Source organism: Astatotilapia calliptera, chromosome 7, assembly GCF_900246225.1.
Source record: "Astatotilapia calliptera chromosome 7, fAstCal1.2, whole genome shotgun sequence".
Taxonomy (NCBI): Eukaryota; Metazoa; Chordata; class Actinopteri; order Cichliformes; family Cichlidae; genus Astatotilapia; species Astatotilapia calliptera.
Genome location: NC_039308.1, coordinates 14220822 through 14364701, shown reverse-complemented (window position 1 = coordinate 14364701; position 143880 = coordinate 14220822). Strand labels below are relative to the sequence as shown.

The following is a 143880-nucleotide window of genomic DNA, read 5'->3' as shown; positions in this document are numbered from 1 at the left end:
TTGAAAATAAAGGAAAAAGAAAAGAAGTTTCTCTGGCTTCTGCAATGGACCTTTCCTTCTCACACAAATCCCTGGGAGTTCATTTTGTGATACAACCACATTTTAACACACAGGACTTGTCTGCCTCCATTTATCTATGATAGCCACTATAAAATATCCCACATCTGGCATCACAATTACTAATGCAATCGTGTCATTTTAAAACCTCTGACTTGTGGAAGCAATATAAAATATAAAAATCTTATAAGGACTGCTAAAGCCAAAATTTGATCAAATGCAAAATTAAACAGTGTCCATAAGTGTAATCTCGGGACTCTTTTCCTTCACCACATGATGTGATGTCCTCCTGCTCTCGAAGACGGCACATGTGATTGCACTCAGAACAGAGTCACATCCAGTGCGGTTGGCCTCATAACATATACGGCAATTTTCAATAAGGCAGCAAATGACCTCGCCGTGCTCTCCCCCAATGAGCTGAACACCTGCTCTCTGAGGTAAGTCAAAGAGGGAGATGGGATTCATGAGAGAGCAAAAGAGAGAACAGGGGTAGAAGGTTAAACACACAGGGGGGAGGATGGCAGTATGTGGCTTACAGTCAATAAAAAATAGCTTGAATATCAAAGTGGATCTAAAGAAGTATGTGTGTATGTGTGTTCTCGGTGCGGTGTTAGCAATTTAGCTGGTTTTTTTCATACCTCCAGTATAACTGGAGATACCTGTACAGCTCGTTTGTGTGTTCATATGGTGCAGCTTAAAAGTGGACTGTGTGTTTCTGAGCCCAGCTCCACACAAGGATGAGTAAGTAAAAATGGGTTATTATGCTGAGGAGATCTGCAGATGATTTCCTGTGGGCAGACTGTTTATCGGATCTCCTTGAGGCTCATCCCCATGTAAACTTGTGTGTGCATATGTGTGCGTGTGTGTGTGTGTGTGTGTGTGTGTGTGTGTGTGTGTGTGTGTGTGTGTGTGTGTGTGTGTGTGTGTGTGTGTGTGTGTGTGTGTGTGAATGAATACGAGTAAGAGATACAATTAGCTGTAGCTTTGCATTTTTCATCTCCATCACCACGAAAATGTAGCTGAAACTGATGAAACAGTCAGACCTGTGCAGTCCTTCTGTCTCTGTGGGTGCATGTGAGTTCACTGCATGTGTGTCTGTAAACTTCATGCACAGACACAGATCTGCTCGCCGGGTGGTGACACTGCTGGCGAGCGAACTAAAAACTGCAAACGACAAGAGCTGGAACAACAGGAAGATAATTCAGATTTGATTGGTTTCACGTGTTCTTCATAAACAACAAAAGTTTTTTCCTGCGCCTCCAGCGTGTTTTTTTCCTGCAAACATGGAATCCATTTGTCCCTCCGTCTCCATGCCCTGTAGTTGCCCAGGCTCTTACGCACACACGCGCACAAACATACACACAGACACACACACACACATGAAACATGCTCAGAGTGAAATGAAAGCAGGCACAGAGTCAGCCCACCACTGTGGCACTGGAATCTTTTGATATACTGTCAGGAACTTATTTTGAAAACAGCCACTTTCAACTGCTAAAAATAATCACGGGGGACTCTGAGATGAAAATGTGAATGAGGTTTGCCAGCTCTTGCTCTCCAGTCAAAATAATAAGAAATGATCTGTCGGACGCTTGTGTACTTTAGTGCCATGTTAGTGAAAAAGCTTGCTTGAATGCATCCAGTTTCTGCACTTCTTTGTGAGTGACATTTTAAAGGGAACGTCCACTAAAATACAAGGAAACATACTTTTAATTTACTTCAGGAGTAAAACCGTTACAGAGGGGTTTGGATTTCTTTAAAATTGAATCAAATTGCGAGATTTGCTTTTGGAGCTCTCATACACATAAAAAATATGCTGAAAAGTGTCAGTAGCCATGTTCAGCTATAATATGAAAAATAGGGGAAATACATCTGTAATACAGGGGTGTAAAACTCATTTTACATTGTAGTGATCACTTTGATCTTAAATAGGCCAAACTAGCAAAACTCCTCTTTGTTTCAGTGTAAGTAATAAGTAAACATTTAATCCATGAGATATGCTGATATTTTTTTTAAAAAAAGTGTGTAAAAAGTGCGATTTCAAAAGTACGTCTCAGCTTTTCTACATGATAAAGAAATGCTGCTGTAGTAAAGAAAGGACAACTCTTTGGACTGAAATAGAAATAAATGTGTAAAATTACAGGAAGAGTTCTGCCAGCTCATTGCCCAGACGGTCCTGTAATTATAAAACAGGAAGTTTTTGTTAAATCACAGAAAACCTCCTGTTTTTTTTTCTACTGTAGTCCCATTGTAAAAAACTGAAAAATCTATACTACATAGTGAAAAACAGGAACTTTTATGTCACTGAATTGTTAATCAGTTACTTAATGGCCTCTGTGTAGTATGAATTGCTACGTCTTTATTAGTGGGAAAAGTCAAACTTGCTGTAAAACTTGTGAAAATACAGTTAAATCTCCAACATTTCTTCCTTCATTCATAAGTTCTAAAGCCATTGCAATGGGCTGAATCAAAGTCTTTGCCGGGCCGATGCTTATGTTTCACACGCCTGCTGTAATAGAAACTAAGACTTGTATAAGATTGCAAAGATGTCAACACATAAATAAAAACCACCAAAACAATCTGAATATAGTTAATGAGTGAATTAGGATATAGAAGTTAAAAACTTGTTACTGCTGGAGCATGTAATTCAAACATTACTTTCATTTGTAACGATTATAGTGCATCAGGATGTTGTTTGGGAGTATGTACGTAAAATCTTGCACATGATATCAAGATATTTTTTGCTGACCGTGCAGGTAAAAAAAAGGCATGAATGTTGGGGATTTTTTAAACTGTTTGAAAATATGATCTCTAACAAAGCTATATCACTGCCCTACTGTTAGCCACAAGATGGAACAAAAAAGGGAAAGTGTTAAAATGACTGGGGGTAAGACACACAGCTCCTGCTGGGGTAAAAAGCCTCCACTCTACAAACGAGTTCCTTGTGTGTCCTGCACTGAGACAATTTCCATTTCAGCTGTTTTTCTGCACAGAGCTGAGAAAAACCATTTTGGTGGTGGGCGGGAAATTATAAAGAAAAAAAAGTATTTTTGATAGATGTTGATGTTTTATTTTTACCCAAAACGTTGTTGTATTCTGTTGAGAAGAGAATTGGAGGTAAAAAAAAATAATAATAAATAAATAAATAAATTAAGGAAAGAACTGAACAAAAAACAAAAACAAAAAAAGTAGAAGAATCTCCCACGTGCTATTAAAAGCCCCCACAGCTCAGCACCAATGTAATTTAATGATTTAATCATTTACTTACTTAATGCCATTATCCTGGGTTTTTACCTGGATCCATGAATTTGAAATTATCCATCCATGTTTTTAAAACACAGTCAAAATCATTTTTGTATGTGTTGCAAGTAAAATAATTGAAATGTCAAAAAAATTACAAATCAAGGTATCAGGGGTTTTTTTTGTTTGTTTTTTACAAAAACATAGAAAATAAGTTTGTATAGATAGAAAGTGGGGGGTCTTCCTCCCTTCTCAAGATTTGACATAATTTATTATGTCAAATCTTATTTATTTATTTACTTTTTTTATTATATACATAATAATAATCATATATACATATATATATATATATATATATATATATATATATATATATATATATATATATATATATATATATATATATATATATATATATATATATATAAAAGGCCACATTCAGGCTATAAAAACAGACTATAAATATGTTATGTATATTTTTCTACAGTCTGTCATGTGCGCTATAGTTTTTAATAATTCAGTGACATAAGAGAGTTTGTATAAGGAACTGATCTCCAGTTACAGCTTGAGCACCAGCTTCAGCTGTGTGTGAGCAGCACAGAGCAAGCCTTCTTTACTCTTATTAGCGCGCCCCATATGGGAGCATGGTGTTGTAACAATGCAAAGACAATATCTCCGTCCACTCACTGCCAGCGTCCAAAGCCAGGTCAGTGCTAATTACACTAGTCTAATGATGATTTCCAGGGATTATCTGAGCCTTTGGTATTTTTTTTATTTCAAAAGGTTAAAAAAAAATCTATCTCAGATAGCTGTAGTTTCCAAATCTGTCCACAAATGTTTAGCTGGGAGCGCATGTGGTTTAAGAGAGAAGGCCTCCAGCTCAGGCCTCCTCAAGCATTATCAGACCACTTTAGGGGGCCGAAAACATCACGTGACACACACACACACACACACACACACACACACACACACACACACACACACACACACACACACACACACACACAAATTCAAATGTAAAAACAATCCGACTGAGTAGGAGTTTGTCCAGTCCAGAGGAGATAGTTTTTTTAAAAAAGAAAGAAAGAAAAGAAACAGAAAGGAAAAGCACCTGTTGCCTTCAGAGAGAGCTCTGCATATTCCAGACTGAGACAATCAGCTGTTTCATTTGGAGAAAAGTTACAGAAATCATCACGTATTATGAGATTTTGCAGGCTGCCAAACAATTTCATTTTTTCAAACTCGTGATTGTAAATAATTGATTGTTGCTGCTTTCCTTTTTAAAGACCTCCAGCTGGAATTAATAAAGCGGTCCTCCTTATTATTAACCACAAAATCACTGCTAATAACCCATTCATAACCTTCAAGACTCATATCAGAAGTCATCCTGGGGGATTTTGTTGGCAAATATAGCCCCTTTTTTTCGCCTCTTCTTTTTTTTGGTTTTAATTTTTTTTTATTGCGGACTTGTTATCGTTCAGCATGTTCCGTAATACTTTCATAAATCGTCTCCAATTCTCCAGAATGGTGAAATAATGGCTCTTGTCGGCCACCCGCATTTTACTGTGCTGTAAAAATAATGAAAGTCATATTGCGCTGCGGTTACAGATCTGCACAGGCAAACGGCACAAGTTTGAAGGAGGTCCCGAGATTTTTTCCTTTTCTTTTTTTTCTAAATTGCTATGAATTTTCATTTTTGAGACAGTTTTTGGAGAGCTGCTTTGCTGTGTGCGCGCTTTTTTGGAGCAAAGCCGAGTGTAAACGTAAGGAGATGTTTAGCAAGAGTTGGAATAATTATATTTGTACTTATCAACTCCATATTTCCCGAGCTGAGCCTCCAATGGGGAGGAAAAAACAGAAGAAGTAGGTAATTCAGTTCAGTTATCACCGCTGCCGAGATTCAGTTTGTGATTCCTGAAGCCGAAATAACTAAAAGCCGTGAGAGACAAATACAGTGTTCATAGGGATACACTAATAAATGATCTCAACTTTTTATTTGTTTTTAAAGTTTTTAAAAACTCCTTCTAAATAAGTCTTCTAAATTAAGTAAACAATTAAATGAAGGCTTGTACAAATAAAGATCTTTAATGCAATCATTCGCTGAACTCCCTGTGTGGGAGACGGTACTGCCTCATCTTTAGAGAATCTGCCTCATCTTTACAGAAACTTTACTGAGCGGTGTTTCCTCTTTTATGCACGTATTTATTTATTTATTATATCATTAACTTGTCCGAATAAGATGAACACCCGGAGATCGTTACGCTTTCTTCGTGGGGGACCTTATATACTTTCATGATAAGAGAACCGAAAGTGTTGCATATAGTTTACTGCAATATGGCACAAGAAATTAGATATTTAAATAATATTTAACATATTAAAAAACATAGAAGTGGGAAAAATGATTTAAAAATAAAGGTAAGTGCTGCATATCACACTAAATAAATTTAAGTGGCAACATATATAAATAAATATAAATATTAATGTAATACAGCCTAAAATAATAGCAGTAGTAGACACAATAGGCTATCTGCGGTTAAAATAAATAAATTGAGTGACCTGACCCGGTGAAGGTGTATTTGATTTCCTCACCCTTTCTGCCCCCGTGTGGTGCAGTGACTCTTGTGTTTATGCTGCAAACAACAGACATAAACTCTTGGACAACTTCAGTGCACACAGGAAAACACGAAAGACGTCAAAGTCGAATATTTTATGATTCTTTTATTTAGCAGTAGAAGAGGAGGGGACACAATTTGTTTGGATCAATTTATTTTGCGCCAGTCACATTTTGCCACAGATGTGTCAAATCTACAGTCTGGGTTCTGAGGTAACTGTTTCTGAGGTAATTGCTGCTGAGGTAACTGTGTTGGTGAACGCCACACAGATATGGGATTTGTGCAGAATTCGGAACATACTTGTAAAGTCCTGTTCTTCTTCTTCTTCTTCTTCTTCTTTTGATGTTAATTTACCCCAGCAAAGAGCCTGAAGAAACAGAACTCTTCTAAAGTATACTCTGATAAACTATCCCCGTGTTTGTTTCAGGCAATAGTTTGCATTTCCTCTGCTAACATTTACAGGGCATGTACAGTGAGAACCAAGCACACGATGAGTGGTATGTGTGTGTTCTGTGCCGAATATAAATGTGTGTTTCCAAAACCTTCGAGCCCTCAGACGGAGGGCTGTCCATAAATCTCAATCTGAATGAGGTTTTCTTCCAGGGAGCCTCGTCTTAGTGGAGCTTGTGATTTCAAACATAATCATTATGTGAATGCTCCACGATAACACATGTGCCATAAGCCCAGCTGTACTTATTTTGCTGAGGAATGAAGCGCCACAGATACTGGGGGTGGCAGGGGTGTGGGGGTTATTTCACAGGACATGATCAAATCAATCGCTTTAACGAATCATCTAATGGATCAGTGAGGAAAAGAAAAATCAAAGACAGATGAGTTTCTGGAGAGGTTTATACTCGGCTGCATTTGCCAGAGGAAGGGTTGACGTCTTGGTACGCAGGTGGATATGAACAGGTGGAGCAGGTCTCATCACTGCTCCCCTTTTCGTCTCTTGTCTTCTGTGGGCTATGAGAGAGGGGGAAAGTGTGTGTGTGGGGTAAAATATCACACAGAACATTATAGGCAGATTGAAAGGAAGTGAAGCAGTAGTTTACAAATGTTTACAGGCCCAAATGATGACGCTCAAAGAAAAACCTCAGCGCTTTCTTTAGCTTGTCCCTTGATCGTTCCTCTGTTTGACATTAAAGTTGGGGGTTCATATGAGCAAGGCAACACTTTATGGTTTTCCTAGGTTAAATGTATTTTGCCTGCTGTCTTTTTTTTATTTGACTAAATTGCTTTTCTGGAAGCCTGCTGGGAGTAATTGTTCTAAAACAATGAAAGAAAGTGAAAACTTGTAACTTCCCCGCAAGCCTTAACCTTCAGGCGACCTTTCGGGAATGGAAGGTCACCTGGTGGTTACTGCATGCTGCTGGGATCCTGCAGTTAGTTTTCTTTTTCTTAAAAAAAAAATGTATGACATATGTATTTTTAAACTGGGCAAATATGCTGACCTAAAAATTTTCACATGACAAAATTACCCATGCATGCTGTAAAAGTGTCTTTTAATCGGATGGGGCAGCAGGACGGTTATATTAAAGGATGAGTAGTTATTTGGGGGTTTAGTTGTATTTGAAGAGTTTCAGTCAGGTTTCAGAGCTCATCACAGCACAGAAACAGCTTTAGTGAAGGTTACAAATGATCTTCTTCTGGCCTCTGACAGTGGACTCATCTCTGTGCTTGTCCTGCTAGACCTTAGTGCAGCGTTAGATACTGTTGACCATAATATCCTATTAGAGCGATTAGAACATGCTGTAGGTATTACAGGTACTGCGCTGCAGTGGTTTGTATCATATCTATCTAATAGACTCCAATTTGTGCATGTAAATGGAGAGTCCTCTTCACACACTGAGGTTAATTATGGAGTTCCACAGGGTTCAGTGCTAGGACCAATTCTGTTTACATTATACATGCTTCCCTTAGGCAGCATCATTAGAAGACATAGCATACATTTTCACTGCTATGCAGATGACACCCAGCTCTATCTGTCCATGAAGCCAGATAACACACACCAATTAGTTAAACTGCAGGAATGTCTTAAAGACATAAAGACCTGGATGGCCGCTAACTTTCTGCTTCTTAATTCAGATAAAACTGAGGTTATTGTACTCGGCCCTGAAAATCTTAGAAATATGGTATCTAACCAGATTGTTACTCTGGATGGCATTACCTTGGCCTCCAGTAACGCTGTGAGGAACGCTGGTCGAGGATATGTTGCTGTGAGGACATATCCTCGACCAGGACATGTCCTTCAACGCACATATTAAACAAATATGTAAGACTGCGTTCTTCCATTTGCACAACATCTCTAAAATTAGAAATATCCTGTCTCAGAGTGACGCTGAAAAACTAGTTCATGTATTTATTACTTCCAGGCTGGACTACTGTAACTCATTATTATCAGGATGTCCAAAAAACTCGCTAAAAAGCCTTCAGTTAATCCAAAATGCTGCAGCAAGAGTGCTGACAGGGACTAGAAAGAGAGAGCATATTTCTCCTGTTTTGGCTTCCCTTCATTGGCTTCCTGTTAAATCCAGAATTGAATTCAAAATCCTGCTCCTCACATACAAGGTCTTAAATAATCAGGCCCCATCTTATCGTAATGATCTTGTAGTACCATATCACCCTATTAGAGCACTTTGCTCTGCAGAACTACTTGTTGTTCCTAGAGTATTTAAAAGTAGAATGGGAGGGAGAGCCTTCAGTTTTCAGGCCCCTCTTCTGTGGAACCAGCTTCTAGTTTGGATTCGGGAGACAGAAACTATCTCTACTTTTAAGATTAGGCTTAAAACTTTCCTTTTTGCTAAAGCATATAGTTAGGGCTGGACCAGGTGACCCTAAATCCTCCCTTAGTTATGCTGCAATAGATGTAGGCTGCCACGGATTCCCATGATACATTGAGTTTTTCCTTTCCAGTCACCTTCCTCACTCACTATGTATTAACAGACCTCTCTGCATCGAATCATGTCTGTTATTAACTTCTGTCTCTCTTCCACAGCATGTCTTTTATCCTGTCTTCCTTCTCTCATCCCAACCGGTCGCAGCAGATGGCCCCGCCCCTCCCTGAGCCTGGTTCTGCTGGAGGTTTCTTCCTGTTAAAAGGGAGTTTTTCCTTCCCACTGTCACCAAAGTGCTTGCTCATAGGGGGTCATATGATTGTTGGGTTTTTCTCTGTATCTATGAAGCACCTTGAGGCGACTTTTGTTGTGATTTGGCGCTATATAAATAAAATTGAATTGAATTGAATTGAATTGAATTAATCATTCCAATTTCACTAAGACAGTACTAAGTTTACTTTGTGGAAACAAGCTGAAAAAAATCCATCATTTAGTCACTTTTTCAGAGTTACAAAAACCAGCACTCATGTGCCACATTGCTTAGTAATTTCAGCGGTAATCAACACTGAGGTGTCGACTATCAGAGAGACCTTAATTACGCCATAATTGACTTGGGAGTGCAGTGACGGCCAAGAACCACTTTGGGCTGAGAGAAAAGTGATCTTGTGGCTAGTATGAAATGAACCCTGGCACACAGTGTCTGCTTTAATGAGCTCAGCGAGGAGCTGCAAGTTGTAACGCACTGAAATTCTGACATAAGATTCGCTCTGCCTTTTGTTGGTTTTATCCACTCTAGCCTCGACACGTTGCATATGTACCCATCTTCCAAAGCCAGACCTCTAAAATAACAGCATGTTTAAATAATGGTGAACCCCAGCGGGACTACAGCTGTTCTTCTTCGGGTTATATTCCTCACAATAAGCATGGTTTCCTACCTGTTTGCACGATACACCGCATCATATGGAGGCAGTGCTCCATCAATGTCGTTCACGGAGTTGTCAGTCTGGGACCCATTGGCCTGGCGTGCTTCTTGAGTTTTACCAGTTGACTTAACTAGTACTGGCGTCGGTGATGTAATTGGCAAAAATGGTAAAACTCGGAAGGTGTGCACCATAGGTGTTCCATCGTCGTGAGCCTTCACATGCAAGAAGAAACCTAGGAATAGGAAACCAAGTGCGACTATGGCCAGGAAAGGGCCAATCAGTTGTTTCAGCTCTTCTTGGGGATCTTTGAAGTGAATCCACCAATCAATGCAAGTGTACAGGATAGCCACTATTAGCATTATGCTTCCAGTGTTCATCAGGCATTCTCCAGCCTTGTTGCACCGCAACTGGCTTGCAGTCATCTGAGTTGGGTCATTAGATTTCCCACTGGGATCCTGTGTAGGATTTCCACCCTTTTTTGGTTTTCATTGCAGCCCACTTCCCCACCACCCTTCTCTAAACGGGACCATGCTGTGAATGCAGAGGTATACTGGCTGGAAACTGGATAACAGTGAAGACTCTTATAGGGGACAGGTTACAAATTAACTACTGACCCTGACACCAGCCTCTAGAGACCATGACTTATTAACACAAAGAGAGATTCCTGCATAGAAAATCATCCAACCCCGCCACATATCATTTCACACAGACTCATGTGAAACTGGCTCTGCTGTAATGCATTGCTGATAATCAACAATGGCTTGTGCTGAAGTCTTGCATCTTAAGTGGAAAGGCTTACAACAACATCACCCTGTAGTACAAAGATGAGCTAGTTGTCTAACTACTGAGAGTAACTGCTCCAGCTGCTCCTCCATACTCTACTTTAGGTGTCCATAAGCTTTAGCAGGTCTGTGTCTGTGTGTACTACAGTAATAAAATAAAAAAATAAAAAACACACCTTTGTTCATAAAATTTTCATTCGGAATGCAAACACAGTCACATGCAAACATGTTTTTAGAATTTCAAGCAGTCCTTTCCCCCAGAGGGCAGCTTGAATTTGCCTACTCTGAGCGCATCTACGCTGTGTTGCGTGTAACCAGCCTGTCAGTCACAATGCGAGGATAATGCGCCACTGATGGCAAAGCAAAACAAAGGGTCTTCAGTTGGATAACAACGGACTATCAAACACACAATACCAATAGCTGATTAAATCTAACCTGTGTGTGTATCTGTGTCCTCGAATGTGCGTCTGTCTGTTTACCATAGCCTCAGCTCATTTCACAGATACAAAGGATCCATATGAGCGCAGTGTTTAAAGAACCTCCCAGAATTTAAGCTGCGCAGATTCTTTCAATTAGCAAACTCCAAATATTTATGGAGTGAACATTTCCTCTCTGGAAGGAAGGAAAGTTTTGTGTGTGTGTCTGTCTCCTGTTGACTCACTCTGGGGTGTATTGATCCCCAGGGCTTATGCTTCATTTCACTTCAGCTCTGCCATCATCCTTCAAAAGCATATCTTTGCAGCATTTAGACTGTCACTTTCTATCAGAAATAGTCACAAAGCGGCAATATTCCAAAAGGCTATCCAGAGAAAAGAGGTAAGAAATGATGCCACGCCCATGCAATGGATTATATGCCCACAGATATAAATAGCCCTAATTCATCCATCCTTCCATCATTTCCTGTCTGAAGTCTAAAACACTTTATAGGGTAGAAAACTGATTCATTTCACCTCTTGGGTCTTTCATTTTGTACTAATTGTGTCTTCCAAATGGCGCTAACATGGCAAACATGGTCAAGAGGTCCAGTTTGGTGACTTGGATACGATGAGTTGACACCTACCACTCCTAATAATACATGATCCTAAAGTTACAATGTGTAAAATTTTAATAAGTCAGTGACAGTCACCTATGTCCAATGACAGCGATACTGAGGTGAGATTTTGAGGATATCCTGAACTTTTCTGTTGGAAAGCGCTGCTGTTTTTTGATGTTGTCAGCTGCTGTTAGCCAATGTTAGCAAAACCTTCTTTGAAATAGATCTAACACTGTTGGACTATGACACGATCTGAGAACGCAGAGAATATAGAGAGGTTTATGAGAGGAAACGTATGACACTCAAGCCTAATGTTAGCTGGCATAATGTGCTTATAACTAGCTGCTGTTGTTTAGCTAGCTCGCTGTAAACTGTTTGAAGACGTGAGGTTCATATGCCTAATCTACTGACAATAAGTCATTTTGACAATACCTTGAATAATACGTAAGTTTATTTACACTAATTAAAGTACATTTATGAGTACAGTATTGTTTTCTTCTTTTAATAATAAATGAAAAAAACAGCTGACTGTACCTTTAATTCTTCAAGTTTGTTGAGTTATTTATCAGGACCTGTATTTTTCATACATATTTGCAATGTGTTGGTTGTCTCTTATATCCTCATCCCAGTTACAGGGCTTTTTGGGAGAGTTTTTCTAATCCAAATTAAGGGTGTACCAAAAGGGACATTTTGTAGAGCTCATTCATTCATCCACCAATTTTCTAACCACTAGCCATTGAGTGAAATTTATAATTTGTGATATTTCTCTATGTAAACTAAATGAGTTTATTTAATCTAAAGGGACAAAGTGCTCCAATATCATTTTTAAAATCTTATAAAAAAAAAAAAGCAACGAAACTGTGATTGTCCTAGGCCGCTAAAGAAGCACGAGAAGAACTGCAATAGGAATAGAGATGTGACTATTTTTCAGTTTTCCCCTCCCCCACATACACACACTAAGACACACATGCGTAAAATGACAAATAGCCTGTGACGTGCCTCTGTGAACATGGCACGAAAGGGCCCACTCCCTTTCCCCAGGGCTAATAAGGCACTGCAGTCTGCTCCTGGGCAGATCTCCCTGCTGAATCCAAATTTTACTACCAATAAAGGAAAAGTCTCATGCGAAACGACGCCTTTATTTCTGTTAGTGTTTGCAGTCGCCAGGTAGCAGAAACACAATAAGTGCACTTCATTATGTTTTCCTGATCCCCCAGGCCCACCGGTTTGCATGACTCAACATCTAAATGTGCAAAGAAGCAGAAAGGAAAAGGACTCACAATTGGTTGATTGGAATTCTGAAATCGGCCAATTACAAAGCTCAATTATATTACTTCCATCTCACATTCAGGTTTTGTTTGTGAAAGAATGCATCCGTGCGAGATACATAATTGAGATACTAGATTCCTATTGTAGCTCTACAGGCTCAGACTAAAAAAAAGGTAATTGTCTGTTACTGTTAGCTAGACAAAAATTGAAAATTCTTTGTTTTTAGTTTCCTGTCAGATCTGTTATCAAGTTACATTCAATATTTTCTTTGAGAGGGGGAAGCAGTCGACAGAGTTCTGCTTGCTCAGTGGAAAATGTGACAGGTGGCCTCGAATGTGAGTACGACACATTCAGGGTTTGAGTTATTCTTAAAGGTCTCCTGGATTTTGGTACGAGCACGAGAAGAAGAGGGAAGGAATGCATATTGATGCCGTAAACTTACACCATCCTTGTTTATTCAGATGGCTTTTCTCATGGTGAAGAGGGAGATCAAATAGGCACATCAATTATAAATTGTGCATAAATGTTACTGATGTGGCTCTTGCTTTTCGGGATACTAGAATAACTCAGCTCTATGGCTCCAGTGGGCCTTTGGACAAACAGAAGTGTGATGGTGGACAGCAAAAACTAAATGCTCCCTCTGGTCTGATGGTTGCACGGGGCTGTTGTGACGTTAAGTTTCTCACAACCGATACCAGACGCAGACAGCTCGACTGTCTAGAGCAAAAAATGTTCTCCATTCCTTTGACCAAGAGGCAGCCCAGAATATAAATCCTTGTATACGCTTGTCTTCTTTCTTTTCCTTCCTTCTTATTTTTGCTATCGAGATATAATATGGTGCCGACAGTGTTTGAGTAGCACTGGTCAAATGCAATTGAGAACACTATCAATCTTCCCATCCAGCTCTTGGTGAGAGAGCATATTTCCACTCTGCTGTTACCCATTTATTTTTGGACCATTGTTTCAAAGGCTTCAGTTTGGCATTTCCACTGCTGCTACTTTGGTTAGCATTTTAAGCCAGATGTGACCATATCTGGAAAAGTGAGTAGTTTCTCACGTGATTTCACGCGCACTTGATCGAGTTACTCACCATGTTGGACATAATATAGCGTACGGTCACTAGGGAAATATGTCTACTCCCTGACTCGTTGGCGAATTTCGCTACATCAGGCTGAAGATACTGTTCATGAACATGGGCAGGGTAAATACACTACCAAAAAAACTGGTCAAACACTCATTTTATACAATGTAGCAACATTTATTTCCATCCAGAGTTGCATTCATTTTTCCACATTAGCGATGGGAGAGTCGGACTATTGCGTACTCTTCCCCAGCAACTCCCAACAGTTCTCAGCGGGGTTAAGATCTCAACTCTGTGGTGCTCAATCTGTGTATAGAAGTGTATGCAACAGCTCCTGCTCCCTGAACCACTTTTTCACTGTTTGAACCCGCTGAATCCCAGCATTGACATCTGGGAATATTCCCATGTCATCAGGGAAGAAAAAATCCACTGATGGAAAAACTTGGTCAGTCAATATACTCAGGCAGTCAGTTGACCCAATCTTCTATTCACAGCTTCAGTTATGTTTGCCAGCCTAAATATATTAATCAGTAATGAACTATTTGCCTAGTTAAATCCAGGTGGTGATTTTTTGGGGGTCAGGAAGTTTATATAAATCACAACCTGGAAAGTCCTCTAGGCACCACCAGACACAAAGTAATGTGTAATAAGCTAACCACTTTATAAGTGAGCGATGTGTTAATGTGTCCATGTTTGAACTGATCAGATAGTCTGATGACTTGGCTTCTGCGAATGGCTGTTTTCTGGGATTTCAGTGAAGCCAGGACATCTCAAGGCTAAGATTTACATTTTTATCCTGCAAGCATGTTTGTGAATAAAGATCTTTTTAAAAGCATAAAAATGTCATCAGAGAATTTGCATTACAACAAATGTTTTCCATGTATTACAGTCCACATGGACTATGTTCTTGCATGCAACCAAAGCCTGCTCCAACGGTCAATAGCATTTGGACTACAAGCGCACTGCAAAGGCAAACCAGAAAGCTTCAGGTAAAGTTTCATGTAACACAATGTCAACATAGCTTATTCATATCTATTTCCGGAGATTTGCCATAAACAATTGCTGAACAGGATAGTGCCCACTTTTCAGTCAAAGCTGCAGTGCCTTTTATTTTGCATATTTTAAACTTCAATAGAAATTAAATAAATCATTAAAAAAAAAGACCGAAAAAAAAAAAGCGATTGAGTCACCCAAACATTGATGGGGACCTACAGTTTCTGGGACAGACTGGCTTCCTTTTTCATTTGGTTGCCACAAATAGACATTTTCTTTCTCCCTGAAGACATCAAGCTGTTCCAAAGTGCTCTCCCTCTCACATTATTAGTCTTCCTACCTGTTACAGCCCGCACACACACACACACACACACACACACACACACACACACACACACACCCACAGAGAGATCCGCTGATCCACTCTTGCTGTATACATCGTCTGGCCACACACAAGAGTCTACATATGGACCAACACACTTTTTGGATATAATTTCAGATCACATATCTTACTTTGGCCCTTCAGAAAATAACATCATACACAAGAGACCCTAAGATCTTTTCCTCTGTGTCTGAGTGAGGCGGACAGGGGGAGGCAGAGTCAACACTGATGGCTCGCACATGTGGCTGTGAAACAGGCAGCTCAGAGGCTGTATTTCAAACAGCAAGGAGGAGGTCTTCAGGCAGAGAGACACAAGGGATGACTGAGTGTGTAAATACGCACAAGGTGTTGATGTAGTGTCGAGTGTGTGCGTACAGTCATGCCTGCATCCTTCTAAGCACTGCATAAGGAAGTAATAACGCATGTAACCAGGTCCTTTATCTCATGCTCATCTTGCATCCTGATAGTTTTAATATAAACTTTTTGACATGGATTTTGGTTTTTCTCTTGCAATGCTAGATAGATGGGGTAAGGGTTGCAGGCTTTACAGAGCCATTTCAGTCAAAGACTACCTCCTCCCCCCGGGCACTGTATTTATCAGTTCAAGTCAATGCAGTGTCATTTTCACATCTTTCAGCCTTCATACTGAGCTCAAATTTCCACTAAAGCACACCCATCTGTCTCAGCACCAAAGAATAAAATGTTCACAGGAGGTTTGCTTATTACTGTGAGAACAGATCATACTCGTCTCAAAAGAGGTGTTTCTATTTGGCATTAAAATGGGATTTTTCGATAGTTTAATGGTTTGACATTGTATGGTAGTGAAGTTGCAGTAATTATCTAAAGTAAGTACATTTGCCAAATAGAGGCATGCAAATTTAAACATAAGATTATTAAGATTTTCTGTTTTAATTCCAGGAGTTTATCAAAAGTACTGAATTACATTTATATCTATATATCTATATCTATCTATCTATCTATCTATATATATACATATATATATATATATTTTTTTATAATGAACAAACAAAAATAATTTTCATATAACAGTACATTTCTAATACTTGACTGCATTCATTGCAGTCAATGACTACACAAGCCTAGAGAGAAGACCCAACCGGTCGCAGCAGATGGCCCCGCCCCTCCCTGAGCCTGGTTCTGCCGGAGGTTTCTTCCTGTTAAAACAGAGTTTTTCCTTCCCACTGTCACCAAAGTGCTTGCTCATAGGGGGTTATATGATTGTTGGGTTTTTCTCTGTATGTATTATTGTAGGTTCTACCTTACAATTTAAAGTGCCTTGAGGAGACTGTTGTTGTGATTTGGCGCTATATAAATAAAATTGAATTGAATAGAATCTATTAACATCACCAAATGCTGCATTTCCTCCCTGACGACGTTCAGTCAAGACTTTGGTCAGATTGAACAGCACAATCTGTCTCATGAGGCATCGATGGACTGAACTCCTTTATATCTTATCCCTCACAAATACCAACGCATGACAATAATTTTAAAAAAGGAGAGTAAAAATAACTAAAACTAACTATGCTAACTAAATGCACTGCAAAACCCTACATTCACACGTGTCAGTTTGAGTAAATACAATAATCAAGAAGTCGCACGGGACACATTTAAAGTAGTCATTTTCATATATTTGTATATGTTCATATATTATACATTTAATACAGGCACAATAAGAAATCATAAAATAGAGACAAAAAGTGGCAGAAATATTGGTAAAAACATATGAGAATCATTTACACAATCTTGCTCTTTTTAAACTCTGTCTGATACAACAAATAAAGAAAAAGAGTGGAAAGTGACCATAAAAGGAGCTTTGGGGGTACAATTTGAGTGTTTTAGGGACAGCAAGAACCAGCTTGCTGACACTGAATGCAGAATCTCCCTACTCTTTTTTTTTTTTTTTTAAACCAATGATACAACTAATTCAGAGGGAACACAGTGTGACACGCGATAGTACAATTCCAGGACTTTGTGTAAACTCATTTCAAATGCCTTCAAAATATTTGGCTTATTAAAGAGTCAGGTACAAAATTTATTTCTACAAACACTTAAATGAGTTTTCCTAATCTATTTAGGAAGTTAATCTTAAAGGCATTAAGAGTCAAAACTAAAAAAAAAGATGATTACATGAATCACCCTGGCCAGATATGATGACTGAAATAAAATAATCCTTCTATTTCTACAAGTTGCGAGACACTTAAATCAAGTATCATCATGAGCCTAAAACACCTGTAAACCAGTCAAAATCTACAATGAACCCGGTTCATTAGCACTGAGGACACAGTCGTATCTGAGAGGTCAGTTGGCCACGTGTTGCACAGTGTATCAATCTCCTCTCATTAAAGGTTTCAATAATTTTCAATCACAGCTTTCAGGCAATTTATCATTCATTCCTCCAAACATATCACATTCCAACACATTAACCAATTTCAGGACCATGCCAAGGATGAAGTCGACAGGGGAGGGGGGAAAAACAAGAAGAACAAAGGGCAAAATATTCAGTTAAGAAGTAAAACAGCCTCTACAGCACTATTCCTCCATTAGTAAAAGACAAGAAAGAAGCACCAAGAGTCAGTTGTGGCCATTTCCCCACACATCCACGTGTTGTTCACAGCTACAAGACGCTGTACTTTCCCCCCAGCTCACTCTGGGTAAGAAGCAGGACAGGCCAGTGATGTGCGACAGAGGCAACGGCAGTGCTGTGTGACAGTATCACTAGATTACTTGGTATTAAGTAATCATGATAAGGCATTTCAATCATTAATTTGGCCTCAAGGTGCTACTTTTCACCAACATCGTCTGCTGTGTGGTGAGAGTAAGAGATCGGATGAGCTTCAAAGGCTAAAAATTGATAAAAGAGTACAATGATTAAACTCAGTCCAAATGATCATTCGTTTCTGGAAGACACGTTACAAAGCGGAGACGTTTTCCCTTCGATATCCAAATAAAAGAGTAAAAAAAACAAACAAAGACATAAATGGCACGTTGTTGGTGCTATTCTCAATGACAGGAAATGAAAGGAACAGATAAAAGTTAGATTCAGGCACATTTCAATACTAACACAGAAGTATGTTAAAAAATAAATCACTGGCAGCTCTTACAAAAGCTGCCAACTTCAATTTAGAGAAATGTCCCTTGATTCTTTTTTATATCTATCTATATATAGATAGATAAAACATATGACTTTTGACACAATGTTTTACAGTCAATTAAAAGGCTTAAAAACACAAGGCATGACTAAAAGGGGGGTTTACAAAGGAAAATGTTAAAAATTTTTAAATAAGCACACTGACAGCGGTAAGGGTGATTGTTCAAAAGGACTCTGATATTCAACCACAGAGAAATGCAGCTTCAAACCCCAAACACTAACAGAATTTTTTTGCCTGTTGTTCCACAGTATAAGAGGAGGCACTGAGGTCAGATCATTATTGGTTTTGCTTCTTTCTTTTTTTTTTTGCATTTTCCGAAAGCAAAATATTTTATAAAGATTAAGCCTGTGCTGCAAGTCTGCGAGTTCAGATTTTACCTTCATTGCACCAGTTTAAAAAAAAAAAGTGAAAGTGAAGAAGCTGATTTGTGAGCCGAGTCAAAGGTGGTCGAGCAGAATATTCAGCATTATTATTTACAGTTTGGACAGAGAAAGAGAGAAATTGTTTTCTTTTATATTCCTTACAGGTTCTTGGAAATTATATATAAGAGCAAAAAGAGCATCTGAAAGGTTGTTAGTGCACTTTTTTTCTGTTTTTTATGATTTCAAATACAACATAGAGCCATAAACTGTTTCTGACTATACAAAAAAGGATTTGATCGGAAAGAATTATTAGACTTATCTACACATTTCCTGAAATCTCATCTTAGTTTTCTTTTCTTTTTAACAGTGTTCAATACTCAGTGCTGTTTAGTTTTGTAGTGAGAGTCTCGCTTCCTGGGTGTGACAGGAGGTGATCCAGAGGTTCAGGGGGCCTTTGCGAGTGAGTCGGCAGGTTTTGCTCTTGGGTTTCTTGGCGACCGCGATGATGGGTCACCTCAGCAATCTGCCATATAACGCCCTGTGGACAAAAGATGTGAAATTTGAGTCATTAAATAGTGCCACCTAGTACATGTAGACCATCAAGCTTTTTACACACCTGTGGCAAATCTCTTCTTGCTGAGGGAAAGTCTGTATCCGGCCCCCTGCAGCTCCATGTCCACTCCTGACAGGGTGCTCCCCTCATTCATAAACTGCACTGCCAGAGTGGAGGGGTGCGATGGGCCATTTGACAGTTCAAACTTGGCCCTCAGGGACCCGGCACCTAGAATCAAACACAAACGAGTAGGCTCACTTACAAGGGACTGATCCAGTTCTAGTGCTTGCTGCAGGATTTTGCACAAACTTTGATGCAAAACATTCATAAACTCAAAAAAAGATTTCTTACCATCGTTTTCAGACTTTTCTGAGATGTCAGTCAGCCTCCACAGACACTTACTCTGCTCTGAATTCCTAAAAATGGAATAAGGAAATAACACCCTATAACATCACGCTTTAATGATTGTAGCGTATGTATGTATATTTGTGTGCGTCTTTCTCCTCCTAGATAAGCAGACCAATCTTGATGAAACTTTGCATAAACACTGCCCGGAGCATTGAAAGTGGCATCATCTATATGGTATATACAAATATTTTATACAAATCAAACTATTGTGTATATTTGTACATTGTTTGTTTGTCGACTTTTAGTGTGTGCGTGCTACCTTGATTTAGTTTGTGGATGGTCTATGTTTCTTCCACATCGTATTTTCACAGACAATGCAAATTTTTAATCTTCTAATCATCTATATTGATGATTTATCGTTAATTTTACAATAATATTTACATTATTTTGATTCATTTTTCATATTACATATTTATATTCTGACAAAATATCCCATCTGACAATCCATGTAAGACTTCTGTGCCATTGCATGACTAAAGTGCCACAACGGCGGCAGTATCATAGCAACAACAGGAGGGGGGTGCAAGTCAATCAATACTGCTGGCCCATAACAATTACATGTTGCTCTCCTGCTAACGGTGCCAAGAGGCACTACGTCTCACCATATGGAGTTAGGCAGAGACTGCATGTTGGTGACTCCTCCATCAACAGGCACTAAGATCTGTACGTTGGTGAGTGGACTGGGTGAGTCCATGGACTCGGGGTTGTAGCGGTAGTCTATCCGCAGGTCCGTTGTACTTGCTGTACATTTCCAGTATACGGCCAGGTTTAGCGGGGTGGAATGGATCCCATCAGACATCACCTGGACACATCAATAAAGAATATGTAGCAATTTTTCCACAATATTACATCTCTGTGTGTTATCCATTTGTTGGACTGCTATGATGCTAGTTTTTAAGGAAGTGTTTTTAAAAATGCTCTAAGTATTGGTATGCAATGTTCTATGACCACAGTAACCCAGACCAGGGTGACCACCACCGACAGGTTCAGTGGATTAACACTGATCGTGTCGTGATGATGCAATGCTTTGCTGAGAAATGTTGGATTCTGAAGTCTTTTTCTTCTCTTTCAGAAAGAAAAGTCTTAGCCTGAAATACAATTATCATATCTGGTTTATTTTTTTCATGCAGTTCTTGCTGACTGACCTGGTATTTCAGGATGTCTACATTATAGTAGGAAGCTGAAGGACTCTGTTCTGAGGCTTTTCTGAGGTAGGACGTCAGTGCTTGCATGTTGAACCAGAAATCCTTGGAATCTGAGTCACTTTGAGAGGGATCACTAGAAAAAAGCAAAACAGTCAGAAAGATGAATACACACACATACACACAAGTAATAATAATCACAGGCTCAATTATTCATTGCGCTTCTTGGCTTTGTGTGTAGAGCTCCAACAGCTTGGAAAAAATGACCCTGTTATATCCAACCAGCTACTAAATCATGAATTCCATTTGATTCAATTAGTCCTGCCATGTGGTCTGAGGATAACCGAGAGGAACCAGAGCGGGAAATGTTCAAATAAACAGAAAAAAGATGTGGTTCTTCATTAATTTTCGGGAACAATACACTTTTAAAATAGAAGCAACTAATTTGGTACCTTATTGAAGCTTTAATTAAAAAGCTTTGCCTGAGACTGAAGAAGTAAGATGTGGAATAAGATGTTGAACAAATAAAGTGTTGAATGAGCACTGTCTGTGACCTTTTTTTTGTCCTTTGCCATTTAAGGCATCTTTTTGAAGAGACACAGGCTGCTGAGAACCTGGCTGTCTGGTGGAAAATACTTCCCTGACAGCTTAATACTAGGTTCATGTCAGATTACTAATTGAATTTCCTCTCACTGACGCAGACTGCATTTCCGTCATTCTCGCTCATATCACCGAGTCCAAGGTCCTCTTTCACTCTATCACTGTCAAGTTATCGATTCAACAGCTCAGCTAAGATGGTTAATTATAAAGCAAAACAAAACCGGGTTGTACTTTAGCTTTTTCTCGATACCTCACCTGTATAACAGCTGTTGGTTGGGTAGGATCTGCTCCAGCCTGCTGGTGTTCTTCAGCTTGAAGGTGAGGACGGCTGGGGAGGGGTTGGTAGTGAACACCTTGATGATGCCCATTGGAAACGACAGTGTCATGTCTCCAGTGATCTTCACAATGCACCTGTAGAAAACCACCAATGGTTTAGCATGTTAAGCTGAAGTGAACTTTTTAATAGAGACTTTTTCCCAAAGTGCACAACAGTCGCATGTAAAACCAGTAGGACCAACATGGCTCCTAACTTTTTTCATCAAATACTACTATTGTCTTTAATATTTAATTATTTTAAGCTAACAACTTGTTTTGTAATGGTAGTTTTACTTTTAATTAAAAAGTAATTTTATTCATAATTTCAGCTAGCTAATTTACATTGTTTATCCATTAGGTTTAGCAAACTGTTTAATTTGTACACTTAGCTAACAATTTAAATGCTAACCACATTTAATTTTTGGGGGGAATTTTTGTTTAAAAACTCCAAAAAACAAATGTACTCAATTTCATATATTAAAATTTAAGCTAGCTATTAAATGACTTAAGTCTACCAAATAAAACGTGGAGCGACCCACTGTGGTGACCCTTTGCAACAGTGGAGCAGCTGAAAAATTAGCTTTTTATCCATCAAGTTTAACTAACTAGGGCAGGGATAGCTCAGTAGGTAGAGTGGTGGCCCCATGATCGGAAGGTCGGGGTTTCGACTCCACTGAACGGCTACCCTGAGGTACCCTTGAGCAAGGTACCGTCCCTACACACCGCTCCCCGGGCGCTGCACTGGTGGCTGCCCACTGCTTCACTGGGTGAATGGGTTAAATGCAGAGGAACTATTTCCCTATGGGGACTAACACGCACACTTTTTTTTTAAACAATATATTCTTTTTACTCATAATTTTGGCTAACTGTTGATGCCTAACACTAGAGTAGCAAGTCCCGCAACTTGCGACTATAAAAATAATATATATATTGGTAGATGAACTGAATTTTTTGCTGTCAGAGACTGACTGCAAAAATCTGTCACCAAACAAATGTGGCCGACTGCAATCACTCTCAGAAAAACTGGCAAAGGTTTGCTAATAATTGCAGTCTATCAATTTAATAAATGCTTACAGACTGCTGACATGTTACATTGGAGCCAGTATGCAGTAATGACTGCAACTCAATAAAGGGACTCAACTCAATTAGTTGCCAAATAGTTAAATTCTGGCTCTATTCCTACAGAAAAGCTGCCAAAAAGCCATGTCATTTTGCAGTGAAATTGCACGTCAAAATGTCAGTATTTATATCTGTGAAAGCACACTATTGGCTAACAATTAAAAGGTTGGCTAAATTCTTTGTGAACTATTTAAATCATTCATTCAGATTTTTTCCACTACATCATCACATCCTCCTAAATAATTCTTCTTGGCCACTACTATTTATTGCTCATCCATTACTGTTAGTTACTATTACTGTTTTTGCTTAGTTCTTCAAATAAATCCACAAAAATGGACCGCACATCACTGCAAACAGATTATGATTTATACAACCATCACCAACACGCCATCATAACAATTATCATTTTAACTTTCTGGTACATAACATTACAGACAGCCCAAAATGAGTTACAAGCTGTGTAGAAGTCCTTGAGGAACATCTTTAACACAGAGTTCATCTGTTAGTTTTTTGATTATTCTACGAGTCACCAAAAAGCTAGAAAACTTCAAAACGAGCAGCCCCCTGGTTTTGTACACCAGCCAAAGATTTTCTATTTATTTTAATCTAATAATATAAAATTTAAAGATACACCTTTGAGAACCTGGAATTAGCAAATGTATTCAATTATCTAATCATTTCTTTAATATAAAAAAAATCTACAAATGACAAATTTAGTCCAGTTGCAGGTCTTTCTTTAGCACTAGTAATTCATGTTTTAAATAACCACAACAACGAAAGCTCTATCAAAGACAGGAATAGCTTGCAAACATTTTTTTGTGTAAAACCATGTCACGGCTTGTTAAAAGAATATTTTTCTCTTTAATGTATATTCCTGTTGGAGATTTGTGTTTCAGAAATTCTATATACTTTGAGGCTCTAATGTAGAGCCAGTGTAGGGGTGAGAGGTGTATACTTTTAGCAGAAGTCTGGCCTAAGTTGTGGTGGTAATGGCCCACAGTAGGTCTCAACCTTGTACTCCATCTCTGCTCCATTGCTTATGAAATGTTCCATTTGCTAATCCCTGCAAAAATAAGCCTTCTGCACAGCAGCAATTTAACAGCAGTTAACCAATAAAAGGCTGTATGTTTTCTCTGCCCCAGACTATAATCTGCTCCACGGAGGTTATCCACTCTGAAAGAATGGTGTCAGACTAACGCAAAACATTCCACACATGCAGAGCCAACGGGAGATAACACTCAGCAAAACGCAAGTCCAAAGGCTCATGGAGTGTGTACTGCACATTTGGCTAGGTACAACCATGTATACCACTGTGTACTGTATAACTCACAGCACCAACTTGAACATGTTATTGTTCAACTTCAAATAAAAACAATGTCTGTATGACCGCAGGTCCAAGTCCGGGTCTTGGAGCAGCAGGAGGTCATGTGAGACTCACTTAGTGGGATCAGCTCCTTTGAAGTAAGCATTAACCGATTCTGTGAAGGCCACAGCAATGGGCAAAGCATCTTGGGATGCCAGGGTCACAGGGCTGGGACCGCGAGACGTCCCTGAGAACGAGAAAGGCACAGAGTTAGAGGTCTGTTGACTCAGCTGCAGATCAGACTTACACAAGAGTCCCAAAGCTCACATCAGAATTAGGAATTTTTGATCATGCAAAGGTGCACTATATAATTATTGCATTTCATAAGGTCAGCCATCATACACTGCAAATCAGTATATTTAGTTATTTTTCAGTAAGAGGATGGGAGATTGTTTAGATGCTTGTGGTGCTTACGTTAAAATACTATAAGTAATAAGTACTATTAGGCAGTCAGGACAATCTTAGACAGCAGTCAAGTTATTCCTCGCTATATCACTTTAACAAACAAATATTTATCAGGTTAGGAGCTGATCCTGACAAATGTGAGAATCAGGTTTAAAATGTCAAAAACAAAACTCACAAACAAGACAGAAAACTGCAACCACGGCAAAGCAAGAGATTGGACTGTCCATCCATCCGGCCCATTCAGCAGACTGGTGTTAGTTTTAGCTAAGAGCCCGCTAATATGAACTTCAACCATACCTGCTGGAGTTTCACACCGCTTCTCAAAGGTAGGCAGCTTCGCTATGAACATATCATCCTCTTTATGCCGAATTAAAGGCATAAAAGAGGGAAAAGAGGAGATACACAAAACCCAGAGAGAAGAAATGTGAGGAAGTGATGCAAAGCACAGTTCCTATATATGTGATGATGGCAGGTGAGCCCTGAGCTGATCAGTCTGATATAACTGCATATAAAGATGATAAAAGTCAGTGTAATGCATGTAGAGTAAACCCACAGTGGTAGGAGGCAGGAAAAAAAAAGGAAGACTCACTTTGGTTTAGTGGAAAGAAAGGAGAGAGGGAGAGCAACTCTGGCTCTGGGGAGGAGAGGGGGAGAGCAAAGGTGTGCTCAGCTCCTGTAAGGAGAGGAGTGAATGAAGGAAAGCGAGGGCGGGGGGATGACAGTGTACACTGTACTGCAAAGACAAAAGGATGTGACAGACTGGTGAGGAGCTGAAGAAAAGGAAAATAAAAGAAAAATTATTACAAGAAAGAGCCTTTAAATACGTGTATACTGAGGGAGCGTTCCTACCGACAGTGGGGGTGTTGCCAGCACTGAGTGAGGCGTTGGAGGACAAAGAGGAAGAGCTCTCTGCCCGGGCGAGGGGTGCAGTCGGAGTAGGGCTAGATGCTTTAGGTGGACTGAATGGCCTTACCTGCGTTAAAGGGATTCAGATAGATGCCTTTTAGAATATATGGATATAATTTGAACAGCAATAAATGTATGCAACACATATGTTTCCATTACAATTTCATTGATTCCTGTGAGTTTTCCAGCCGGGAGTTTGGGCCTGGAGGAGGGTCGTGGAGGAGGCACCAAGGCTCCAGGTGCCAGAGGGGTTGTAGGTCGGTTTGGTACTGGCACTAAACACAGAAACACATATTTGTTCTGGTCAGTGCTACTTAAACTGCATGAAAACTGGGTATGAAAAAACATCTTTATACTGCATGAAATTCATACAGTTAGATACAGCAAACTCATGCAGCATGACCTCTTTTTTTTTTTTTAACACACAAGTGCAAAAAAATTAAAATTAAATAGCAAAAACAACAGAAAACAAGTAAAAGACATTCCAAAATAAATGGCACAAAATAAACCCAAAGACAAACAAGCAAACGGAGTCATGAGTTACACAAAATAACACAAAAAAACAGAAAACATTTGCAAATAACATGTAACCTCCACACTTAATCATAAAATAAATAAGAACTTACATTTAAATAAAAAGAAAATATCAAAATAATCTAGCAAACCTCAGGCAAAAGGCAGCAGTTTCTAGCAGCAGTTACCATTGAATATTTTGCTTGTTGGAGCTGCAGCCCTATCTGTAATCCCAGAGAAGACATCAGTGAAAGAGAGGCTGCTGTCATCTCGGCTGCTCGCTGCTTTGTAGAAGGCATCAGCAGACTCATCGGACAGGAAGTGACCTGACCTACTGGAACCTGACTGTTTTTTTTGAAGCTCCTTCACAGATGACCCAGAGCTCTGACAGCGAGGTGGAGGTGGAGCAAAATTATCACTGAAGGCAATCCACTGGCTCTGGGCCCAGGAAACAGAGGAGAAGGTGTCTGCGCTCTTTGGAGGGCTGGGTGTGTCTGAGTTTTTGATGGGGTCGACTGGCTCAGTTGGCCGGGTGATGGGGGCACTCTGGGCCCTCGCCGGTACGGGCTTAAGTGCTTGAAAAGGGTTTTCTGGTGAATCCCAGGGAGAGGACGTAGATGACGAGAAAGAGTAAACATCTTTGGACTGCTGGCTCTCTGCCAAGGGAGGGTAGCGCTCCCGTTGTGGCACTGTCTCAGCTGAAGGGGGCAACGTGATTGACAGTGGGAGGGTAAACATGACAAATGCAAAGTGGTTGGGTTTAGACGGACAGACAGCAGATATACTCTAATGCACAGTTAACAGTAATAAACTGCATATTTTATTACTTACTATTTATATTTTATAAATATTTTAACAAAAATCAAATATAAAATGTTACTGTTAACAGGTATTTGTATTATTATTCTTATAGTTAGAAAAAATGTGAGAATAGGACACACACACACACACACACACACACACAAAACATACCAGCATGATTTAGTATGTGTTCAAAGTAGCATCAAGTCAATCAGCTGAGAATGGGGACATTATCTATGCATTGCAATCTGAACAAGAACTTGAAATTGAGCAAATTTTAAACGTTTTTTAACTGTTTTTTCTGTCGACTGACTAATCAGACACACTGAGCATATCATTAGTTCACGTTGGACATTAAGTCAGGCTTAGCTGACCACAATCCCGGCCCACATCAGCTGATGGCTCAGCTGATACCAATCAGCATCCAACTGGCAAATCTCATTTACGACACTCTGTATAAGCTGCTTTACCATGATGCACACTCCGAGCTGCTTTGCAACCCACCCTGACCCCAGCTCCTCCTTTCATGCTGTGTCTGACTTCATCAGTGTCAAGCTCTGATGTCATTGTCTCCTTTTCTGTGCTGTACTGTAGCCTTGCTGCTCTCTTCACCTCCAACTTCAGATGTAAGTGCCTGGATGTGTGGGGAGGTCTCAGGACAGAGTCAAACACCAAATAAATTACTGCTGGTGGAAATAAGTAGGTTGTTTTGACTATAGAGGCCCTGACTGAACATTTGGCTGTTTTGTGATGCAATCTTGTTCCTGAAATAAATCTTAACTTTGCATCATGTTAATGAGACCACTTTGGCACTGTCATTGTACCTGTATATGATTGTTTAACCATACAGCAAAGAATACGGAGAGACTTATTTTGTGTAACGGCTCAGACACCCAGGAGTAAGAAGAAAAACAACTTTCTTGCAACAAGCAAAAATCGGGGGTTGCACAGCAATTTCATTGAGGTTTTTGTTGCTGTTGCCTGTCTCATTGGAATGGGGGACTCAGCTTAACCGGCTGATAGTTAGTTGTATTCTGGTTACATTCTTATATAAAAGTAAGGTTGCAAAGCTCCTGTGTCATCTTGCCATAAATTTTGGTCATGCCACAGCCTCCTATCACTGTTTTCCATAGTGTGACTGTAGCACAACGACGCTTTTATGCCTGCTGTGTGGTCCCTGGCGAGTTGCACCATACAACAGTTAAGTTAACATTAAATAATGTTACTCCGGCTTTCACAAGCTACCATTTCAGCTGGTTGCACAACTCTCGATTTTTCTAGCCTGGCATGATGTGCTGCTGCCGACAAAGTGGTGGGTATACCAAGACTTTAATGATCCAAAATGAAAAACTAATTTTAAAGTGTAACCAATTTAAATTTATGCTGTCTCTAAATTCAATGATCTTTTGACACATAACGTATTAACTTGTGAAAGTTAATGCATATCTTTTCTTCTCCACAAAAGAAGTGATTCATCTGCTTTCACAAGTTAATACATGACTTTTTGTTGACATGAAAAGCATCTACAATTGATATTAAGAATTACAGTGGAAGAACAAGCAGGCAGTAAAATGTCTATTTTTTGAGGACTGTAAATTGTAAATGTGAGAATATATGAAAGCTGTTTTTTATGACTCCAATGTCTTTTTTTTTTGCATCCAGCTTTTAATTAAAGTAAAGAAAGTCTGGAGAAAAAAAAAGAATTACAGTGGCTTGCAAAAGTATTCGGCCCCCTTGAACTTTCCCACATTTTGTCACATTACAGCCACAAACATGAATCAATTTTATTGGAATTCCACGTGAAAGACCAACACAAAGTGGTGTACACGTGAGAAGTGGAACGAAAATCAGACATGATTCCAAACATTTTCTACAAATAAATAACTGAAAAGTGGGGTGTGCGTAATTATTCAGCCCCCTGAATCAATACTTTGTAGAACCACCTTTTGCTGCAGTTACAGATGCCAGTCTTGTAGGGTTTGTCTCTACCAGCTTTGCACATCTAGAGACTGAAATCTTTGCCCATTCTTCTTTGCAAAACAGCTCCAGCTCAGTCAGATTAGATGGACAGCATTTGTGAACAGCAGTTTTTAGATCTTGCCACAGATTCTTGATTGGATTTAGATCTGGACTTTGACTAACACATGGATATGTTTTGTTTTAAATCATTCCATTGTTGCCCTGGCTTTATGTTTAGGGTCATTGTCCTGCTGGAAGTTGCAACCTCCGCCCCAGTCTCAAGTCTTTTGCAGACTCCAAGAGGTTTTCTTCCAAGATCGCCCTGTATTTGGCTCCATCCATCTTCCCATCAACTCTGACCAGCTTCCCTGTCCCTGCTGAAGAGAAGCACCCCCAGAGCACGATGCTGCCACCACCATATTTGACAGTGGGGATGGTGTGTTCAGAGTGATGTGCAGTGTTAGTTTTCCACCACACATAGCGTTTTGCATTTTGGACAAAAAGTTCCATTCTGGTCTCATCTGACCAGAGCACCTTCTTCCACATGTTTGCTGTGTCCCCACATGGCTTGTGGCAAACTGCAAACGGGACTTCTAAAGGTTTTCTGTTAACAATGGCTTTCTTCTTGCCACTCTTCCATAAAGGCCAACTTTGTGCAGTGCACGACTAATAGTTGTCCTATGGACAGATTCCCCCACCTGAGCTGTAGATCTCTGCAGCTCGTCCAGAGTCACCATGGGCCTCTTGGCTGCATTTCTGATCAGCGCTCTCCTTGTTCGGCCTGTGAGTTTAGCTGGACGGCCTTGTCTTGGTAGGTTTACAGTTGTGCCATACTCCTTCCATTTCTGAATGATCGCTTGAACAGTGCTCCGTGGGATGTTCAAGGCTTGGGAAATCTTTTTGTAGCCTAAGCCGGCTTTAAATTTCTCAATAACTTTATCCCTGACCTGTCTGCTGTGTTCTTTGGACTTCATGGTGCTGTTGCTCTTAGACAACCTCTGAGGCCGTCACAGAGCAGCTGTATTTGTACTGACATTAGATTACACACAGGTGCACTCTATTTAGTCATTAGCACTCATCAGGCAATGTCAACTGGGCAACTGACTGCACTCAGACAAAAGGGGGCTGAATAATTACACACACCCCACTTTTCAGTTATTTATTTGTAGAAAATGTTTGGAATCATGTCTGATTTTCGTTCCACTTCTCACGTGTACACCACTTTGTGTTGGTCTTTCACGTGGAATTCCAATAAAATTGATTCATGTTTGTGGCTGTAATGTGACAAAATGTGGAAAAGTTCAAGAGGGCCGAATACTTTTGCAAGCCACTGTACATCTATTTACAGTTGCTTAAAATCTGAGTAAATTTCAATTACGAGAAGACAATCTACTGGCTATTGTTACATTCACTTCAGTGTAGCACTAACAGGACTGTGAATATTCACTATAGCTATCAAAGAGCTTTAGTTACACAGAAACTCTGTGTATCCACAGTCTGTAGCCTAGCCTGTTGTCGCATTCTTACAGAAATACCACACATATTTGAAACTAAAACATATCCTCTTATTAGCAATAAATGTGCCAGGTGGTGACCCTGATTTTAGATAAGCTTATGGAAACACATCCTGATTATCATAGGCAGCATGAGTCACATGTGAAGTAGAATGCACTCCAAGGTTTAGTTAAGATGAAATGAAAAAAAAAACCCCTTATATAAAGATATATGCCATGCAAAAAGAAAAAAGAAAAAGAAAAGCGGTTGATGTCTGGTGCTGTTTGAAAAAAAAATTAATTTCAGCTTCTCTCTGATGAACAGGGCAAACAAACTTTACCTGATGTCTCTGGCAGAAAGACATCTGAGTCTGAGTCATTCACCAGAAAAGGTGGAGATGGAGGGTTTGAAAAGAAGATAGAGGCAAGGTCTGACAAGAACAGGTGAAAATAATCAAGCCAACAATAAAGCAAGTCATTTAAAAGAAAAAATGTAAAGAATAACATTATAATGAAACAATAAAAGGAGAAAGTAAATGGACAAAAACTAAAAACACAATAAAATCCATGACCACAAAATAAACAGACACGTGCCATATATATTTACATAAAATAAATAAATAAAATAAAACCCTTTAAATACTTCTCAGATTACACTTGTTTGATGTGTGATGTGTGCATATGGGGTTGGTAATACCACTGCAGTGTATAAACTGAGATTTAACATGCTGAAAGCTGGGATTTAATTCCCGTCAGTGTATCTTAATCAGGGCACTTTTTGATGCTATTTTGACTTTAAAGCCAAGACCTTTGACAGTAACAAGATTCTGTTTGACAACATACGTGCCAGCGAGCTTTATAGCTGACCCTTTGACCCCAACTAGGTGCCAATTAACTGTGGATTATGCTTAACCTAGGCAATGGGTCAATGACAATGTCACTCTCTTTAAACATTGGTGTTGCACATGTAAATCCATGAGAAACAAGCTAAATGCTGGTGAATGTGGTGATGTTAAATGCACTCAAATTTCTTGCGGGAGGGTGGAGTGACTGTTTGATTTGTAGAAAATGGTGAAAAATTACACCGGGAAAATGCAAAGTGGGGAAAAAGCCTACAAACTCTAATAATTTGGTAATTTTAGGCTTCTGTTTCCGGACTAAACTAAAGGAGAGGCTTCAAATTAAGTAGCTCGGAAGAAAAAACTGAGTGACAAGTTAATGAGTAAAAACCTGAACTGTTGTAGCATAGCTGCTTGTTGAAGTTAGACTACTCAGATTTTCATGTAACCAGAGGTAATATTTGAAAAGCATTCTCAGTCTGCAGCAGGCCCTGGGTTAATTGCATGCAGTTTTACTAAGAGGATTGGCATTTCTCTAATTGAAATAACAGTCAACTGCAACTTTTTTACCTTTGTTATAAATAAATGGATAATATGTTTTATTTTTTATTATGGAAATAAGGCAGTGATAGTCATATGAAGCCAGATCCCACCCCACACGGTGCCCGCTGGACAGTCAACCACTGGAACAACTGTTCCATCACTACTCGTTTGCCACTCACTATTACCCAGTTTCTGTAATTTAATATTTGCAGGAAGTGATCAACTTTAATTATATGCTTCTGCTGTAACAAATCATTTCAAACACAAACTGTCTGTGGGTTACCTGCCGATGATGACACAGCGGAGGAAGATCTGATGGCCTGAGCTGGACTTAAAGGATCCAGAGACAGAAGGTCGTTGTTAGTCAGCCTGCCGTAGTTACGAGAGAAAGAGAAAGTCAAATAAACGGACGTCACCTTTCTAATATAAAGCAGCACATTTGGATTCAGTATAAAACAAGAAGCACTCAGAGAGCGCGAAACCTCCACCAATGCAGCTCTCTCTCTGGGCAGTGTTTACTTTTAAGGGAATAGTATTTTATTTTGGATATGTTCATTTTGTTTTCTTTGTTCTTTTGTAGTGCGGTAAAAATCAGATAAGGGCAGCATGACAGATTTTAAATAGGTCTATATAGCATTATTTATCACTTTGATCTTCAGATCACAATCTACTGACCTTGAAGGAGAGGTTAGAGGTCAACTGTGACATGATATTTTAAATCTTTGCATGGTACTTTCTATTTGCACACTACACTTGTAAGAAGCATAGTTTCTTTTTGTCAAGTTGACCTTTTGGTGTATGTAAGCCAACTTTCAGTGGATGGTTAACATCACTCCACTCTACACTGTTAAAAAGTTTTACAATAGTTCCTTTAACACTTTTCGACCTATTGTGTTTACAGACAGAATGACACAGACATAAATGCTACCAAAAACATAACCTCCTTGGCAGAGGTAATAATAATAATCATAATAATAATAACTGAAATGTTCACAGACGGCGCAAACATAAAGAAAAATATGATCATTGGCACTGAGCAGGCAAAGGTTTGATGTTTTACTCCAGTACTCACTCGAATGATGTTGGCACTCTGGGTTTTCCTAGCTCATCACCTGAAGCAAGAGAAAAACAAACAGAAAAGTCAGGCCCGCAGTTCTTAACAGAGTGGTGACAGCAAATACACAGCAAGTTACTCAAAATCAAATTTAAAAAAAGATATTTGATAATTAAACCGTAAACCAGATTTTTTCCCCATTAAAAAAAAAAATTAAACCACCACCTACAGTACCACTGAAAATATATATATTTGCAGTAAGGTTAGATACAGGTGTTTAATTTTCTTATTTCTGCTTTGTAAAATGTTTTTTTGAACTTTCATCCAAATACTGCAAAAGAGTTAACACAGGAGGTTATGCTGTATGTTCAATATGGTGGTACCACTTTAAAACAAGGGATGAAGCAACTAATCAGGAAATGCCCTGTTCTTTTGTTCCCCTGCTTTAAAGCGCTGCCTTACATTGAAAAGATCCATATAAGCGACCTGAAGCAGCACTTCAAGCACTAGAAGTAAAAAGGTACTGCTGAGAGGACCCAGATTTAAAACCACACGTGTATTTAAGTCCTTCAAATTCAGAAACTGAAAGTTTTCAGTGAGTCAGTGATGTTAGCTGGGGGGTCAGCTGGCTTCAGAAGCTGTATGAAAGGCTCCCAGGAAGGGACAGCGATGAGGGCTGTGGAAGACATTTTAAAAGTGGAGGGGAAGGAAGGGTTGCAGGCCAACTACTGTAGTGAAAAAATACTCACCGAAGCCCTTAGTCTTAGACCTTACTGTAGACACTCCTGTGATCCCTGAGCGCATGTAAAGTATACATCTATCAATGCTACTAATTTTTGCAAATTGATGTAAATGCTATCAGTGTGTGGGTTGCAGAAAGCGAATGGGATTATCATTAAGTCTCATACAAACACTGACTATAAAAACAAAGTAATAAAAAGAAAAACAAGATAAAAAGAAGATTAAAAAAACTTTCTGGGTGAATAATCAGTGCTTTTACGCTTCTTTTATCAAAGACCTCGTGGAGTACAACAAACACGTTTTCATAAGCTCTTGGGGACATACACAAATTCAGCAAAACTCCCACAACTGTGCCAGCTTGCAGAAGGGAAAAGATAATTTCTGACATGTCCAAACATAAACAGTTAATTAAGCAATTAATCTTATTTGTACCATTGGAGGGAAATATCCCCCGAGCTCAGATTTATAGAAGGGAACAGTTATTTACTTTTTCTTGGGATGTGTTGGTTTTGGCTAGATTTCTGGATTTTCCCTCTTAAAGACAACCCCTTTAAAAACAACCCGGGCCAGGAAAAACGTGGTCGAGGAGTTGTGCAGTCGAGCCCCCCTCCACTTCATCCTTCACAGTCATGTAGCAACACAGATAAAGAAAAGGTCTGGAAGAAAAAAAATACTCACTGGACTGGTTCCTCCGCATCTGTCCCTGAAAGCAAAAACAGACAATGATTAATCAAAGATGCATATATCCCAAAGCCAATTACTAACCGATACATGTCAGAACTTTGTTTACTTGTTAACAAAAGGACAAAAAGGACAAGAAAGAGGTGTTCGCGCTCTTCAAACTGGACTTCACGAAGGGAGAATTGATCTACAAAGTGCAATGCGATGCTGAATGGATCCCTAACTTTCTCTGGGGATTAAAAAAAAAAAAGCAAATACCTATTAAAATACGTGTTAACACTGGTCAAAATTGTATTATTAATTATTCCCAATGGCAAAGGGAATTTTTTCCACTTAGAGTTCAAGACAGTAAATCACAGGACTACTCTCGACTCACACATACCAGACATTAAACCTAGGGTGAAAAATTCAGCAGCACAAAACCGTGTACGTAATCCCATATAACGATCAGTCAGAGACAGCACAGAGCGTGCCTCAAACTCTTCACCAGCTTCCTTTACAGATTCTTTTTTTTTCTCCTTTTCCTGCGACATAAATCTTCCCGGGTCCAACTGCGTTAACACAACCTATGTGAGATGCACTCTTCAGGTCCAACACTTTCGGCGAAGAATTTATTTCTTACAAGAATAAAGGTCAGGTTGGAGACGGGGGGAGACAAAAAAAAGAAACAAAATGGGTTTAAGGAACATAGCAAAAGCATTTAACTGCCGTTGAGCTGCGAGGCCAGGGTTTAGTCCCACAGGCGCTAAGCGGCAAATGGGTTCAATTATGGCTATTGCTGGCCACACACACACACACACACACACACACACACACACACGACTTCCATTGCTATTTCAATAAAGGGAACACCGTGGAGGGGAAACGAAACAGGAGGAGAAATGAAAAAAAAAAGACAGAAAAATGAGCACTGATGGGGGAAGAAAATCTATCAATAATTCACACCAGATGATGCAATGTTTGTCATCATCTTGGATGGAGTATATGTTTTCAGCTTTGTGTAAATATAAAATAGGCAGAGGGAGCAGAAAATAAACAAAAGGAGGGCATATACAATCTAAAGACTACGCTGGTATTTCAATTCAAATCAGTAGTGACAGAGATGAGAATGTAAGGGTGGGTTTAACTACAAATCGGTGACAGACAAGGTTTAAGGTTAAAACTCCCAATCGAAATTATTTATTTTTTTGCACTTAATAGAAAAAACATCTCTGTAAGCTTGAAAGTTATCTTTATAATTAATGTCGGTGAGGGGGGGGGAACATTTGTCAAAACTACGTAACGAACCCAATAAAGTATTCATAAATAACCACAACAGAGTCCTGTCTAGAATAAATGGGCTTCAATAAAACCCAAAGACTAAAACCAAAGAAAGAAACGAGAGGGGGGAAAAACAGAGTGAGATACGACGCAAATGGCGAGGAGGAAAAGCAATGAGAGCTGAGGCTGAGAGAGACGGCCAAAGTTGGGAAAGAGGATGCCGTGACAATCGGTTAATGGTGCAGCCAGGGAGCGAGGCGGGTGAAACCCACTAGACCCCCTTAGCAACACTGAGCGTGCCCCTCTCGGCCGCTCCACAACACTATTAACAACAGCAGCTCAGTGCACACAGGCTGTGCGTTTGCACACAAGCCGTAGTGGTTTTAAAGTTTAACGACAGTGGCTATTTTCATGGAGCGCCAGAGAGTGATTCAGAGACTGAGAGATGATGAGGGACAAGGACTTGAATGGAGAGCTCCATGACTGAGGTCACAGATCGTGTGTATGTGTGCAGACTGCAGAGCATTGCTGTAAAACATTCCCTAAAGAGCTGAGAGTGTGTGTGTGTGTGCGCGCGCGAGAGTAAGAAACAGCAACATCAGACACTTAACTCAAAAATTGTTTCTGAGTTCTTAATATTTGAAAAAAGAAGATGAAAGAATAAGTGATCCTAATGTTGCTTGATATTAATCTAAATTCTAAGAAAAAAAGAAAAAGAAAAAATTGCACAAACATGAACCTCAATGAATAAGAAAACAATATAGCATGTAAAATAAACATAAAGCTTTTCAATGTAAAAAATAATAGCTTCAAGAAAGAGTAACCAATGGGAAACACCTTTGATAAATGGCAGTTTAATCTGCCCTACGAGGGGACGTTTTTACATTCTCGTGATGCCCTCTAGTGTTACACAAGCAGAGCAGCCTCCTTCTGCAGCAGGGCAAGGTAGCAACAAGTTTATCTTTGAGGATTTTACTATTTGGTGTGCTATCAGTGTCACGAGCCGTACCGAGGTTGAAGGCGACAGGATGATGTTTCCAATGGAGGCCTTGAGCTCATCGATGTTGGCTTGGTTCTGATGAACGCCGTTGTTTGGCTGAACGGGCTTGATCTGCACGTGGAACTTCCTGGGTTCGTCTTCATCCTCCGAGTCGCTGGACGAGTAGAAGGAATTCTCTTTGGCATGTGAGCAGAGAAGTTAAGGAGGATAATGGCAACAACCTCAGATCAGAAACATGGGCATAAATCTGAGTTTCATTTAGCCTTGTTTAAAAAAAACCTCAACAACTCCAACGTGCCTAACAAGCGAGCCTGGCGCTGAGACAAACAAAAAAGGATATCGTTTTCATTTACTTCTGGTCTGATGCAGAAACCCTCTTCATCAACTTGAGGAACATTCTGCAAAAACACAAGCAGGATACGATTTTCCTTTCTTCCACAATTTATTTTGAGTTAACACAAAGTTAATTTTACAGGATGAAATCCTTTGTTAACGCATCTTTTCTTTATGCTGCTCATTTCAAACTAGATAAAAATAACTTTATTTTGTCAATTTGTTCAGAAAATTGCTAAAACTTCATGTTAAATTGTAAATGATACATTTTAAAAAGAAGGTTGATTAATACCTAACTTCAAAAGGCAAAAAATTCCAATTAAGTCTAAAATGGTGTTTTTGCTTAGATATAAATTTGTTGTAAATGAATGGGTACAATCATTCATGTTGAGGCTTTAAATAATAAAAAATATACTACAATTGAAAATCAGTACACATATTTATAGATACATAAAACAACCTAAAACAAATAAAGACCGGGTTAAAGGGGTGATATTATGGTGATTTTTCACTATCTCATCCTACACAACCAAATTTGAGAGCCCTGTAAATTCAGCGGAATCACACAACACCTTATACCATTAGGGACACGTTTTGTAGGATATTAAGATTTTTAATGAAATGCATTATCTATGTCGGTATGAATATTTGCTGCGCATGTGTTAGAAAGAGACACTATGTGTAAGAGTGACGTTAATAGCTTGCTTACAGCATTCTGGATGTCTGCAAAGTATCCAGGCGGAGCACCATTGGCGGTGTTCTACAAGCACAGAGAGGGATGAATACGTGAATACGTGAACAAGCACATCCACAAAAAACTGAAACGAACGGGAACAGAGAGATGGAGAAAGTGACCGGAAAATCATTAAAACAGAACATGGCGATAAACGAACGAAGATGTTTTCCACCTCCTGCTGTCTGAAATCAAGATAACACAACAGGGTGAAACTCAAAGATTATAGTCGCGGTCTGCGTCGGTGAAAGTTATACTCACAGCAGCCTCGACTTCTGTTGACTCCCTGGAAGACACAAATGGTCACGTGATCATGACTAAGAAGTGAAGATGAGTGAAGATGCATAAATTGTGCTGTGGACTGGAAATACGAGTCTCTACTCACGTAGAGTCTGTGTCCTTGTCTTTCCTCCGACCTGGGATTAATAGTTTTCTTCTTCTGGGTTTGGCTCCTTAATACATATTTAAAAAATGAAGAGCTTTAACCACAGATTTATTTAAAAAGCATCAGTTTTCAGACATATTTAATATTTGTGTCCCTCAAATGTGTTTCTTCTTTTACAAAAAGGCTTACCTTCAGCAGCAATAGCTACATTGCACTCCTCAAACTCAATGGGTCCTAAAAAAAAAAAAATCATTTAGGTTCATTTGACATACAAAGGGTCAATGACCCACTGCTGTGAACGTTGTGAATGTGAATCACGCAATGATCACACAGACACACACACACACACGCAGTCTGCCGTGCAATGCAGCGAGTGTATACAAACAAAGCTAGGCTGCTCCCAGAGGGCAGACAGGGTCAATAGCAGAGTCAACTGTGTGTCTGGTGGCCCTTACAGAGATGGCACAATCCCTCCTGGTTGACACGAAGCCCCACTCTACACCGTCACATAATCTTTCTCACAGAGAGACGCTTCTAAGCACAAAACCTCACCGCAACCATGAACCAATTCCAAATCCTTGCAGGAGCTCGGGTATTTTCAGCAAGCGGCAGGTGTGAAGGCTAAACTGTGGTGAAACTAAACCCGGCCGCGTGACACACGCACAGTTACTAAACCCTACTACGAAAAAGACAAGCGAGTGCAAGATTACATGCGCTGAAGTGTTTAAAGACACTCAGACAAATCTGCTCTTGAGCTTTAAGTAACGCCCTTTTCTCCTTCACTCCCACATGTAGAAAACGGCGAGAGAAAGAACAAACCATAAACAAACAAACATGATCGACTGAAATCGCTGAAACATCCTTGGCTAACAGGCAAATCCTTAAATCGGTTCCAGCAATTGATCGGTGCATCATTTGGAGTGAAACCAGCCATGAATTTATATGGACAAAAACAACAGCAACAAAAAACCAAATAGTTTTTGGCTATTTGGAAACGTCATTTAAATGATGAGAAAACAAAAAACAACAACGTTTACGCCTAATTTACTCCTCGTCAATTATGCATATTTGCCTCTAACGCCCTGCACTTTGATTGTCACGCCGAGTAGGCACTCACACACACACAAATGAGAAGTAAGGCATGCAATGCGTGTACGTGTCAATCAGCCAAATCCACTAGATCAGGCGGTGCGTGCCTCTGTATTCGTGTGTAGTTACAATCCATTTAAAAGACTCACGCCTTCTTAGGTACACAATTAAACAAACAGTGGTTAATTAATGGTTTTAAATGGCAATGTGACTATGACTATTAGCTCTTAAAATGCGTGACATGAAAGAAATGGGTGATATACTGCACATACCTAGAAAGCTTAAGAGTGTACACAAGATTAACAGGAGGCACAGAAAGATATACAGAGAAAGAAAGATGGGGCAGGACCCTCCGGCAAAATCTGCAATACACTAACAGGGCTTGACCTGAAAACAACAAAGCTAATGATATTTTAACTCAAAATATACACAGCAGCAGTCCAATGCAGTCCCCTGCCCCCCACCACCACCAAGAAGAGGCCAGTCACGAGCAGAATCGACGCATTGTTCTGAGTGTGCGATGCCGACTGAAGCGCAGGGAAGCGGCGAGTCACGAGAGGCATGCGAGCAAGTGGAGTGGATAAAGCTCACCGATGACCGATCTACTCTACTATGCAATATCGGGCTTCAGCACTGCTGGCAAACACACAGCGGCGGCACGGAGGGCTGTTGTGGGTTTTGAGTGAATGAGAGCTTCGTGCCAATCAAAGCAGCCCTGGCGTGCTCATTCAAGAAGACTCACAGAAGGAGGCGAGAGATAATTTCATCATCCCTGTTCAATCAGCTTTAAGAACATGTGAATATATGTCGAGTGTTGCTTTTTTGGGTGTTTTTTATAAGGAGAAGAAGAAGAAACACATCATTAACTTATGACATCAGTGTTTATTTACCCATCAGTGGTAAAAAATAGTCAAACAAAAGTAGTGGACGGGGTTGAAAGATTACCCTGTGCCATCGGGATGTTTAAAAAAAAAAAGGCTGTAGGAATCTGCATGAGACCCAAGCAGAGCAGGAATTCTTTGCCACCGGCATCCTGCGATCCCATCTGACAATATTTATCCACACAAACAGCCGAAAATGTCTAAACACCAGATGCATGAATATTACCTAAATCTGGACAGACATTAGGAACTGTTTAAGCATCTCCTAAACAGACAGACGACTTTGTTTATACAGGGGAAGATGTTTCTTTTCTTTCTACTCTCTGTGAGGGAAGCATGCAGTCACGCATGAGAGGAAGATGGATTTTTTTTTTTTTCAAATTGCATATGCTTCACATGGCAACTGGGAGCCAGAGAGAGGGGTGGAGTGGTTTGCGTGTCTGGCCCGCCGCCAGTTGACAGCTCAGCTGGATATCGTTGAACACGCCGACCCCCCCTGCCTCGCAGCGTGTCACTTTGGGATTGTTTCCGCAATAGAAAGTTTATTCAACCTCTCTCTCTCTCTCTCTCTAAAGGCTCCAGACCGGCCATCCGTTCAGCTATTTCATCACGGGGACAGACGGGTTATTTTTCTGACAGGGCCAGGGCTGGTGAGCAATTCCTAATGAACGCGTTTGATACGGGGAAGGAATTTTCTGACCGTTTTTTTTAAGCGTCAATTAATACTGCTGTCCAAACAAATGAAGGCCACCACTTCTTAGATGCAGCGTCTGGACACAGGGGGGTCACCGTTTGTGTACACACAAACACAGCAGAGGTGACCCCTCTGCGCCCGTGACCTGACGTGATGTAGTACAAGTGCACAAGGGCAGCTTGTAATATTGCAGACTGGGTTTTGAGCTATGTTGCATGATGAGACTACAGAGGCTAATGCCAGAAAAAAAAAACAATACGTCAGAGACGCTGTAAAAGAAGGAAAATATCGACCAAGGAGATAAGGGAATGAGTGCGTGTGCGTGAATGAGAGGGAGGTAAGGGAGTGGAGCCAAAAGTGTCTGTGGAGTTTTCCCTTGATTATTGTGGCATGGCAAAGTTTACACAAGAGTTATTGTTGAGCCCTGACCTCCTGAAGAAGTTGGTTATGCCTGCTTAGCCTGTGAACACAGCAAAGCCCCCGGTGTGTCACATGCTTACTGGAATGCCAAGCCTGCCTACCTTTACAGCAGATTACTGTGATTGACTCTGATGGCCCTCTCTCCTACCACTAATTGCCCCTCTCTATATACCCCTCCCCTCTCCACAAGCCTGGGTCAGAAAGAAGCCCCCCATACCCCCTGGCAACAATTTCTTAACACACAGTACAGACACTGAAAAATATAAATTACTCTAAATAAAACATACAGGACCCCGGCGGCTTACCTGGTCTCTCTTTGCCCGTTCCTTTGCTTTCAGCCAGTTTCTGGATTAAGCTCTCAACTGATGTGTTCTCGATGTTCCTCACAAATTCATGGTGGACCTGGAAAGGTTCAAAAAGAAATCAGATTTACCCATGATCTTAAAATTTATAGTCTTCTTTAAATGAGGTTGTGGTGATTTTTAACTGATGTAGTGCTTAGAGCGAGTTGGTCAACTAATGGTAGAGTTTGTTTGTTACTTGTATAAAAGAGGTCATTTGGGACCACTTGCCAGGTAACATTTCTCTTAAAGTGTGATAAGAAGATGATGTGCATATTTAAGTGCTGCCTGCAAAGCCAGATTATATTTTCCTCTAAAATCTGGCCTGTTTTTTCACTGTGCAGTAGCTATACAGCTCAGTTACAATGTACTTAAAAGTTGAAAAAAAAAGGTCTTTACCCTCTGCAAGCAAATACCTACACAAATGAAAAAAACCTCAGTATCACAAGCCAAGCATTGATCTTTAGTGTAGCTACAGCGCTGTTAGAACCCCCCCTCAACTCAGTGATTCACGTTATTACCTCCATGCAAAATGAGGGGGGTGTGAGCAGTTTGCTTTGTCTGTTTGTTTGTGGGCACAATTATTCAAAAAGTTTTGACCCGGGGCTTGGCCCAAGTCAGAAGTGACTTTTGGAGCCCATCAGAATGCAGGAATCCAGAAAGCATTTGTTGCTTTTCAAATCATAACTTTGCAGACAAATATATTTAATAGAGAAAAAAAAATGGGAGAGACAAGTAAATATCACAGAGGGGACATCCTTTTGGATCCAGAGGCTCAACTGATGCATGCCATGAAGGTTAATTTACTGCCTTGGCAGACGTATGCAATTTTGGACTCCTCTTGTTAAACATTTTCTCTGCATAACTGAATCAATTAAACAAGGAGAAACTGCTCTGTTTGATAGGTCATTTATAATGAGGCACATTAAACTTAATGACTGCTTTTAATGTCAATATCGTTAGCTTCATAGCATAATTGCCTAAGTCATTTGACTTAGTCAAATGACTTAGGCAATTATGCTATGAAGCTAACGATATGTTTGATTATAACATGACAGAAACCAGTGTCATTCGCTTAATAATCTTTATGAGCACATATCTGACACAAGTAACAAAATTTGTGAGACTGGAGATTTTCTGGGTTTCAGCAGTAGTCTGTTTGTGGTCCGACTTCTACTGACAAGTACTGTATGAACACACCAAGAAGCCTCGACTGAAAGCCCCAAAATACTGACCGTTGCCCCCCCCCAGATGATAGGAATGGTTAGCAATAGGTTAGTGCTGCCACTTGCTTTATGATATACAGGAACGGAGAGCTTCCTGCTGTTCCTCAGTAATATGAGCTGTGTTGCCTTTGGTCGGCATTTAAAACCATTTGTTTTGTTTATTTTGCATGCGGAGAAATACTGTACTTTACTGGCATTCTCTTGTGTCAGGTTGCATCATTGTTGCTGACACTGAGATACCCTTTGGGTAGTGTGAGAGGAAGGATAGTGTTTGCTTGTTTGTTTTGGATGTGCGTATGTGCTTGTGTGTTTAGTGAGGGGGAAGTGAAACTGACTGACTGAGCCATCTCAACAAAACCATTTAGATTTGCGTGATACTGTAAGCGCAGAGTGGCTCCACTATCGAAAACACGCATACGCACACATATGTGTTTGCCCCCCGGGCCCCTGTGGCGAGGTGGAGTGCATTAGCCTTCTGTGCCCTGGCAGGAGAGGATGTTGGTGGGGGTCGGGTTGAGGAGGTGGGGGCAGGGAGGTTGCAGTGGTGAGGAAGTGTGCTCAGTACAGTACACGCAATCTGTCAGGTGCTGCTGCCATGATGGAGGCTACTAATGTCATCAACCCTCACTCCCCCTATCTCTATCTCTCTCCCCCTCTCTCTCTCTCGCTCTCACACACAGACAAACAACAAAACTCCCAGAGAGTCTTTCGCCCACATGCTCGAAACATGTATCTGCCTTAAAGGTATCCTCGCTCGCACACAAACGCTCACTTACCAAAACAAACACAGCACGCACACAGACAGACGCAACTACCCTTATGTGAGTTCAAAGCTCTCTGAACAGCAAACCACACTCAAATATGGACCAAACATACCTTTCAAATCTCCCATGCCTACCCAGCTTGTCTGAAGAAACTTGTATGTCTAATATTATCACTGCGGTTTTTGTGTGTTTGTGTGTGCTAGCCTCTTTGCTGGCATGATACAATAGTAGTGCCGGTAAAGAAAATGGTCCCTTCACCAGGCTTGTACCATCTGCGTCCAATGATGAACAGGTGGCAACTGTTTTTTTTCTTCTTCTTCTTCTTTTCTTTTTTTATGTAGGACAGGTAAAAAAAAAAGAAGAAGTAAAAAACAAAAAGCTCAAACAATAAAAATTGTATTTTAAAGAAAATGGCAACAACACTAACAACTGTAGTAAGTATGTTATGTTAAACACAGACACACGGAGTGTTGTGGAAAAAGTATTTGCCTGATTTTGTTGTTTTGTTTTGTTTTTAGCTCAAACAAATGGTAAATGGTAAATGGCCTGCATTTGTATAGCGCTTTTACTTAGTCCCTAAGGACCCCAAAGCGCTTTACACTACATTCACACACACATTCACACACTGGTGATGGCAAGCTACATTGTAGCCACAGCTGCCCTGGGGTGCATTGACAGAGGTGAGACTGCCGGACACTGGCGCCACCGGGCCCTCTGACCAAACAAATTTCAATATTAGTCAAAGATAACCAGGGTAAACACAAAATGCAGTATTTGAATGATGATTTCAGTTATTAAGGGGAAAAAAATCTATTCAAACCTACCTGTCCCTATGTGAAAATTAGCCCTGTGAACCCTTGTTTCACCCTAGGCAGCAGGAACTTGAATAATATGTTTGCAATACCTGGCAATGAGTCTTTCATACTGCTGTGGAATTTTAGCTCACTCTTCTTTGCAGAATTGTTTTAATTCAGCCACATTGGGAAGGTTTAAGTGTGAATGGCCTGTTTAAGGTCATGCCAAAAAATCTGAACTGGATTTGAGTCAAAGACCTTGATTAGGCCACTTTTTGAACCATTCAAAAAGTGGACTTGAGGTGGACTTGCTGCTGTCTTTTTTAAGTGCTCTTGAGCTTCAGGACACAAACTGATGGGTGGAAATACTCCTTCATGACTTCCTGGCAGAGAGCAGAATTCATGGTTCCATAAAGGGCAAGCCTAACCCCTAACCCTTATGGAAAACCATCAAAGTCCCGAAGCAGCAAAGCAGCCCCAGAACATCCCAGACCATCGCACTACCACCACCATGCTTGACTGCTGGTATGATGTACTTTTTATGAAATGCTGTGTTAGCTTTAGACCAGATCTAACGGGACTTGAACCTTCCAAAAAGTTCAGCTGTTGTCTCGTCAGGCTACAGAATATTTTCCCAAAAGTCTTGGGGATCGTCAAGATGTTTTTTGGCAAATATGAGGCCTTTGTGTTCTTTTGGTCAGCAGTGTCAAATTGAACTCTCCCATGGATGCCATTTTTGCCCATTATCTTTCCTATTGTTAAATCATGAACTCTGACCCTAACTGAGACAAGTGAAGCCAGCAGTTATTTAGATATGGTTCTCGGCTCTTTTGTGACCTCCTCGTTGAGTTGCTGATGTGCCCTTGGAGTAATTTCGGTAGAACAGGCACTCCTCGGAAGGTTCACCGCTATTGCTTTGTAAGGCTTTCCCAGCTGACAGTGTTTCTCGGCTGTTTCTTTTGATAGTGGCATAATGAGTTGCTCTCTGTGAGCTTTTATCTTACTTCACGCTTTGTCAGACAGGTTCTAGTTAAGTCATTTCTTGACCCTAGAGGTTTAGTGAAGTTGAACTCAGCTTTTTTTTTTTTTTTTTTAAAACATGTGGTTACGGTAATTACAGTTATTTCATGATTTAACAGTTGGGTCAATTACTTTTGCACACATGTATATTTAGATAACCTTTTCCATTTAATAACTAAATTAATATTTTGTATTTACTCAGGTTATCTTAGACCAATAATAAAATTAGTTTGGTGATCTTAAACATTTAATTCTAAAAAATGTGCAAAAACAAAAAAACCTGAGAAGCAGTAGTTTTTACGTCATATGTACATATGTTGAATAGTTTTACACACTCTTCTTCTACTAGCAGAAGCCTTGTAGATATTTGTGAGCATGTATGTGGGATTGTATACCTGGTGATGACTTTAACAGGCCCCTGATGGCAGTATGACTGGTGGTGTACTAACATAAACAACTGATCAAATCCTTTATGAAAGATTTATAAACACCTGTTTATATTCATAAGCAGGTGTCTGGCTAACCGATGAACTGATAAACATAAAGGTTGCCTCATGGTAGGGGTTAGATTAGTGGAGGTGCTATGCTGCGGTTCTGCCCATCACCTCTGTATCTACATCGTGATGAACCCTAAAGAGGAAACAGTTTCTAACGTTTGACTTTAGTTTTGTGGTTTTCACAAATGTTTGAGTCTTGGTTCAATGCTACACCCCCTTTAGAATACATTTTTAGAACTTCTAACTAAGAAACACTTGTTTAAAATCAGAGAGTTCACATCTCGCAGATTTTTGTCATCATTTAAATGAAAATGTGAAACAGTTCTTTAGCTGCTGACTTTCAACCACAAATATAATTTTTTTCACTGTCATTAGTAATATTATTGCCTTTTAAGAAAAAATGCTCCAAATAACCGAAATGCTTTTATGTGGGAAAACATTTCGGTTTGTAACTTTTAAAAAAATATGTGCGTAATGCGTAAACATTTTTTTTTCAAGTTGTCCTGGGGCTACAATGACACGTCAATAAAATGACATCCAACGACAGAAAATAAGGGCACTAAAACAACTTTTATTAACAACTGTTATTCCCAGCCGTGTACACTGAAGAGGATTTCTTTTTTAGACTGTCCACAGCTAGACTCTGATTCTCTTGGTGGAGTTGCGTCGCCCTCTACAGATCTTAAGGGAACTACAGCAGCAGCGTTAGCACAAAGCAGCTACAGATTAATGAAACAGAGCAGCAGATTGTAGTTAGGTATTCTGTGTGGCACTGCTAAGTATGAGTGCTAAATAACTAAATGAAAAGCAATCTCTGGTTCACGCTGAATACTGATTGATGTAGTTCTGAATGATGTTTGAAAGCCTTCACAATTGTGCTTGATGCCAAACCCAAACACACTGCTCCAGAGAGGAAAAAGAGGCCCGTGCAGCACTTTTTACTACCATACACAGTATTTGGCAAAGTCTCTGCCCTTGTGGAGGTGCTTTCGATAGACTGAGAGGGAGTTTTGATCTGAGAGGGAGTTTTGATCAGTTTCTAATTGCTTGGCATAAAAGGATGAATGGACCATTTCCTGCTCCTCGGTTAAATTATTAGCGAGATCAAAGACGACACTAATTGATATGACGCACAGTGAACCCAGTGAGCACAGCCTCAGGTCAGCGAGACACCTACTCCACCCACAGGAATGTCTGTGCGTGTGTGTGTACATACTCACCTCTCCTATCTGAATGTGTGTTTCATCCACATACAACGAGTACGACTGAATGATCTCCTTCATGTGGAGAATGTGGTTTTCTTCGATGTCTTGGAATTTCTGTAAGACAGGGTTATAATATTAATGGCACAGCGATGTCACTTTAAGAAGGCTTCACCTGGTTAAGAATTAGTATTTGGGGGGGTAACTATGTATATACAAATATGTGGTCAGCATACATTAAAGGAAATAGGTTTGTGCTACGTCATTTAACAAAAATCTGTGGACATTTAGTTCTTTCTAACCAGCTGTTGAACCAAAATATATATATATTTTTTTGTCTCTTACAGGAACCTGTTTGTGCAATCTGTCTCTATGCAGCAAAAAAAAAAGGAAAAACGAATAAAAAAGCTTCAAACTTGAAAACAAATTAATTGCATGCCAAAAAATCTTTATAAAAAAAACGTACAAGTCAAAGGCCAAATGTGAGACTTTGCTTCTGTATTTGGTTCCTGTGACTTTCTTTTGGTGTGTGTGTGTGTATGTCTGGGTGGTCTCTGGCTCAGGAGCACATATAGCTCCTCCCACCAAGACTCAATTCTGGACGTGACATATAGTGATGAGGATTCATTTCAAGTATGGTGTGGACCACAAACTTAAATGCTGGTACTTACTTCCATTTGTGTGTGACTCGGGGCTTTGAGGGTAAACCGAGGAGAATGAGTATAAATAATCATAAACTGGAAAATCGCAGGGGGACCGGGGGGATTGAGCCTTTCTGACCACGAAAACACCGGATAAAGAGCATCCGGCCTCTGCATCTACACTTCAGAGACTTGCATGCAAAATAAAACTGCGCTTTTGTCTTCTGCCATGATGACAGCTCGCACAGGCTCACACACAGACAGTCAAAGGGAACACACATGTCGGCGACACGGTGATGTCAGAGAGCACATGTGTTCAGTGTTTATAATACACGTCTACATGTGTTGCGCTGGAGATGAGCCGTAGACTGTAATTCGGGGGAAGCGGCAATGCTGCCTTCTATAGGGGAAAACAAAACCACTGGGCTAACTGGAACCAGCTCTGGTGGCAGCGCTGCTGCGGTTCAGGAGGACACTGAGACCAAATTCTGTTGATCTGATTTTAATTTGGAGTTTATCTAATCAGCGCTTCAGATGGATTCAATTACACAATGATTCCGTTAAGGGGGAAAAAACACAATCTGGAGATGATACAGGGCTCAAAGCGTGGAACAGACACACACATGTGCGCACACACACAGAACTAACAGATTTACCAACAAAAGTGCTGCATACCACAGAGATAGACAACAAACAGAGTTTGTGAGCATGCATTTGATTAAAGCACATGCACAAAGAAGGAGGGAGAACCAGCTAATAAATACCTGTGCAGTTTCTGTCATCTTCTGTTCAAACTCAGACTTAGCTGTGGCATATTTCTCCACGTATGATTTGTAGGTCTCTGTGGCTTTTTTGGCTTTCACTCCAGCCTGCAGAGCATAAACAAACAGATAAATGACTATCAAGTGTTTGTATATTGGAGACAATGACTGTCAGTCTTTCAGGCTCCTCTGACAAAATGGCAAGAAAACCGATCTCCACTTAACATCTGAAGCCTTTGGGGTTGAACTTTCAGTATAGACTCCTCTATTAAAGCACTTCATCATGCCTTATTACCAGACCATGATTATGTGGGAGTGTGTACGTGCGAGTGTGGCCTCCCACCTTGTCTACATCTCTCTGGGTGGCCCCCTCCTTGCGGAGGCGTTCCTGCTCCACAATTTTGGCATTATAGTTCTCCTTGGACTTCTGCAGAGCCTGGAAGATGCTCTGGATGTTCTGGACGGCCTCAAGGGTAGACGCCACCTCTTCTTTTGTCTGAAAACACACATGTCATATAGGGTAAGCCTAATAACAACACGCCTTGTTTAAGATGCGAGTTTGAATGTGTCTGAATGTGTCTGTGCAAACTGGCTGCATGTGCCTTTGGCACAGTATAGCAACTAGCAATTAATAAACTCAAAGCATCTGATCCATTCTTAAAGCCTTTCGTCATTCTCATGGATATAAAAAGAGGTCTTTAATGGAGGGTAAATGCTTATGAACACTAAAACCACATAAAAAACCTTGCTTGATCATCTGTTTTACTAATTAGCATCATCCCTAAACCCTCTCATGTACTCATTATGACACCATTATGTTGTAATGCGCACATCACTGGATAAAAAAGAAAAAATGTTAAGTATTTTATCATATTATGTTATGAACACATTTATCTAAATACAGTCTTATATTGTTTTAGCAAGAGAGCCAAGAAACATAAACAGCTGAGAGGAGCAGGGAGTTGTGGGGAAGTGATCAAGAGAAACTGTGACCGCCTTTTTGTCATGCTCTAAGCACAAACACAACTCCCCTAATGCCGAGCTCCTATTTTACATTGTGCTCCGTGGCTTCATGCATCAAATATGAGTTCATCCTGCGTCTCAACAAAACGAGGTGGCAGAGTGAGGTGTAAAGAAATGCCTCGCAGAACGACACCACGAGCACATCACTGTGGTTTTGTCAAGATGGAATCCGCCAAAACTATATCCCCTCTCTTGTACATGGCTTACTTTCAGCTTCTTTGACTCTGAGGACAATCACTAGAGTGTGAAACAATTTGTAATGGTGGAAGGTTAGAATGGGTTTAAATTTAAATAGTTCATTTTGTTCAGTGAAGACGAGTTTGTGTCAAAAGTGGAGCAGAAAACCACTGTAATCTAACTGAAAGAAAAACAGCATTGGTGCAATCAAACCTCAATTAGTATTTACAGGAATGTAAGTATCAAAAATGCATGGTTCAAAATGTTCTCTTACTGGGCATTCATGCGGTGTCAGAGTAATAGGAAAATACGCTTAGAACAACTTGGAAAGTTTGAGAATATTTTGATGCAAGAGTTGGCTGAATGTGACACAAAAACACAGAAAAAATGCCACATAAAAGTAATCATTGGGTTGATGCTAAGAAACTTTAGCTAACAGTTCACTGTAACTGCTTAATGTGTGTCACTTTCAGCTATCTTTAGTTAATGAATTAGTTAAAATCACATCAGGTTCCAGTCTCTGTTTGCTGTCTGTACAGAGGTGTGTAGATTAATCAGAAAGTGAAAAGTTGTTATTATTATAAGGAATTCTGACAACAATGGATCTGAAGCAATACTGGAAACAACTATAAAGGTTTTCTACAAGTGATCTGAGGAAGAAAAACACTTTTTTTGTACTTGTCATTTTTAATGTTCAACTTTAAAAGCACGCAAATAGAAAATCAGAAGACAGACTTCATCATATTGCACTGTATCAGTATTTTGTGTTCACAGTTTCTCCAACACCAAATGTCCTTACCTTTTTGTGTGCTTTGGACTGCTCTTCCACATATTTCTGAACCTCTTTTATAAGTTCCTGTAGTTTCCTCACAAGTTCCATGTGACAACTGGCCAGCTTCTCTGTTGAACCTTTAAACACGTCCCACATCGGAGCAAATGTCCTGTGATAAAGAAAAGAATATTTACATAATTAAATTCATATGAATTCATTCAAGCATCTTCTTTAGAAAGTCATATGCATCGCGCTTATTATATTTAACCAAAAAAATTAAAAAGTAAACTAATTGAAAAGAAATTGTAAAACTAAATAAAATAAAATAATCTAGAAAATATCCTACATATAGTTTTGAGAATGGATCATTTGGTAACATTTATTTTTACAAACTACCTGATGAGGCTTTGATGGACATGTTTATTGAGGCTTTGTCTAGAAGAATGTGAGTCAGCTGCTTTTAAAAAGCTGATTGATTTTTTTGCTGAATTTCCTAAATCCTGGCTCTGGCATTTGCCATAAATACAATAATAATTAAAACAGAATAAAACTAACACTGAAATGAATAAAAACAAAACATTTTTAAACAATAAAAACTAAACTGAAACTAACAAAGCTACTTTGCAAACGAACTGAAACTAAACTCATTAAAAAACAAAAATTAAAAACGAAATCTAACTAGAAAACACAAAACAATGATAATAACTCTGGTACTAACTAGGTCCGATACTGACCTAAATTACTGGATCGGATATCGGAGGGAAATAAAAAATGTAATCCGATCCATTAAATATCAAAAAAGCACCTCAAAAAACTTGCGACGTGACATAACTCGGCTCATAACCGTAGTCGGAGCAGTGTGCTCACGTGATAGAGCGGCTGTGTGTATTTGTAGCCTCCAATCCGGCATTTCATCTCAGAGGAAGTGATCCCAGGGAGAAGTAAAGCAAATGTGTAAGTTCATTTTGAATGTTTGCAAAGCATTCCTGCGTTAAGCTTAACAACTGATATATGGAGCGACTGACTCTTCTCTCTCCCTCCCTCTCCTGTTTCTACTTCAATCATGAAACTGATCAATGATCAGCTGATCGGCTTTTCTGTCGCGAGTCCGTCTCTCTTTTGTTTATCGCCAACTTCGCGCCAGAAAGAGGAAACCAGCGGCTGAACAACAGCAGCACGTTTAAGCTTGATAAGCTGTTGTTAGAATTTATTTAATATAACTTTCTACACCAGGATCCTTTTCTATGCAGCTGACGGCTGGTAACTGTGCAGGGGCGGATCTAGCAAAGTTTAGCCAGGGGGGCCGATAGGGCATTAACAGGGAAAAGGGGGCACAAAGACATACGTTTCTTTCTTATTCTCATTTAAAATGTCTAGCTTTTAATAAATAATTATCTGAATCTTACACCCAAAGTTTTAATCTGATGTAAAATGTATAGAAGTCCATTACTGTACAGGGAGTGCAGAATTATTAGGCAAGTTGTATTTTTGAGGAATAATTTTATTATTGAACAACAACCATGTTCTCAATGAACCCAAAAAACTCATTAATATCAAAGCTGAATGTTTTTGGAAGTAGTTTTTAGTTTGTTTTTAGTTTTAGCTATTTTAGGGGGATATCTGTGTGTGCAGGTGACTATTACTGTGCATAATTATTAGGCAACTTAACAAAAAACAAATATATACCCATTTCAATTATTTCTTTTTACCAGTGAAACCAATATAACATCTCCACTTTCACAAATATACATTTCTGACATTCAAAAACAAAACAAAAACAAATCAGCGACCAATATAGCCACCTTTCTTTGCAAGGACACTCAAAAGCCTGCCATCCATGGATTCTGTCAGTGTTTTGATCTGTTCACCATCAACATTGCTTGCAGCAGCAACCACAGCCTCCCAGACACTGTTCAGAGAGGTGTACTGTTTTCCCTCCTTGTAAATCTCACATTTGATGATGGACCACAGGTTCTCAATGGGGTTCAGATCAGGTGAACAAGGTGGCCATGTCATTAGTTTTTCTTCTTTTATACCCTTTCTTGCCAGCCACGCTGTGGAGTACTTGGACGCGTGTGATGGAGCATTGTCCTGCATGAAAATCATGTTTTTCTTGAAGGATGAAGACTTCTTCCTGTACCACTGCTTGAAGAAGGTGTCTTCCAGAAACTGGCAGTAGGACTGGGAGTTGAACTTGACTCCATCCTCAACCCGAAAAGGCCCCACAAGCTCATCTTTGATGATACCAGCCCAAACCAGTACTCCACCTCCACCTTGCTGGCGTCTGAGTCGGACTGGAGCTCTCTGCCCTTTACCAATCCAGCCACGGGCCCATCCATCTGGCCCATCAAGACTCACTCTCATTTCATCAGTCCATAAAACCTTAGAAAAATCTGTCTTGAGATATTTCTTGGCCCAGTCTTGACGTTTCAGCTTGTGTGTCTTGTTCAGTGGTGGTCGTCTTTCAGCCTTTCTTACCTTGGCCATGTCTCTGAGTATTGCACACCTTGTGCTTTTGGGCACTCCAGTGATGTTGCAGCTCTGAAATATGGCCAAACTGGTGGCAAGTGGCATCTTGGCAGCTGCACGCTTGACTTTCCTCAGTTCATGGGCAGTTATTTGGCGCCTTGGTTTTTCCACACGCTTCTTGCGACCCTGTTGACTATTTTGAATGAAACGCTTGATTGTTCGATGATCACGCTTCAGAAGCTTTGCAATTTTGAGACTGCTGCATCCCTCTGCAAGATATCTCACTATTTTTGACTATTTATGGCACCAAAACCAATGCCACTTTCAGCCTGTCAAGTCCTTCTTTTGACCCATTTTGCCAAAGGAAAGGACGTTGCCTAATAATTATGCACACCTGATATAGGGTGTTGATGTCATTAGACCACACCCCTTCTCATTACAGAGATGCACATCACCTAATATGCTTAATTGGTAGTAGGCTTTCGAGCCTATACAGCTTGAAGTAAGACAACATGCATGAAGAAGATGATGTGGACAAAATACTCATTTGCCTAACAATTCTGCACTCCCTGTATATAGTAACTATTAAGTCTAATATACCCTAGTAAGCTATACTACTTTTTCCTTTGGGAAGGTACCATCTGTGCAGTCTGCAATTCTGTTGAAGAAAGATGTTGAATCTATTTAATTATTCTTGAAAAATAATTTATTTCTGCGCATTTTTTTTCACACTGCATCAAATTAAAGTTGATTACGTCGATTAAGCATCACGAGGTGGAGGGTGGGTGGTTCCCTATTTTTTATTTTTATTTATTTTTTTGCTGGGAGTTTTAGAACCCTGTTGGTTAGGTTGCTTACTCTTTAAAATACCAGAATAGGGAGGATGGAGTAGGTTTAAGTTTATTAGATTGATCAGTGTTGCTGAACTATGAAATATTTTGGGTGCAGTGTATTTTTTGCATACAGGTATAACAGAATAGCTTTAGTGTTTGTTGTTGTTTGTTTTTTTAACTTGAGTATGAACTTATACAAAAAGCAGCAAGATATTTAAAAAAAACAGTTTTATTGATTAAAAAACACACTATATCGGATTCATTTCGGTATCGGCAGATATCCAGATTTATGATATCGGACATAAAAAAGTGGTATGTGCCATCTCTAGTACTAACCCAAGCTGAGAAAAGTTGCCAGCTGACTTGGCAAGTTTGGTCATTGACCTGGCATAGGCCTCCTCAATAGTACTCCTAGAAGAGAGCAAGAACAAGAAATTAAACACAACACCACAATATATAAGCATGACTTTAAATAAACTGTTCAAATAACCATGAGTTTATACTGTTATGTCAACAATGTCAAAATAACAATTATTCTTCTCAAAACTAGAGGATAGTGTTAGAGTATGATAAAGTTTTTCCAATTCACTTGCAACTAGGCTGCAGCTCAAACGGGACACGTCGCTAAGAATCTGCACATCCAGGCCAGAAACACCCACTTAGAACTCGCAGCATAAATGTTTGACCACATGCACCGTGTGTGGGCAAATAAATGTGGTTTGGCCTGGGATTTGGTCATAAACCTCATGCGGAAGATGACAGAGTATGAAAGCTAGTGTTTGAACTGCATGCTTCTCTCAATTTCCCTTTTTATTCCTGTATTCTGTAACAAAGTGACAGTAGTGGGGAGAAAAAACTGCAGCGGTGTTGTAGTGAAAGCGTGAATTTTGCATTTGTGTCTCCCGAACGAGGTCAGCCAGGGGGAAGCAGGTCAAATGTGCACATAGGCAAATGCACACACCCAGCCTAGGCACACGCGCACACACATAATCACGCACAGGATATTGTGACACTGTCTGCAGCACGGTGGAGATGCCTGCACTTCTTCTTCTGCATCTTTCGATAGCCTGGGTTGGGAATTCGTTTTTTAAACTTTATCATGTCATAAATGCTCCCAAGCATAACTACAGCCCTTACATTAACCCTAAGGAAGTTCGTGTTGTACTTCTGAATATTTAAATTCTGTGCTTACACATTGTGGACGCATACAAGTTTGACAACCATTACTATTACTGGACAGCTCCTCCACCACATTAGACCTCAGAATACCTTTTAACTTCTTATTCAACGACATACAACGTCAACGTCAATGGATTTTTAAAAGTGACTGTTGGTTGCTTTTAAGTCCTTCAAATGAAACTGTAGAGCATAAATTGTTAAAACAATGTGTCATACATTTGTGAATAAGTCTACAGTGTTTGACGCTTATTGTGTGACACACATGACAGGGAAGTGAATTTAAATTTAAAGACACTTTCTTTTCCATATTTGATATCCATTCTCTCATGGTGAATAACTATAAGCTTAATAATTGATCATTTTTACGTTAACAAGGGTGCTTTTTGTTTCTCGCTTTACTTCCTCTTCTGCTGAAAATGAGAAACGGACTCCACGCCGCCTCTTTCTCCTTTCCCTCGTTCAGTTTTTTAAGCTCAAACAAACGTGAAAATAGGCACCATATTCAAGCACTGGGACCTAACAGCTGCTAGTAATGGACTGGTAGTATTTTTGAAAGCCAAAGTGTGGCTCACTCTCATTACTCCACGTGAAGTTTAATTAGCAGACACTGTTGTGTGTGTGTGGTGTGTGTGTGTCCCTTTAAGATTTCATTAACTGACAGACACACAGTGCACATAGCTGCTTTCCCCAGCAGAGGAAGCCATAGTGCAGATTTTGAAACACTCTGTGAAATGTAAAAGACCAAGCTGACTATGAAGCTGGCACAAAGCAGCATAACCACACAGTAAGTAAAACACTAACTGACCTTCTGTCTCCTCCATGAATAATGCATTGATTAATTTTAGTGTACTAAAGAATAGCACAGCTGCAGAGTAGGAGGAGTGTTAATATTTAAGCAAAGTCAAAAATCTGAAAGATTATTTATTATGTTTATTACAGGTCTTTGTTGTAAATGAGACATTGAGTCTCAATGGGACTAGCTGTATAAATAAAGGTTAAATAAATAAAAACATCAAAGTGTGACTGGATGCTTTAAAAAGTGCAGGTGAGCGTCACAATTGTTGGAACAGCTTGTGGCAAGAAATATGAAGGTGGTGGTTTTCCTATCAGTAAACCTGCCACCAAAGAAATAAGAATAATAAAAAGATGTGGAATTATTGGAAAAATAAACATGTTAAATGACTGGGCTAAGTGAATAATTACTTAATTGTTGTTGAATATGACTGGTAGCATGATTGTTTTAGAGATATTTGGAAATGTTTCTACTGTGAAACTTTTTGATTAAAATAATCATGAAGTGGGAATCTGACCACGACGGCGCAAATTCTATTTTTATCCTTCAATAAAGTAATCTGATCAACTCAAAGCGAGTTGAGTGCATTCCTCAACAACAGGAGGAGCAGACAGTGGAATCCACAGCTGAATTCCAGAGCCAGCTCATCCGTCATGTGGCAGGTTACAGACTCACACCTCTTCCCACAAAGAACTGAGTCATCGTGGAGGTGGTAAAGGATGTGTAAGTTTACAGCAATATGGGCAAATGAAACAGTTGGCAAGAATTAAATCATTTTCAAATGATAGTCATATAGATGGCTTTTTGTGAGGTTTCACCTTCACTGGTTTATTTTTCTTATTTGCTTTCGCCAACCAAAAAACTCACTGAACTTAATCACTCAATCGATTATGACATATGAAGACCTAATAGATATTTCTGTATGATTAGTCGAAGCCCTTTAACACCCCAGTGTGGTTCAAGGTTACAGTGTGTAAAAAACTTGCAAATTCAACGTGGATATTCATGGAAGTGTCAGCAAAGAATCTGGGTGTTATTATACGCACAGTATGAGGAACTGGACGTGCAGGTTATAGCCTTAGAAAGACTTTTAAATACCAAAAAACCACATGGACAGGAAAGACATGTATTGAAGAGCTAGACAGAGTGCAACCAGTTAATTAGTAATGTGTTCAATGTGTTAGATTAACCATATTGTGCCCTTGATGCGTACCAGAACACTGTGTCTTACCTTTCTCTGATGAAGTCTGTCAGCTCCTTAGTGGAAATTTGGCCATGCTTCATGTTATGGTAGAGCACATCAAAGCCATTATTTTTTTCCCCCTGTTTGGCAGACAGAAACAAAAAAAAAACGTGGAAGTTGATGCTCAGTCACTGCAAAAACCATTAAGTGTAGCAACACAAAGTCTGCTATTGATTACACATTACCGTTAAGGCTTTTTCTAGCAGCAGCGTTCTCATTTTTTGCATAGCTTCTATCTGCATCTGCAGTAAACTCTGGTCGACCATATTCATCTTGGCCATGTTTAAGAGAAACAACACTTAGAAATTAGCAAATCAACAGAAGACTGGTCGAAGGCTAAAACCTACAATGAAAGACACACCTGAACAGCTTTCTGCGCTGCTGTAACCATGCCACTGGGCAACAGTGTCCAGTTGCACTTTAAAAATGCAAAGACATTCTAAATAATTCATCTAGATGAAAAACAGCAGTTTTGTTTTAACCAGAATTATTGTCTTCTAGGGGTAGCGGAACAATCGATAACCCATAACGTTGTGATATTTTGTATCAATACAGGAACACACCAAATATCTACATTTTACTGAATAAAATTAAATCTTATGAACAAGAGGGCCCCTCTCATACAACACCATCCTGAGACAACATTAGTCAGCAAACTTACATTAAATTAGCTCAAACGAAGAACCGTCCAACACTGGACACACTTAGCTTGACAAAGCTACCTCATAACTGGCTCAGTTACACGAGTAAGAATAGGATGGTTGTCCAAAACTTGAGGGTGTTGCACACTCATTACCACTTCTGATTGCTAAATGATTGCAAAGGTTGCTTAATAAGAGGCAACCTTTCGCAGTCTGACTTAGACTGGATGCAATCACTCTCAAAGAGATTGCCAAATGTCTGCAAATAATTGTTATCTACTTTATAAATGTAGTCAAGATTGCCAACATGTTGCCATTGGTCTGAATAAGTCTTTGTCAATGAGCACAACTTGACTCAAGTGGCTGCCAGCTGGTTGTATTCTGGTTACATTCCTACAGAACAGGAAGGTTGCTGAGTGCAACCTTAATAGTAGATTTTCTGTCTATGCAGACAGCAACAAATATCTTTTTTAAACTATTTATCACAGCTAAATGCTGTATTATCAAAAACCAATTGCATTTAATTACCAAATTGACTCATTTAATTGACATTGAAATGATATAAGACTTCATCAGGGTTCATCTAATGCCAACAGGAGGTTTTATTGACAATCTCATTTTGCAACAAAAAAATAACTAAAGTGAGATAACTTTAACTTATTGTATAAAACAGATACTGACAGAGTTTAACTTTGAAGACATAACACACATCACAACACATCTTGAATAATTTGCAGTTGAGGAAAAATCACAACATATGTTCACAATATTGGATCGCCAGGTGTCTGTTTATTCCTACCTCTATTTTCTGTATAATTCCTAAACCACTGAAATTACAGATAACAACTGTCAACACACATCACACCGCATGTGTACGGGCGGTTATACTTATAGAACATTTTGCAGGAATAGAAAAGTTCAGTCTTTGATCAAATGTAAACTATGTTAGCATTGCCACTTCTATTGCAGACTTATGGAATTAAAATATGCCCGGAAAAAAGGTTCTGTAAAACATTAGGATGTCACAGAGAAGATGAACCTAACTTACTGTGTCTAATTCTCCCAAAAGCATAAAAAGTAAACAAATAAATAAGAATTCACGACATAAAAATGTTTAGTGAGGTCACACTACAATTCTTTATCTTCATGAGTCTTAAGTTTTTGTTGTCTGAAATAACTCTGGAACTCGTCTAAAAGGGCATCCACACAGGAAGTGATGCGCTCATTGCATATTATTTTGCGGCTCATGGCTGGTCACTAGCTGACCTTCCAGACTCCGACTGTCTGGACAACCTCCACCCTATCAAATGTCAATTGTCTGGGACTTGCGTCAATTGCTCACACTAAAGTTGAATAAAGTTTAAACATGGGACTTGTCTTAGTTATTAATTTCACTAACTTTTGGTCACACCTTCAGTGTCTCTGAAATTACTGTTTGTACTGTTTCCACTTTAGTGTACAAATACAAATGCCTTCTGAAATAGGATCAGGAAAACATGCATTAAAATACCACCTTATACAGTGTGAAGCACATGAGAAAGCTGCATTTTGTAGCTTACTGGCTGCAAATCTTACATGGATTTGTTCACGCAGCTGCTAGAGGATATTTTAAAAATGGGGCCTGGGACAAGCTAGACTCTATAGCTGAACTTGATCTTTGACCAACAAAGTCGAGCCAGTTCATCCCTGAGTTAAAATGAATGATTGTGGCACATGAGGCCCCTCCAGGTGATGCTGAGATATTACATTCATGAGAATAGGATGAACAACCTGGAAACATAATGCCTTTGGCCAGAGCAGCTGTGAGTGACTGGGGTAAAATAAAAAGATTGAACTTGTACTATAATGGCTGTAGTGCATGTATGTCTGTTTCCTATCCCCTCCAAGACACGTTAATCAATCTGGATAAAAACTGATATATCAACTACCCAGGTAGCAGTATTATCAACATATATATATCTTTTGGTAATTATTTTTATAACCCTAAAATCCTTACAAATTACATATATTATGTGCAGTAGCTGATCTCAAAACAAACAACGACATTAAATGTACACTACATGTACAGTGTTGTCGACAATACTTGTACATTTCTGTTTGTAAATATAGTTTGCTAAATTTTAGTGCAGTGGCACTTTAGGGTAACTGGAATGTGTGAAATTTACGAGCAACTGGGACAGTTAGAGGTTAACACCAGATCAGCCAAGGCTTGTTACACATTACAAAACCATTTGAAACACAACACTGACTACAAAACCTAGCTTTGATTGTACAAGAAAATGTGTGGCTCTTTGAAGCTAATACAATTAGCCAACGACTAAAGAGGGGGAGATTGAAGTGAATTGGACAGCCTGAGAGCGATTCCAGTAGAGAGCATTACAACCTTACAACCCTTTGTGGCAACAGGGACAAAGAGGACTGAACTGAGCTACTGCACACAGTTCATATAGCTCATGATATCTGCATTAGGAGTGTAGATTTTATATGTTTATAAAACTGCTGTTGTCTGACATGACTTATTTCACATTGGCTTGTGTTAACTAGTTTATAGGAAACGACAATGACGTGTTTTTGCAGCTTCACAGCAAAAGAAAGCTGCACGGGACAGCCATGGCCAATGTCTTACATATGCTTGAGCAAACCGAGAAATGAAATATTAAACACTTGAACTGATAGAAAAGTTGGCTTGTTTAGACCACTGCAAAGGCAGCATAATCAATCAATCAATAATCCATCTGATGCCATCAGATGTGGCGGAATAAAACCGATTATGATGGGTTTGTGTTTGCATGACTGGTCTTTGGAAAATAGATCTGGTCCCGATTTCTAACCCTGTGCAGGGGTTGCAAATCTATGGCTACAGATGCATAAACAAGAATATGATATGAAAATAAACTATTTCTAGCATTTTAATTTGTTTTGGTTGTTGTTATTGTGGTTTGCAGGTCTGAGTACTTACTGCTATATGCAGCTAAAGAAAAAAAATGAAGACCTGCTCCTACTGACTTGGACTTCAATCAAAATGAAATTCAAACTAGCCAATGTCTTTATTTCCTTTATCTTTCCCAATTTAAAAGCTATTAGGCCGCTTTTATTTATTATCAAATGAGTCTACTTTTTATTTGATTAAAACATGCGGAGGACAGATTTTTCCTCGACTTCACATTTGGTCCACGTGCCAAAAGATTTTAGTTTTTCACTCCTATTAGCAATGTTGCCATGCTAATTTATACTTAATAGGACATGTCATTCTGTATGATGCTTAAATTTGTTTTAGGGTGTCACAAGCAGTTCTTTGGTCAAAAATTTCTATTAAAAGTGAGTCTTTTGACCCCTACTCTAAAGCAATAGCTGTCCAACACTGGTAATAACCTTCTTTAACATATTTAAGCTAAACTTGGGCATACAAATGTGAAAACAGCGTAAAGATAGATCTTTAAATGGTAAATGGCCAGCATTTGTATAGCGCTTTTCTAGTCCCTAAGGACCCCAAAGCGCTTCACACTACATTCAGTCATTCACCCATTCACACACACATTCACACACTTTAGGACAAAGTTGAATAATTTCACCCCCCCCCCTAGCCACATAGACAAAGAAGATAAAGATCCAGACTAGAGAATGTCATCAAATTTATTTTCGATTTAAAAATATCCTCTTTTTCCAGCTTTACTTCCTCATTGGCCTTCTTGATTGCTTCAGCTCAGGAGGACACATGCCTTACTAGAAGCCTCAAAAGATGTCAAAGGAAAATCAATAACGGTAACATGACTAAGAACACTTTATTGGCACATTTGTTGTGATATTTTGGGAAATGAAATGTAAAAGCGATAAATGCTGATAAACCCGCAGTTGGTGATGAAACTGCTGTCTGATGTCACATACAAATAAGAAAAGTTGAACTAAAATGCATGTCACAATATGGGAAGACTCCAGTTCACCAGAGTTCACCATCAGTCTTGTATTAATCTGCAGTCCAGCTTAGTTTCCCCTCGAGCCGAGGCCATCGCAGATATTTCCTAGTTCCTGAAGCAATCCACTGTCAGCAGTTTAGCCTAAAGGCTAAAGCATTAACTAATGGCTTTAGTTTTCTTTTTCCACATATTTTCAGGAAGTTTATGTCAAGAAGCTCCAAAAATAACTATATACAAATAAAATACACACTAAAAGGAAAGCGTTGTTCTCCAGGTCACGGCTCACTGGCCAACATTTACCCCAGTGAGCAGACCACTGAAGTGTGCTTCCTACTGTAACAAGAAAACAGCTAAAAAAAAAAGTTTAGCTGTTACCCCACTTAACAGCAATCATGACATGCAAACTACTGCATGCATTAGATGTCAAAGCTATAAGAAGCACAGTTTATGAGACCACATGTTACACAACACTTTAAAACACAAACTAAGTGAGAGATTTAACAACTGGCCAATCGTACTACAAAACAGGGAAGTGACGAAAGTAAGTGAAAACAGAGCAGAAAGGCAACAGGAAGAGAGCCCATTCTGTTCAGCTCCTGTGTTCGACTGGTACCTGATATCAATGAATACAAAAGAAAAAGAAACACGGGAAACAGCTAAGGGCGTTTTTTTTTTCCTCACAATTGCTAAGGCTGGAATCAATTTCTAAAGCAGTAGAGAGAAATGTAAAAATACATATAGATATATAAATAATATGTACATTTTAGATAAATATATAATATAAGTGATACCAGAGTGACGCAGTTTTTTTTTTTTACACTCATGTCTGTGATGTAATCAATGAAAACACTGTTTGTTTAATATTCCAACCACACATTAAATGTGCCCACCCCAACTGGACGATAACCTACTGAGAATTTAGCATACGTCAACTGTGGTTTTTTTGACAAACAGTACAGACGAGCTGAGACAGCTTCCTATGAACTGACCAAATTCATTAAAAAAGGGAAGAGAACAAGCTGTGTCAGCTGGTTGTACCATAATTACAGAAACAGGTGCTAGAATGAGAAAATTGTGATACACTACACTGCACAGACTAGGGGGAACTAAAGAAAAAGTTGTATGCTTTAGGCCAAAAAAAATAGGTAATACTAGTTTCACCCATGAGGGGAAAAAAAAGAGAACTATTAAAGCTGGAATTAAATCTAAAGTCAGTGGAAATGAGCCAGATGGCTGATGGAACAACTGCCCAAGGAGAGAATAATTATACAAACATTGGTGACTAATGGTTCTGTGACACCTTTCCTGCACAACATTTTAAGCTTTTATTTTGAAACACCAGTTTATCTTTATTTGGGGTTACTGTCTGTGAAATCATATAAAATTTTATCTCACTCAGAAGTGGGCTGCTTTAAATATTTTTGACTTCTCATAGAGCAAACAGCCAAATTGATTTTCATATTTATCATTAATTGCTTATAAAATTCAGTTTTTGTTTTAGCCACCACTTATATCTTTATATTCTGATTCCAGTCAACCAGACTTTGTCATTTTTTGGTCTTCAGTGGTTCAAACTGTTGCTCAACAGTTTGAACGTTTTTCTTTAGACAGTGTCCGTTTTCATTCATTTTCACTTCAGGTTTTGTAACTGAGTTTGTCCAGTTTTCCCAGTGTCCCAGTGTTGGAGTGGTATTGTGAATACAGAAAAGCACCATCAGCTTTTGTCCCACCAAGCAATACTACCTGGAAAGTGTCTGATTGGCGACAGCTTCATTTTTCAACATGGGAATGATCCCAAACACAATATCAATGGAGTAAAAGTATACCTGGATAGAAAAATACACAATGGAACACAATCAGTCATGGACTGGCCTCCCCAAAGCCCGGACCATAACATTGTTGAAGCAGTGTAGGATCTTAACAGAGAACAAAATAAAAAGCACCCAACATTCAAAGAAGAGCTTCAAGAAGTCCAGAAAACAATTCCTGAAGATCACTTAAAGAAAGTACCAGAAAGCATGAGTGCACACTGTGTTTAAAAATAAAGGTGTTCATACCAAATATTGTCTTAGAACTGCACAAACTATTTATTTTTTTTTGCTTTATAAACTATAATCGCATTTATGTTTGCAGATATTTCAAAAAAATCACTGCACATATTTCCACCGTTCTAGCAAAATATAAAGAAATAAGAGGTGGCACAAGACTTTTGCAATTTAAAGTGATGTAAATTATGAAAGTAAAGACGAATGGTCAATAAAGAAAAAAAAACTGTCATTACATAGAGTGAAAGAAACTCTTTGCATATTATAACAGTTTATGTACTAGACAGAGTACATGGCTTTCTCACCATTAAAACAATCTATTTGTTAAGTCAGTAAGAACATATCTTTGAAAACCATGCTTTATATTTACAGCAATTCAATACTGAGCACTGAACACAAAAAGAAACTGACATCTTTAATCTTAACTACCACCTTAAAAAGGAAAGATAAACCAAACCGCAGTGCTATGGTTTATCACATCTGCTGCACAGAGATGGACAGGAATTCATTCTCCTGCAGTCAGACTACAATGCAAGGTTCAATATCGTTTATGTAGGGAATCAAGTGGTTGTTGCCTATTGTTGTTTATCATGCTGCATATTGTTATACTATACCTTCCAAACTGCAAAAGAACGCTAAAAAAAACTAAGCCTGGGAGCAAATGAATGCTTACATTATTTCAGACTATTTTTATTTGTAAGTTTGTCTGCCTCAGTAAACACTGATGTTTGTGTGCAATGCTTTTTCAGTTAAACAACATATATGTAGGACATATAATAAATGTGCTTGAGTAAAAAATTACAATTTAAAAATTTCTAATGTGCTGAATGTGTGAAAATGGGAGTATGGGCAAAAGAATTATAGCACATAGGTGCCAAGTGTGTAAATCTATGGTATGCAAGCAGGAAAGTGGTACAGTGTAGCAGTTTACCTAAGCTCTAGGGGAAACCTATGAAAAAACTTCATAGGTTTCCCATGCTTGTTATTACAGCACTGATGTTGTGCTTTAGGAAGGGGGAAACAATACACAGGATTAGAAGTGTCTCAGCTGACATGACTTCTTCTCCTGTTCCGGTGTGTGCTCAGGTGAGAGCAGTGGAAAGAATTGCATGCTGTCCCTGAGGAATTTAGACAGAGCCAAACAACACAGTGTCTCTCCAACGCAGACTGTAAACGGTGGCCCGGTACAGCCTATAGAGCACACAGCCATGAGCTGCGCAGACGGCGCCTTGACATCAGAGTGTCTGGCCTCAGTCATGTGACCAGAGAGGTCTGGGAGCGGTGCACTGAGCTATCACAGCTCATCACAGACAACACACACAGCTTTAGTATGCGGTATGCACACAGAGGCTGGGCTTTGTTTGTGGTAGATACAAACGAAAACTTGACCATTACTTAACTTGTTAGGGATGATAACGCCAAAACGGGTTGGTCTAATGCAACTAAAACCGACTCGTTTAAATATAAAGGGAAGAATGAACAACAAACAGCAAGAGGCAGGATGTTTGTTTCACAAAAAAACCATAATTAGTGTAATGTTTTCACTCTCTGGTAATCTTAGAAAATTGCTACTGATTCTCAAGGCTGTTGGGTTGAACCACCATTCAATCCAGTTACAAAACCTCAACAAGCCCTTCCTCTGAAGGCAGAGCCATGCTGGTTTGATTTCAGAGACAGCTGAAGAAAATTAGGTAGCCAAAAGGATGTGTGCCACTCCTGTCCACCTCTTTAATAGCGTCACTCTTTGCCGTGTCAGTGGGACACTGCGTGTGAAGTGTGGGACAATATATAAGACAACATATTAGCTGTCTCTATACTGCCTAGTCAGTGCTAGTGCTCTGTTGAGACTCCATGTTAAACATAAGGTCATCATAGTTTTGCTACAACAATCCAATGACTCAGGCATTTCAGCACATAGGCCACATCTTGCACTTTTGCGCCAGAACTTCCATCGAGAAACCAAACTCTTGCTTAGATTTCGTACAGAGAGAGAAAAAGGAAATGAAACAAAGCCTGCAAATAAATCCAAGGAGTAGAAATGTTACAGCTGGTGACCAGTCCAGTGCTGCAACTATGACAGATAAACAGCACTGCCTGAATTCCTAAAGAACTTGTATATTCAGCTGAGGAGATCCATTTTGTATAGATGACAAAAAAGGGAGAAAAAAAAAACCCCAATGAAAACATCGAAAAAAAGTGAAAGAGCATGGGATGTGAATGGGGAAAGCCTCTCTGCTTAGCAATATAACAAACAAACTGAAAAACTCAATACGTCTGATAAAGATGATGATGATTTGTAGTCAAGTCAAAAGGGAAATGGATGCATCTCCTCCCAGTGCCAAGTATGTGCGCTCATGTGTGTCCTGCATGTTAAACACACAGCTGATCGCGACCATCACTGGATTCTCTTGTGGCTCACAGCAGGGCACAAAGGGCAGATTGAAGAGTCAGGAGTGTCTCTGATTGCTCCTCTTTTTGCCTTTTAGATATTGATGAACTCTCATTTAGGAACAAAAAAGGCGTTAGTGGGTAACAGCAGTGTTATTGGTAATTACTTCAAGCACTTAGCTTAATGTAGTTTTCCACAAATATTCATTACAGCCCCTTTATAAGCCCTGGATCACCTCCAGAGTTCAACTAAGGCTAAAACTTAAGGATGTGTTTGTCCACCTTAAAGAAGACAAGAACAGATTCTGATTGGTTGTTTCAAGCTGAGAGTCCTGTTGTATTATATATAAATGAGTAACAGATTTTTTTTTTTTAAAAGAACAGAAAAAGAAAGGGGGAAGTTACAACAGTTAGGTACAAATTTACCCATGGGTTTTATTCAAAACTATGTCGCTGTAAGAATTTGTAACATTTTAGCTATGACGCATAACCAATACTTGCCGTAGTGTTATAGTGCAATACATACACCGTCTTGACATGGAGGAGTAGCCCTAATAAGGCCAATACTGTTCGAGTTTCACTTCTAATGGCACTATCTTTGTGACTTCAGTGTAGTGCAACAAGTAGTAACGGTAGACTTCTACTTTCCCACCTGCTTTGACACAGCCACGTCAAATTATTATCGGGAGAAAAATGACCTTTAGGCAGTACGCAGAAAGCGCTGAGCTCAGCTTAACACAGCCAGTGCTCTGCGGCACCCGCTGTACGAAATAAAGTATCGCTATTTAGGTTGGTATTGAGGCTTTAAAATCTATTCTAACTTACTAACATCTGGTATCTCACTGAAACTTTGTCACGGAAGAAAATGACGCGTACGACCAACGGCTATGACTGACAGCCGAGGCGTCCAATAGCATTCAGGGAACTGACCATATACGTTCCAAGCGATCCTGACCGAGCCAATTGACAGAAAACAGGGGTGGACGCTTCGACGTTTCAAGTTAGATTGGTTCACAGAGGCCCAAACCCCGGGGTAGCAAAATATTTGCCGAAGGAAATTAGCGGTGGCCGCGGGGTTGCTGACCAGGACACTGCGACTTCAGAGGGAACTAAGCTTGTGAGCTAGACGACTTCCTCTGCAAAACGAATAACACTTGATTCCTGATTGGCATGAACATGATAAGGAGGGAACATAGCATGATAATAGCACCGGTGTAAACACCGTGAATAAAAAAGCACCACCTACCCAGAAATTCTCTAGGAAGTACGGCGTTATCATCTTGCTTTATTACTCTTCGCCACAACTCTTCAGTTTGTTGTAATGCAACTTTTGAAGCGTATATCATCCACCGTCCTCCCCCCGTTTCTCTTGTATCTGCCTTTCCCCGTTTTCCTCCTCTCCCCTTTCTTCTCCCTCCCCACCTACAGACTCCACCTCCACCCGGCGTCTCTCCCCTATGGTTTATTCCCGTAGAAATGTAGACGTTCAGTGGGTGAAACAGCGCTATCAATGGCGAAGAGAGACACTACAGTCGCCGGATGAAATGCTGCCTTCACATGCTTTACGAAAATTCCCCACATAGAAGGCCGAGATTGACTAAAATACAGATAAACCATAACGCAGCTATGTGAAAATAATAGTATATAAAAATAAATAGTAAGATATTATTAGCTATATCACTGTTTGTTTTAGTTAGCATTACTTATGAATTCAGCATCTACAGATGTGAGGGATTAATAAAGTTCTATCTTATCTTATCTTATGTCTCCCTGTTTAATAAATCTATGTGCCGATTTGTTGTGCACTAGTGGGTAAAGATTATTCATACCCGTTTAAACGTCCTTTTCCAGTGGGATTGTTTAGTCAACACACGTTCTACCAATATTGCAAAAGCAAATACTCTTGTTACGGTTGTGGTTTATTTAAAGCATAAGAAAAGGTCTTCCAACACCAAGTCTATGAATAAGCCTTTACATTTATTTAAACTGATTTATAGATTTAGCAGTATGCCACTTTTCAAGGTTTTGCAACTAATCATCTGTTGGGCAACAAGCATCTAGGTTTTGGAATAAATCGTCTTTCCACGTTAGACAGTTACATTGTTAATTTTTAAATCTTGTCTTAAACACCTGTATGCTGCCTGGCCTTCGACCCAGTGTGAGACATTGATCTTACTTGTTTTTGTTGTACGATAGTTGTTTTTGTAAATGATTGCTTTCACTCTACTTATTCACTTTTGTGTACAACCACTTTACATCTGCTGTGGCTGTTTTAAAGTGCTTTATAAATAAATAAACATTGTATTTAAAGGCCCATTTACAGTCGGCACAGTGGACAGAGTCTGCTATTTGTGTAATTCCAATTTCACAAAGCCTGAAAGTACCAGTGACATTGCCAAAAAAAAAAAAAAAAAAAAAAGACTTGGAGAAAATACATGATAAAGGCCCACAATAATGTAAACAATTTATTGGAACAATGTACAGATTCAAGCTATGGTAACCAGTCACACCCACTATATCATCTTACAAATATTACAAAATTACTACAGTACAATATAGAGTCTTTGCATGATCCAAAATATTTGGTGGCCCCAAAAGTATTACTTATTTTTAAAATTCAGCAGCTTATAAAAAAAAAAAAAGAAAAATCAAAACATGTCTATGAGAATGATGTTTTCACTTTCATTAGCAAAAGGATGAAGGCAGATAATCTAATCAAGTTTAAAGGCTAATTAAACTAGACTACTAGAGCTCCTTGACTAGACATTCCTTAATATTGATGGGTGCTTTATAAAATACAAATTTTTCAATAAAGCTTCATAAAGTCAAACCTATATTTGCAGAGTTGTCAACATATGCAATTGCTTTTAAATCAGCTTTCACCTGCATCTCTACATACAGTGTACTGTACTTCTATTGCAAAACCCCAGCAAAAATCCTCAAAGTATTTGCATTAAAGGCATTGTGCAGAGATTACACCATTTACCTAAGCCTGATAACAATCACGTTTGACAATAAGGATGTAGAAGTAGGAATCGTTCCTACTTCCTGGTTTCCAACTGTAATCCCACTGTTCAGCTAGCAGTGTTGTATGTATTAATGCTAATGTGAAGTAACACCCACTGATGATGGGTGGCTTTTTAAACCAATCTTTCTTGTTTGAAGAGATGTGGAAAGGTGGAGACATGAGGAAATCGATAAAAAACAAACAAACAAACAAAAAAACCCCAAAACAAATAGAAACACAGAAACACACACACACACACACACACACACACACACACACACACACACACACACACACACACACACACACACACACACACACCCTGAGGTAAACACAAAAACATATTCATATAGTGAAACAAGTACAATGTAGAGCAGCAGTTACGTCAAAATTATAGCACAGTAGTAATTGGGATTGTTGTGTGTTTTGTAGAACTACTATCTTTTGAAGAAAGAACAGAAGTGTGTGCACATCCACCCCGTCAAGCTGCGATTACTTCATATTTTTGCAAGCCGCAAGCTGGAATGTGACAAGACAAAAATCACTTCTAAACACATAATGATGTGACACATACGAGTATTTGCCTCTGTATTCCATGATGCATTATAACCTGCATTCACCGTGTATGTCCTCAAAAAATGTTTAATCTAAGATTAGTAATACATTTCTTAATGTGGCAGTTGAGCTAACACATTAAACTACTTCTACACTCTAATATCCCAATTGGATCAAGATGCTTAATGCATTAAGGTCCACACATTTTAGCAGCAATGCTCAATGACCTGTCAGGTCATATTCTAAAGTGTTTGGCTACATCATTCATTTTAAGCACTTGCTAAGTAAGTAGGTAAGTAAGTAAGTACATTTTAGGTGCATCACAAAGGATTTAAATACTGCAATTATTACTCTGGCCAGCAGAGGAAGAATGGATGGGCGTAAAAAATTAAAATTAAACAAAACAATAATATAAAAAAAAAATAAAATAAAAATCCATCATGGAATACATTCAGGCCATCTGCAACTTAAACATATAGATTTAAAAAAAATAATAATAATAATAACACTGCAACACAAGAAGACAACATGTAATTTCACAGTATTTAAAATCTACATATCCAACTATAGGTGAAAGGTGAAGAAGAGAACACTCTAGCAAGATTACTGTGAAGTCTTTAAAAGTCACAGTGATGCTGAACATAAATGGTTGCTATATAAAAAAAAAAAAATAAAACCAAAACTTGATTGAAGCTCCTGCAACCTTCCCACTTTAAGTTGGGGTGTAAGGGGCCACCAACATGCAAAAGATGAAAGTACCCCACAGTGACAACCACCCAAAACATTAGAAAGTCATCCTCAAGATCATGCTTTTAGCACAAAAATTCCAACAACCAATAACAAAAACATCAGTACATTGAGAAATTAACATAGTTAACATTGATTTGATGGTTTATATGGTTCTGACAACCAAAGTCACAAAAAAAAGCAAAAGCAAAAAAGCAAAAAAAACAAATCACTGAGACAGTATTTGTGCCATTGTGACATTTACGTCCAAAACACAATGACACAATAATCAGCAAACAGGATCTTGTTATCCTGCATGCTTCTCCTTCATTTGTCCTTTCCGAGGCTCAGACAATATAAAAGGATAAAGTAAGCATCTAAAGCTTTGATATGCCTGCAGATAAATGTCCATGTCACATTCACGCCACAAGACCAAACAATGATTCACTCGGACATCACGCCACAGCCAAGATTTTACACATTTTTCTAAGTCAGTGTGTGTAAAGCCCGTCATGCTACATTACAGCTGATTGCCGTAAATCTCCAGTAGAAGAAAACATGAGTACTGTAAATACAAGACCCCAAAAAAAAGAACCTTATCAAAGCTCAACAACAGCTGTCAACACATTTCACTACAGCTTTTCCACAATGATATACACATGCTACCCATTTTCAGAAAAGCTGCTCATTTAAAAAACAAAAACTATGTGCTCCCTTGTGACAAAACAGCTTTTTCTGTAGGAACTTTAAACCATCTCTGTACTTACAGGAAATGTGTCTCAAAGAACCTTCAGCTTTACTTCATAATACTTCTCGTTTACTCTTATAAACGCATATCTGAGCAGAAGACCTACATTTCTCCTTGTCTAACAAAAAGTACAGGGTTTTGTAAAGATTTCTCAATTTTTTCCACATTCATTTCTTCTCAGTAGTCCAGAAAACAAGATGTTTGGAGAATAAATGGAGAGGAAAAAGCAAAAAAAACCCCAAAAAACAAAAAAACAACAACAAAAAAACCCCCCCAACAAACTACAACTTCTGATTCAGATATTAGATGAATTTTCCTCCAGTGATAAGGTTGTCCTGCCAGTCCCTTTTGCCCCTTTGTCTGTGCATAGGGGCACTGAGAACTGTAGCTATCATCTCCCTCCCACCCCATCCACCAGGTCAAGGAGGGGGGTCAGCACCCCTTCCCCTTCCTTCAGCAGGCAGATCCTTCCCCCCAGTAAAGGGTAACATGCTCCCTGGGATGGTTCCCGATATTGTCTCCCATAGTGAATGACCTGTATATAGAGAAAACCCTGATTAGAATACAACATTTTGGGTTAAATAATAAAAATTATTTTCAGAGTGGTACCAACCCCAACGATGAGGCACGTGCTGTGGAAACAGTTACACCCCATAAAAGGTTGCCAACCGTTCCTTCAGTGGCATTGGAAACTGATCTGCGAAGCGTCTCCAGTTGTCGTCTCCCACCTGGTTCTTAAACCCATGAAGGATCTGAAATTAAACACCACGAGATGTTTATACTGAGGAGTGCTTTTCAAAATAAATCCTGTGCATTTTAAAGGGTCAACTGCAAAAGCTGCCATTCCTGAATTTGGTCACTAGGGAGCAGCAATAACTGTTGATAAGCAATAAATGGGTTAAAGCCTGAGTGCAAACTCTGAAACCAGGCAAAACTGACAGAATTTATTCAGCAATTTTTATTGTTAGTGTTTTTCAGCTTTTACCTTGTAGAACATGTCTCTGAGGTCATCCTTTGGATTGACCCAGGAAGCCACTGCATCACAGAAGAATATAAAATCCTGTTCCAGAGAAAATAAATAAGGCGATGCTTCAGCTTCCAGAGTTATTAAAAACAAAGTGGCCACACAGTCATCTCTCTACTGCATCTCACCTGCACTACACCTCCTGGATTTACACTAATCATAGTGCAAATTCCTCTGAATGCGGAATCCTTCTCCTCGTTGTCCCTTATATTTCGCAGACAGGTGCACCTGACAACAGGGACGGCCACATTTAACACCACGCTTATCTTAAGAATACTTGAGCAACAACAGAAACCAGCATAAATCTGCAACTATGAATAACTAGTACAGAAACTCGGATGCATTCAGTACATGTTACTAAACTGACATGCATGTTTATAATACCAACTTTGAATGAAGCCAATTACCTCCTTTGACACAAATGTGTTTTCATTATCAATCCTTTTCTTCATATACTCTAAAGACAAATTACATTTTTCAAATGTGATCAAAATGTCCTGCAACAACTAACCCACAAAAATGAAGAGCCACTCCCAATTTGCATCTGATCAAGGTTCAACTTCGGTGTTTTCTCCTCGTATGCCTCTGAACTGCTTCCAGTAACACTGCTGACACCTCCAAACCTGCACTTTTAATCAATGCTAGCATATTTTCCTGACATTTGCACAGTAATGTATGGTAAAGTGAAGCGCGGTGCAGCTGCCATACACATAAGTCCCTGGGAACTGTTGCAATGATGCTTAAAACCTTTGTAAGCCTGTTGGTTCTCCACTCAGACTGATCAGGAAGAGTTTAAAAAGAAATTGATAATGACTGAAATATATCTCTTTAAAAAAAATAACTTTCCCTACTTTTTTCATTTCACCAAGGAGATCTGTGAGTCATTGCACGTGTGCAAGTGAAAAAAGAAAAGAAAAAAGAGCATAAACGGAATGATTTAAAGGATCAGCAGCTCTTGAAAGCTTTCTAGAGGTGCACTAGGAAGCAATGCTAAAGAGGCGATTGGTCAAGTTTGCCATGATTTGTTTGGTTTTTTTTAAAGCCACAGAACTTTTTGATCACTTTGCACATTTATCTAAATATGAAATTGTTTCCCGATTTACAACACATGAAGCATGCACACAAAAGAGATTCAAGTAAAACAAATCAAGCATTTTAAAATATTTAAAACTCAGAAACTCTTCTAATATCTTCACTGATGTCTTTGAGCAGTGTGTTCAGCAAAACCTCATCTATAGCACCTTGAATATAACATTACTTTTTTGTTTTGTTTTCGAAGATCTACTAAAGAAGGTTTGGGGTCGTTTTGGGACAGGCACATGCAGCTGGGTGACTACTAAATGAGAAAGGAATTTAAGAATGCTCTTTCTCATTAAAAGACTGCATCCTTTCTCTGTTGTTGAACCAGCAGGCATGTGACAAAAAAAAGAAAAATCTGATCCCATGCATCTTTTAGGTTGTTAGCGACAGTTTACAATGACAAAAAAAAACTAGAAATTAAACAAATTAATGTATAAAAAACACATGAAGGTGCTACTGAGGCAAAAACAAATCACAAGTAGGACCTAAAAGAGGACAGGGTTAGTCACACGGTTGGCAATGATTACAAACTGATAGGAAAAAAAACAAACAAAAAACCAAAAAAACTGAAAAGAAAAAAAAACAAAAAAACCCAAAACGCTTTTGAGAAAGGAGAGTGAGAAGGGGAAGAGGAGGAGAGCTACAGGGGAGAAAAAGGGAAGAACAGGCGACAGACGAGAAGATCAGAAGAAAGCAGAGAGAAGATGAATTAAATAAAAGATTGAATAATACACACCAGGGTCTTATAAACTGCTGTAGCATGGGTGCCACCTCTTGAGGACAAACGTAACCAAGACGACCAATTGTTATTGCTAAGGTAACGCAATCACGGTTACACACCACCAAACGCCAACCAAGACATGAGCAATGAGGAGGGGGGAGGAGAAAAAAATAAAGAAAAAACAAACAACTCAGAGACAGAAATCAACAGAATCTGTGTATGATAATAAACAGAAGATTTCACTAGCGTTGATTATTACTGCCCCTTCAAGTCAAAAGGGAGGAATGTAAAAATATGACACTCTAAAAAAAGACATACAACACGTTTAAGGGAGAACACATTGACAACTCTGACAGGACATTCATAGAAAAGGCAAACAATGGCATCTGCTTCCAGGAATTACATGGATTTAAAAAAAAAAAAAAAAAAAAGCTATTTAAATTGATCAATTTGATGAAACTGTACGTGCCAAGACACATGCTAATAAAAGGTGTAGCATGTATGGCGTAAAACAAGAGCAGTTCAGTGGGATTTTTTTTCCCCCTCTTAGCGATTTCTCCCTTAAACTCACAAATGTTAATTTTCATAAGAAACAGAAATGTTTTTTGTTTTGTTTTTCTTTTGGAAAAGAAATGACAGATTACTCCAAGCCAACTACATGGAGGGAGACTAGTATCCAGCACAGCAGGTTCTTATGAGGCAGAGAGGAGGGAGGACCTAAGTTTAAGAAGACACAAAACTATGCAACATTCTCATTAACAAACAGGCATTTATGAACAGTCCAATGACACATGCAGAAAGCAGATGGTATGCTCATTAGAGTAGAGTTCAGTGCAGGATCAGCTGATTAGAGGCAAACTGAAGAGTGCCGCTGTGCGAGCCGAGAATTTACAGCCACCTTAAACTGTGGTATTATGTGACCTAGTTTAAAAATAGTTCCAGTGGTACGCTGGCTCTTGTGGAAACATCCATGTTAACGGAATTTACACATGGCTATGTTTGCTAAGGTTTGATTCACTGTGGCGTTGTCAATTTATAGATCGATAACATGAAAGAAACTGTTAGTGGAAAGGTTAATGATCTGATACTTCAAAAATTGAAGTTGTATGATGCCCAATTGTTAAGACATGGTTATTGATTATCATGTATCCTGCATCAAACATTGGCCATTCTTAACAACATTTAACATCTATTGGCAGATATGCATCCACATTTAAAGAACAGTAAATAAAAGCAACAAATAAACTGACAGCAAACAAACAGGAACACATCTATAGAGTCCCTAGTTTTATTTCCTTTTATTTTGGCAGGTCACACTTCACCCTTGCATGCATAATTTTGATGCAATGTTCACTTGACTCATCCAATTCAAATCTCCAATGCATTTGGTTCAAACAAGAGTAGAGTGTGCAACCTAAAAATAATCTCAGCTAGGTGCCCTACTTTTAGTCAGTTTAGGTGTCATTTGGGATTAGTTGTTTAGCTGATCAGTAACTATGTGAGGCTATGCAGTCATCTATCTATAATTCTGTGTAAGCTTTGCATTTGGTTTCATTACAATATTGTACTTCACCTCATAGAGCAAAGTCAGTCGACATTAGTTCATTCCAAGGCAGGGCTCTTACACGGTTTGCTCAGTTGAAGAGTGTTAAGAATTTCACACCAGGGCTTGCTCAAGGCTTCATTTTAATTTTATTTCAACTTACAGGCCACTGTGCCAGGCTGCAAATCAATACCTGAAATATTCAGCATACTTTGGTGAAACAAGCAAAACTAGTAAGGCTCATACCTTGGGAAAGGCTGAAATTAAAAGGGAAAGACACGCAGTCTAATAAGTATAGTTAATCCTGGCTAAGTGGACCTGAGTGAGTGAGTGAGTGTGTGTATAAGTGTATACACCTCCCTCTCTCTGTGTTTGTGTGTGTGTGTGTGGCAACCTGGCTGGCTGACGGGCTCAGCACTACCACCGAGTGGTACCTGTGTTCTCCAGTAGTGTCTTTGGGGTATTGGGCCTGTTAATGATCTCCACCAGTTGGTGCAGCACCATCGCAATGTATGGTTGCATTTCAGGCCCTAAGAGTGTAGGTATAAGAACTCAAGTTAATTCAGATTTTAAATGTGTCACTGTACATCGTCTTAAAAGAAAGGCACTCACCCATTTGTATAGATATCTCTCCAATTGCCCATGTTGCATTGTTGCACACTGATATTAACTCTGGGTTTAAATTTGTACCCAGTATGGGCATGAAATCAGCTGAAAGGAGGAAAATTAATATCTTAGAAAATTACTTGGAATTTATTGTCACTGGTGCTTCAGAGTCAAGTACACCGAACGTACCGATGCATGGTTTGACATGCTGGAAACAAGCCTTGGTGAGATCCCCTAGCAGAGCAAATGAACTCTGACGAACCTCTGGCATTTTGTCCTGAACAGTTAGAGAAAAAAAAGAGAGCACAAGGTGAGACATGCAAGTCAGTTTACGTTTGTTTGTTTTTTTCATGTTAAATACTTTTACAGGGCCTTACCTGCATGCACTGGTACATGAGGGTGAGGATATTGCTACGAGCCACCAGCTGCTCAATGGTGCCTCCCAATCCTTCTGCCAGTCCACTAAGAAGATCCAAAGCCACAATCATGAAGTCTTTGTCAGGGGCCTCATACTGTTCTGGTTGGGACTGATGAAGCTAGAAAATATAACATGACTTAATTTAACAGTAATAAATATTAAATAATAAGTTATATGGCTTCCATCTATGGATCCACCCCACTGTGGTAGTGGTTAAACGTCCACTAAATACCTTGTTTACCACTTGGGGCCAGTGCAGCAAATTGTAAACAATACTAACAGATTATTAACTTTAAAAAAAACACAATAAAAATCACCATTTTTGTTGTTGTTTTGCTTTACATCGAGTTCCACTTGACTACCCAGAGTCTCCAGCAGGTTTAAATGTTTTCATTTTGAATAAATAGATAATAGAAAATGCACAGAAAGTCTTTAAGTTGTCCATTCTAGACATTCTCACCATGGACTGAGCAAGGGTCTTTTGAACGAGGTTGACACAGCGTTGGTACACGGGCTCACAGTAGGGCAGGAAGCCACTCTGCAGTGCTGTGGCTACAGATGACAGACACTGAGGAAGGTAGGAATTGTGGGTTAGATACAAAAATCATGGATATTATGCAAAAATTTGACACCTTTAAGTGTGCATGAGAAACTCACTTCTAACAAAGGGAAAAGATCTTTGTCTTCATCTTTTAGTTGGTTCCATTTCTGGATCAAGGGTGGCATCAACATCTGGATGTACTCCTAATACATATCACACATTGAATGCACCGATAACAATGGCTGCCAATGTATTCTATTTTACATTCAAACAAATACAGCTTTTTTGATATTTTACAAAAATAAGTACATGACAACAGCAGTATTAATGTTAGATTTGCATAGAAATGTGAAGTGAAATCCAGCAAATGCTTCTGTTTTGCATACCGGTTTATTGAGATGGTGGCCCACTGAATCTGCAAGTGTTCCTATTGCATCATAAAGAATTAGCAGATTTTTATGTTGGTACTTGCTGAAAGCAAACACCAGTGTGTCCAGGATGAATGCCAGGTAGGGCACCAGCTCTGTACAAGCCTCCTCCTCCAAAGTGGCAAAGGCACTGGCAGGGAAAGATTAAAAATGGGGGGTTAAAGCAATGTGTGAAAGTAACTACTCTGAAATTTGGATGCACCTGAATCCTTCAGGGGAATATGTGGGAAACACAGATGCAAAAAAAAAAAGAAAAAAAGTCAGAGTTAATGTGCTGTAAAATGAGAGACATGGCTTTATCATCTCACTCACCTGCAAGCAGCCTCCTGCACACGCTTGTTGCTATCCAAAATGCGTTTGAGCAGCTCTGTCATTAAAGGCTTCAGGTAAACATCCGGAGGCTGGCTGACAACCCAGTGTGCATAGCGGCTCAGTGTCCAACAGGTGATAGAACGCACCAGGGCTTTTGTGTCAGACAAACACTGGATGAGATGAGGGATGAGCTCAGGCAGGTATGGGATCATTCCTTGCATGCAGCCTGGAGAAAAAGGATAACAAAAGTATTGTTTCAAAGTGGTACTTCTTCTGATTTTATATTCAAAGAGGGACCTCCCTCTCTTCAATTTCTCTTCATTTCCCCCTTCTTACCTTCAGCTATAGCCCCCAGCACTAAGATTCCAGACTCTTTAACTACCCACTCTGGATGGAAAAGCAGCTCTTTGAGAAGAGGCAGGATGTGCATCAACAGATCTTCCCTGAACACGTTGGCCAACACGTCGAGCGCTGCTGCTGAACACTTGCCTAACAGCACACACATACACAAAGATCATACAGATGTAACAAGCATAATACAAACAAGCAGAAGACAATTAGTACACCATCTGCTTTTTGGGACTGTTAAAAAGGTGCACGATGTGGCATGTTTGTTCTACTGATTATAAAGTTACATAAAACCTAAGAAAAATGAGATCTTCCTCTTCTCTATTAGCCGTTTGGACTACAAGACAATGCAGGGCTCCTTTCAGTGGAGTTCATGGATAAAGAGCCACTATGAATTATTTTGAAACAACCATCACAGAGCAATCTAGACAGTTAAATTTAGATATGCACTGAACTCACGCAGGTTCCAGTCAGAGATAGTATCATCATCATCTAGTTCGTCATCTTCATCCTCCTCATCCTCAATTCCATCACCCTCATGCTGTTGGGCAACAGTGCGGGAGCGATGGAAGCGTGGTCTGATGTCTTGCTCGTTGTCTGGAATGGCCTCATCCTCTTCAATGTCTCCCTGAAAATGAACGTATGGTATAAAAATTCTTCAGCGTGTAGGCATTAGCATGAGAGTTCAGTCAGCTGAAACCAGAAATTAGCTATGCATTTTGTGTTGTAAAATGTATACAACTCTAATTTGTTTGTACATCACAAACAACTTAACTGCATGTCAGCTTGACTCCTGGAGCAGTTTATCATTGTACCGTCACGTAAACATATTAGGCAGTACAAACTGACCTTGAGCAGAATGATGTCAATCTCAGAGTACTTCATCCCGTTGACAAGCACCGGAGTGAGCCTGGAGCAGCGGCGGGAAAAATGATGAGAACAAAGGGCAAGGTTAGGGCAGAACTCACAGGCAATTACTCACATTTGGTCCCTGCTGTGGACACAGTTTAATGTGACAATTTGGTGACAGATGTTAAACCTGAGGTCAACTCTTAATCAGCCACCGTGAGGTGAGGAAAAATAAAACACTAGTACAAGGTCTTCGCTGACTTGCTGCCAAGGCTGCTATGAATCAGCTACTTTCAAAACCAGCATAAGTCTGTACATTACATCTGGCTCTGTGTGTGTGTGTGTGTGTGTGTGTGTGTGTGTGTGTGTGTGTGTGTGTGTGTGTGTGTGTGTGTGTGTGTGTGTGTATTTTCTTACTGGGAGAGGTGGCCACACAGCACTTCCTTACACACCGGCTGCTCGGCCAGTGTCAGCCAGAACTCACAGGCCTCTAAGGCAACATTCTCGTCATGGTCCTGAGTCCTCTGTAGCATGTACTGAATTTAAAAAACAAAACAAAACATACAAATAAACAAAGACATTTTCACGTACAAATCTGAATATTTCATCCCAAAGGAAGGAATGCAACCAAATCTAAAACCTGCGACGCACTACTATGATTCTGTTCAGAGAATAGTTCATTTCATTTTTGTCTTATTATAATGACCATGGTGTATGTTTGATCAATGCCTCTAAGAGGAGTTGGGGAACAGACAATCTATATCAAACTTACTACATAAATTCTTATAGTACCAGGATCATCAACATCTATACAGCTTTTGGAAATAATTTTTACCTCACAGATAATATAAGTGTATAAGCTGATCTAAAAACGAACCACAACATTATAGTACATCAGTGCGTGCCTGTGAATTGTCCTCATCTTTAACGTTCATGAGTTCAGTACACGTTGCATATATGTTTTATAAGGGCCAAAGATTTGCAAGAGTCTAAATCAAGCAGTGATGTGAGTAACTGTAACTGGTTACTTTGTCTTCTATAATGAATAACTCACAAGGAAGAAGAAGAAAGAAAAAGTATTTCTAATTTGTTTGTTTGGTGCTTTTGAACATCTGACTACTATGATATAATGAATATAAAAATAATAAAATGATAAATTCACAAAAAGTGTTTGTATTTTAATACATGAGTAAAGAAAGTGAAGCCAGTAACACAACTAAAAGCTACCCGTGCATGTCTATTGTTTAAACCAAACCCATCAGAGAAAAGCAAATGGGCTGATAAAGAGTAAGCAATAACTCTTTATGAGAAACTATCATTTTATAGATTTAGTGGGCAAACAAATAATTATTCAGCAAAGTCATGTTTGCAAAATTGGGGGGAAAAATAAATTAAAACAAACAAACAAAAAAAAAAACAAAAAAAAAAAACAAAAAAAAAACAAAACACAGCCCTACTTTATTCGGCCATGTTCATCAGAATGACATAAAACGACCTCCAGTACAACAGAGTTGCTTACTGCTGTGTTATTAATAGAGGTTTATGTCATATGTCATATTTACTCAGGGTTCATCCACATTTTCCATTTCAAAATGTCATATTTATCCACACTCCTGAGGTTTATTGAGAAAAAAAAAAAAAGAAAAAAGAAAAAAAAGAAAAAAAACACCCTGAATTTAACAACAAGCTACATGATTTTTTAGGTATCTAACATGCAAGTTTCATTTTGAAGAGCACACTGTTATCCCCCCCCCCCCATTTCCTTTTTACATGAATACATTAGGGTGGTCGTGGCTTCTCCACTAGCTGACTCACTAATGTAAGTGATTCAATCCTGGCTCTTCAGGTATGCATGCCAAAAGGGCTTTGGGTAAAGTGTTTTAAGTATATGTATAAAAGGTACTGTGTGTGTGTGTGTGTGTGTGTGTGTGTGTGTGTGTGTGTGTGTAAACATGGCTTGTGCTGCAATGCCCATTCAATGGTTAAATGGACTATAGTACGTGCCAAATAAATGATAGTCCATTTATGTTACTATATAATCCAAAAAATGTTCTGTCAAGCTTGACATTTGACCATCTGAAATGCTGACTTAATATAATTCAAAGACTGTAGAGGGAGCTGTGTGGAGGAGTGTGCATTCGGGTGCAGGCTAAGGTTGGCCTGCTCTCTCACATAGTAGTATTTTGTCTGAGGTGCCTGCCTTCCCCAAATGCTATTGAAAAAACACTGCAGAACACAGGGAGAATCTAGAACTATACCACCTCTCTAAACCTTGAAACCCCATTTCAATACTGCACCGATTCCCCGATTATCAGCTTTTAGGCGCCTCCCTTTTAGTTAATATAGTCATTCTTCATCTTTACAATACACTCACCTCTATGATGTTATGCATGTGTGGCAGGAGACGATCGAGGCGAACCTCAAGCAACATAACAAGAGCTCTACAAACATTCTTCCTCACTTCTGGCTCATCATCTGTTGCCAGTGCAAAGAGATTCTACAGAGGGCAGGGCGACAGCTTAAAGTTAATACCACTGTTGGCAATAACATAAGAATAAATATGATTGAGAGGGGAATAGTCAATACAGTAATGCAGAACATTACAGATAATGTACCAGTGTTTTAGATGTTTGTGAATGTACACAGTTCTGCGATTTGCTGTATGTATAATCTGTAGCCATTTGCTTTAAATGTCCAGTTTACTATATCAAAATGTTAAATATATACCCCATATCTTTAAAAGACATAACAAAGAAAGACATACATTGAGGTGCTGCACCATCTTACGGTACAAACTGGCATTACAGAAAGGCCCCAGCTTGACTTCAGTTGAGTTGTCTTCAGCACAGTACACAAATGTTTCGGACATAAAGTCATAGCTGTTCGATTTATGACGGCTTTAGTTCATTTATTACACTTTTAAACTATTAATTGCTACTAACTATTCAGTTTTTTTTGTGCTTCAGCCTCTGCCAAATATCTGACTTCAATTTTCTTATTATTAATCTCTTCTCCCAAGCCCTAAACATAATATAATTTGCAATAATTTGCATGAGGCTTGGCATATGCGGCGACTGATTGCAGAAAGCCACAAACTGGAGAGGTAAATCCCAAACTGTCAGAGGAATAGCTCGCCTTATTGAAGTGACCCTTTAGTAGCTTCTGTTTCTTTCTTTTGGGGCCAATGATTTGTTTTGCATATAGATACACTTAAAAAAAAAACAAAGCATAATAGATAATATAAAGGAGCATTAGAGTCTGACTTGCCTCAATGAAAGGATCGATGTGAAGCATAAGAGCCTGAGTCCTGCTGATGATGAACTGATTGACGCAGGCGATGGCATGAGACCTGCAACAGAGTAACAACCACATTAGAGTCACACCGACATGTTTTCCTCACATGTTGCACACTGTGAATGTAGCCTCTGTATTATTATTTGCCCCATCTCCTCCAATCTAACCTCCAAATATGAGAAAGCTCTCTCTCTACAGGAGTTTTACACTGCAACAGACACTCGTTGTGTGTCGTCTCTAAGAAACATAAGACAGACTGAAAATGTACATACTGGCTGTGTATTCAGATTTAGACTAGACATTTTATTGTATCCAACAAATGGAGAATAGTTCAGGCAAGACACAAAGTCACAGTTTTGGTACACCAGCTGATATCAGCTGGAATGTCAAGTAAGTCCCAGTAGAAGTTTTTCATCAATTTTAAATTACTGAGGAGGAAAGGAACCATCTTCATTTGCTTAAAGTAGTTTTAACTGAAAAGTATGCACCGTCACTAAACAGGTATAATAAACAGCATTCACAGACAATTTAAATGCAATGCCATGCACATTCTAAAAGAGCGTAACAGACTAGGTCATTTCAAATAATAAAACATCCATGTGTAAGTGAAAGGTTCAAAGGACAGTGTAACTTAAAATCAACTTCAGTCAGCAAAATTGGAAAAAAAGAAGTATTATGATACCTAATCTTAGGACTGCTGTGTTTGAAAAACTGCAAGAACTTGGGGATCATGATGTTCAGAGGACGGTCCAGCATGTCACTGTCCAGGATCTCAGCAGAGTCCTCGCAGATCTTCTGAAGAGCTCCGAAAGCTCCCTGAAAACAAAGAAAAAAAAATGGCATAAGGAAAAGACAGCAAAGTAAACAATGAGAAAGAAAGAGACATGATGGAAGATTTAATTTTTCTGCTAATTTATCAGGAAGTTAACCCCAAAATACTGAGACACTGAAGTAGACAGTAGGAATAAAACGTATTTGGAACTGGTCTTATTTGCCTGATTCTCATCTAACATTGAGGCAAAATTTACTGTATAATAACATAATTTGCTTCATTGCATAGTAAGAATAAAGTCTGCAATCGGAAGCACGCATAAGAGCCAAAGGCTTTACATGCTTAAGAGCCAAATATGACAGGTACAATGTAAGAGGCCACACAGTGAAATAAATAAATTGCCCGTATGGTACACTATAGTCATATTACAATCACGCATATTTAAACCCAAGCCCAAAACAAAATCACCCTGGTTCTATAAATCCACATACTGTGTATAAGCTCTGTAACATATGAGACATGGAGGATCATAGTGCTAGTATTTGCACAGTGAAAGCACTAAATAATACATTCCACCTTCTCATCCATGATGTTCAATAGGATTCATCCACTTTTGCTCTAATAACCTTCAAACAGTTGGCGCACACATACACACGCACACACGCGCACACACACACAAGCTGCTTGACAGATGGTTAGTATGCATGCTCACGATATGCTGCAGACTTCAGTCTCTCTCACAAAAATAAATAAATAAATAAAAACATTGCAGCCTGAGAGGCAGATACAAGAAACGGCACAGCACTGACACCAACGCTGTCTGAAATGTGTTTCTATGGAAACCACTCCCATGTCGGCATTCCTTTTAGAGGACAGATACAGAGCCATCTCCACAAGAGAAAAAAAAAAAAAAGAGGGGAAAAATATGCTCAGAACCACAGGGGTGACACAAGACGAGGAGGCTAAGGTTAAATCAAGGTCACAAACAAGAAGGGACAAAGGAAATTTATGAAGGGGGAAAAAGGCATTTCTTTCATCAGACTGAATCTTGATGCCAGCAGGTAATCAGAGACAGCAGTGGAAATTTCCTTTTGGAATTTGGAGATGACATTGAGAGAACTGCTAATGGCACCTAGAAACAGACGAAAGGAGACAGTTCCTTTAATTGTATAAGACATGCTGCTGTTTAAGCTAAGAATTGGAAATCCAAACAAAAAAAAAAAAAAAAGTAAACAGATGTCATATACATAAGCCATGATATAAAAATCTCATGACAACCCCCAAAATGTCAGATTTATCTTAATGTTGAAAAACATGACTGGGTTACTAATGAGCTATTTAGAAGAAAGACTTCCTTTTTCCCCCTCCTATCCATATGTATTCAAGATCACTGGGGTTTAAATGCTGGCATGGCATGATATGTTAACACACATCACGACTAATCAAGAATAATGACCAGACTAACTGATAATGCAATTGTTGGTTGCGAACCTGCGTGGGAACCCAAACAAATATTTCATATTACGCACAACTGTGCTCCAGCGCTGCACACAGTGACGTCAAAACATAATACAGGCATTTGTGTGTGTCAAGAGAGAAGTGCAAAGTAATGGGAGTGGCCTGCAAGTGTTTCAATGATATGCAAGTATCTAAAGTGTAATCTTCCTTTCAAGTCCTGCTACTGAAGGTCGTTCACTGTGAGAATGCAATTCACGCAGATGGCTGTGAGCCACGGCAAAGAAGAAAAATAATAATACACATGTAGTCGACTAAACGGCTCCTTCAGAATCCTGCCCTTGAAATGTGAATAATGCTACAAATGAGCACTGAGGTGGCAGAGCATTATCATAGGTGATCGTTTTCCCCTTCGAGTGGTATCAACACCGTTATAGCCACTTGTCAACCGCCATTAATCAAAACATAGCCATAACCTATATTAAGCCGTCCACCAGCATTAAACTTGGCATCTGACACACCTGCTTGTTTCTTTATATAGAGCATGCAGAGAAGAGCACAGCGTGGTGACACGAGGAGCTCTTCCAGCAACCACTAGTCTTAAACCACAAAAAAGGCAGGACTCACTGGTAGGGCAGCAGCTCCTTATGTTACCAAAACAAATGTGTTTTGATTTTTCTGCGTTTTGTTATGTTCATACTAAGCTTAAAAAAAAAAATCTATGACATCATTACTTGAGAACAGATGATTTAAAGCTAAAAACAGCATGCTGCAGTTTCACCATATACAGAAGCTTGTCTTTATACACAGCGTCAGCAGACATTAGGTCTCAGCGTGGGACTGTTGAGCAATCAGAGGGAGGATGATTCACTGGGAGAGTCACGAGGATCATCTTGCACAGATACTGTAAATGCACAACATATATTGATCAAATGGCCCAAGGCCAACATGCATTTACACGTTTCTCAAAGCGTAGATTACAGATCGGAAACTGTACACTGGCAGTCACTAAATATACTCCCAAAATAGATATCAAAGTCATGCTGATAGAAATAGTGGATTATTTTGGGGAGGCAGTGGATGCTCAGTTCTTAAAGAGTACTATATGGCTAATCAAGACTATCAACAGCTCTATCCTAAAGTGAAGAAGGTGCCAGATACTACAGCAACAAAAAATAACATCAACATCAGCAACAAGAAGAAATACTGACCCTTTAAAGTGTACTTATTTACTCATTTTCAGCTCAATATTTAAATCTTGGACTCTAGACTAGCTGATTCACTTTTCCCAATAGCCCCCATCTATCTCACACTTAAACTCTTTACACACCAGATGTATACAATTCGGGCAAATATTTAGTGTTAATATTTTTTGAACTTGCCTATTTTTACATGCAGCCCTTCAAACCAACTGCGTAATATCACAGGACAAATTTTAAACCTTCATTCCCCCCCCCCCCCCCCCCTGAATCAAGCTTGATTTTTCTGATATTTTGCATGGAAATAAACAGATCTGACCATTCAGAGCACTTAATTTGGAAACAACTGCGTTCGTAGCTCAAAAAATGCACTAAGCTAAATATACAATGACGTTGAAATAGTAAAATAATCGTATTTTACCTCAGACACACAGCTAGATGCTGCTCTGGGTCACGGTTCTCTGAAGTTATCCTCAAATCGGCCTCAACTCTGCCAACGAGAGCTCAAACTACCCACTGACATCCTGACATATGTATGACAGCATCTCTTCTGACTGGCTACACTGAGGTTTTTATTTCAAACTTTGGCCTGCTTATATAAACATAAAATAACTGGGTGTGCACTAGAAGTTGGTGGGGATGGTCTCTTCTGATGCAGCTAACCTTGGAAAAACCTGGAAACTATTCTAATGGTTGTCAAACCACATCTTCATTGATATATACTGAGGTGTCAAAACTCATCAAGGTTAGAAGGGAGGTCATCAAATGTTGTGCTTTGGGAGGAAAGAGATATAGTAATGATTATTTGTTTGCTTCCTAGTTATTCACAGTGCAGCAACTTGACCATCTTCAACAAGAAACATTAAGAAGCTTTCCAACCCTCAAGCTTCTTTTCAAAAAACATAGCTGGTCTTATAAGGAGTTTCTACATTTGGTTGCTTGAGTGTTAAGCCTCTTGCACACACACACGCACGCACGCACACACGCACACGCACACGCACACACTTCAAGATGGTCTGCAGTAACTACCTGACCTAAATCTCAGCTTCTGAACAAGCTTTACAAAGGAGGCTAGCAGCGGTGCTACACAAAGATTTATTTTTTTTATGTCACACCTATTCCTTAAATTACTTTAAATCACATCGACAAGTAATAATCCTGTCAGCATGTATTTTTATTGCCCTAAGACACAGCTGAATTTACCACGACACTTTAACATGCCGTTTAATTTATTAATTCTGATGTCATGGGCAAATCCAGCTGACAGAATACTAATGACCTGGGAGTTTATATGAGCTTGAATATGGTTACACAAATCAGATGATCTAACAGTCACAACAAACAACTGTACTGTCATTTTCGTGGCTGCTGCAATGGAGCATTTAGAAGAACAAGCACTTGAGTTTTATTCTGCAGAACATTCAGAAAAATTAAAGATATTAAAAAAAAAACAAAAAAAAAACCAGAGTGGATCATGGTGGCCTGTAAAGATGAAATATGACCCAACAGCATGTAGTTATCGGCGTTTTGAAAAGTAAAGCATATTTGGACGATGATCAAAAAAAAAGAGAGAGAATAATTGAGTCAGAGCTGAATAATCTGCAGTCTGCAGCGGCTGCTCCAGCTGTGAGAATGTCTTTAGCTCATCTGGCCAGCAGGATACCATCCAGATGCTGCTTTATAGCTGAGCCAGCTTTTCTTTCCACAATAAATTAATTAATAAACAAATAAACAGTACACGCACAACTGTCTGTGTGCCCAGACAGGGAAACATGCTTAATTACAGCACACATGGGCTGTAATATACAGTCAGAAATATGTGCACGCTTAATCTCAGCACTCCCCACCCATCTCCAACACAGCTATGGCAAAAAGCGGCCTCTCATTCTCATACTCACACACACGCTTTTGTTAAACTTCTGATGAGTTGAAAGCACGGTAATTAAAGAGGAAGAAATCTGAGTCATTGGCAGATGATAATATTACAAAATGACATTAGCGTCATGTCCATATCAAGCAAAGTAATGGCTGCTGCCATATTAACGCTGAGCCCACTGCATTTCAGGTTGGATTCTTTAAGCTGGTTCGGGACTCTTTGTGTGATTTTTTTTTAGTAATGAAATGTCGAATTTTGACACTTTCCTGCGGAGCACTATTCATGTGCTACAGAGTGACTGAAACATGAATACATCATGGCTACTCAGCTGCAACATTTGAGTCCATCTTAACCAAGTCAGTTTCGTCAGAAGACATTTTATTAAAATCAATCTCATATTTTTGATTACTGCAGAAGATTTTAGAGCCACATTGTATTTGTATGATGCATTTTCAGTTCAGTGTGTTACAAGATAATTTTAGATTTTTAAGAACTTTTGAAATGATCTAAGTGATTTCCTGTTCATATATAGTTTGCTCATTTGTAATTGGGTTAGTACATACATTTCTGTGGAAACACGGTGTTAGTGGATTATTACAGGAAACATCATCTGTAGAACCCTTAAGAAATAGTTTTCACATCTTTCACCCGTATCAACACATTTGTGACACCACCAGCAAACATCAGCTTAGTGCCTAAAAGAAATTAATTTATAAGCTTCTGATTTGTTTGTCCTCACTTCACATGTGTTATAATCCTCAGAATCCAGCAGCAGGCAGAGTTTGGGTAACAGCTCCGGCCAGTTTTGTAGTTCTCCCTTGGAGGCAATTGTAGTGATGAGGATGCCTGTTGTCAGAGTGGGTTGAGTTAGTTGATTAAACCAAAATCATGCACAGGATATAATGAAACAGACATTTAATATTATAAAGCGCTTCTGTTTATAATCCATGTGAATAGAAATAACAGAAATGCAGCACATAAATAGCTTCAAGTTAGCTTAAACAGCAGGATGACCCCTAATTATGCAAATGTTAATATCAAGATTCTGCAATAATAGCAGGGAATGCTTGGGAGACCAAACCAGCAATTAAAAGCTGGCCTTTAACATTCTGATACAGTAGCCTATTGAGTTAAGGAAGACTATTTAGAGGCATTTAAAGCCAGTGTAGGGCTTTGCTCTCACTGGATTAAAAAGAAATAGATTAAAAAGAAATTCACAGTAGCCTTCAATCATACTGTAACTGACAAGGTCTGAGAGATAACTGCACCGCCTCTAAGCTCTGTTTTCAGGCTTCACAATCTTGAGCCAGTTACAGGTCCGTTAGGCCAGATTAGCCAAGCAGCGGTGAAAACCTGAGAGAGCAAACTTTGAGTGCCTGAAGTCAAAAGTCAGCAATAGCACGCTTTTGACAGCAAGTCTATGTGTCCACGCTAATCTGGTGGGAGGGGTTAAGAATGGAGAGAGGAGAACTGCAGGAGTTTTATTTCTAAGGGTTTTTTCATAGATTTCTGCCCACTAGATAAATAAAGAAATATAAACAACACAGAAAAGCAGACTCATTTTCTACTAAAAACATAACCATATCCCTAAAAATAAGAAAATAAATGAGCTACTATCCCAAATCCCTTTCATCGGTTTAATTAGTGTAAATAATATACAACCATCACAACCAATAATAAGGTGTTGTGTAAATATTCATTGTCATTTATTTCCCTGCTTTGTCTGCAAATGCTGATTATGTTCCCAATATAGTGAGCTGTAGGTTTTATATTTCAGCATGTAGTTTAAACAAATAAGGAAGTTATTTACAGGAACAACAAAGCAACGTACATAACAACAGAAAACATTTAAACATAAAAAGGTATGCATGGATGCTAAGGACAACATTACAATCAGAAGACAGAGAGGGGACTTACCAACAGTGGCCCGAATCAGAGGAGATGAGTCTCCGATGTTTTGGAGGCACTCACTCTTGATGAAATCAGACACGCCATTAGGGAAGTTCTGATAGTGAGCTTTCACATTGTTCTTCAGTATCAGCCCGCTCAAGGATCGGGTCGGTTCATCTTGGGAGAGAAAAGGCCAAGGAAGGAAATGTGAAAATTCCACTCTAGCTGTGATCAAAATGAAGGCTGGTGACTCAGACATTAAATTGCTTTCCTTTCATTTTTCACAAGCAGAGTATTACAGAAATTATGTTCAGACATTTATACTAACATTGTGGACAGAAACTATTTTACTGTTTGCTTAAAATGGGTAAGTAATAAATTCGGTCATTTTTTTTGTTTAAACACTTGTGGCTTGTTGCATTCTGAGCTAAGGTCGTCATGCAACCGAAAAGGTCTTAACACCACTTAACATTTGGGTCATCTGCTGTGCAGACAGTCAAGCCAAAAGTTGAGCAGTGCCAGGATTTAGCTTTAAAATTAGAGTGGCCCATATTCTGTGTGGCACATCATTTGCAACAAAGATGCCATCAGGTCACCCAAGTCACAGCCGGGCTGACCTGTCAATAAGCAGTTACATAAAAACGACAGCTTCCCAGGTGCTATTAGACGATCTAGGAACACACCACAGACACAAAATGACAGAGCGAAGGAGAAGGGCGGACAGCTTACCTTCTGATTTCAACTTTGTCAAAACAAATATCAAATAGTTGTTAAAGTCTGGATACTGATTCAGCTGCTCGAGTCTCTGGGAGAAATGGTTAAGGGTTACAAATGTACGAAGAGCATGTTAAAAGGCTGAAAGAACTAGGGCTGAACGATATATCGCATTTGCGATAATATCGCGACATGATCAAGTGCAATTTTCTAACCGCAAAGGCTGCGATTATACTCTGGACATGTCCAAATTCATGGGCTGCATCCTCCTGAGGCCGCATTTGTAGACCGATTACGTCACAGCGACGCGCCGAAGGCTGTCCAAATTACTACCATATCCCAGAATTCATAGCGCGGCCCAGCCAAACTCCAGTTTCCAACAATGGCGGCCGCTACTAAGTTTTAAAATTACTCATACTAATCTTTCTGGGTCACAAAATAAACTTTTAAAATATTTTCAGGCGAGAAAGTAGCTGTGTAAACATCAAATATCTGCTCGGTTTATCAAGATATCCCATATTTGCAAAAGTGCTTCGACATTTTCAGAGGCGTCTGCTACCCACCAGCTCGACAGCTAGCCGGGAGCTCGAGGGTTACTGATGCGGCCGAGAACGGCACAACTCCCGGCACATCATTTTCAGATCACCGCGGAGTTTCGCTGCTCGGGTTAAACGTAATATATAAGTCACTTAGACAACCTAAAAATGTTATTGTTGGGCTTTTTTCAGTGTTTTGTTTGTTCGTGAGTAAATCGGTTTGGCTGAGATTAAAGTTATTAGATTAGATAAAATAAAACTTTATTAATCCCCCGGGTGGGTTCCTCCTTGGTTTTCACACAGCTGACTAAACGTCAAACAGAAAACTGATTAAACAGAAGTATGAGACAGTCGAGAATTTACGCCAGTGTCTGGTTATATTTTAGATAGCAAGAAGCAGACGGCCGAGTTTATTAAACTCCACCGAGACAGCGGTGACGCTAATCAGAACTAGACCGTCCAATTTCACGCCTTTAAATTTTAAAGGTGTGTTTGTGTGTGTATTTATACAATTGCTATTATGTTTGCACTTTATGTGTAATGTTACTGACTGCAGAGATCAGTAAGATGTGTGTATTTTTTATTTATTAGTTTTATTTATTTAATATTATTTTTTAATTGAATGACTGTCTAGTAGTTCACAGATGTCAAAAAACTGAGTGTGGTAAAGCCACTGATTTTGTTTATGTATATTTCTGCAATCTGCACATTGTACTGACTTTCATTTTAATGTTTACACCAGGGTTCCTTGTCAGCACTTTATGCTCAGATGTTTGTAAGCTAAAAATAAACTATTGTGTATGTTCAAATATACTGTTGTGATTGAAGAAGTTAAATAAAAATGTCAGTCATCAATTCATGCATCACCTAATGTCATCATAACAGAGGTCTGTCTTCCAGGAAAGAACAGTTTAAAATTAATGTAATATAGTATTGGCCATACTATATGATGTATTGCTTGTCTTTGTTTAATAATACAGAAGACAAAGACCTTAAAAAATAATCGCATATCGCATCGCAATCGCAATATTGGGGCAAAAAAAATCGCAATTAGATTATTTTCCATAATCGTTCAGCCCTAGAAAGAACATCACTGCATTCTGTAATCTGATAACAACAATAAAGCCAAAAAGAGTTTTTTTTCCTCCTCCCCATATAAAGAGGAGGAGTGGTCTAATCTAACAGCATAATGATGGGAGCGTATGTCAGTGTGTGTGAGTGGACTGGATGTATGCTTGTAAGGGGGTCATAAATGTGTCATTTGGCATGACTGTACTGGCAGATGGCATCTTTAGGGCTATAACAGCAGCTAGTCTATGAGTTAATGAGACAGTCTGTATGAAGGGTTACATAAGAAATTTATTAAGGACCTGCATGAAACCAGACAAAAACATAAGGACCAGCAGCTCTGAGCAGCAGATGATTGCTCCTCAACTGCATTGTCACACAACACTAGCACAGTGTTGTGTGACAATACAGTGCCCAAGCTACAGAGTAAAGCTAATAAAGCACTTACATGTTAAACCTACCCTTTAGTGCTTGCCATTTAATCTAGCCGGAAGAGGTCACCTTAATACGGTTTTGTTTGATAATCCCTGGCACCCTTTGGAAAAGTGACATAGAGTAAAATGTCACAGCGAAAATGCTTGAATAATGATGGCTTCTTATTCCACTCCATTAACTCCATTAACTCCTGTTTTAGAACAGGAGATTTCAGATTCTGTTGCACTAGTAAAATCCAGCAATTTCGTGCATTGCATACACTACTGTCACAATTAACACAATCACCATTACATCATCATATTATGCACAGAATTTCTAATTCGAATGTTAACTTAAATTAGTAGCATGTTTCCGGTAAGCTTAGCTTTAATTGAGGATTAAGTTGCAGATGATATACCGGGGCTTTAGACATGTTTTATTATGATGTTCTGCCGAAGCAATATGCAAGGTAAAGGTGTACAGGAGGAGCAATTAGAAGCTACCGTTGGTTATTGTATTAACCAAGCAAGACAATTTATAGCATTTTTAATGTCAAATGATGTTAGCACGACCTGCTCCGTTTGTAGCGCGTGCAAGCGAGACAAAAAAAGGCACGAGCGTACCTGCTTGTAACTGTAACCACCCAGGCTAGTATTAGCTATCGTTAGCCTGTTGAGTCTGTTTTGTTATTAAATCACTAACAGATTATATCATCCATATCTGGCTCAAAAAGGATACTTGCTGGACGGATCTCTGTGTGGACGTATCAGGCGACTGAGACTCCTTCAGCAGCTGTAAAATTTGTTGAAGTCCTTGCTCGTCTGGTTTCCACTCACACTCCATCTTGCTGCTGCGGATAAAGAAATAACATAAGCTCAGACAGAGGACTTGTCATCGTACGCCTCACTAATGCTGCTCCCTACGAGGCGGAGTGATTTTGGATAGGGAAAAAAGGCTTTTACCTGTTCTGGCTTTGCCGTGCTGTGCAGTCGACTTTCTGCTGAAATGTGAACGTCTGTTTGGGTTTTCAGACATGGGCCTTACACGGCGAGTCGACCCGTTTTCTCCCAACCCAAGCTGAAAAAAACCTTCGGGATACGGTCTGGCGTCGCATATAACTGGCTACATAGTCAGCTGACACGGAGCTGGAGGGTCCTAGTGCGCCACAAGTTTTTTTTAAGCCTAAATAGTCTAACTAAAGATGCTTTTTTTACAGGAGGAAGATAACTAGAAGGACCAAACATGTTTACATATATCTATTTAGTCTTATCATTAAAGACAATACGAGGTTGCCCTTTGTTCAGAGAAGGTAAAGAGACGCTGTAAGAGGGAAACTATACTGAAAAATCTGGGAAATGCCGATGCTTTTCCTAGATTTCCAACGGACATGAAGGCAGCACAGATCGTGACACTGGCTATGAAATTTCCATTTTATATTTCAAGAAAACAGCTCCATCTTCAGGCTATATTTTTTATCGAACAAATTCAACAGCATTTACCCTGTAATTTTAACTTAGCTAGCAGCATCAGTTATAATAATTTTTGAATCACAGTTAAATAAAAAAACAAACAAAGACATGTAGCCTAGGCCGTTATAAATATCAGTGAATTAATAATTAATGAAGAAAACATAAAAAACATAAATACTGAAGCATACGCCAGTTTCGTAAAATATATTACTTTATTCTTCAATATAATATATAGAAAGTAGCCTACATGTTTGCTTAAAATGTTCCTATTCAAAGGAAAGAACAGTAGTTCTGAACCATTTGTTCCACTAGATGGCAGCACACAGTAGAACTGCGTCTTCTCTGCCTTCAAGGTTAGATGAAGAAGTGAGTATTGCAGTCAGTGCGCTGCTGCCTCCCAGCGTACAGCAGCTAGTAGATTGGTCTGTCTTTAAAATACATCTGTTTCCCCCCTTTTTAAAAACTAGTGGGTAGTTATTTCTGTTAATATTTATATTTTTTCGGATGTTTAACAAGGACCACACGACTAAGCCCGAGAAGAACCGAGGAAGTGCGAGGCTTTAGAGTTTTTGGCAATCCTTTTGGGCTGCCTTTACTCTGCTTTTATTATCGGCTGTTTTCCAAGAAGGGATTTTTTTTCGGCGACCCGAGGAAACATGAGCTTTCTTTTGTGAGTTACAACCTTTCGATACACGCTTATTTTGTCTCGCCATTTAGCTTCGTGTTTGGGAAATGCCAGCTTTGCTGCAACAGCTAGAAAGTTAGCTAGCCGTAGCGTTTCAAGGGCTTAGACTATTTCCTGGACGTACCTCGGACTGCTACTGATTCGCCTTATTTTCTGTAGCTTTCACTACACTTTCAAATTGTAATCAATACTAATCGCATATTCATCGGTACTTTAAGGCTAGTGGTTACAGTTGACCAAAAGAGAAATTTCACCTACTTAGAACAGGTCCACTGACAAATTGCCTCGAGAGAGATGGAGGGTTTTGATTGTGACTTGGATATTTGCTGGTGTAAACACTTTGATGCCACCGGCTAATCTAACACAGCACTGCTACCGCTAAACGCAGCAAAGTAACACCACAGTATGTCGTCGATATTTAGCCAGCTATTAAAATAATGTCTGTTTGAGGTAAGCTGAGAAACGTCAGACACACCTACTCTGATAGTTTGTAGTTAGATTGAAGAAGATGAGGTCTAGATTTACTATTGTTGTTGTCATCTTAATTTTTGTGTACTTGGTATATATGGGGAGGCTCGAAGGAAATGGCTAATGAAGAACAACAGTATCCTGATAATGGCACATACTTATTTTGAATTACAGAAATGCTACAGGATATTTTGGGTCGGATCTTGCCATTAGAGGATGCTCTAATTAAACATTTATTTTGTGTGTCCAACCCATGCTGTGAGGACTCACAAATTCTTGTTTAATGGGGCAGTGAGATCAACTGAATACAGTACCTCTACAAATAGCCTCATTATACAGAGAGGGGCCACACTGTTCACACACACCCACTTACATTCTGCTAAACTCAAACGAGCTTAAGCTCCCTTTGACATCTTTTTAAGAAAGTCACAACTTTTTTTTGAAAGGTCACCTCACATTAGTGTTCGGGGACCTCATGATTTCTTATCATATCTTTCTGTCTTTTTGTTTATTCTACCTTTTGTCTTCCGGTTTTATGTGTGACTCACACAGTGGAAATCGTTCATCCAAAACATTCAAGCCCAAGAAGAACATCCCGGAGGGTTCTCATCAGTATGAGCTGCTGAAACATGCAGAGGCTACTCTGGGGAGTGGAAACCTGCGCATGGCAGTCATGTTGCCTGAGGGTGAAGACTTAAATGAGTGGGTCGCAGTCAACAGTAAGCACTGAGTTTTATTTATTTTTCTTCTCTCTTGATACACCCTTTTATTTTAGGTTTAGATTCCTGGCTAAAGGGGCTCAGCACACTTCTGAAAAACATTTAATATCTTCAAGTCTTGTTCCTGACTCTTAATTAGTCCAAATCATGAGTCAGTTGCGAGCGAACTATCAAGCTGTAAGATCTTGGCATTGCTTCCAAAGACCATGTGCATTCATGCCAGAGCAGCCACCGTGAATGTTAAATAGACTTTATTGTCTGTGCTGTGAGCGCCTTGTTTACTTTCCTCTAAAAGGAGACAAATGGTCAGTGGATGCTTAAATCCTCATGCGTCAAAAAGCCTTCAGGGTTGGAGACAATCACGAGCCCAGCCTTTTAACACGTGATTGTCTGTCAGATGCTTTCTTAAGAAAAAATTTTAGGCGTGCCCAATTTCTAGCTTTGTTAACTGCACCTCTGAATTGCTGCCGCCACCGCTGCTGCACTCCTAATATTTGTGCTCTCCAGATTCACAGAGGGGTAGAAGCAAGGTTGGCTAGTATTGCACAAGCTGTTGCAGCTTGCACAATGAGTGAAGTCAGAATAAAAGTGCTGTGAGCAATAACTTCTCCCACCACCAAGCACAAATGACTTTTCACATGATCTGTGTTCACGAGAAGCCGTCCACTTCATGTTTTTAAGATTGTTTTGCATGTACTGGATAGCAATACAGTCCTGTGGCAGCTGTTCAACCCCAGATGGATGGATGGATGAATGGATGGATAGTGACAGTAGAAGGAGAAGTTACTGGCATGCAGTAAAAGGTCTCCAGGTACAATTGAACATGGGGAAATAATCTGACCAGTATCTTAACCAATTGCCTAGCTGGATACCCATCTGTTCCCTTTAGGAACTATTTCATAGTAACTGTTGGAGGTAGTACCCTCTCTTCTCCAGTGTCTTCACTTAGAAATGCGTTATTGTGATCCTTTTGAGACCTTTTCCAAACATAAGAGGAACAGTGAGTAACACAGTCGACAGAAAAGCGCTAATGTTGGTCAAACATTGGCTACAGCAACTCTTAACATTAGCCCTGAAAGTGGAACCATGCATGGAGAAATGAGTTGACAGTGAAGTCGTGTCTTTGAGTCTTTGAGTGGGACAAGGAAATGCAATGCAGTTTTGCCTCGCCCAAGCATTACATTGAAATCTTTGCTAGGATTTCCCCCTCAAATTGCTGTTGGGTATGCGTGACACAGTGAAGCAATGTGGGTGAAAATAAAGAGGCTGAAGCAAGATTACAGGAAAATAAAGGACCACAGGAAGAGATAGCGTTTTATCACTGACTGTTACATCATTTTAGGGTTCTTATTAGCTTTATGAATGAAAACAGAAAAAAGGTTTGAGGTTCATCTGTTAGAGCTTAGCATCAGGTATTCCCCAGACGGATTTTGGCTCCTGAATTTTTAGTCTATTTTATATCATTAAGATAATTCTGCTTTCTCTCACTGGTATAGGGCTGGATCATATCATATCGTTCACGGTAATACCAGTATAATGTTGGGCAACGATAAGAGAATGAAATATCATGATAGAATATGGGTAAAATGCGCATGCGCAGTGCCTTTGTTTTCATATGTACATGGCGGAAAAAGCATTGCTGCGACGGAGAATGAGGAGGGCGAAAGCGGATCGTCGAATGAAACGGATGAACCAGAATTGGTTTGTAAAAATGCTGCAACTTCAGTGGTGTTGAACTGGTTTAGCTTTCGTCCGTTCAATAAACAACAAAGCACTATTTTTGGTAGAGCATGCTAGCGGGCCGTCGTTATTAACGTGTTTTTTGGAAAATATGGCACACTTAAAATCAATCCTTTGATTTTTCTGAAAATCAACAATGCCCCTTATAATCCCGTGTGCCTTATGTATGAATTCTGGTTGTGTTTACTGACCTGGAAAAGATTTTATGTGGTACACGGCACTCGTAAATCTGTCAGGTGTTTTAGTACGACTTTGCTAAGCTACAAACCTGCACCGCTTGATGGATTGTCGGGGCATGGTCATATCGCCCTGCTCTACGCTGGAATATTCATTTCTAGGCTGTAATCACATCAGTATGTTTGGTGGCATAAACAGGAATTTGGACTATTGGCTTTGTACAGCAGCATACAAAAATATTCTGTCAACTATGATTGGACAGTTTTTTGTTTTTAAAGGGATCTCAAAGTGAACCTGACAAACCACATGCCATGACAACTGGTCAGTATGTTTTTTTTTTTTTTTTTTGTGTGCGTTTTGTTTTTTCAATGGGATTTTTAAGTTACACTCTCAACCCAAATGCTGCCAGTGCTTAAAATGGATCTCCCCAACTGATGGGAAGCCAAAGTTGGCTGTATGCCACTGGGAATGAGTTGTAGCACAGTTTGTGCCAGATAACTGGACTGTGCACTGGTCTACAGTTTTGGCCTGGGTGGTGAAATAGGGATAGGCACAGTGCTGTGGGGTAATCTGATGCCAGCAATCGGTGCTGGCAAACACTACAGTTGGTGTCATATAGCAACACTTTTTCATCCCCAGGGCCAGAAACTGCCTTTCTGTTAGCAAATATTGTCCTTGCAGAAATGTCCTCAAGTAACCCTTTTCACTGACGCACTATTGGTGCCCAATTTATAACTTGTCCTGCAAATTTTTCCACCCACAATAATAATAATCATCATAATCATAATAGTGCCATTACCAAAAAGCTGGAACCATTGTGGGAACAGAAAAATATATTGCCAAAAGTTAAAAGTAATGAAAGGGAGTAGTACAAGCAGTATACTGCTGAAGGAGGTGTGAAAGTGTCCTTTCGTGTCTGTGCCTTAACACCAAGGAGGTAGTCCCCACACTGTTTGACCATGGTTTGTGTCCAAATGGGAGTTTTGTGTTCTGTTCTGTTTTCAGTTTTTTGCCTCCCACTTTCACATGCTGGTTAAGTTTAGACTCTGAAAATTATATTTGGGGGTATCAAGTTTGTTTAGCAAGTGTGCACATGTGAGTGGTTGGTTCACTATTATAACTACAGAGTAGAGGTGAAAGGAGGCCTTCTGCAAATCACTAACACAGGAGTGTGTGATGCACTAGAAATGAAAACCAGCTGCCTAAACACAATTTTAATGTTTTTCTTTATTTCACATTTTTCCAGCTGTGGACTTCTTCAACCAGATCAACATGCTGTATGGCACCATCACAGATTTTTGCACTGAGGAAAGCTGTTCAGTCATGTCTGCTGGTCCTAAGTAAGTGATTAAAACTCATAAAACTAGCCCATGGGCTATTCTTCAGTCTTTGTTGTGTGACGAGACTGAGCAGGGTCAGGATTTGGAAAATGCACTTGTCTTCATAATCGTATACACCCTGTGACATAGATCTTTTTGTTTTGGACTCCCGCTGTCACGGTAGATTTGCAGCAGATGTCTTTTATGTGCTGATAAAAATTTAGATTTAATTCTACAAAGGAAAAAACGCCTATTAGAAAATGTTTGGTGACTAGCATCAACTCTTACTCGAACCAGGACAACTTGTATATTATCTGCTTATTGAGAAAGACCACTTTGCTACAGTTGATTACATCAGTGTTGAATAAGTCCAGATGGAGACCATAACGGGGTTTTTCCTTGCTCAGAATGGGCCTCTGGCTAGGGACTGCTCGCATAAGCGTGATTAGTGCTTGTAGTTACTGAGCCACACAGGCCAGTTTGATCTCAGCTGGGCCATACTAATAAAACAATCGCATGATAACATACCTTTCATTTAATATACAGAAGTTTACGTTTAAAGATCCACCTATTAACAAACAAAACACACGATTATGTGTGCATTAGATGTGCAGAAATCATTTTTCTCCTGTTTCTGAGAATTTGATTAACATGAATATTCATTATGCTCAATTAAGCTTTTGTTATAACACTCGGGATTTTCTTCCTTCTCTTTTGAGTCAGCCAAAAATTCCTCTTGGTATAAATGTGCTCAGTGTGTTTTTCATTGTTATTTCCTGTAGGTATGAGTACCACTGGGCTGATGGAACCAACATCAAGAAGCCCATCAAATGCTCTGCTCCCAAGTATATTGATTACCTCATGACTTGGGTGCAAGACCAGCTCGACGATGAGACGCTTTTCCCTTCAAAGATCGGTATGATTCACTTTGTAGTTTCTACCAGCCTTCACCTCCAAAGAAAAGTTATCGTTTTAATGCACATGTCGTACATCAAACAATAAGGTGTGTGGAGATTCAGAATACATGCACAGCCTTTTTTATTACCAGAGAAATCCAGCTCCCACGCAAAATGAATGCATGCAAGTAATAGAAATGATGAACTTAGCAGAAATGTGAACTTTTCAAGTTTTCCTTATTTAAATGTAGCGGTGCATTTGTCTTTTTTAATTTTATGTAATAACCTAACACATTTAGAGATCTTCCTGGATGACAGTGTACAGGATTGTTAAGTGGTAGTATTTGCATACCTACAGTTATCAGCCTCATAACTAGTTGTGGCGTGTGCAGTCTAAGGTGGAGTTTTATTGCTATTGAATGGCAGCCAGCATAAACTGCAGTCTGATAGACCCAGTACATATTAGTAGAAGTGGTGAGTGTGCTGCCCTGGAGGTACACAATTCACTCCATTGCCTATGATCTGTTGTTCACTTGGCCAGAAATAACCTCAAAACCTGCCAGCATCTTCAAGGTTCCTTGGAGGTGTGTGTTGTGATGAAGTACCCATTGCACACATGTTAAAATCAATTCGGGGCTCAATAAGCGTGCATTCATTTGTTCAGCATCTGAAGCTTTAATTTACTCGTCCTAGTGTCTATATTGACTTGTACGGTAGGTGGCTCTCTGTAGAAGCCTCTGTGCTCTGCAGCAGTTTAGTTTAGTGTTTATTGTTGAAACTAAAACTTTCTTTCCTGCAGATGAATCCTCGGCACAGTGAACATGAGGTGTTGCTGTGTTGCTTTCATCACTCTTTGTGCTTCCCTAAGATCATGCTGTGGCCTGCCTGTGCAGACTGCAGCATTTTCACAGGCAGACTGTAATGTAGCTGCATGTCGAGCTCTCTGGTGTTTTTTCGAAACACTTTCCTTCTCTTTCTTTTGTTCCCAAGGCGTGCCCTTTAAGCGGAATTTTATGTCTGTGGCGAAGACCATTCTGAAGCGTCTGTTCAGGGTCTACGCCCACATCTACCACCAGCACTTTGACTCCGTCATGCAGCTGCAAGAGGAGGCCCACCTCAACACATCATTCAAACACTTCATCTTTTTTGTTCAGGTAAAGAATCCCTGATATCTGACTAATGCGGCACGTTGCTAACAAGGGCTGTAGCGTGTCGAGTCATGGGGTAATGCTTGCTCCTTTTTCTTTTGTCTTTCACAGGAGTTCAACCTCATTGACAGGAAAGAGCTGGTCCCACTACAGGAGCTGATTGAAAAACTGACAACCAAGGATAGATAAACAGCCCTGTAATCCTTATTTTATTGCTCTTCTAGTTTTTGCACAGATACCCACCCACCCCCACCCTGGCTATATGTATGCAGTATGTACTATTTCCATTTGGGGAAATGTTTTTAATAAGGCCAGGAAGAAGGAAGGGTGTTGTTAGGTTAAAGGCACCAGGACTAATGCTATCAGGGATTAAGTTAATTGAGCAAACCACAGATTAACATTAGCTGTATGGGGGGAAAAAAAGAAATTTCCCTTATATTCTATCACGGCTTACTTTAAGATAAGATGGATATATGTTTATTAATTTTCTACCTGACTGCACAGATGTTTTGTTTTTGTCCCACTTGAATTTAAGATAACATACTATTAGGTTCCAGCTCCATCATAGAAGAGAGCAGCGATTAAGCAGAGATGCTGTATCATAGGGTGGTGTGATAAATAACTGAATATTATTGGTTTATTTTAACATAGAAGGATCTTGATTTGATTTGATCTAGGTTTGCTACTGTCCACATCTGTAATATCATAACATCAGTCACAAAAGAATCCTAAGTGCCTAGCATGGCTCATAATTGCCCTAGTATATCAAAGGCCATATAACACTGATGTGATTGATTCATTCAATTTTCCTCACCACGTCCCTTTTAAGTTTGTGCTTCTTACACCCCCACCCCTATTTTTTTTTTTCCTATGTGTCCTGTAACTTGGCTCAGAATTATTTCTTTATTTCTTCTGCTCCTCGTCGACTTTATTTAGTTATAAAGTCTTTTGGCCAAGTTTTATAATGTGCAGGCTATGATACATGAATGTGTTGTGAAGGACATAGAAGTGAAGCTAGAATGATGTTATGCTGTAGCAGGGACTAAGAAATGACGAATCTTGTAGCATGGTCTAGTAACATGTCCCTGTGTACTAGTTTTTCCCCTTCAAAAACTTTGAAATAGTAACAGGTTTTAGAAGAACTTTGAAGGGATGAAAAACCCGAAATTGTAGGGAAATAGATGTAGAAATCTGTGTTTAGACTCCACTGTTTGAGACATGCTAGCATTATGAATTGGATACAGCAGAATCCCTTGTTATCATACTGGCTGTAAAGCACTTTGAACAGTGTTTCTGATCTCTATTTTTTGAATGTTTTCTTCCTCCTTGCCCCATGCCCCACCCCCACATGGATTGGCTGTGCTTTGGGAGAAGCTGTACCATGTGACTGACCATAGTTTATTTCATTTAACTCCCTCTTAAATCAGCTGAAAGGCACAAGTGAGACTTCTTATTGCTTTCTTTCTTGACTGGTTTGTTGTTGTGGTGATTCGAAGAGGAGATTCATGTACCTTTCTCCAATCGCAAAGTGTAGTTTTTGACTATGCAATAATTGACACGACACTAAAAGGGGATGCCAGTTGGCTCATTCATACTTTATATCCAATATTGAGATTTCTTTATAGGTCTTCTGTTTGGGTGAAGGATGCATACAGAAGTGCTTCTCTGTCAGGTTAAGTTAAAAAACAAACAAACAAACAAAAAAAATGAACGGTGACATGAATATTTTATATCTGAAATTTGTCAGAGGTATAACACTTATAAACGCACATGTGTAAATACTGAGAGTTAGACACGTCTTGGAAGATTCAGTAAGCATGGAGTGATAGTTTTTGGTTAAACGAGTGCATTTATACCTTTTAGAGGCTGCTTCCTTCTCCCTTTCTTTGGATATTAAAATCTTGTTTGTTTTGATTGTTCAGTATCTTCTCATTTCCAACTTACTTAGCTTATTATGATGAATGTTACTGCTCACCAGATATCTGAAAATGTAATAGAATATCGGTCATCCTGCAAGCATCTCATCCTTATGAAATGCCCGAAACATAGCCTGTTGCCTACGGTTTTTCCTCCTCGACTGAAGTAATTGGTGAATTGTCTGTAAATAAAGGCTTGGTAGGGGTTTTCAATGCTACTGAATTGATTTATGCTGTTTATAAGGCAAATAAAGGTGGGCTTGACTCTTTGAAAAACTTGTATGTTCATTATGTACTGTGAGCTCAGCGCTACTGGTGATCAGAGTAAAGCATTTAATAAAGTACTGTACTCAAGTACAGTTGTAACCTTTTTTCTTTTTTTCCTTTTTTTTTTTAAACTGCTTTATGCTGCTTTTCGTGTCTGTGTGTGTCTGTCTTTAAGAAAATAAAAGAAACCCAACTATTATCAAAATGAAACTTTCCCGGTTAGGTATTTTGAGTTTCTGAAATGTTTAAATCACATGGCACCATTATTGTGCAATAGCAATAATAGTATTGCAGTAAAGTGTACTGCAATTTATCACTTCCTTTGCCAATATGTGTTTTATCCAATAAGACACACTTTACTCTTTATCAAGGTGCCCTGGTCTTGTGGCTGTTTTTCAGCACAGGACCTGGGCACCTTCCAGTCATTGAGTTGACCAAGAACATCCCTGAATACTGAAGTATTCTGGAGTAATATGTGAGGCTGTGCAGCCAGAATGATGATCCCAAGCTCAGCAGTACAATTATTGAAACAGGAAAGAATCAAGGTGCTGCAATGGCCCAGTCAAAGTCCAGACCTCAACCTGACTGCGATGCTGTTGAGAGGCGTTAAGAGAACTGTGAATAAATGTAAGTAAATGTCTACAAATCTCGCTGAATGGAAGCATGGTCGTAAAGAAGAGTGGGCCAAAATGCCTCCACAACAACATGAGCGAATGATAAAGTCATAAGAAAAAGATTGCTTCAAGTTATTGCTGCTAAGAGTGGTTATACAAGCTATTCAGTCAAGGTGTGTAACATGGAATAACTGCATTTAAACTATAGTACAATGTTCTCAATGAAAGAAGACATCTAATAAAACTTAAATAGCCCCAAGTCTCTAAATTGACCTGCACTGCTCACGTAAATGCTGTGCGATGCTGCAAGTTTGTTATCAATCTCATGCGAAGTACATACAGGGACAGTCTTGCCCTGTGTAAAGGCAGTTTATGTAGAGGAGAGCAATGTGTCATGATTTAATAAAATAGATGTGGCAATCAACACGAAAGGGTTCAGACAATTTTCATAGCGTGTTTGATGGGGTTTTTTCACTGCCAAAAGAATAAAAAAAATATATAATACAGTTCAATGGGCTAAATATTGAACTTGGAGCACAGAAACAAACCATCAGTCTGATACCAATACCAGCGTTCTTATCGATATTATTGGTTTTTAGATCGATCCCCTGAATGACTTATTCATGGACTCTGGTTCCACCCACTTCTACCTCACATTGAGTCTTTAATGCAGTTCAGAGAAATATTTTGAACCTTTTTACTAAAAACATGTGTGTATTTTTTTTATACTAAACAAATTTTACATATAAAATACAATGAAATTAGATATTTGAAAATACTGTTGGACTACATTATTGTAGATATCAGCATAAAAACAGTTGCACGGCTCACCAGTTACAACATTGAACTCGTGTTTACGCATCCATACGTGACAGACTTCATAATTTAGTACTTGAAAGTCGTGACAGCTCATTTGTTAAACATTTCTTTTGTTTCTTCTTCTTCTTTTAATTACTGACGTAAGCAACAGCTGCTTCCGGGGCGGATACACGGCTGTGCTAACTTCCGCTTCCTAACGTTGAGCGCGAAATCTAAAACAACAAGCTGACATCCTAGCAGCTGCCGCAACATCCTAAGGAATATTTTAAAGATCATTTTAAAAATATTTAATAATTTTTGCGAAGATGTCTTTTACTCCAAAAAGGCCATGCCCAGACCCAATGAACGACTCGATGGAGAAGAGAATAAAGCGGATTTCTATCGAGGGGAACATCGGTGAGTGCTGCAGCTTATTGCAAAAGTCACATTTGACAAAACAAAAAGTTCAGTGTAAAGGTTTAATGTCCGCAGATGGATGTCAGGTGCTGCTCGGGGTACCTGTGTGTAACAGTATACAGCTTCAGACGATGTACTCCTAATGTACTACTTTTGCCGCCAATTTGCTACTAGACTATTCTTCTTCTAAGAAAATATTAAACGACATTGCACCTGTGTGACGCATAGCTAGGTCTATGCAGTACGCTATATGACACGAGTGAACTTTAATTTGTGCTTCTTTTGCGTTCAGCGGCAGGCAAATCTACCTTTGTTCGCCTCTTGGAGCAGGAGAGCGCGGACTGGGAGGTGGTACCAGAGCCGATCGCCAGGTGGTGCAATGTTCAAACAACTGGCAGCGACTTTGAGGTATTAAAATAAAATAAGATTCTACATTAGAGTCGTTTAAAAAAAACTTTTCTGATGTTTACATAAAATCTGCTTTCTTGTCAGTTTATGACAAATTTGTGAGTAATTTAATAACCAGCACATTATCGTGCATTCAGGAAGACGTAATAACTGGGGAGACTCCCCATCTGTATTTAGAGTGCAGCTGCTGTCTGCCCTTATACAGTATCTGCGTGGCCACACACCCAGAGGGACAGATAGTCCCACTGTGGGCGGATGAATGTATCATCATCATCAGGCCAAACATCTGACCCCCCCCCCCCCCCCCCCCCCCCACACACACACACACACACACACACACACACACACACACACACACACACACACACACAACTGGCGACCTGTAACCTCACTTTCAGCCTAATATTCATGGTCTCTACATGCCATAAGGATCCCCCCACCCTACCCCCAGCTACCAAGCAGTGAGAGGGATATTGAGATACTCTTCTCCATATCAACCAAAAATGCTTAAACAAGTGACTGGTGTGTTGCATTTGCACTGTTGTTATATTATGGATGACTGGATACAAGTTACCAGTCATTCATAATAAGTTAGGTAGATCCTTCATTGTTACCAGTTTTCATTCAGCCCAGCAGAGGTGGGAATCATCAGACAACCCACGATATATTACCACAATATGATGTTATTGTGATTTTTTTTTTTTTTTAAATTATTATTTTGATTGTATTGCAGTAACATATACTGCAATTTATCACCTTTTTTCAAAAGTGATGTCCTCAAACAAGTGAACTTTAATTTGTGCTTCTTTTGCGTTCAGCAGCAGGCAAATCTACCTTTGTTAGATTTGCTAGATTTGTTCATAAGATTGTCAGTATCTGTCTTGTCCAGTATTTTCACTTTGTGCTGCAACACCAGATTATCGAGTATACCAACGCTGTCAGTAAAACCTGCCAGGAATGTTGCCATAAGACGGACAGACTAGGATCATGGTTGCAATTACATGCAAACTGTTTGTGATCATTCAGGAATTAACTGTGGAAATGGTTGAAAGCCACACATTTGTTGCCGTCTGCGTAGACAGGAAGTCACATTTATCTTTTTTACATTTGCAGAAAGGTTGCTTCCTATCAGGCAACTGGTGCAGTTGCCCTGCAGTCAATTAAAATTAGTTGTGAGTGTGCAACACCCTCAAGCTCAGGGCGGCCATTTAGTTACCACTAGTTGCAATTTGTTGCAGAATGTGGGGGGGAAAAAACCTACTGCTAGTGGCCAGTTTAAAGAAGGTAAACACTTCAAATAAAAATATATCATATCAGCTCACATGTACACTTTTTGTTGGTAATCCAATAAATAGTGCAAAATGGTGTCGGCACGCTGTAAAATGATAGTATGCAGGCACTATCAGAATACACTGCTTCTGCTGAACCATTCAAGGGTCCTCAACAAGTCTCCACTACTGCCACAACTTTTAAAGGCAGTGGTCAAAGCGCCCTCTGCCAGTCACTGGACCAAGTATTTTTGGAGAGCAATGCCAGTGAGGAACAAATCAAATTTAGAAAAATGGTTTAGTGCTTTTCTTATTTACTCACTTACTAAATGTGGGCTAAGATGTTTATGGAAAAGCCAGCTTTGTTCAGCAAAAGACAAAGCTTAAATGATTTACAATACATCGGTAAATAATAATAACTATCACTCGTATATGACACATTAAACTGTATAAAGTAAGATGCCTCGGATTGTCTTAAAGGACCTGAGTTCAGTGCTTTAAAAAGACAGCATATGTGGCATAAAGTTGTATTCTGATATTTGCAAGATCTAAAAAATGTTATTTTGGGGAAAGGTAAAGAAACGTGTGCAAAGAGTTTCCATCAGTAGAGCTTGGTTGGTAAAAAATCAAATAGCTGCTGCTTTAGCCATGTATTCATCACATGCCTTTTTTTTAACAATGGGGCTATGTCACAGCTTACAGTGATTCACCTTTTTGTTACACATGATGACAAAAGGCTGCATTTATTATCTCTAAGTCATGAAGGTGTGTAAAATGAAACAATGGGATTTTTATGTTCTAGGAGCTGACCGCATCTCAGAGGAGTGGCGGGAACGTCCTGCAAATGATGTACGAGAAGCCAGGGCGGTGGGCTTACACTTTCCAGAGCTACGCCTGTATCAGCCGGGTGCGTGCCCAGATCAGATCAGCCAACGGGAAGCTCAGAGAGGCTGAGAATCCTGTGCAGTTCTTTGAGCGGTCCATCTACAGTGACAGGTATCGGACCTATTGATGAATATGTACGCTTGATAAAAATATTTTTCTCATAGAAATTTTCACTGTGAACACAGTGTAGGAATTTTTACCAGGCTTTAGAAACCTTTGTAAGAATTCACTTCTTTCCCACCACAGAAACCAGCCTCTGATTTATTTAACCCCTCAAAACAATTACAATTTAAAACATCCTGTGATAAATGAAACAGAATTGCTCATCCTTTTTTTTTTGGATTCATTATATCTTAGGTACATCTTTGCAACCAACCTATATGAGAGTGAATGCATGAATGAGACCGAATGGTCCGTCTACCAGGACTGGCATGGGTGGCTGCACAACCAGTTTGGCAAGCACATTGAGCTGGATGGCATTATCTACCTCAGAGCCTCACCAGAGGTAACCTCCTCCTTTGTACTGCACACGTTTATACCTAAATGACAGTGTCCTTTAATAGAAAGTTCTGCAATTTTCATCATTCATGATTTAAAAAAATTATAATAAAGCTCACAATAAGCAAAAAGTTCACAGTGTTCTTCTTCTTTGGTGTACAGAGATGTTTAGAGCGGTTACACCTGAGAGGTAGAGAGGAAGAGCAAGACATCCCTCCGGAGTACTTGGAGAAACTTCACTTCAAGCACGAGAGCTGGCTGCAGCACAAGACCCTGACGTAAGCAGACTGTTCAGTCAGAAACTGTGCATTTATATGAGGAAAACAGATGTACTTGTATGATAGGAGAGGCTTTGAATAAGCATTGGAAACCCCCTACTCCCCCATTCATGCAACAGCTGGAGGGGGGGAAGCGAAGGCTCGAACAGCGATACATGTGATCTTCATCTGCGTCATTGGCTTTGTGTGACGGGCTGTTTCTTTGCTCCATCATGTGTACATTTCCTTACAAAGTTTAATGTCTTCATTTCATTAAAAACAGTATGCAGTTTCCCACAGTGGGAAACTATAACATCTCTAACTGCATGTTCTATATCATGTCTTCCCACAGCATGGAGTTTGAGTATCTCAATGACGTGCCGGTCATGACGCTTGACGTGAATGAAGATTTTAAGGGAGATAAAATCAAATGTGCTAACATGATCGAGAAGGTTGGTACCGTTTCAGCCTGCATAAAGATCAGAAATCATCAATTAATGCTTTCATTACTTTTCATATACTGTATTTCCATGTATGTTTTTGCACGTTTCAATAAATCGCTGCATCTGCCTCATTTTCCTAGCAAAATGGAAATAAGCAACGAGTGGCTCAACAGGTTTGAGCAGCACTGTGTCAAAACACAGTGCTGTAAAAAGATGTTTCAAATTTACTCGCTTGCTGTTATAAAAGAAGACAGTTTGGGCAAAATGCTGCATGAGATTGAGTTTCTTGTGATTCAGGGCTCAGTGATGCAATAAAATGCTTGAGCACTGGCATTGGTACTTTTACTCGAGTAAACACACACTGCGCTTGTTCATGAACCAGTTTCATGTTGATGCTATCAGCTGTGGTTAACTCAGGCACTTATTTTCACATCAGACACAAAAAACCCTGTTCCACACACAGCTTGGTGCTGTTACATAAACCCAACTGTTATCCAAGGAGGGGAGGGGAAAAGAAATCCAAAGTAATGATCTGTGCCTTTGTTGGTTTAGATTTTAATGCTAATTTGACGCCTTTTTTGTTTTTGTTTTTTGCTTTTTTGTAGGTCAAAGAGTTCTTGAGCACGCTATGAGCACCACCACAAAGAAAAGAGTGAAGACTGGATGGCTTTTAAAGCATAGACAATGACAGTTACTTGTCTGTTCAATAACTGAAAAGAAAAGAAATTGGGGGTTTTTGGTTGTTGTTTGTTTTTAAGTGTTGTGTATTTATCAGCATTAATGTGCACAAATGAGATTGTAATGTATGTCCACTGATAACAATGACAGTAAACTTGTTTTGTTTTTTTTTCCCCACCGATTGCACAAAATCAAGTGTCACACGTGTTCTTTCTCCGCTCCAAATGTTTCTTGGCACTCTGTGCAGCTCTTCCAGAAGATGTCGCCAGTCTCCATTAAAGCTGCCCGGCTATTTCTGAGCGCTCAGCCTGCCTTGACCTGGTAGCTCCAATAGGATTTGACTAAAGCTATCTGACATTAGCTTCTTTCATTTTTACTTTTAATGCCTTTTTAAAAAGCACAGAGTAGAATGGATCACCAAGGTGGAAACATCTCATGACTTTTTGTTTGCTTTTGCTCTTTTTGGCAGTTCCGGGTCCAAAATAAATACCCATCCTCAGCAAGTGTTCAAATGAATTATTTAAGTGTAACTTTTAGAATGTTGTTAGCAGGATTTGTTTATATATTTCCTGTTAAGCAATAAAAAACTGATTTTGCATGTTTCTGTCTATGGTCAAAGTTGTTTTGATGAAGTAATGGGGAGCCAATTTGTCAAGTTTTAGTCTTCTGCGCGCCTCCCAGCGCTAATGGTCTGACCTCCGCCCCTGTGGCGTCACGCAGGAGGAGGGATGGTACTTTAAATATGGGGAAAGAAACGCTACACACAAAGACTCCCGTGGCACTTCCAAACAGGCGCTTTGGACAAGATGTTACCTTGGCCTTGCGTGTGCGTTTCCATTTAGATATGTGGATTGTGCGTTTCGCGTTAGGTTTGATTTGTAGGGTCGCAGAAATCATCCCAGCGAGATAGCCGCAGCTCACGTACTTTAGTTTTAGGCACTTTGGGAGCGCAGCAGTTAGATTAGGCAACCGTTCTCAAACACGCACGACTCGAAACTGACGAGGAGGACAGGTGGACGCCACGCTGATCAGCCGCGAAGGGGAAACTTGTCACCATGAGTTCCGACAAGAGCAAGTAAGTGTCTGATCGTCAAGTGTTAACTTGTGAAACTAAAAGCTATGCACGTTTGAAGTTTTACCTCGTAGCTTTCGGTCCTCGGGTTTTTGGGGAGATTTGTTTTGTTGTTTCCTGTCAAGTGTTGAGTCGGTGAACGAGGCGTCAGGAATGTCGCTCACTAGAAAACGAAGTAGTCACGTTCAAAGCATTGTGCCAGTGTGCGTAAAGCTGGAACTTCTGTGGTTTCTGAGTTTAGTGGATCGCTGATGGCATGCCATAGTAACGCCACGTGCAAGCTATTTATAAGAGTACTGATCTTTCTGAAAAGCGTTCATTCATTCCAGCGACAACCTTGGATAGATAAGACACACACCGTGGCTATGAACGGGCTAATCTATTTTCCAAGAAGCTGTCGCTATTAATTAGAGAGGAGGAGAGCGCAAGGCAAGTGTCGGAGATGTCTTGCATTGTATCTTTCTGAATAAAGCCGTGCGTAATGCGTAGTGCGCTAGACTGCACTATCCCCGTGGCGGACGGGTATGAGGGGGAACCCTCCCCCATCCCATCCCATCCCATCCCATCCACTGGGCCCAGTTGTATAGACTTCACAGTAATGTCAAACAGGGAAGATTCACGGAGTCTGCTCTTTCCTTACAAGCATCTCATTCACGGTAACAAGTTATTTTAGATGGATGTTTTTGGCTTGAAAATGTAATTGCATCGGAATAGGCGAGGCACAGTTCCTCAGAGCGAGCGTGACGCCCTCTCCAAGTAACAACGAACGAAACCTGAAATGACCTATTGTGCCGTGCCATGTGAGCAGCAGAAATAAAAGTGACAGCCGATTCCTCGTTCTTGTGTCTTTCCCGGAGACAGACGTCTGGTTTTGTAACAGGGAAACGTTTTCTCTATTCTTTTTGTTCTGTTTCACCTGCACCTGTGTGAGCGCCTGCTGAAACTTAAAATGCTCTTTTGTGTTCTTCCCGTTGATGCTTTGACCAATGTGCCATTGAAGGAAATTCCAAAAGTTAAGGCAGAGCTGAAGGGCACCGAACTAACTTCTGTTTGGTTATTACACAAGTCAAATAATCTCTTTGATTGTACTGGTGATATGGCCATTTATTTGTTTACCCATTTCACTTCGCATTCAGGCTCCGCAGCGGTGTGGTAGTGGAAGTCACAATAGCCCCACTTGAGTGTTAATTGGGTGGCTATATCTGAGGAATATTAAGCTGAAAAGTATGTTGTGATAACAATACCAATATAATGGTTGTATTATTGCAACACTTTGATTAAAAATATATATAGGTATATGCTTCATATTATGGCCTACTCTCAGCCTGAGAAATTGCCAAATGGCCAATTATCAAGTTATATACCTAATGCTGATCACCTATATGTCTTCCTCTGTCCTTCAAGTAATGGTGCAGAAGTTAACTGCAACCAGCCAAATCCGCTTTTTTATGCTTGCCTGTTAAACTTTCATGTGGGTATTACCGCCCAGAAGATCAGCTTTAGCTCGAGTATCACTTTAAGGCTTGAAACTCACTGCTGTACACCTTTTTTCTTTCTTTCTTTCTGTTTTTTGCCCTGATGGCGCTGAGGGCATCTACCCTCATGGCCAACCAGGCTGGTTGGACTAGATGCGTCATTCTGTAAAGAGATGGGGATGATCCTTGATCCCAAACAGCTGATCCCGGCTCCTCACGCACTGACAGGTTTATCCAGACGCCTGAGGTCACTGAGAACTGAAGCAGAATCGAAAGTTCAGGAGTGAGAAATAGATGCAACTGGTCGCTCAGATCTTCACCCAGATTATTATTCTTATTATTACTATTCTTATTATTATTGATTAATCAAGAAGATAGAGTCATAGAAGGAAATTGGGGGGGCAAGATCAAGTCGATTTCCTGCATTTAAAATGACTTGAATGAGGAGATGTAGGATCCAATCGACTATGTTGACCTGATTTTAAACTCGGCGAGTCATTTTGACTTTTCTGAGATATACCAAAAAGCAGATTTAAAGTTTCTACTCTCTTTGAAGCACTTACCATATTTCTTTTTCCATTTGACACCCAATTCAAAACAGGAATGATGCGTTCCCCTCCTGCATCCAGGATGTCTGTAAACCACCTGTGGCCTGTTTCTCATGGTTAGTCGAGCCCTGTCTGAGGCCGCAGTGTGCAGTGATTAACACGGCTCTGTGAACTTGCCTTAGCCAGCAGTAAAACCTGAAACATGAGCTTTCTTTGCTCTTCTGTGTGCTCACCGGTTTCCCTGATGACCCTCTCTCTGTGCTACATGAGCTGCCTTCATGCATACTGCTGCATCACCAGTTCTTTGGTACCTGCTGCAGAAGTAAATACCCAAGCTGGGTTCTTAGAGAGATCCTGAATCGTAGCTCCTGTCTGTACAGCCATTGTGCAAGATTGAATTAAAAGGGCCAATCTCATGTTTTTATAGCGTGTCACTTCTGATCGTTGTTAACATGTCTGCTTAGGTACAAGGTACAAAGAATACAGCATGGCAGAACCCAGCTCTTCTAAAGTTGGTGCTATTTTCTGGATGCTCTGTCCTGGGATGGAAGACGATGAGGACAAGTGGAACAGAACACTCAAAGCAATCAAGGCCTAAATGATAGTGTTGACTCTATGTGCACGGAACAGTGCGGAAACCTCGGTCACTTTTATTTATTTATTTTTTTCATATTTAAGAAAAAAAGAGCAACAAAAAGAAGGTACAGAGGTTAAGGATTGCATATAAACTTGGCACTTAACCCAACCACTCCTCGACACCCATTTGATCTGGGAGCTGGTTGCATCTGTTATCATCAGTGTTGTGCTCCTATGTTCTTAGGGCCAGAGATCATATCCACTAGGGAGATCCAGATGAGCTCGGAGTGCAATCAAAGGAACACGTTGTATCCTTCCTGACTTTGTTTATTTAGCGGTTTTGCGCACTGCTCCCATTCCTTCTGTGCTGTCTCATCGTTGGCCTCACATTGTTCAGTAGCAAATTTAAACTGCTCACGTGTTTATTTTGCATTCTTTGTATGCATCCCGAAGCAAATATTTATTTTTGGTTTATTGGGGAAAAAAATGCTGCCAAAGGAAAAACACAAATTTGATTGTGACACACATATTTAGTTTTACTGCAGTTTGACGCAGTAAATTGACACACAGGCACAGGGTAAGTCTTTACTTACCCTTTATAGCTCAACACAGTGGAATATAAAGGCAGCCTCTTTTTTTGTTTTGTTTTTTTTTTCATCTTTTTATGGTGTATTGTTTTCTGTATTCAGTGTTGAAAATAATTATCCACATTACCAGGTGAGCTAAGTAGCAAGTTGGAAGCAAGAGTGAGGGGTGGCTTGAGACTTTTTATCTCCAAGCAAAACATGACTGTCTACCTGGTGGAGCAAGCAAAGCAGTGAGACGTTTTTTGTAGTTGGCCACCAGGTTTGGAGACTGACTAGGCCACTCCATGACCTTAATGTGACCTATCCATGACCCATCTTCAGTGTTCTAGCTGAGGGAAGTAGGTTGGCACATGACCCCACCCATTGGCTCCTCAAAGTGGTGAAGTGGTCCTGTACCCTTTGTAGAACAATAGCCCAAAGCATAATGCTTCCACCTCCATGCGTGACTGTGTTGACGGTGTTCTTTGGGACGTACTTAGGATTTCTCTTCCTCCAAACATGACAAGTTGAGTTGATGCTGGTGAGGGTAGAAGTACATTTACCTTGTTGAGCAGGGGAAACCTGCGGGCACTGCAAGACCTTGATGCATTATATTGAAGTTTGTTACTGATGGTGTTAATTAACAAGCTCTTCCTGTGTAGTTTTGGAGTGATCCAATAGGCAGTAAAAGTTTAAATATAAAGCAAGTGCCAATCAGACATTTTGCACAGTGGATCAACATTTTGAAAAAATTGGTACTTTTCTGCATTCATCATTCCATCACTCTTGACAAAATCCCCAACGGTGTTTTACGGATGGCTGTAGACTCTCACTGCTGTACCTCTCACCTGACCTCTGATGTACATGTTGATGATGATTTGAAGCAAAAATTTCAAATTTAGATTCGTTATTCCATAAAACCGGATTTTTGCATTCCAGTTCTCATTTGATTTGGCATATGCTGGCCTTTTCTCCACGTTTTCCTTCCTTAAGAACGCCCTCTGGGGAGCCACCCTTCTACTGAGACTTTTTTCATTGTTTCTTAATGACATGACTTTGAGATACTGTTCATCTGCTACGGAAAAAAGATTGGGTATGCCACTTTTTCTTTTGCCCTGCATTTGTCCTGTTTCCTCAAATTCTTTAAGGACACACTGCAGACCATGATGAGATATGCAAAGATTTAGGTGATAGCTCTTTGGGACTCACCTTGTTGGTGCAAAAACAGTGTTTTATGCCTGTAACTGCCTTATCTTTTGGGATATGGGGACAAATTGTGTGTTTTTTGCAACAGACTGTTAGCAACAAAATGCCCTAAAGATACATTTTAAAATTGATTCTTTGCCAAGTTGTCTGTTATGTTTACACACAATACTGTTTCATCTTTTTTTTTCAGTTAGGTGCTTTTTTTTTTTATGTTTGAACGATTCATAGGTCAGTGTTAAGTGGCTTGCCAAAGAAGCCCTTCCTATAAAAATGGTCAATTACTAGACTGAAAATCAGTGAAAAAGCAACCAAAGTCCAAAGAACACATTTGAAAGGCATTCAGAAATCCTGGCGAATGATTGTTCAAGAGTCTGGCTTCTTGGAAGCAAGAATGAGGGGTGACTTGAGAGTTTTTGCACAGTACTGCATCCTTCAATAAAACGTCACTTACAAGCCTGAATAAAATTTGTGCTAACGTTAGATAGATAGATCTTGGAATGTAGATGTTACTTTAATATCCAACAACATTTCACACTGAATAAGAATCTTTTTTCAGGATTGTGTTTCACAGTAAGTTGAATTTCACTCCGATGGTCATAAAAGTGACATTACATTACAGTACTTTTTTTTTCTACTTTGGAGCAGCTGTGTAGAGGTGTGATAGTGGATACAGTGGTCAGAGGATGTTGAATATGGGGCCATAAGTCATCCTAACCCATGTCATGATCTTTATGTAACATTTTTAATTCTTTTTTTGTTCCTTTTAGAATGGAGGATGAGGCAGTCTTGGACAGAGGAGCCTCGTTTGTCAAACATATCTGTGATGAAGAGGAAGTGGAAGGTAAAGACACATTGCAGCCCACTATCTTTAGCTTTACGTGATAAGTGTAATGTATTCCCATTTTTTCCACACATACTATATGCAGTCCTGTGCAAGCAAATGTGAAACCAGTCATTTCTTTCACCCTCCAGAGTATCAGTGCAGAATTAGACATATAGGATAAACATTATCCACTTCCTCTAACGTTTCTGTACAGGAAGATGTCTCTTCAAGTTGTCTAATCCTGTCCAGTTCTGGCTGTCAGCTAAACCCGCAAAAGAATGCATCTGGAGACACCCATATGAATTTACTGAGGCATCCACATACTTCACGAAACCACTTCTTTTAGATGAACACAAAGCAAAAATACTTGGGGATTATGTCGAGCTGCTTGTGTGTAAGCAGTAGCTGCAAGAGCCTCCTGTGCTCGCCTGCACAGGAGTCTGAAAGAAGAGCGTGGTTTTGTGTTGGCCTTTTGTTTTCTGCAAGAAAACAAGGCTAACCATCAAGTATGAAAGATTATTTAACCCTAAAAGAAATGTTTGTGAAATGCATGGGTGAAGAGAGCTGCATCACTAACTGGGTCAGTTAATCTCAGTCTTCTCACACCCACTATTCTTTCTAATTACTTCCTGGAGACATTAAATCATCATTTCCTGTACGAGTCTCTGTGTAGGAAGTCACTGGCATTTCTTTAATTTTGCAATTTGATGGCATACTGTGAGAGGAAATAGAAATGTTTTAACATTTCACACTACATCACACTACAGCGGCAGTTTTTCTCCTGTCGGTGGACGACGCAGATTACCCAGTTTTTGGGATTAAAGTGATTTATTTTCTCTCCCGTGTTTGTCATCTGATCTGCTTGCTCTCTGCTTTATGTTGTGACAGGTCATCACACTGTGTACATCGGTGTCCACGTTCCCAAGAGCTACCACAGGAGGAGGCGCCACAGACGCAGGCCTAGCCACAAGGAGAAGCGGGAACGACCTGAACAGAGCGCAGAAGGGTCCAAGTCCGACGGGGAGAATGTAGACATCAGCGTCCTCAAACCTCTCAGTGAGTCGTGGTGACACTAACATGACGTTTAGTAAAAACAGTGTGCATGAAATCATCTATGAGAGCCACGTTGGTGATGGATAAATCGCTCCTGAGATGAGCTTTAAGTCATCTGGATTAAGTCCAGTGCAAATTACAGCCTACAAGATATCAGTTTTCCCTAGTAAGGAGGCAGAGCAATGAGGGGTGGGTGGGGTGCGAGGGGCTCTCTTTCTTTAAGCAGCAGCCTGCACTCAAGTGAATAAATGCAGCAGGGGAATGGGAACATGCTGAGCACTAATCTGAAAATGACGCTGGAATAGCTTAATGTGTGTAAAGTAAACAAAAGGGGGGGGGGGGGGGGTGTTACCTGTCACCTGATGATTAAACACGGCACTCTGAGATTTGTGGGAAAGGATTCTCAGAAGCTAAGTGGTAAAACGGAAGATTTAGCACAAATGGCAAGATATAGAGATGTTAAACGAGATCCTTAAGACCAAATGACAAAGTAGTACTCATACGGTGTCTGTGTGGATGAAAAAAGACTGCAAGATTGTCAACAGTATTCTAATCTTACTGTTGCTATAGGGCAAATACACCCGGTCTGTCCCTATAGAGAGGCTTAGAAAGCTGACATGGTTGAACCATTAATCCCCTGATTGTTTTCTACAGCCTGAGGAATTAAAACAGACAGAAATTGCATTTAATGAGGAAGAAGGGACATTTTTTTTAATTAGGTAAAACAGGTGGGAAAATCTGAACCTCACAGTCTTCAATGGCAACACTATGATTTGGCTTCAGTGTATAGTAAATGCGTGTAATTGTAATAGAGAGCCCCAAAGTTGTACCTCCTCTTGGGTAAATCATCGTTTTTGTTTTTAAGAGTCCCAAAACGTTACATCTGGTATGAGCAAGATTCACAATTATCATTACTGGAATTCACCATAAAATGATGCTGGAAACTGGTGCAATAAGCTGGTGAATTTGTTGTGTGTGGTGGTGTCGGATATATTTGAGCAAGGGATTTGCCGCTTGACTCATCAGGGCATGTGTGAACAATGACAACAGGGCCACAAAGGCCAATAGGATCAAGGTAAACTGGTATTTCCACTGATATTTAAAGTTCAGATGAATCCTTAAAGGGTACCTGTTCAGTTTCATATTTAAACCTGAGACTCCAAATAGTTTCTTTAGGTGATCCGAAGTTCAGAATAACCCTTATTTAGCTCACTATCAAAAGCTAGTTTTTTGCCAGGCTTGCATCAGTACATGTATATCAGTAGAAGTTTACACAGCCAGTAAAAAAGGAAAGGGTACGACTTTCAACATGTTTTTATGGGTCAGGCACTTTAACTCACATTAATATCAATCATAGGGGCTTTTATTGGAAACATATACATTTAAAAGGAAAAGAATTGAAAGGCAAGGCAGCACTTTACATCAAAGGAATGAACGGCCCCACCTGCGATCCACAGCGACTACTTGATAATGATTCCTTGGACATTGCAAACAACCATGTGTTGTGACACATCTTTCACCCTCAGTTAATGGTTCAGATCAGTATAAGTGCGGCAGTTAGGAAATAAAAACTTGCCATTTCTTAAAACGTAAACCCTGTAGAGAGCGTTACATGTAAGGTGCGTATTTGTCCAACAGTCACCACAAAGCACAAATGGCATTTCTCAAACGACCAGTAAATAAATCTAAATCTAAAACCATATGAACATGCAAACGTGTGCAAAAACTGGCCTCGATCATGCAGTTTCTGTATGGAAATGCACAGAAAAAGAAACAATATTTTTAATTTGAAGCAAATATTTAATCAGTCGCCATATAAATGTTGCAAATCATGGTAGCCCTAGGTAGTTTATAGAGTTTCATCAAGAATAAACCAATCGTACACACCGTACAATTATTCTAGTGGTATGATGATGATGCTGGGCTTTGGTGTAGACCCTGAGTTCACACATTGTGTAAAACAAGCTGATTTAGCTTGTATATTAACCCTTAGGTCAGCTTTCTTCTTGACTTGTAATTTTTGAACAGAGGGTGGGTGGGTGCAGTGCTTACGTAACCATCTTAAGGATATCCCCTTGTTTTGACATCAAATATCGCCCCCAACCTCCTACACAAGACCGCAATCACAAGTTGTATAAGCATTCAAAAGACTACAATCAAACAAAAGTTCAAAGACAGTGAGCAGAGTTTCATAACAATAGGCACCTTGTGTGGACAAATAATAGAGGTGAAGGTGAATAGAGTGATGCTATGATTTGGAGTGACACCATTGAACGAGGCATACTGGAAGAGGCGATCCACCAGGAAACTGTGAAGCATTCCAGAATTATTTGTAAGACAGCCAGTAGATTCATTGTTCCTCCTCCAACTGTAGAATGAAAATAGAAACCTATTAGTTTGAGAAACGTACCACAAATATTAATTTTCTGTGTCACCAAAGGACTAGTTTGTGAATTGTTACCTTCCTTCTAATCAGAGGGTTGTTGACTGGCTGCTCCAGTCTGCATGCCAAAGTATAATTGGGCAAGATATTATAGATTTAAGAGTGCTCTGAGTTCCCAAGCAGAGTAGAAAATCACCATGTAAGAAGGAGTCCATTTACCATTCCTTAAAGTACAGCCAGTTCCTAAAAGTAGACACGAGTTGGAGATTTAAAAATGAAATGCACGACTCGGGGTTGGGCTCCATTATCAAGAAACGGGAGAGAGTCTGAAGGGATCTGCATGAATGGGTGAATAAAGCACGAGTAGATACAATGATAGGCATTGTCCATTGACCACTTTTTGGCTTTGTTGACAATTTACAATTGCATCTTTCTTGGTTTTGCCGGCGTAACATTGAGTTGTCTTTTCACAGGCTCTCACAGCAGCCCCACAGCTGAGTAATCTTCTCTCCTCTGACGCTGTAATCCTCTGTTACACCTTATGCTCAGATGTAAACCAGCCTGAGTACTTAGTCATTCAAAGGTGCCACAATATGAGAGGAGCTTTGTTCCCATTAATCTCTCTCTATCTACAGTAGGTGTCATGGGCCCTGCCTGATTACTTTCTGAGTCATGCAAACTCCACCGACTTTAAGTAAACGCGGAAAAAACTAACATCAGCTTACATAAGAATAACTTCTTTATCAATTAGTTGATTCTTTTTTTTAAAATACTCTCAGACTTGTGACATAAGGTGACATAGAGACAGATATGTCTAGAGAATGCAATCAGAGACTGTAGTTTGTTTTCTCAGTTAGTAAGAGCTTTATTACTTGTTACATTTGGATAAAACTTATATAGCACCAAATTACAACCTGTCCTCTCAGGACACCTAGAGTAGCAACTAAAGTCATGACCTTACGGTTTTACAGAGAGAAATTGCTGTTTTGATTTTTTTTTTTTTTTTTTTTTGCTGGATAGAGGCCAATGGCAAGAAGCAGCCTCAGGGAACATCTGTCACCACAACCGGCTGGGGTGAGGAGAAAGTGAAAAGATGAGCACAGAGCGACAACATTCACTAGTACAGCAAGTAACAACAGATCAGGAACATGCAGCTCCAGAAGCAACTATATGTGCAGAAAGGTTACGTGCAGAGAGAAGAGAAAAAGTTAATAATATGCAGTAGCACCATAAAATCCAAGGGAAGCAGATATTATAGGAGAGTTGCTAAGTGCATCATGTGAGGCCTCCCTGCAACTGGGCCTAATGCAGCATAACTTATCAATGAAACTTGAACAGAAAAAAGGTGTTTGACACCTAATCTTAAAAGTGAAAAGAGTCTATGTTTCTTAAACCAAATTAGGAGCTGGTTCCACTGGAGAAGAGCCTGATAGCTGAATGCTGTGCCTCCCATCATACGTTTGGAAACTCTGAGAATCAGAAATAGGGCTGCACTCTGAGAGGCACGTGCTCTTTTGGGAATATAAGGTGCTACGAGGTCTTTAAGACACAATGGAGGCATGGTTATTTAGGACATACTCAAGTAGAGGAATTTTATATTTAAATCTTGATTTAACAGGGGGAGCCAACAAAGACTAACCAAAATGGGAGGAATCTCAAGAATTACAATTGTCCAGCCTGGAAGTAATAAATGCGAGGTAGTTTTTCACCATCACCCTGAGAAAGTATGTTTTTAATTTAAGTAAGAGTAAGAAGATAATAGAAGGCAGTCCTAGAGGTTTGTTTACTGTGTGAATTTTTCTGAACGAAAAGGACCTGATGTTCCTTCCTAGTGGTCTTGGAGTTTAAGGTACTTCCATCCAGAGAAAGTATTTGGTTGGATGGCATGTTTCCTAAATCTTTACAGCCAAATATGATCGCTTCACGATTCTGAATTTATTAGGAGAAAAGTACATGTCATCCAAGCCCTAATGTCTTTAACAAATAGTCCAACTTATTTACATCTCCTGGTTTTATAGCTGTGCAGAAGAGCATATACGATGAAAATTATCAGTTGTATCCTTTCTAGTATTTGTGATCTTTGATTAAAGCCATTATTTGTGATAGCAGCTCTTTTCTTTGGCTTTGCTTGCCAGAAGGACAACATCATTTGTCATTTGTAAAATGCCTTTCTTTGGTTACACCATTTTGATGTACTGTGATGGTATTTTCCTATCTAAAAATGAATTTAATGCAATGTTGAGGCCATCATTCTCAACTGTTCAGCTACTATAGTGATTTAATTTGTAGTGATTAAAAACCTTGAGCATTCAGATGAAAACTAAGAGTAATGACAGGGGCATGATTCATTGCAAGAAATAAACTTGTCAAGGGCTTTTCAATTTGGGTGTCAGAGAATAATAATAATAATAATAATAATAATGGATTGCATTTCTATATAAATGAGAGTAACGCTTAAAATCTTAGCTCTTGGGTTTTACAAATAACCCCATCTTAACTTACAAACCTAATAGCACTGTATCACCCCAAAAGAGCACTTTGCTCTCAGATTTAGGCTCCTAGGGAATTGAATTTAAAAGTAGAATGGAAGGCAGAGCCTTCAGCTTTCAGGCGCCTCTTCCGTGGAATCAGTTCCTCGTTAGATTCAGGAGACAGACGACCCTCTACTTTTAAGATTAGGCTTAAAACTTTTCCTTTTTGATAAAGCTTATAGTTAGGCTTCCAATGATGCATTTAGCATTTCTTCTCCACTCCCCTTTTTACACTATCTATGTGATTATATGCCACTCTGCATTTAACCATTAGTTATTATCAATCTCTGGCAATCTTCCACAGCATGTCTTTTGTCCTGTCTCCCTCTCCTCATCCCTAACCGCTCCCCCTCCCTGAGCCTGGGTCTACTGGAGGTTTCTTCGTGTTAAAAACTGGAGTTTTTCCTTCTCATTGTTGCCAAGTGTTTGCTCATAGGGGGTTCCACAGAGTTGATTACAGACTGGAAAATCAGTGGGCAGCAGGAGAGCAGACCTAACACAGAAGCTCAAACTGAATCTGTCATCCATATTTAAATGTCCGTTCTAGCTCACACACAACACACACACATAAACAAACTCCCACGTTCCCATACTACTGTATCTCTCTAAAAGATCTTAACTGCAAACAGTGTTTGAAGGTTGAATAAGAGGGCAAACTCTACTGCGTGATGAGCTACTCTTGGCATAAACATTTTTTTCCCTCTTGAGTGAACCACCTTTTATATTTTTTTGTTACCCTATTAAATGAAGGTGTGCATGTTGCCTCTACCTGAGATGCTTTACTCTCCCTGTTAGGAGTTTTCAACTGATGTGTGCAAATGTCAAGCAGAGCTTTGGCTATGGGGGTTGTGCTGTCACAGAACATGAGCATACAGTGTAACAAGATTGTCCCAGACAACTAAAGCCCCAGTTGAAAGTGCACATACTGACAGATATATGTAGCCCTACACTTGTAAGATTTTCCACTGCTTTCACCGATCTAAACCCACATAATCCTGTTGATTCTGGCAAAAACTGTAGAGCAGACGACTCAAAAGTTGCGTGTAACCACAACAAAGGCCTGGTTTTCATTGGTAACACCAGCTGTGAAACGTAAGAGGCGAAGAGTGTTTTGTACACCATATGGTGTCAGTAAGTCATATTTGCAAAAGGACAGCAGAAAGGTGCTGTGGGTGTGAGGATCTCCTATGTTTTGGTTTTGCATCCTTACTGAAGGTTCATGCATGGGATCCTAAAGGTGTTTCATGCCCCTTTTGAGTCATTGGTCTTAACCTTCACATGACCTATTATTAGATGCGCTGTCTATATTAGAACAGTTCCAGCTGTACTATTTTAAAAACAAACAATCTAAATTAAGCTTTGGTGCGCTGTTTCAGGATTAAAAGGTTACAGGTGCCGTTACGTTCTTAAGCTATCAACCTGCAGAATCCTGACTGGTACAGTAAATCAAGGCACCTTCATAAATAGCCTCTTGTGTCTTGCTCTTGACCTCCACTTCGTTGCCTTACTTCATCGTTGCACAACTTTCGCAGAAGAGTTAACAAGAACAAGCAGTTCTCACATTTCATTTTGTCAAGATTCTTGTTAAACCCGGAGATTGCTGTTTTATTTTTGGTTATCAGAACAAGATCATAACTTGCATAAATAAACACTGGTTACATAATTTATTATGAATAATAAAAAGAAAAATCTATATGCCTAGGCTGTCTTACTGTGGAGGTCACATCACCTTTCTTGATGTCATATTCCTTAATGGTCTTCGTGTTTCTGATTGAAGTAATAGAAGTAGAAGATAAACATTCAGGGGAGGTTATCAATGCATGAGTGTGCTGATTTAAAAAAAAAATCTTGGTTAACTTTCTCAGAAGGAAGTAAAATGTGTTTTACTGAAAATCTTTTCCTCGAGCGGATGTGTTGTCAGGCTGTTTCCTTCCAGCTAAGATAACACTGTTCTTTTTACAGGGTCATGTGCTTTCACCTTATTCGCAGTGCAATCTGCCCCCCACAAAATCTTTAAAGCTACCTGAAATGCTAAAAAACATACTATGTAACATCCCAACCAGGCTGCAGCTGTTTTGAATAGTAATTAAAACCTCTGATGTTTCTCTAACAGTGAGAGATGATATTCGAGCAGTTGCAGTTTAAGCAAGTCTGCTATGCAAGATATACTGTGGTCTCACGCTTACAGAAAATACTGTTTTGATGTCAGACAGATGCATGCCAGATTGTCAGACCAGTCAGCTGTTTGAGCTTTCTATTCTGTGCATGATTATGCAGCTGCAATTTCTTTCCTATACAGGAAACCTTAAGTTCTGCACAGCAGGCATCTGTGTAGCTTCACACAATGACAGCAACTACACTGCTGATTTGTTTGTCCACTAACTCAATTCTTTCTGCTTGCAGTTTCTCCTGCTGAGAGAATCCGGTTTATCCTGGGAGAGGAGGATGATGGCCCACCACCTCCCCAACTCTTCACTGAGCTGGATGAGCTTCTGGAAGTGGACGGGCAGGAGATGGAGTGGAAGGAAACTGCCAGGTGAGCTGCTAAGGCAAATGTGCTTACAGCTTATCCCCCCCCCATTTCACTTTAAGAGCCATGGGAAGTGGCTCACAATCCCGTGACTGGAACACAATCCCTTATAAATAATCATGTTTTGTGTGTGTAGGGAAATAGGCAGTGCCCTAGTGAACTCCCAGTCTACTCTTATCTGATCGAGATCTATAGTACCTGATCTGTGAGACCCGGAAAAGGCAGCAACTCCCACATGATCAAAACAGGCCTCAAGTATACAGGGACATGTGAACTTTTGGCATGTATAAGTGGAATCACTACACTTGTTAAAGGATTTCTTTTAATTCACCTGTGGCGTGCTCAGTATTACAATAAATCATCAGTTATTCCAGCTAATCAAGCTAACATTGTGCGACTTTCATATAGAATTATTATTTTCAAATGTTCCTGGAAGACTATCAGTAAATTTTATCTTAAACCTGACCTTCTCTGATTTGACCTACTTACCCTGTTCACTGCAGTGCTACTGATTACATGGGGGGGCGTGTTACCTTGGTATAACTTACAGTGTTGGCTTTTGTCATGGATTAGGAGGTAGTACTTTATAATACACAATGGTTGTTGTTATTATCATTATTAAGCTAACAAACCAGCAGATATACAACATCATGAACGCTTCAACTTTGTTTGTCTTTTCTGACTAAATCTGATCACTGAGCAGCAATTAAATCAAATGTAAGACTGACCAGTTACTTAGTGTTTGAGGTAATCCTGAAGTAACGATTAATGTCACCTACTCTGACCCCTCAAGTAAAGTGAAGCTTCATGCTGAGGACTACCTTGTTACTTTAGCATTACGTTTCCATTACTTGCTATTCCTTTGTCCGACGTAACCAAGTAAAGGAATTCAGTGAATTCAAAAATCTCAGCACCTTTTGTCAGTTTTTGCACAGATAAGCGTTGTGTCAAGCTTTGTCTATGGAGCGTTCTTTGAGAAGCATCGAAACAACGATAAGGAGCTGTTGTGTTTTTCTGATTCTTTGTCTCATTTTGTAAAAAGAGCAATGGGATTACACGGAAGGACATGTAAGTGAATGCCTTAGGACTCGCATTGTCTCCGTGGCCAAACTCTTCCCACAGCAAGACGGCCCGTCACAGACACGTGGACCGCAGCCAACCAGAGAGATACTCTATCCCCAGTGGAAACTCCATCCCCAGGCCTCATGAGAATGGTTCTTTGTAGTGGTGACATCTGAGGCATTATTATTAAAAAGAGTCCTTGTCCTGAGCCTTACCTTCGAGGCTGAGCTTATCCGTGGCAACAAAGTTGAAACGTTAAAATGGGATCTTGTTTGAACGCCGTTTCCGAGCAATGTGTGGTCTAAAGTTTCCAGAGAAGGCTGTCACCATTCCAGTGAATAGCATGCTTTCTAAAGTCTAGTGATTTATTTTTTATTTCTACGCGTTTCTGCATCCCACATTTATGCATTGTGAAGTGTGACAGCTTCAAAACATTGCACTGCTGTTTTGTAAAGAGGACAGAATCCATATTGTCGCCATTTGTTTTCCGCCTTTGTTTATTTTTAAACCTCCGTTACCTTTGATTTTGACCTCAACCTTCAGGTTGAAGATGAAAAAAGATGATGGATCGTACATTCTTCTGCTTCTGAGCACAGTCACTTGTCCAATTCCGGTATGGTTCACGCATATTTTGCCTCTTCTTTATTTTCTCCCACTCTGACCAGGTGGATCAAGTTTGAGGAGAAGGTGGAGAAGGGAGGTGAACGCTGGAGCAAACCTCATGTGGCCACGCTGTCCTTGCATAGTTTGATGGAGCTGAAAACCTTTATCGAGAAGGGCACGATCGTGCTGGATCTGGAGGCCAACTCGCTGCCACAGATTGTCGGTGCGTGAGGTTGACTAGATCGAAAGTGCTCCTGAAGGTTTAGAAAAGCCCAACTGCTACTTACGCTTTTCAATCTGTCCCCTCTAACAGAAATGATCACTGACAGCCAGATTGAGAGTGGTCAGTTGAAGGCAGACCTGAAGGAGAAGGTTACATACACCTTGCTGAGGAAGCATCGGCACCAGACCAAGAAGTCCAACTTGCGCTCTCTTGCAGATATTGGCAAGACTGTTTCCAGTGCAAGCAGGATATTTTCTAGCCAGGAGAATGGTAATGCAGAAACTCTTATTTCTCCTTATCAACTCAAACACCTTCTCCTAATTTTTCTGTTCATTTTTAACTCTTACTGTTTTAGGCTTTTCTTTTTTTAACACAAACCTGTCCCCTTTCCCTTTCTGTTTCTCCTCCCCCTCCCCCCTATCTTACTGTACTTCTTTTCCTCTCTTTTTTTCTTTCCTCCCACGGGGGTCTGTACTTTCTGACTTCCTGCATCTGGGGTGCAATAGCCCGCAACCCCCTCGAGCACCCTGTGCCTTGTTTAAACCCACAAGACTCAGAGGAACCATGTGAGGTCATGAGGAGCTCCAGCATGGGATACCTCTGTAAGTGAGGTCATAGCCCTCCAGCTGAAAGCAGCATTGTTGGAATGTAGTCCCATGGAAGGCTTGTGTGAATGGAGATAGACAATTGTAAATTAGAGAGGAAAAAAAATGCAATAGTGTTGAAGTTTCATTAAGTCAACTGTGTTAAAAAAAAAAAAAAAGGCTTAATGTGTTTATTCATGAAATCAGCCTGGAAACGTATGTGGTGGACAAAAGCTAAATATTCATTTTGCTGTAAATCAAATAGTGATAGACTAATGTTCTCCACCATTGTCAGTAGCAGAATTTCTAACCGAGTTCCAGAGTTTACATTCTCAGTTGTCTGCCAGCCGTTGCTCAAACAACTATTTACGTGTATAAACAGCAGACCTAAAGCAGTCATCTATCATGCTCTCTTGTCTCTGACTGTCTGACATTTGTCCTAAGTCTTAAGCCCTGACACATTTAGCTTATTTCTCAGGTTTCCGTCTCTTTTCAGCCTCTTTCTCAGCCAAAAATATCTTCTTCTTTTTTTCTTTTTTTTTTTAAAAAAGTTCTGCGTTCTTGCCCGTCATCCTCTTTGATCCTAACAGAATCTCCCCTCTCTGCAGGTAGTCCAACTACAACCCACCGAAACCTCACCTCCAACAGCCTGAGTGACTTCTCTGATAAGCCAGAGAAAGATCAGGTAATGTGTTTCGATGTGTTATTTGCATAGAGTCATATGGGTTTTGCACCACCGCTGTCAATGTTCACAAAGCAGCACTTAGAAAGGGCATCTACTGGGCTGTATGAGTGCTTCAGCATGCTGCAACGTAGACTGGAGACTGACCCCAGAGTATGTAGAAACATTAGCTTTATTAGTGTTTATCCACACTTTGTCAGGTGTAGACAATTGGCAGTTAAGCCATGGCAGCACCCGATTCTCTTGCACTGGCACTGCAAGGTGGAGGGCGTAACACATGTGAGCCCCAGATGCTAATAAATAAGACACCTTCCATTCTTCTCTCTGGTCTGAGTAACAACAGCTTACTGTCTTTGTCGTGTGAGTTTCTGTCATCCGCTGTAGTTTCTTTCGCTGCCGTGACTCATGACAACTGTAAATGGGCTGTATTGTCTGCGTTTTTCTGCAATCACGGAAGTAGTTAAACAGTAACTGAAATCACCCTCAAGCAACTGTTTATAAAACTGTGCATTGGTCAAAATGGTGTGTTTTTCTTTAAGATTTTAACAAGGGCTTTGTTAATCATCTCCCTTAGTTGATGTAAGTTTTTACAGGCTCAGTTTAGATCTCTATGAATCCAGACTGAGGATGTATGCTTATTGGACGGCATAAAATCAAACTGCTGTTCAGCACATAATTGAAGGAAGGGCAGGTACTGCCTGTTCCTACACACTTATACTGACATCAACAAAGCACACCACTAGGTTTGCATGTACATGATACCCTAATCACTTCTACAAGAGGAAATTTGTAGCCTAACCCTAACCCCCCTCCCACCTCCATGATTACAGCTGAAGAATAAGTTCATGAAAAAATTGCCCCGCGATGCTGAGGCTTCAAACGTGCTGGTCGGGGAGGTAGATTTCCTGGAAACCCCCTTTGTGGCTTTTGTCCGTCTGCAGCAGGCTGTCATGCTTGGGGCACTCACTGAGGTCCCTGTGCCCACCAGGTAAAATCGTCCAAGGTCCAACTTGCAACATTCGAAACACTGGCCAAAGTCTTTGAGATTCTCACTTTGTCACATCTCATTTTCTCATCTTTGTTTAGATTTCTCTTCGTCCTTTTGGGTCCCAAGGGCAAAGCTAAATCATATCATGAGATAGGAAGAGCCATCGCTACCCTGATGTCAGATGAGGTATGAAGTAACTTCGTATTTGTTGGTTTAATTTCTCTTGTGGACTAAATTTTGAACTGATTGTAATAATATGACCCACAATGGAGACTGACTGACTACCGGTACTTTTTTTTTTTTTTTTTTTTTTACTAGTTTTACTGTTTTAACACATTAGATTTAACTTAACTAGCCTCTGACTGGTTGTGAACTTAAGATGATGGTTTTGGGCTATCCAGTTGCATTCATTAAATTAATGTTAACCCTTCCTGTTGCCAATTGTGGTTGGAGTCAAGTCTTTGTTTTTCTTGTATCATTATGTCTCAGTGAATGGTCTGTCCAACTGAGAGGTTAATTGTTAATCTCTGTGTTACAACTTTTTGACCCACGTTTGTTTTGGCATAAGCAGATCATATGCAAAGAAAAATGACAGGTTTTTTAACCTGCTCCACCTTTAAACATCTCTGTGTCTCTGCTGTGTAGCTTCACTCCTGGCTTAACGTCTCAGTGTTGTCAGGAATGTTAGCTGATAGCTCATAACATTCTTAATCCTGAGATCACCTGGCGGGCAATTTCCCACAGGCCTCAGCTCTTTCCAACATATCTTTCGAGTAAACACGGTGAGATAGGAAGTGTTTTTCCAGGATTTCCTCAAGTTAAACTTTACTCCCATGAAAACTTTATGAGCCGTTCTCAGCCGTTTTTGAGTCATCCCCTCGTAGTACTATCCTGCATGCCTGTTTCACTGCTCGTGAGACGCACAGATATTGATTCATTATTTGGGTACATGGTAATTAGAATATTATGAACGTTTTGTTATGCTACTTTGTTAGAGTTAGGGGACACAGTGAATTGTTGGTTACTAAAGCTCCACTTATGCTTGTGTGCTGGCAGGTATTCCACGATATTGCTTATAAAGCAAAGGACAGGCAGGACCTGCTGGCTGGTATCGAGGAGTTCCTGGATGAGGTCATTGTCCTGCCCCCTGGCGAGTGGGACCCTGATATCAGGATAGAGCCACCAAAGTCCCTGCCTTCTTCGGACAAGAGGTCCGCTGCTAAAACCACCTAATCCCAATGAATGATGTCGCTGCATATAAATCTGTTAAATCTACAAAATGTTATGTGAACATAGACGTATTTATGCAGACGTAAAAATAAAAGGGGGGTTGGGCAGTATTAATGTTTGTCCAACATGATTTTTTTTCTACTTTGGTGCTGTGCTGATGTCTGTATGGCTTTCCATATGTATATCAGCGCCAGGGGACTCAAAAGCACTGTTTTTTTTGTTTTTGTGGAAGTTGGACGAGCAGCAGCAAATCAAGAGAACGTGGGCTTTAGAGAAATGCACTCAATGCACTGGAGTGTCATGGGACACTCAGTGCATCCCATCATGCACCAAGTGTCACTGTATTTAGATGCCACCCAACACCAGTTATTATTAATCTTTTTTTTCTCTTTTACTCAGCCTTTTTCCCTCTCTCCTTTCTCTCAACAGACCATGGCAGATGGTTGTGTTCTGTAGGAGGTTTCTTCCTGTTAAAAGGGAGTTTTTTTTCTTGCTACTGTCTCAAAGTTGAGCAGTGTTTTAAAGACAACAAACTAGGATCCTTTGTTACACAGTTATACATAAAGTTTCAACATAAGCTGCAGGCCAAGTGCAGGTCAACCTTTTCAGAAACTGAGAATCTTACTTCTTCTCTCAAACCTTAGATAATCTCTTATTTCACCGATGTGATTAAAGACTATTGTAAATAAAAATGTATGCAGCTTGTATTATATATGCATTATGCACTTGCATGTATATTTACGGTTTATTTGCCGTGATTTTCTGTTTTTGATGGTAGAAACATGACAGCGATCCTGCGATCTTCATGCTTGAGTTAACTGAAAGCTTGTGGGCTTTTATTTGTTTGCTTTCTGTTTTTAAAGGAAGAACATGTACACCGGATTAGAGGCACCTCAGATGAATGGCGACACTCCCCATGACACAGGACATGGAGGGGGTGGAGGACACCAAGTTGGAGAGGAGCTTCAGCGCACTGGAAAGTAATTGTGAAAATACTGTAGAGATAAAAAAATAAAAAAGAGGAAAAAAAAACACAGAGGAAGAATACGCGAGGCGAACTATATTATGCTTGCTAACTTTAATGTCTCCTACTTGAAGGTTTTGTGGAGGTCTCATCTTGGATGTGAAGCGGAAATTGCCCTTTTTCGCCAGCGACTTCTATGATGCGCTGAACATCCAGTCTCTGTCTGCCATCTTGTTCATCTATTTGGGCACAGTCACCAATGCGATCACCTTTGGAGGTCTGCTTGGAGATGCTACAGAAAACATGCAGGTAATACCTCCCTCATCCCTTTGTGTTTAAACCCAGCATTCACACCGCTCTGGCATTTCTAAGACTGCTAAAACCTTTTGTTAGAGCCTAACTTGACATGCTTGTGTTTTATCGGTGACATGAAGAAAGTCAGACTCTGATGATTCAAAAGCTTGTGTTTGCTCCCTGCCGATGTCTCATCAGTCAAACAATCTCAGCAAAAACATTGCAGCATTGTGTGATTTCCTTTTTATGTGTATTTTTCTTTCTCATAGCCGTGGCTCTTCGCCGATGCTCTCTGGAATGCTGGTGTTTCTGCTTTTTGTTGACTTTATATTTATGCTTTTCTGCCAATGTGATTGCCTCACTGTTGTTTGTTGCTACTTGTCTGTTTACACCGATACATTGTGTCACACAGTGTACTCCTCTGTTTTGAAGCAGTCTATTATTTCAACATTTTCAAAGAGATTCTCAGCTGACTAAAGCCCCTTATTGTTGCTCATGCACAGTGTGAATGTGACAAGGTTAAAGAGCTGATAAACAATGATAAACTGTCTCGATTTCCCAAATCCTTGCCCAACTCTAAATTTCTCCTCTGCTCACATGTGTGGGATTTGTCTCTTGCATTCTTCTACCTCTCACTCTCATAGCACATATTTCTGTCTGCCGTAAGCAAACACTGTCCATTTATGAGTTTCAGACTGAATTTATTTGCACAGTGTTTGCTGCTGTCACCGTCATCATCGATTTAAACCTTTAAACTAACACAACACACTGCAGCAGATAAGCCATGTTAATGTTGAGCTCAGAGGCTCACTCTGGATCCATCTGTCACACCTGCTGTTAGCAGGAAGCGTCGTATGATTGTGATATGTCGGCGTACAGCGCCAACCGCATCCACCCCGATGCCTCTCACAGCGCGGTGTAGAAGTATGGCAGGCTGAATGGTGATGAAGCCGCTTTCTTTGGGCTCTCATGTGACAGAGACCTGAGGAGCACCAGCCTCAGGAGATTTGCCCGGGCTGTAAATAACTACAGATCCAGATTAATCAGCCACAGTAGCCTCGTCACGGCTGTGTTTCTAATGACTCCTCCACCCGCCCCTCCCTTACCAATAGTGGGTTCTCAATACTCCTGCGTCGCTACACCTTCCCACTCAACAGAGGGATTCCCTGCCCTTGCTGGATCTTTCCCCATGTATGCTCACTGCTACAGCATTGTCATTATTAGCTTTTCATCCAGTGCAAGTTGCTTTAAAAAAATAAAGTGTTAAGAAAAAAACAAAAACCAACGTGAAGGGAAACTAAACAGGCCTGTCCTGATTGACCAGAACTGCAGCTGAGAATGGGGAAAACACTATTCCTGCGTGAGTAAGTAGGAATTACGCAATAATTAATGGGGAATAAAATGAGAAAGGATGCAGAATATTGTGAGAAGTGTTGTATGTAAAGTTTTCATTCTCCCCCCCCCCCCTGCATGTACTGTGTCGTAGGGAGTGCTGGAAAGCTTCCTCGGAACAGCACTGACGGGAGCAGTGTTCTGTCTGCTGGCTGGTCAGCCCCTGACTATTCTCAGCAGCACCGGACCGGTGCTAGTCTTTGAAAGGCTCCTCTTTAGTTTCAGCAAGTGAGTATTTCATGGCTAAAAAGTCACTCAGCTGTACACAAGGGTTAAACAGAGGTCAAAAACAGCAGCAGTAGACTGTTTCAGATATTTGTAGATTACAGTCTCTCCCCAAAGGACAGATGCGTGTGTTTTATAAAGATCGTTGTGACCACTACAAGAGAAGTTAAAAATATAAGCACGAAGAATTCAGGGAGATTACTCACATTTAGTAGTAGGCTGGTGACTTTGGGTCAAAGGTTGCTTCACTGGAACTTTTTATTTATTTATTTTTTGCACTTACTGGTAATAAATGATTGTCACCTGGTTGTGTTTATGAGCTTTCACCTGTTTTGCCTTCTGCTTCCTGTCCCGACTATGTGGAAGACGAGAGCAGCAAGGACACGCCATAATGGTGTGATAGCAGTGCCTAAATTTTAGGTATACGTTATTGTGGGGATAAAATGTCATTTCACCTCAGTTCAAGGGAATTAAATACTGCCTACTCTCACTTCCTTCCAACTACACTGCCTCTCTTACCCCCAAAGGAGTCTTCTAGCGTTACCAAAAACACCACGCTGCATATGTTCCATTATTAATAATTCACTCTCATTTAATTTTACGCTGTGACTGAAGAGTGTTGTGGCGCCTGTGCCCTCTCAATGTTTTCGTGCTTCGAGTCAACTGTTGCCGAGTCAGTGGCAGCTGCTCACTACAGCTGTTGTGGATGCATGTTATCCTACAGCTGCAATAAAGAGAAAAACCTGCTGCCGTTTTCCCTTGGAGGACCCCAGAGCAATATTTATATACCTCTGAGCGCCTTGTATTTTCTGAAAGTGCCGTGAATTCTTGGGTGGATTGTAAAATAAAATATTGAGATGTAAGAGTTCCCTTGCTCACTCTGTGTGAAATGTATCCTCTCCCTCAGAGACAACGGCTTCGACTACCTTGAATTCCGGCTGTGGATCGGACTGTGGTCGGCCATGTTCTGTCTGGTGCTGGTCGCCACAGACGCCAGCTTCCTGGTGCAGTATTTCACACGTTTCACAGAGGAAGGCTTTTCGGCGCTCATCAGCTTCATTTTCATCTACGATGCTTTCAAGAAGATGATAAAGCTGGCCCACTACCACCCGATCAACACTGATTATGATCCCAACCTTGTCACTCAGTACGACTGCCGCTGCATGCCTGGTGCGTAGTCTTTACTATTGCTGCTGCTTCAGATAGAGAGAAGCTACCAGAGTAATAGGAAGAGTTTTACCTTCAACATTAGCAGTGGTATACCTCCACTCTGTTCTAAACCATCTTTTGCCTGAATTTTGGGCTTCTTTTAAAGCAGGGGTTACTCACTGCACATCGTGGGCCACATACAGCCCACTTTTATCTAAAAGGATTTTTAAATATAGTAGTAAAAAAACAAAGGTTTCTGTTATTTATTTGCTTACCTATTACTTTGATGCAATATGAATGAATGAGGGGTGAGGTCTTTAGAGTTAAAAGTAAAAAAAACTTATTCCCCTCCTGTACTTGAGTCTTTACTGTGCCAATTTTGCTCCCCCAGGCCTGATGTTGTCTTAGAGTTTCAGGAATGATGATACCATGTGATGCTGAAAGTTGAATAGTCATATATGGTTTTTGTGTTGGATTAATTTGTCTTTTAATTTAGATTTAAGTTTATTTATTTATTTTTTTGTTTTTTCAGTGAAAATGACAAATGATAGCAGAATGTGTGACCGTGTAGATATCGCTTTCTCAGCACTGCTGAGACACTGTTTTTGTGTCGCGTGACTTGCCAATATTCTTTGACACGGATTTAAAATGGCAAATGCATTTATTAGAAGACGTTTTCTTGTTTTAGTGATAAGATATTATGTTGTTTCTTCACTAGGCAACTCGTCAGAACTCTTTGATCTATCTGCCCTGACAAACAGTACTGATCTGGTATGTAGTGCCCTTGTGTTCAGTAACAATGAGTCAGAATTCACTGCTTCAAAGGCTGTTTTTTTTCTTTTTTCTTTTTTCTCTTCAGGCATTTTTTTGGGGGGGTTGAAACTGATAACTGTTTTGTTTTTTCTGTTTCTGCCTTTTTTCATTCCAGCCGGTAAATGCTACCTTGGCATCTCTGACCAAGAAGCAGTGTATGAAGTATGGAGGACAGTTAGTTGGAGAAAGCTGTGGCTACATACCTGACATCACCCTGATGTCTTTCATTTTGTTCCTTGGGACCTACACCTGCTCCATGTCTCTGAAGAAGTTCAAGACGAGCCGCTTCTTCCCCACCCGAGTGAGTGACAGTCACATCGTTTTTCCACATCTAGATGAGTTGTAGCCAGCGTTGTGGTGCATATTTTCCCAGATTTCCCGATTACTTAATATGTGACCACATTTTTATATGTTTCAGTTGCATTTTACTTAAAATTATTGATTCGAAGAAGTCTTTTTTTTTGCATCTTGGTTTGCATGGAAGTCTTTCTTTGTGGAGTTTGCACATTCTCCCTCTGCCTGTGTGGGTTTCTCCAGGTGCTCCGGTTTATTCCCTAAAGTCTAAAGCCGTGCTTGTTAAGTTAATTGGACGTGGGAGTGTGCAATTGTCTGTCAAGCTGTGTTAGCTTGCCTGCATTTTTTTTTTTCAGCACACAAAGAAAAGGGTCGGCACACTTTTCTTCAAAACTTCCAGCCCCACAAACTCAAAGACACTGTCAAACCCTCCTTAAACGTGTCCTCCTTTCTAGGTGAGGAAGCTCATCAGTGACTTTGCGATCATCTTGGCCATCCTTCTCTTCTGCGGTGTGGATGCCTTAGTTGGTGTGGAGACTCCAAAGCTCTTAGTGCCAAGTGAATTCAAGGTAGGCATCTCCCGGAAGTTTGCCAGTGTACTAGAAAGTCCTCATTTCATCGTGACGTTTTGAAATCATTGACTGAATTGTCTTTCAGTGGTGCTCTTTCCTCCGACTACATCTATAATGAATGATGTTTCGGCAAGAAAGCCTGTGTAATTCTTCCAAATCCAAGCATAATGCTTTTCTTTGTAGCACACCCAGGAGGACACAGAGCTTGATTATAGGGGATGTGAGAACATAAACTAGCTCTTCGAGTTGCAACTTTAAATTGCAAGAACAGAGCTACCTTTGTTTGTTCACGGAGTCTTAATTCACTGTTTTTCTGTCATGTAACAATGCACCGGTAATTTCAGATCTGTAATCTTTTTGAGATGATATCGGGGCTTGGATAGTCTGTCTCCAGTGTTTTTAACAGTCTTTTTTTTTTTTTTTTTCTTTCCCATAGCCCACAAGTCCACTGAGGGGCTGGTTTGTTCCTCCTTTTGGAGGAAACCCTTGGTGGGTGTACCTAGCAGCTGCACTTCCTGCTGTGGTTGTCACCATTCTGATATTCATGGACCAACAGATCACCGCTGTAATTGTCAACAGGAAAGAGCACAAACTTAAGGTTGGTGCACCATCTGAAGGCTTAAGAAGAGTGAAATGATTGAATACGTTCAGTAATAAAAAAGAACCAAAAAGAATCCAAACTAAGTATGTAAATTTTTATTTCTGTAGCACATTTAAAACCAAAGTGCAGGACAGCCAAAGCATCAATAGATAAAGCCAAGTTTCATGAAATGACAACAAGAACTTGTCAGTGAATTTCTTTTCAGTACAAGTTTCTAAAGATCAGAAGAATACACAAAGTCAGGAAGATGAAGGGATATAAGACAAAAATGTTGGCCATGAAAATCCAATGAATGGTACATAAAAGACTAGTTAAAAATTGACACAGGAAGCCAAAATCAAAGTATAAACAACAATAAGAAGACTCCAACAGTAAACTAAGACTGGACTGAACAAAAAGCCACAGAGCAGCAGTGATAAAAGAGTCTAGAAATGGATCTTACCTGCAGTACCAGGAACGACATGCAATGAAATACATTTTATTCCTTATCTGTTTCTGGATTAAACAGTCATTTGTAGTCATTTGCACTGCATTATGTTTGTCTAATTGTATACATATATTCCCAGACTTCCTGATATATTATTAATATGTGACGCTCGGTGTGCTCTGATCACACTATTGCAGCAGCGCATGATTTGTTTAATATCTGGAGTGTGGGAACCACTTGTTATATAATTTTTTTTGTCTCCTGTTAGAAAGGGGCAGGTTATCACTTGGACCTGTTCTGGGTGGCCATCCTGATAGTGATCTGCTCTTTCATGGGCCTGCCATGGTATGTGGCTGCCACTGTCATTTCCATCGCCCACATCGACTCTCTGAAAATGGAGACTGAGACTTCTGCTCCCGGAGAGCAGCCTAAATTCCTGGGTGTCAGGTGAGTTAAAGCAGCTGCTGGACGCTGTGTTGACGTCACTTAACAATTAAATTCATTCTGGCATGGTGGTCTCGAACAAAGGTGTCTCAGTTTTCCCAGAGCACTGTCAGTATTTGATTGTACTAGCTAGTTAATTGCATTCATTTTAGATTGAAGTGATTAAAAAAAAAAGAAGAAAAAAGAAATCACTCAGGTGGTTTGCATAATGCTGTGTGCAGTAACTCATACGCACACACTGTGAAAAATACCTGCTGCGTGCACAGTCCTTTCTTTAGAAAAGGAAAAATCATTTTATCCAAAAAGGCAATTACTCTCCAGCAACAACAGGAGGAGGGGAGGAAATGGAAAGATTCAATTAATCATGAATTAGACAGTCAGGAAGGAACAAAAGAGAGAAAACAGTCTTGGAAAATGACAGAAAGGGGTAAATCTACACAGAGCTCTCTGTGTGTACACACAGATATAAATACTCCTGCAGTTCTTTAGGGAGAATGACTTCATTAAAAAAATGAAAACAAAACAAACTTGTCAGCGAGGTGGAGGTCAGGAAAAAGTTTCTTTTTTGTTACCAAGTCTGCAAAGACTGTATCATCGTGGATTTGTATAGTTGATGACAGGGATTTCCTCCATGTGGTTAACTGATTGGAGCGTGAGCCGTTTAGATTCATCATGCTCATTGTTTTTACGAACTGTAACTTTTGCATATGCAACCATTAGACATGAAATTCCAGCACATGGATGATCAAAAAGGTGTGTGTATGATGTAGATGCCATGCTGTCTTTTGTGAATTTTGCCTAGGGGAATAATAAACATAAAAAAAACAACAAAAGTTTTAACTTCTCTGAATCAAATCTGCTGATTAATTTGTGTGACGTTTCCCCCTCTAACTCAGGGAACAGCGAGTCACTGGTATCTTCGTGTTCATCCTGACGGGACTCTCTGTCTTCATGGCTCCTATCCTCAAGGTAGTGCTCCAACTTCTTAATTCTTCTGTGGAATTATGGATTACTGTCCGCCCGTTTTAGGACAAACTCCTGTCTTCCCTCTGAAATGTAAAATAATTTCAAGTCTTTTATTCATCCGATTAGGAGCTTCTATAGCTGAAGTAATATGTTGTGAAATAAGAATGTGCATCAGGGCTTAAGCTCCAGTTGCAGCACCTCGGCTTCTCAAATTTCCATTTCTTTGTTGAGCTGCCCATGAGTTGTGAAGACTCTGAGAGGTGATTTTTTTGAGCTGGTACGCCCCCTTGAGGGTATTTTCTATACTGTGTTTCTGATTCTCAGAAATAGCATTTTGTTTTTGCATGAACTGTATTATAGTGGCATAAAATAAAATTTTTTCATAAATTTCTAAATTTTTGCTCTAAGTTGCCTCATTTTAGTAATTTCTTTTCATATATTTTATATTTTTTATATTACTTAATCTTTTTTTTACGCTGATCTAGGAGCAGGTACTTCTCAGTCCTGTGCAAGCTAAAAGCCCGGTCACACTGGTAGCTCAGTAAAAAGAACATTCTTAGAAAAGCTTCTTGTGGACTATTTTTAACTAAGCAGTGTGAGCCAAAAGAAGTCATGTTTCTTCTGAGAGGGTAGCTTTGACACGCGTGTTTCTGTTTCCTCTTTTTTTTAAGTCACAGTCACACGTGTAACATTAATATCTTTTTTTTTTTTACTGTGTTCTGTGTTCTTCAGTTCATTCCCATGCCAGTGCTCTATGGTGTGTTCCTCTACATGGGTGTGGCATCGCTCAATGGTGTCCAGGTGAGTCACTTTGCCCTGTTCACTACCTACTAACCTGTGTTGGGTGGGTTGCTTTGAACAACACATAGCACACGTAATAATTAAAATATGATGAATTTCTTTTTGTGTTTTATTAAGAAAAGAAGTAATAACACTTAAACCAGAGCACAAAGAACAAATAAAACACAATGAACAGACTCTCAAAAGACTCAAATTAATACATTATTTTTCTAGCTAGCGTCCACACTAACTATACAAATAATGTATTCTGCTGATGTATTAATTGTGTCATTTACTTATTATTCTTATTGTAAAAATGTGAAACAATTTTATTTTATTTTTGCAGTAATTTTTTATATTAAAAATCTTTCTAATTTGTCATTAGAAAAGAAATCCTAATTTTCAAAATATTTCATATCATTTGAATTCTTCAATCCAAAATAAATAATTCCTTTAGGTTTGCAACTTTGAAAAGAAACAATATAATTATTTATTAATAAAAAGAGTTTGTTTAATAGGCTTAAAAGGTGGTAATTAAAGTATTTTATCTTATTTTATTTTGTCCTTAATACCAATAATATTTTTAAAAAGAACCACTCTGAGAGATGCCAGCACGGTGGTTAGCACTGTTGCCGCACAGCAAGAAGGTCCTGAGTTCAATTCCACCATCAGGCCGGGGTCTTTCTGTGTGGAGTTTGCATGTTCTCCCCGTGTTTGCGTGGGTTCCCTCCAGGTACTCCGGCTTCCTCCCACCATCCAAAGACATGCAGCTTGTGGGGATAGGTTAATTGATTAATCCAAATTGCCCATAGGTATGAATTCGGGAGTGAATGTGAGTGTGAATGGTTGTCTGTCTCTGTGTGTTAGCCCTGGCAAGACTGGCAACCTGTCCAGGGTGTACCCTGCCTCTTGCCCTATGACAGCTGGGATAGGCTCCAGTGACCCCCGCGACCCTGAAAAGGATAAGCGGAAGTGAATGAATGGATGGATGGATAACTCTGAGAGTGCAAACCTCTGCCGAAGTAGCTCACTCTCTGGGTAGTATTTACTTTAGGATAACGTGACGGATGTTTACTTTACCTACTCCTACATGTGTAATCAATGTAAAATCAATATTGATTTGTAAATAAGTGGAGATGAATAACTTGAGCTTAATATTATAAGAGCATATATTTCTGACTAACTAGGCAGCTCTTGACAGTGTAATGTAATAGTATAAATAGTATATGAGAGTATACGGGAAAATATAATGTGAGATTAAGAATCTCCATATACCAGTATCAAATGTTCCCCGATGTTGTAAATGATGTAAGCATAGTTCCAAAGATAAAATACATTTTATGAAGGTTTTCCTTGATTTGACCTTGAGGGAGAGGTCATACACCCAAAGTAATGTGATATTTAGAGTCCTCACTGTTACAGTATAAACCATACAAGTAAGAAACACAGTTTTAAATAGCTCTCTCAATCATCAATATTACCACTATGACCTTCAGCTCAATCTATAGACCATGAAGGAGAGGTCAGAGGGAAGTGTGACCGGATATTTTAAATATTGTTATGATACTTTTTATATGTTGACAACAAACACCACGCTTGTAAGAATCATAGTTGCCTTTTGTCATTTTTCAACCCATAAATTATTAAGTTGACCTTGAAGACGTTGGTGATGTAAATCAAACTTTCACAGATTCTTAACATGAGTCTAATCTACATCTCTACAAAGTTTGATGGAAATTCATTCAGGATTTTCTGAGCTATTGAGTTTACAGATGGAATGGATGAAAGCGTTTCCAAAAACATAACCTCCTTGGCGGAGGTAATTTATCAATAATTGGATTACATTATACTTTGGTACATTATTGGATATTTTAATAGGAAAAAACTGACTGTGTAGCACTGCTGTCTCAGAGTATCAACCAAAATTGGAAAAGGAAAAGTCATACAGAAGTATAAAATCTCTGAATTGTTTTCCAGGTTCTAACTGCAGCGTGTCCGATTCTTAACCTACTGAACTTTTTATCTGTTTCTTTGATCCAGTTCATGGATCGTTTGCAGCTGCTCCTCATGCCTGCCAAGCACCAGCCGGACCTGATCTACCTGCGGCACGTTCCCCAGAGACGCATCCACCTCTTTACTTTCATCCAGGCCCTGTGCCTGGCCTTCCTGTGGATCCTCAAGTCTACTGTCGCTGCCATCATTTTCCCTGTCATGGTGAGGCAAGGCTGATGTGACAGAGCTCTGTATTTTGCCCTAAAAATTTAATTGATTCAAACTTTTCCTCTCTTTGTAAGGTTTTGGCATTGGTTGCTGTTCGCAAAGGAATGGACTACGTGTTCTCCCAGCATGACCTCAGCTACCTGGATGATGTCATCCCAGAGAAAGACAAGAAGAAGAAAGAAGATGAGAAGAAAAAGAAAAACAAGAAGAAGGGAAGCATTGACAGTGAAATTGAATTTGTAAGTAAATGTCCATATGCATTCAAAAAAGAAAGGCATGATACAGTTTCATTAAACGGTTATCGTCTAGTTCCCCACATCAAAGTAATCCATGAGTGTTAATGTTTTCATTCCCTCCTCCCACAGTCTGACTTCCCCTACCATGCAAATAATGTCCCCAGTATAAAAATCTCTATGGATATGATGGAACAGGAGCCCATGTTGGGAGATAAATCTTTGGATAGTGAGTACTAGTCAGGATTTGCTTTGCTTTAGCTTCAAAGGGCCGCTCCAACTAAAGGCTTCCTTTTCTTGTCATGCTAGCCCTCTTGCATTTCACTCATATGACATTTAACATCTTTAAAGATCAGCATGCTTTCTGTCTGTTTCTAACGCTTCTCTGAGCAGCCCATTTGGGCTTTTAACACTAAAAGCAGCTTTGCTGTGCTTGCTTTTCTTTCCCCCCACTACTACTTGAAATTCATGATTGATTGATGTTATAAAAAGTTTTTCTGTCATATTTTTTTCCCCCGCCAGGACCTCCATCGTCGACTTTCCTTCACCCCCATACACCGTGCTGAGCACTACTTTTTCTCTCCGTCTGTGGATAAGTAAGTGACAACCTGCTGTCATTTGAATATTTGTACATTCAAAAGGCAAAATGCACAAATATTACACACCATGTGATTTTTAAGTTTTTCCTGAGGCGTAACATTTTTGCCTCTTTCAGTCTCGACAGCGGTTCATACAAAAAAGGTTCACCTCAGATTCGAATAGGCCGGGACTCTGTGGACAGCTGTTTCGTCTGCAAGAAAGGGTCCGAAAGTGTCCTGTGAAAAAACCAGCACTACACAGAAACCACACATTCTCTCTTTTGTTTTTAGTTTTTCTTTTTGCTTTTTGTACTGTAATACTGCCTCATAACAGTGTTTTTTAATATGCCACGTGCGAGGATTTGAATCCGATTAGCTGGAAAAGTATTTGTCATTGAAAGACTTTGGTGGTACTGAATTTTAATAAGTGCTGACACAAGACCATTTGTATCATTTTACTGCAGGAGACAAAAGGACTTCACAAGGTCACACAGTTTTTTCCTAATCTTCCCAATTTGTATGTTAATAACCGAACAAGAATCAGGCTAGAGTTGTGGTAATCATCAAATAGACCCAGAGATCCAATTTTGAGCTTCATAACACGCACACCACTTTCACTTATTCTTTTTAATAATATCCCACATAACCAGCCTCTCTTCCTAAGTACTGTGTTTAGTAGTTATTTTTTTAAGGTTATTAAGGCATAGCTCTTTGAACCTTGAGATTCAAACACGGTGGAGGTACTGCACAGAGGATTCAGAGTCCTCCTTTAGTGAACAAAAGACTAATCTATGCACACTTACACAAGGAACTTGATGTGAAGCATCCATCTAAAGATGCGTGTTCATAAACACACCCAGAAGAATAATGCAACATGCTTGAATGTGGCAAGAAGTAAATGGTTCATCAACACGCAGACTGGAACTACCATATTTGTTTCCTAATCTTGATTGTTGCTCCCCTTTTTTCTTTATTTATTATATTTAAACTCATAAAGGTTGCTGGTTGAATATTAAATACAACTTAGCCATTTAACCTTTTGTGGAAATTTGAAGTTTCTTTGATCTGTATCCACTCAGCTGTGTCGTCCCCATTGTGGGGGTTTATCCATGTACTATACCTGTATGTAGCACTACCTCTTATTTACCTTAGGTGCCAGGCGTGATATATTAATATATCTGCTGTGCATTGATTTGTGATCAAATACTAAAAAAAACCCCTAAAAATCAGACGAACTGGCACTAGGATCTCTGAATCGTTTAAGATACATTTTGTTTTGGCAAAACATTTAAATACTATGTGCAAACTGCAATGATTTAAAGGGGCAGCATCACCCACATTTCTTATCAAAAAGCAAATATTTTAAGAGTATTTAAAATTTCTAAATATGTTTATTTAACAAGTTTAGTTTGGATGAATAAAATATTAAGGAGAAAGAAAGTCTTGTTTTCCTCCTGATGGTCCAAGAGCTGAAAGCTGGGAAGAGCTGAGAAGTATTTAGCCCATCCCATGCTTCATATTCCTATACACTTAAGTATCAACGTGTTACTGAGTCTGATTCAGTTCAATTGTAAAACTTGTTCAAAATATGTTAATTTAATCAAGTTCCAATCTTTTTATTGTTTTGTGTGTTATATGTATTTGTTTCGTTTTATGCAAATCAACAATCACTGTGAGATTATTACGATAATGCAACTTCTGGTTCTGGAAGAGCTACCGCTTATTAGTGCGCAAGGATATTTTTCTGAGACATTGGCGTCTATGCATTATCCAAATTTAATTTAGTAACAGCTGGATGAGCAGTGAAATATGCCAATCACACGTTAGACAAATGACTTGATCATGCTTGTTGCTACTTATTGCTTATTGAAGTATACACTGGTAACTTTAACTGATTCGGTTTTAAGGTGTCGTTGCCTGTCTGAATGTAATAAATCCTAATGAACTGAAATCTAGATGATCCTTGAAGAATTGACACGCACAGTTGGTGTCACTTCTGATTTTTAGTGGAAATAGGGGTTTGATCCTTGCTTTGAGCAATCGCTTCCATGTAGGTTGGACACAAAAGCCACATTGTCTTCCACTTTGTGCTTTGAGCTGCACATCTTGATCTCTTTGGACTTTCTGGTTCTGAATCTGCAATTATTGTAATATTTTTGATGTTAACGATTTTATACAAGCATCTTATGTGATCAAATAATCCTAGGTTACTCAGAATGAATAAAAATGTCCTTTTTTTTTTTTTTTTAATGAAGTAGCATTTGAAAAAAGAGCAATAAAATGGTCCAAATGATTCTTAATTAAATTGTTGTGTTTTTCTTTAACCACCAAATCTCTGTATCTTTGCCCTGCTTTATGTTTGCCTGGCTGTTCTCCAACTATTTTGGCAGCTCAAGGAGCATTTCTTATATTTCATCAAGAGTTCTGCTCTGTTGCTACCTTTTCCTCTGGAGTGACCACTGTCTGCTTCACAAGTGTTAATCTGATAGATGCCAGCGCTCAGTCACAGGGCGAAGAAAGTTAAAAAGGAAAGCTGCATATTTTCCATGATCATAGGACTCGAGTTGGCTTAAATGAAACAAATTGGCTCATTGCTGTGAGACACTGTGTTCTTTTACTTGCCAAAAGGGGGGAGGGGAGTAATAACTTCCTCCTCCACCGGTGCAGGAGAGAACATCATGTTTTGTTGCATAATACTTAATATTACTGGTGTTGTCCAAGCAACCAAACATGAATGATGGTGTGACTGTAAAAGGTCATGGAGATATCACCTGACTGATCTAAGAAGGTGTTCTGAACCTCTGCTTCACATAACAGGAGACTTTTTCTAATAATATGGGCAACCTAATATTAGATTGTAAAAACTGGTCAGTGTAATGCATGCGCTTTGACATTGACCATTAAAACA

General features: G+C 39.6%; 5 protein-coding genes across 16 annotated transcripts; 3 read left to right on the top strand and 2 right to left on the bottom strand.

Moving 5' to 3' along the window:
• Window positions 1–16833: 16833 nt before the first annotated feature.
• On the bottom strand, window positions 16834–67121 carry fcho2 (FCH and mu domain containing endocytic adaptor 2). 7 transcript variants are annotated; one of them, XM_026173271.1, is made up of 30 exons: window positions 66938–67121; window positions 56692–56783; window positions 53825–53899; window positions 50214–50355; window positions 48558–48710; window positions 48218–48322; window positions 46831–46929; window positions 41274–41370; window positions 38074–38118; window positions 37885–37951; window positions 37761–37785; window positions 37476–37526; window positions 36774–36831; window positions 36443–36618; window positions 34171–34195; window positions 32770–32809; window positions 31981–32066; window positions 30657–30746; window positions 26251–26760; window positions 25709–25824; window positions 25493–25616; window positions 25233–25376; window positions 24941–25000; window positions 24314–24425; window positions 21697–21852; window positions 20845–20977; window positions 20302–20501; window positions 19643–19707; window positions 19355–19519; window positions 16834–19276 (listed from the first exon to the last, which is right to left on the bottom strand). In XM_026173271.1, exons 1-30 carry the CDS (start codon window positions 66968–66970, stop codon window positions 19254–19256), a joined length of 3267 nt encoding a protein of 1088 aa, XP_026029056.1. In that variant the 5' UTR covers window positions 66971–67121; the 3' UTR covers window positions 16834–19253. The 7 variants fall into 7 exon arrangements, with proteins under 7 accessions (XP_026029056.1, XP_026029058.1, XP_026029057.1 ...); XM_026173273.1 differs by lacking the exon at window positions 25233–25376; XM_026173272.1 differs by lacking the exon at window positions 30657–30746.
• A 1873-nt stretch (window positions 67122–68994) lies between these two features.
• Window positions 68995–93314, bottom strand: tnpo1 (transportin 1). Of its 3 annotated transcripts, XM_026173267.1 has the most exons (25): window positions 92778–93312; window positions 92554–92665; window positions 89813–89888; window positions 89111–89260; window positions 87933–88039; window positions 82574–82707; window positions 81865–81946; window positions 80972–81094; window positions 79015–79133; window positions 78598–78658; window positions 78208–78376; window positions 77737–77889; window positions 77401–77626; window positions 77047–77218; window positions 76777–76863; window positions 76580–76687; window positions 76079–76237; window positions 75891–75978; window positions 75708–75806; window positions 75530–75625; window positions 73568–73643; window positions 71880–71979; window positions 71713–71787; window positions 71341–71479; window positions 68995–71262 (listed from the first exon to the last, which is right to left on the bottom strand). In XM_026173267.1, the coding sequence occupies exons 2-24, from the start codon at window positions 92656–92658 to the stop codon at window positions 71372–71374; spliced, it is 2673 nt and encodes an 890-aa protein (XP_026029052.1). In that variant the 5' UTR covers window positions 92659–92665; window positions 92778–93312; the 3' UTR covers window positions 68995–71262; window positions 71341–71371. The 3 variants fall into 3 exon arrangements, 2 of the variants coding, with proteins under 2 accessions (XP_026029052.1, XP_026029054.1); XR_003272801.1 differs by lacking the exons at window positions 68995–71262; window positions 71341–71479; window positions 71713–71787 and having other exon boundaries at window positions 71926–71979; window positions 72263–73643; window positions 92778–93314; XM_026173269.1 differs by lacking the exons at window positions 68995–71262; window positions 71341–71479; window positions 71713–71787; window positions 73568–73643 and having other exon boundaries at window positions 71890–71979.
• A 321-nt stretch (window positions 93315–93635) lies between these two features.
• On the top strand, window positions 93636–102723 carry LOC113025485 (MOB kinase activator 1B). Its single transcript, XM_026173270.1, has 6 exons — window positions 93636–93954; window positions 94990–95156; window positions 98320–98413; window positions 99175–99308; window positions 100279–100442; window positions 100548–102723. Exons 1-6 carry the CDS (start codon window positions 93941–93943, stop codon window positions 100623–100625), a joined length of 651 nt encoding a protein of 216 aa, XP_026029055.1. The 5' UTR covers window positions 93636–93940; the 3' UTR covers window positions 100626–102723.
• A 1475-nt stretch (window positions 102724–104198) lies between these two features.
• On the top strand, window positions 104199–109483 carry dck (deoxycytidine kinase). The gene is made up of 7 exons (XM_026173266.1): window positions 104199–104448; window positions 104741–104856; window positions 106927–107120; window positions 107367–107514; window positions 107670–107785; window positions 108117–108216; window positions 108813–109483. The coding sequence occupies exons 1-7, from the start codon at window positions 104358–104360 to the stop codon at window positions 108837–108839; spliced, it is 792 nt and encodes a 263-aa protein (XP_026029051.1). The 5' UTR covers window positions 104199–104357; the 3' UTR covers window positions 108840–109483.
• A 110-nt stretch (window positions 109484–109593) lies between these two features.
• LOC113025481 (electrogenic sodium bicarbonate cotransporter 1-like) lies at window positions 109594–142007 on the top strand. 4 transcript variants are annotated; one of them, XM_026173263.1, is made up of 27 exons: window positions 109595–109960; window positions 115096–115169; window positions 116040–116207; window positions 123522–123654; window positions 125376–125536; window positions 125627–125806; window positions 126043–126138; window positions 126729–126805; window positions 127633–127790; window positions 127889–127976; window positions 128847–129001; window positions 129884–130000; window positions 130119–130293; window positions 131765–131898; window positions 132803–133065; window positions 133763–133815; window positions 133973–134158; window positions 134607–134720; window positions 135160–135321; window positions 136020–136198; window positions 137092–137164; window positions 137894–137962; window positions 139982–140155; window positions 140236–140400; window positions 140527–140623; window positions 140917–140990; window positions 141110–141176. In XM_026173263.1, the coding sequence occupies exons 1-26, from the start codon at window positions 109941–109943 to the stop codon at window positions 140958–140960; spliced, it is 3315 nt and encodes a 1104-aa protein (XP_026029048.1). In that variant the 5' UTR covers window positions 109595–109940; the 3' UTR covers window positions 140961–140990; window positions 141110–141176. The 4 variants fall into 4 exon arrangements, with proteins under 4 accessions (XP_026029047.1, XP_026029048.1, XP_026029049.1 ...); XM_026173262.1 differs by lacking the exon at window positions 140527–140623 and having other exon boundaries at window positions 109594–109960; window positions 141110–142007; XM_026173265.1 differs by lacking the exon at window positions 126043–126138 and having other exon boundaries at window positions 109598–109960.
• The last annotated feature ends 1873 nt before the right edge of the window (window positions 142008–143880 follow it).

Coding starts and splice junctions, on each gene's coding strand:
- tnpo1 (XM_026173267.1), bottom strand. CDS start 92,658: ATGGAGTGTGAGTGGAAACCAGACGAGCAAGGACTTCAACAAATTTTA. Junction 89,889..92,553: donor CACAGAGATCCGTCCAGCAA/GTATCCTTTTTG, acceptor CATTTCTCCCAG/AGACTCGAGCAGCTGAATCA. Junction 81,095..81,864: donor ACATCGATCCTTTCATTGAG/GCAAGTCAGACT, acceptor TGCCCTCTGTAG/AATCTCTTTGCACTGGCAAC.
- LOC113025485 (XM_026173270.1), top strand. Junction 95,157..98,319: donor TGAGTGGGTCGCAGTCAACA/GTAAGCACTGAG, acceptor ACATTTTTCCAG/CTGTGGACTTCTTCAACCAG. Junction 98,414..99,174: donor GTCATGTCTGCTGGTCCTAA/GTAAGTGATTAA, acceptor TATTTCCTGTAG/GTATGAGTACCACTGGGCTG.
- LOC113025481 (XM_026173262.1), top strand. CDS start 109,941: ATGAGTTCCGACAAGAGCAA. Junction 126,806..127,632: donor ATAAGCCAGAGAAAGATCAG/GTAATGTGTTTC, acceptor CCATGATTACAG/CTGAAGAATAAGTTCATGAA. Junction 140,401..140,916: donor TTGACAGTGAAATTGAATTT/GTAAGTAAATGT, acceptor TTCCCCCGCCAG/GACCTCCATCGTCGACTTTC.
- dck (XM_026173266.1), top strand. CDS start 104,358: ATGTCTTTTACTCCAAAAAGGCCATGCCCAGACCCAATGAACGACTCG. Junction 104,449..104,740: donor TTCTATCGAGGGGAACATCG/GTGAGTGCTGCA, acceptor TTTTGCGTTCAG/CGGCAGGCAAATCTACCTTT. Junction 107,786..108,116: donor CTGCAGCACAAGACCCTGAC/GTAAGCAGACTG, acceptor GTCTTCCCACAG/CATGGAGTTTGAGTATCTCA.
- fcho2 (XM_026173271.1), bottom strand. CDS start 66,970: ATGATAACGCCGTACTTCCTAGAGAATTTCTGG. Junction 46,930..48,217: donor AGATGACAGAAACTGCACAG/GTATTTATTAGC, acceptor CCTGTCTTACAG/AAATTCCAAGACATCGAAGA. Junction 20,978..21,696: donor AACCAACAGCTGTTATACAG/GTGAGGTATCGA, acceptor GCTTTTTTCTAG/TGATCCCTCTCAAAGTGACT.